The sequence below is a fragment of the Gadus morhua genome, chromosome 4, assembly GCF_902167405.1.
Source record: "Gadus morhua chromosome 4, gadMor3.0, whole genome shotgun sequence".
Taxonomy (NCBI): Eukaryota; Metazoa; Chordata; class Actinopteri; order Gadiformes; family Gadidae; genus Gadus; species Gadus morhua.
The window spans coordinates 9,965,554-10,105,652 of NC_044051.1; the positions used below are offsets into that span (position 1 = coordinate 9,965,554).

Consider the following 140,099-nt stretch of genomic DNA (forward strand, 5'->3'; position numbering starts at 1 on the left):
CACCCCCTCCATGGCACTGGCCCAGTGCTTCAGAGAGATCACCCCTGGTGGACGGACCGCAGCACTGCACCTTAGTGACGTCACGTATTTGCTTCCCTACACGGCCACTAGATGGCGGTGAATAAGCATCAGGGCTGCATCAAGGCTATATCGTCTCCCAGGGAATAGAAACATCTGTTTTGCAGGGAGACCATTCTTTCTAGCTTTTTGATTTTTCGCTGTTCAATGCACTTGCAATCGCTAAAAACTTTAAAGTGCAAAATAAAAATCTTTTACAAATGATTATATACTATCATTAGCATTAGGATTAGGATCATAATAGATTATTACGATCATGGAAATGGTCAGTATTGTTATTATTGCTGTTGTAGTTGCACTTGACCCTTACAGTGTTAAAGCCAGGCTATTGATCTCCCCTGTATTCTCATAGTAGTAGTCCTAATAGCAGTAGTACTAGCAGCAGTACTAGAAGCAACATCACTAATAGTGGTACAGTTGATCTAACATGGGTCGCGTTTGAGTCAATGACTTTACAGAGGAGCTGGTTATGGGAGCGCGTGTTGAGGTATTTCATGTGTAACACTTTCTCATGTGTTCTAAATGGTTGTACGTGAAACCAATTCCGTCCAGAGATGTTTTGGTCCTGGTACGTTGTTAAGGCCCCTTTGGAAGGGGGGTTCAGGACTAATTTGAGGGGTTCCCCCTCATGCATATGCCATATGCATGAGGGGGAACCCTCATGCATATGGAAAAATTGGTGTGGCGATGTCAGGCTCAGTAGAAGTGTAACCATCAAAGAACTTTTCGGCTGAACGGTTTGTAGAGCGATGTTGAAGGAGTACCCGTGTTGTCAGGATCGTAGTGCTGGAACGCACCGAGGAGGTCTGACTTGTGGGCAAACAGCTGCTCCCTCAGAGCGCAGAGGGCCGACCGCTCTGTTCTCCCGATACTGAGAAATACACACACACAACCGTACTGCATCGTAGTTCATACCGTATTCACCTTGGTGTGTTAAGTGCTTTGATAGTAGTCAAATAAAGAAATGTCTGTTAAGGGGGCAGGATCGTTTAGTCGTTATTAAGGTCAGTGTTCGACCAATAGGCATCCTTGAGCAAGGTGACCTAGCCCCCTGCAAGCTCATTAATGACCTGCATCCCATTTCACCTTCTTGTCACTTTGGATTGGAGTGTCTGCAGCAAAATGACGAAATGGTAAACAGAAGTTCCACAAGCCCAATCAGAACATGTATCCGATCAAGCCAGCGGTGTCCTTGCCCTTCCTTATCTCCCAGTCCTCCAAAGTATTCCAGTGATTGCGTTTCCGCTTAGCTCAAAACACTCTTTTAAAATTCTACCATCAGGGAGAAAATTGTCCCATAATCAGTGTTGTCGGGGTATCTATTACACTGATACAAGACAAACGATCCTTCCAACAGTGGCTGGAAAGAGTGTGGCGCATTTAGTGGGAGGCTGGTTGCGGAGCTGTGGTCCCAAACCTCTGTCTGAGGGTGAGGGTCCGGCAGGTCTGACTGGACTGGTACTGGATGAAGTGTGGCACCAGGTCGGGCCCCATGCGGACGTAGGCGCCCCGGTTGCTGCCCACCTCGTAGTAGTTGGACGCTGAGAATAACGTCAGCACCTGGGTACCAAACAAGAGAAGCCAACTAAAAAGAAAGCAAGGGGGGGGCTTGACAACAGCCAGGGGCCTTTAACACCCAAAGCCCAAAGCTTATGCTTCACGATGCGTCTACTTAAAGACTCAGTAGTGAGGGACAAGGATTTGTCCTAAATACACTGTGGCACCACCCACCCGGCGGTTGTGGCAGAACTCGTAGCCGTCCTGCTTGCACTCGTGGGAGCGGATGAGCAGCTGGAGGTGGTGTCTCCCCAGCACCTCCTCTGTGACGTCGGGCCCCCAGTAGCAGCCCCCGCCCCGCACCTGGTTGGGTTGGCAGCCGTCCTGGGCCATGGGGTCGCTCCACAGGAGGTCCACCATCTGAAACGGCCACAGCCCCATCGTTAGAGGACCGTCCCGTCGTCGGTCGTGTGTGGGCGTGTCCACAACATCCAGGTGGACGCGCCCACCTGTGATGTCATAAGGGACAGATTTCCAAAAACGGCTTGTAGCGGCTAATCCCACCACACCTGGTGGCATGCCATGGGACCTTTAAGCAGATACTTTCATTATCTTGTATTTTGTATTTGTATACAGTTTTGCGTTTCATTCATACGCCGGGGATGGTAAGAAGCATCTAGCTCAGACGATGACTACGGGGAGCCTGTGGGGACATGGGGTGGGGTTCGAACCCACAGCCCAAACCACAACCATTCAGCTGGGAGGCAAAATCACCAAGCCCCCGATCACTTCATTGGCACCACACAGCATTCAACCCCTCCTCTGCCTCCTCTCACTCACCTGTTTCCACTCGTCCCGTTCTGGGGTCCGGGGCTGCGGGTCCGAGCCGCCGTCGTCATCAGCGTCATCGTCGTCTTCGTCCGAGGAGGAAGAGGAGGACACCAGCCTCCGCAGCTCCTGGAGGGACTGGCTGAGACCGGCCTGCTGCCGCCTCTGCCTCAGCTCCTCCTCCACCGCCGAGCCGGAGTGGAGGGAGCGCCGTTGGGCGGCGTGCCTGGATCCGGGGCCCGGGGCCGGGGCCCGGGCCCCCGTCCCGTGGTGGTTCCTCTCCTCGCCTCCCTCGGTGCAGCAGGGAGCTCTCCTGTTACCGCCGGCCGACCGGCGACTACTCTTGGGCGGCCGAAGCGCGGACACGTACTGTAGGTTATGTGTTGACGGACGTACGGACAATCAGACGGATGGATGGACGGACACATGGACAGACGGAAAGAGGGCCAGACGGACAGACAGAAAGAGGGCCAGACGGACATAAAGAGGGACAGACGGAAAGAGGGCCAGACGGACAGACAGAAAGAGGGCCAGACGGACAGACAGAAAGAGGGACAGACAGACAGACAGACAGACAGAAAGATAGCCAGACGGAGAGACAGGAAGAGGGCCAGACGGACAGACAGGAAGAGGGAAAGACAGACATAAAGAGGGCAAGACGGACAGACAGAAAGAGGGACGGAGGGACATAAAGAGGGACGGACCGACAGACAGAAAGAGGGACAGACGGACATAAAGAGGGACAGACGGACATAAAGAGGGACAGACGGAGAGACTGAAAGAGGGACGGACAGACAGAAAGAGGGACAGACACAGAGACAGAAAGAGGGACAGACGGACAGACAGAAAGAGGGACAGACGGACAGACAGAAAGAGGGCCAGACGGACAGACAGAAAGAGGGAGAGACGGACAGACAGAAAGAAGGGACAGACGGCCATAAAGAGGGACAGACGGAGAGACAGAAAGACGGACAGACGGACAGACAGAAAGAGGGACAGACGGACATAAAGAGGGACAGACGGAGAGACAGGAAGAGGGACGGACAGACAGACATAAAGAGGGACAGACGGACGGACAGACAGAAAGAGGGACAGACGGACATAAAGAGGGACAGACGGAGAGACAGGAAGAGGGACAGACAGACAGACATAAAGAGGGACAGACGGAGAGACAGGAAGAGGGACGTACAGATAGAAAGAGGGACAGATGGACAGACAGAAAGAGGGGCAGATGGACAGAAGAGGCCCGTTAGACCAAAGATGAGACTATTCTTTGGGGTGCGTAGAGATGGATCGGGGAACCTTCTCACAGGTTCTGATGGTTCTGCCGAATGGTTTACCTTGTGTCTTTCCATCCTGGCGATGACGTTGAGGTCCGTGGTATCAGAAATCCCCCCGTGGACCACCAGCACCTTGCCATCGATCACCGTGGCCAGGGGGAGCCAGCTGAACATCTTCTGCAGAAGCTTCAAGATCTTTTTGCCGTGAACCTATGGAAGGAGTGTTTTCCTAAACTTTGGGTCAGGCGCCAAAATTGGGTCACAATCCAGTGTGATGACGGTCGAGCACTGACAACCAACAGAGTGTGTGGTTGATGGGTCATATCATATTTAGATATATGTCTAGATGAATTTAATCAGTATCCGATTCAGATTCTGAATTTACTTTATTGGCAAGTAAGTGTAACCATACAAGAAATTTCCAATATCAAAAATCACGATAGATAAACAGCAAAACTGGGTTGTGTTGTTAAGAAGTTGTTAAAAACCTACCCTATATTTTCCAAGCACTTCTTTGGTGAATCCATATCTGCAACAAATAAATATCCCATAATAGATAAGCGATTGGCTTCAGCTTCAGGCCATCAAGAGGGTGAACATAACGGTGGTTAAGGGGGCCCAGATCCACCTCAGGTTAACAATGTGGTCCTCGTGGTTCCCCCTGTTGAGGTGGACCCCGTTGGGGTACACCAGCAGGAAGGCAAACAGAATGAGGAGGATCTCCATGGAACTCTTGCCACGGTCCACAAAGTCTCCGTTGAAAACATAGGGCTTCTCCGAGGAAGGCAGGCCGTTCTGCGACACGAAGGGAAAGAGTGGAAGTTATTTTAGAATGGAATCCAAGTCTAATAAAAAATAATTCCTTCATTAGCCTACTTGTTGGTGACATTTGTACGTACCTTATAAAATACTAATAACAGATCTTCTAATTGCCCGTGCAAGTCACCTAGGATAAAACACATTATTTTTTTCTGTCTAAATGACGAAACATTTGCAGAGTATGTGTGTGTGTGCAGGCACGTGTGTCTGTGTGTCTGTGTGTGTACCACATATAGTGATCTCCTTTGAGTGGCAGGTGGAGACGTGATTAATGTTGGGTAGGATTCTCAGGAGCTTCCAAGCCTCTCCGAGAAGCTGCAGGACGTACCGGGAATGAAGCAGCTACTAGGAGCAACCAAAATAAAGAAAAACAGAAAAACCAAGAAACGCTAGATCATGGGATAGAGATTAGAAAGGTTATCCGGGGAGGATGGCAAGAATTGATGGTTAATTGATAGAGAGGTGTTGTAGTTGTAGTACATAGCAGGCTAATTACAGTATGTTGAAAAAAATAATTTCTGCACAACCACATCACTAACATTAGCCCTATAATAATGGGTCTGATCAATTGTGTTAGAAATAGGGAAAAAGGGGTTAATAATACTAATAATACAAACAAAAAATTATATTTTTATAGCGCCTACATATGGGAGAAAACAGAACTTTACAAATTCACCTGGAATACAAATTTACAAATGTGTGTGTCAATGGGACTTTGAAAGCCATAGTCACCAATTATAAAAAGATGAATCTGTCTTTCTATGTACACATGCGAGTTTGCACACACAGCTTAAAGGGGACATATTATACCACCAAGTGTCAGTGTGATAAGCCGTTACAAGCCGTTTTGAAAATCGGCCTCTTCTGACATCACAAGTGGGCGCGTCCACCTAGATGTGTGCTAGATAGATCAGTCTACCAGCCAGTGGACTGTAGCAAACGTTGCTCATCTATCCGTCTCACGTCCAGGTGCCAGGCCCACTTGTGATGTCAGAAGAGGCAGATTTTCAAAATGGCTTGTAACGGCTAATCACACTCACACCTGGTGGTATAATATGTCACCTTTAAGGCAGCTCAAATCCCAGGCCCGGCACCAGTGCACCTACCTGCTTGTGCTTGAAGGCCTCCACCAGTTTGGACGCCTCACAGAAGGTCATGGGGAAGGTGAGGTGGGGCCCGTGGTAACCGTGGGATACCTCGATGCTCTTGTAGCAGAAGTACCTCTCCCATTCCGTGTCATGGACCACGTCGTTCTCGCGGAATATATGAGAGATGAGACTTCCTGATGAGAGATGGGAAAGACAGCGAGAAGTGACAGAGGCACACAGCGTTGGGGGGGGGGGGGGGGGGGGGGGGGGGGGGGGGGGGGGGGAAGGGGGCTTAAAGTGGAGCTTGGATCACTGTGTAATAATCTAAGAGGACCTGAATGGGATTATGGAGGGCATTATCTCACTCTCACTACTGGCTGGAGTGAAGTGTTCCATCAGGTAGCCGAAGAAATTGTAGAGCTGGGAATGATGAGGCAAATTAATAATCAACCATCAGTCATCAACTACGTGTGATTGGAGGAAATACAAGTAAGATAAAGATGGTGTTTTAAATGGTTCAGGAATAAGGCAGAAAATATGCTAGCTTTGACGTTATTTCGATAAAGAGAGAAGGCCAGAATACATGGCAGGCATGAATGTCATCAACGGTTCTCATAGGCAGACGATCATTTGAGGAAAATGCACCTTGATCTGATCCTGTTCTCCTGCGTACTCGATGGACTGGAAGATGTTCCAGGTGCACCTGCGTCTCATCTCCAGCCGGGCTACGTACTGGCGGTACCAGCGCTGGATCAGAAGTGCTGCCCTCATGGCTGGAGAGGAGGGTGAAGGATGGATGGATGAGCGGAGGAAAAACAAATGAACCAAAGAATAGTTTGATCTGGGTATTGAAGATGGCTTCCCTAAAAAACAACACAAACTGGATTTTGGTGTTTTGTTGCAGGAAGCAGGATTGTGTAGTGCAGCTATGGTGACTCCAAGCCATAAGGTCCTCGGTTCGATCTCCAATATACGCAGCTGACCTGTAGGCCGGCCTCCCCCACTACCTGTTCTGCTCCTTTATGAACTCTGTCTAAATTCACTGTAAGCCACTAAAGCATCTGCTAAATTATGATATAATAGCAAACAAAAGAAAACAATAATAATTGATCAAAAGACTCACCGGTCGCAGCTTCACCGATAGCATGGGGTTTAAATTAATAGATCAATGTACCATTCATAGAAATGTGAAAAATGTGCAGGATATTTAAATGGATCAATACCATTAGACATGTATTCACCTGGAACGGAGATATGTTCTGGTAAAAGACACAAGAAACAAATAAAACCTTCAAATAAAATAAATATAAATATATATTTATTGACGAGTGAATATCTGTCTCTTTTTCGGTCTCTCTTACTGTAGCTAAATATCCATATGGAAATAAGACGTTCCACCTTTCCACACAGATAGTACCATAGTTATGCATGTCCTCGAACAATGAAGCTCAAAGGTGGATCATACCCTACCTCTTTCCCTCTTCTTTCCCAGAGATGCTGCTGCCTTTCCCATCCCACACCCCATGACCTGTGGTGGTATCTTCAATGCCAAAGCAAAAACAACATTCAAATTAATATTCATATATCCCATCTTCATATGTATTGAAATATTCATATATTGCGTCACAATATCTCTGACCGTGAAAGAGAGGATTTTGTGCATAAAGTAAGCATTGATTTAGTCAATGTGACTAAAGTGTAAGACACATTTTCAACAGAGGTATGTATTGGCATCTATGTACAGGTAAGTATTTAGAAACAGAGAGCAGCAAGAACGTTATTCACGGTCATCATTCTTCAACAATGCATATTAGGCAAATTGTATTAACATAAATAATAGTTAAATAATTAAGAATTATACAATCAGAATCCTCATTGATCACAGGATATTTTAAATATAGAGTACATGATTGGCCAATAGCATTCAATCCAAAGCCCATCCCCCACGAAGACCGTGTAAACAAAAACCTTACCTAGTTAAAGTGTTGATTCCCAGCAGCTCCTCCACATCCTACAAAGTTTGCCGTTGTCCTTTGCATAATTTCCACCACTAATAACACAACTGCTTCCGGCACAAATATACCTATTGCTTTATTGTCTCTTAACCGGTACTTCCTTTGTTTACAAGTATTTAAAACACACAACAGCTCTCTGTGTCTGTCTCTGACCTGGGCATGCAGACGTCTAGTATACAGGCGAGTGTCTTGGACGACAATCCCCTGTGACCACTTAATCAAAACAACAAGTTGCAAGGGGATTAGGATTAAAGATGAGTATGACCGTGCAAGCCCCGAATAAACAAGATAAATACTTGTGTGTATATTGCAGTGTGTTATCAGCGTTGGGAAAGTTACCTTGAAAGTGTAGTGAGCTAAGGCTACGCTACAGGTTAGGTTACTCTACATTACATTGAGCTTCAGTACACTGAAGCGGTCTACCAGAGAAATGTAGGACGCTAAGCTACCGGTTACTCTGCATTAAATGAGATTCACTGTAAAAATTGTTTACAATTTAAGTAGTCAAGTTTTAAAAAATACAATTATAATTATAAATCTTATAGCTTGGCCTTATAATACATACAATAATACATTTTATTTTAAAAAGCGCCTTTCAAGGTACCCAAGGGCACTGTACAAATAAGGTAAATAAAGCCAATACAAAGCAATCAAACACCGACACTATAGACATAATACACTCAGACAGGGACATTCAGAGAGCAAGCGTACCGGACGGAGATTGACCTATGGATGGATATGGATGCAAGGTACAAAGGGAAAAACACACATAGAAACACACAATACATACGGCATAAAGTGTAAACCGGATGTAGGGAGGATAACAAGTAAAAGCTGGGAAAATAAACGTGGCAGTGCAAGTTGAAATCAGTAGGCGGAAAGGAAAGCTGAACTAGATGGTTGTTTTTTTAACTGTGATTAAAAAAGTAGATAAGTGCTTTGGCGCATCACGAGTGTCAGGGCATTCCACAGCTTTGGGCCTGCCACACTGAAAGCCCTGTCAACCATGCAGCAATATATACAAGTTAAATTCAAACAAATGTTGAATTTATTGTGTGACCAAAAGTTACATTTTTTCTCACACAATAAATAGACAAATTTCCAAAAGCAAATGGTCCTAAATAATGGAAATTATTGAGATTTATACTCTTTAATAGTGTATCGATGTTTGCTTGCATCATGCTTTGTGTATATGCTGTTGAGTGAAAGTCTGAGGGGCCATCAGTTTGTGGCTTGTTTCAATAGGCAGGTTGTGTACAAATATTGGTAACACTCTACAATAAGTGCACAATAATAAACCATTATTTAACCATAGTTAATGCATTCACAAGCATCAACTTAATTAAACAATTAACAAGCTAAAACAATGAGGATTTTATTTTATCTTGGTACTCAGGCAGGTGTTGAAAACTAGCATGTTTGCTAATATAGTTAAGACAATGCCTCTGGTTCGTCCAATGAATTGTCATGCCCATGTCAAATAAAATCGAATAATAATACTCATTAAAGGACATTATTCAACTTTAAAATAAATATGAATACTTATACTTACAATTGTTATACTTACTAACAATTGTGATTGACGCATGTTCAATGTATCTCACTACAGTAGGCTGTAGTTCACTTCAACTTGCTTGAGAAATAAAAATACATTTTAATATTAGCAATAATACTACAACTACTACTACTACTAATAATAATAATAATAGTGTCTGATTGAGGGGCACCTGCAGCAATCAACCTCCTCAGACCTTCAGTGGAACATAAGTAGTTATTTGAGGAGTTCTCTGTGATTCTGTTCCAGGATCAACAGCTGTCCACATCGCCCCCTCCGCCCCCAGTGGGAGATGTCAGACGTTCAAGGTCTTTAAGCCTTTTAGAAAAAGCTTCCAAGGAATCCGTCGCCTGCTGTGAACTCAGAACTCCCCCCGTGGTGCCCTGGGATGAACCCAATGTTTTGTATGTGAGTGTGTGTCTGTGTGTGTGTGAGACAGTGTGTGTATGTGTGTCTTGCATGTGTGTAATCTTTGTACGAATGTGGGTCTCAGTGTGTGCGTGTATCTCAGTGTGTGTTGGGTTGTGTGTGTGTGTGTGTGTGTATGTTTGTCTGCATGTGTGTAATCTTTGTACAAATATGTGCCTCAGTGTGTGCGTGTATCTCAGTGTGTGTTGGGTTGTGTGCGTGTCTCAGAATATGTTTGTCTGTGTGTCTCAGTGTTTGTGTATGTGTTTGTGTTTGTCTCAGTATGTTTGTGGGTGGGTCTGTGATTAATACATATGATTTAATTAATTAATGCATGTTCATACAATGCATAATTGGAATACATTGCCCACTATTAGGTAATATTGGCTTGCAGAACAAAGAAGTGTGTGTGTGTGTGTGTGTGTGTGTGTGTGTGTGTGTGTGTGTGTGTGTGTGTGTGTGTGTGTGTGTGTGTGTGTGTGTGTGTGTGTGTGTGTGTGTGTGTGTGTATAAAAGCAGCATGCAGGGTTCTTCTGAGGACACCAGGGAACGTTGCATTGGTTATGAGCCTCTTTGGGCCTCTTTCTACTCTCAGATCTTAACTGAATCTGAACTTCCCGCGATCGCATCCCATTTTCTACAGTTCTGCCGTGCACTCATATTATTCTGATTCTTGATTATCTGCCAAGGTATTTCATGGCAGTGCCAATGTCTGACAGTTTCAAAGGGAGTCAACAGAACATCCTGATCTCAACCAAAAGTAATACAAAGTAATACATTTGTTACAACTTCAATTCGAAGTTGCCTACCACCACCAAAGTACATTAATTTCGGAAAACCCCAGCTTTGCTTATCCCCATTGTTAAGATGGTAATATATTATATGTATTAGTAACTTTCATCTCTATTATTTATCGAATGTCGAAAAATAGTCTTCTGCATTGCTTCAAACATATATTTTTGCCTTTTCTAGGAAGATCTGTTCCCCATTATTGAAAAAAATGGACGCCCTTGGAACGCTATTGACCAATCAGTCAACAGGTATTCAACATTGCAGAACCTCAGAATCTCAGAACCATACAACTTTAAACAGTGTTATGTTGTGTAGAAACTAGCCAGAACTGGTGTTAGCACTATGAATGTGTGGTCCAACAAGGTAGGCTACTAATGTTAGCTTTAATATCAGCTGGTTTAATACGGTCATAGAATAAATCAGTTTACATCACTTCATATCTGCTAGCCAGCGTATCGTGAGCTAAACTAAACTTAAAATGCCTCATCACTGAGTATTACTCTGCCATTGATTCTACCCATAAAATGGCGCTGCTAGCTTAGAAACGTCTGTGAAATGTAAAGTCAAAGTGTCTCCGTTGCTAGGTCTTTACCAAGACTCCACTCACTGGCAGGAGTATTCAACTACAGTTTGTGTTACGAACCAATTTAGCGGCGGGAATTATGTTTTCCGGGTATTAGGAGGATCAAACGTGTTGTTTTGCAGTTTCAAAGTGATATAAATAACAAAAAATTGCCATATTTTAGAGCAATTGCCCTGCATTATGACTACATTTTGATTATACAGTTAAAGTGGCATTTTTTGGTATTATTTTACAATAGCAACAAGGCCGCCTTAATGCACAGGCTGGGCTGAAGCCCCATGGCCTACAACGATCAGGGGCCTATCATGAGCTGCAGTATTATTTATTATTATTTGTTCTTTTATATACTGGCTCATGATGGACCCCCCGATCAGCGTAGTCCCAAAACTATGTAAATTCTTGGGGCCTACAAAGATCACGAGGCAAGAAAATACTAATAAAAATCACATTGCTTTGGTATTTGTTGACTTTTCTGTCCATCACTTGATATAAATTGTTGTGGCTTCTAATTAGCCCAATTTACCAGTGACCCACGTGGGGACCATGACTCAACAGCCTATCACATTCTAGAGGAATGTTTTGGCTTGTGATTCAAATCGATTCATGCACGGGCTTACCTGGGCTGAAGCCTACGACGGTCAGGGGCCTATCATGAGCTGCAGTATTTAACATATATTATATATATTAAATACTGCAGCTCATGATAGGCCTCTGATCTTTGCAGGCCCCAAACAAAAAATCACATTGTTTTGGGCCCATGCAGATCGCGGGGCCTATCATGAGCCAGTATCTATTATATATTAGTGCTGTCAGTTAAACGCGTTATTAACGGCGTTAACGCAAACCAATTTTAACGGCGTTCATTTTTTTATCGCGCGATTAACGCAATTCTTTTTTTTTTTTCTTTGGTTCAAAGCAAAGAAGCAGTAGCCTTACTGCTATGTCCAAGGCAGTATGTTTGTATGTTCATCGTTTAATTGCACTATAGGCATTTTTTTTGTATCGTCCTGTTTTGATCAGTAGATGCCAATGTTGTTATCAATAAAAAAACATTTGCACAAGGCAAGCCGATGCACTTCTCCATGTTGATAAGAGCATTAAAATGAGAAAAATTAATGGGACAAAGAAATCTAGGGTTATTTAGCATAGAAAAAACATTTACGATTAATCGTGATTGCTCGCGATTAATCGCGAGTTAACTATGGCATTAATGTGATTAATAGCGATTCAATATTTTAATCGCTTGGCAGCACTAATATATCGATTTTATACTGACTCATGATAGGCCCCATGTGTGTGTGTGTGATATGGATTCCCAAGGCCCGCCAAGGCCAAAGAGGAACCTCTTACTTGTTAATATGCTGTAATTAGGCGTGTTTGTGTTTCTGCAGACATGTTTTCTTTTGGCAATATGGAGTTAAATCAAAATTTCATGGAACATGGTTTTAGAATCACCTTTTCTTTCCTTCAGTTATTTGGTCATCTATAATCTACTAATATAAATATCGTGATGTTATGTGGCTCAGAGAGGGTCACTAATACGTTTTGCACTCTAGACACATGGCATTTACACATTTTCATTGTAAGACCCCCTCTCAGGGGGCCTACGAAACCGCTCAGCCCCAGGGCCCAATGGCAGGTTAAGGCAGGCCTGAATAGCAATGTTACATAATATTGCTTAATAAAGCTTTTCTTGACTTTTCTCGATCACTAGAAGAATTGTAAAAAAAAATAATCTTGATGATTCGCAAGATGTAAGAGAACTTATAATGCATCTTTAATTTGGACCGAAGATCTGATGCAAAATATCAGTCATTTTAGCTTAAAACAGTTTAAAAGTGTATTCCTTGCCCTCGCTGCCAGTGGATCACATTGTAAAGTCCAATATGGGCACAGGAAGTAAATTGCCTTTTTATACGTGAGAAACCTCAGTACCTATACACAATGCAAAAAAATGCGTTCAAATGTATTTGCCCAATTCAAGGGCATTCAAGAAAAAAATAATACATTTCTATAGCCCATCATTTTTTTTGATGTTAATTAATATTTATGTTTTTGTGACTTATCACCTATTTCAATCATCACCTTTTCATACCACACAAGTGTGGTCTTTGTCATTTTACCCCCCTTTTCCTCCTCCACAATCTTCAGTTCTCCGTCTCTCTCTGTCTCCGCCAGATCGTCCACTTCACACCAAAAAGGGGGGCTAAAACAACAATGTTAAGCATCTCAAGGCCAAGCGGGTGTAAATGAAGATAAAAAGCCAGGTTCCCAGGTCCCCACCCAAGGATATCTACCACAGCATCCCCGTCTAGTCTCGCCACACCTCCAACGACACTCGCCGCATCGACACCGCTGTGCCCATCACACACTACACGTCCAAACGTCCAAAAAAATGGCCCTCAGCTTTGTCGCCATGACAGTCCTGCTGGGCTCTTCCATGGTGGTGGCGCTCGTAATTCAGACGCCGAAGGAGGACCTCCAAGGGGATCCCGCCATCGCTCCCCTCTCTGCACACCAAAGGTGAGCGTTTGAAATGCCTTCGCCTTATTGTCACATGCTTTTGTTCATATTCTCAAGAGATTGTAAAGCATACTTATCGGACGGATCAGTCAATCATTATTGTGATGTGGTTGGAGAGCAGGATTTTTACAATCTGCATTTTGACATTTATTTTTTATAAATTGCATTGGGCTAGAGGTGATGATTGCATGGTGTCAAGGGCACATCTCAAATGTAATAGCACGCTATTCGGTGCAGGCAATACCAGTGTAAATTATGTTTACATGAGACAAGTCAAAAAACACATTGATAAGTTTGCTTTACTGGTCAAAAAATACATTTGAAAGATATTTATAACACACCAAACCTTGTTGCAATTTGACCGCTGGTTGACTTTTCAATGCAATGAAGCAAGCCACTACTCGATTAGATCCCATGTGTAAAATACATGGCTGTGTCTAGTTCTGGGTTGCTGTGTCTGCAGGTGCCAGAGGGCTGCTCTGCCATCCATCAGGAGGAACCTGCTCAAGGCCCTGAACCTGAGGGCGGAGCCCCAGCTGCCCATTGGTCAGCTGGAGGCTATCAGAGCGCAGTGGAAAAATACCTTCAGCGCTATTGGCCACAGCTCCAAGGGCACCACAGGTAATGGAACAGGACATGTTCAACCCAAACACAACATTAGTTTAAAAGTAAATAATAGTTACTTTTCTATTTAGTCGCTAGGCGGATGCTTTTATCGAAAAAGAAAGTTACAATGATTACTTATTAGATGTATGTTGTTTATGGGCTGGTAGGGGTTAGTGCATCTCTCTAACAAGCCAGACTATGAACCTCTCTAAAGTCTGATGTCACACGAGTCTGAATCCTGGTGGATCAGGCCTTTGTGGCGGGGATTCGTAGGCGTGTAATTGGCAAACACAAACTTGTGCAGTACTAGTAAAAAGAGTCTGAAAAGGTATCGAGGCAACACAGACCACTGCAGACATAAACCTATAACAAAATCCCCTCCTGAAACCTTCATCCGCTAAAGGTCATTTGTTTCCTTATGTAGAATGTCTCCCTAACAAAACATTTTTCAAATGGTCGTTACTCTGCCCATTGCAGTCCTTGCAGATTAGGGATTCTGCAACATTGTGGTTAGAAACCCAGAGGCTTACCCAGGCGAACCACTAAACCTTTCCCTTTCCCAAATTATTCAAAATGACTCTAACAAAGAAAATATCTGTGTTGACTTATTGCTCAATAAGTTGAGTTTGTGCTCTACTTTAGAAGATCTCTAAATTGTACAAGAAGTTGTTCATGAGTTTGTTTGTTCCCTCAGGTTCAGCTCCGTCTGACCACCTGCCTGCAGTGGCACCTGGAGTCGGCAACGGCACAGACCTCAAGTGTTGCCAGGTGGCATCTCTAATCTCCCTGGAAGGTACAACCCGTGGGTGTGTGCGTGTGCGTGTGCGCGCGTGTGTGTGTGTGTGTGTGTGTGTGTGTGTGTGTGTGTGTGTGTGTGTGTGTGTGTGTGTGTGTGTGTGTGTGTGTGTGTGTGTGTGTGCGTGCGTGTGCACATGTGTGGATGTATGTGGAAGTATTAATCAATGTCGTTTGCTGTGTGTGTCAGATCTGGCCTGGGACAACTGGGTGATCTACCCTGAGAGCTTCACGGTGGTGCAGTGCACACCCTGCAACTCCAACAACGTGCACTGCCCAGGCCATCCACCAGTAGCCGTTCACGACGTCCCCTCGCAGGTACAGTTCACACTCAGCTTCGATTGGGTTTCGTTTTTTATCAATTGTCTAAATCGAACCTGGAAAATGGGTCATTGAATAAACCAAAAAAAATAAAAAAGGAAAACCTGAACCATATTTTTGTCGGTTTAATTCAAATCAAATCCAGATCCTACAACTGAAATGTCTCCGGTAGTTATGAACTCATTGATCATGAATGAAATAATGGTAAAAAGCACTCAAGGCTATCCCCTATCACACAATGTTCTGCCAATGAATACCCACAACCCTCCCCCCCCCCCTCCCACCCCTCTCTTCCAACGGTCATTTTTAGCTCCAGTGCTGCGAGCCAATCTCCAAGGAGACGGTGCCCATTGTGTACATGGACGAGCTCAACTCCCTGGTGATCTCTTCTGCGGTGCTGACCCGCCAGTGTGGCTGTGGGGCCGAAGTCCACATAGTGCCAACTGAAGAGTAAACCCCCCAAACAAATCTGCCCAAAATGGGGGGAAGTTTTGTGAAAGCTGATACTTTTCAACATTAGCTTGTGATGTTGGATAATTGTGAGGATTATGTTTGGTTTAACTGTTAATACTGTGTGTGTGTACACAGAACTATTAAAAGCCAAGTCTTATTTCACAACACTATCTGATTAGTTGCCAGCGAATAAACAAACCCTCTGAGGTCTAATGTTCCCTCCAAAAATGTGAACACAGTGCAGCACGCCAAAGTCCATAACCTTTCACAAAGAACGAGCTTTTTAAACGTAATCAAAGTCAGCTTTGTATATGTTCAGCAATAATGCATGATGCACTGACCGTTAAACCAACATAATGCAAAGGCTGTACTTTATATATATTTTTTCTTCATAAATAATACAGCTCTTCCATGTTTCCTGCTCCCTTGTGCTTGAGTTAGCTTAATCTGCGCTCTCATTCCCATGGCAATGTTCCAGAGACGTGGTGCTCTGCAAAGGCAGAACACATTAGCTATTCAGCTGCATAAAGCGTTGCCTTTTTTTAAAATACAGATAATTATGTATCTGGGATAGATAATGCAATTTCTGAAAATAATTGAATCGTGTTTTTGCTGTGTACGCGTTCTTTTAGCAGAAAATATGGAACATGCAATTGTCAACAGCAAGTTAGAACACATGAAGCAACTCATGGTGTCGTCTTCCATTTAAACGATTCACAAAGATTTTTTTCTCTAGTCTTGGCTATGGCACAGAATTAATTTTTCCATTGTGTTTGTTCAAGTGTTTGCTTGCCTGTTTTAGCTTAATACCTTACTACTTTTTAGTTTTAAACCACTAAGTTGATTCTATTAATCCCTTCACAGTATATTTATAGATATATAACGTAAGCATATATCTCTCACAAAACCATTAATATCTTAAATATTAATACGGCTAATACTGACAATTCAATATTAACAAGTATGTTATGCAATGTTTGAAAAGGACCTCCCTTTGCTAGCTGGTCCGTTATAACCTCTGATAATTGTGCACTCATCACTTAAATAAACATGACTTTCCTTTGAATGTGTTTCAGTGTTTTCCAATAGGGGGGGGTTAAGCATGATATGTCATAGCTGTCACTGCCATGGCAGCTAAGCTATTAAAGGGAAAAGAGAGACAAATGCTGACACACCCTCTATATATTCCTCTGCTAACAGAGTCACAACTTCAAACGGTGTTGCGCACTTCCAAGAAACGTTTCACCATTTTCCGCTTTCTAGGATACTCTGGATAGTTTTCAACTGGACAGCATGTCAACATATCTGAGCCTATGGATGCACGTCGGCTGCCTGTCTCTGGTGCTGGTTGCCGTAGGGACAATGGAATGTACAGAGCGAGAGTCTCTTATTCGACAGATCTCCATCGTGGACACCACTCAGTGCCTGATGGACTGCACTGTTCTGACCTTTGCCAAGATCATGGAACTGGGAGATAATAGGAGCATACGGATGAAAGACTCTTCGAAGGAAGAACAGAGAAGTAAGAATGGCATTTTTAATAACCGCGACAGTGATTGGCCGGGTGCTGAAGCAAAGAGGTCTAGTTGTTACTATATTCCAATCATTCAACCATGCTTTATCCACTCCTGGGCCGTCGCTGGCTATAGACTGTGTAAGCAACAGCTAATAGGCCCCAGTGCCACATGGGGGCACACCTTGCTTAGATTTTGATGCTTAAACAATCCTAATATGTGTTTTTGAAAATTTTTCCTTTATGTAAGGATTCTACAAAAAAAAAAAGTCTTTAGAAATTTCTACCATCCCCCCCTCAACAACTGTCCCCCCCCCCCTTGTATATATATATATATATATATATATATATATATATATTAAAAAATGTAGGGCTAAAGAAGATCAGATAGGGCCTTGATGAGATATTAGTGTAGTTTCCCTCCATCAGTGATGGATTTAATCAAATAAAATATGATATTGCATGCATTTAATCAAACGTATTTTGCACGAGGGCAAAAATGTGTGCAAATTCTAACACCAGTTTCCCCTCTGAAGACCACACGGATTACTGCTGGCCGCTGGATTTAAAGTGCACGGCGGGGGAGCACCTGCAGCAAGCGTTTGTGCTCATGCCCGTGGATCCATATGTGGTCACGCACGTGGACCTGACGGTGAATGGGATCGGGCCTGTCGAGGGGACACTGAACGCACACCAAGGTCCGACCATGCTCCCCGACGACTGCGGCCTCCGCTATGACGTCACGTCGGTCTACCAATCCACGCCCAGGGAGTCCCAGGGAGTGGGGTCGGATTTCTGTGTCCAGGTGTTCCCCCGGAAACCCCTCTCTAAGGAGGGGATGTTGAAGTGCTTCCCTTTCCTGGTGACCATCTGGCAGAAGGGCGATCTGGCAGATCAGTCCAAGCTGGAAGGAGGGGGCTAGAGGGTAGCCCATTACTACCCCCCTAAGGCCTAAAAAAAAAAAAAAGTTTGGTTCCTGTTGGTTGTCAGTTGAGGTCATGGGTAGGTAGGGAATTTATTTTATTTTATTTTTTCCAGCGGCAGCGAATGATAGGTAGGTTGTTTTCATTTAAAAACGAGAAAATTCGCTCATCCTTGTACAGAATGAAGAGGTGCTGTACCAAAACGTAATTATAGAGGTGCTGTACCAAAACGTAATTACATTAAAAAAAAAAATATATATATATATATATATATTTTTTTTTTTATAAAACTCATAAAATAATTTGGGTCGCACATAAATTGACAGGGTCGGTCGGAAACCGGAACCAAACAAAAAAATTTTTTAGGCCTAACCCTTATTACAATTCAATATTTTCAATTCACTTCTTTTAAAAGACGGTTACTAAAACGGTACCTTTATTCTACCTAGTTCGATTTCACAAAATAGTCACAGAGCAATATAAAATGTTATAATTTATTGAAAACTTCTTCTTCCGCCAAGTTATGTAGTTCCTCAATTGATATAAGGTACCGGAACTGTCCGTTTTATAATTCGCTATGATGACCAGTTAACAGTGTGAACTATTCCATACAGATAATAAGTATGGAATAAACAACAGTTACGGCGTTATGGGTGGACCTAGGACCACCCACTGTTCAACAGGCCCACCCAAAAGTTTTGTTCTTCAAAAAAAAAAAGTTTAATATATTTAAAGTTTTGGCAAGAATTATTAAAAATCGGCAAACAATCTCATAATTTGTGATTAAATAGCCTAAATATTCATTTTTTAATTGAAAAAAATACTGTTTTTGTCTTTGTTGATGTTTCTGCAAAAGTTCAGCAGACAGTTCCAGACATGCTCTGATAACACTGCCAATGACATCCTGTACAGTTGAACACATCTTTTCCCAGTATCAACCGCATTAAAACACAGAATAGGAGGGTAACCCAAACCATAACTGGAATCCTGGCGCCGTGCCTGCTTATTACTGAATTAACTATTGTCAATTAAAGCTTAATTAATATACCCTTATTGTAAAGTATTACCATGTAATTTCCCCCCTGCTGTACTTTACAAATAAATAGTTAGCTAATACTTACAGGGCTTTAAGTAGGATACCAAAATTAACATTGACCTAAATAAGTAGGTGTGCGTTTCCATTCCGTTTTCAGAGTAATCTGAAATTTGAGGCGCAGGTTTAAACAGTCAATAATATGACTTTATTTTGGGGCCTGGCTCAGAAGCCAGTGCACCAGGGGCCTGCCCCATGGTTTGAGAAACCCTGCACTAGAACGAGGATGTCGTGGAATCGTTTACTATGTCTCTCGCTGCAGATCAGTCACACCACTACCAGGAAATTGAAAATGTTGATTCTTTTTAAGCCCCTTCTCAAGTTCAGTCTTTAAATAATCGTGTTGTTTGGGGCTCCTCAAGTCCATACAACAATGTCCCTGTACTGCCTCCTATACTGTTCGCAACCGAAACTTCCAGAAACTATATATTTAAACTGTCCGCTTTATTTATGTAGCAAATTTCAAACATAAGAATGTAGCTCAAGGTACTTTTCAATACAGAGGAAAGACAGAGAAAGAATAGTCTAACCGTAACAAAAAAGAAGAGAACATAATGCGGTTGGACCTAATTGTGGTAGGCCTAGGCCTAATAGTCTCTGGCAATTATATTCTGGCAGAACATTTTGTGTCCGTTTTGTGTACACTTTCACTAGGACTGAAAATAGATAGGCCTACATAATAATTATGTTTCGGTGATTAGAAACCGACCAGACCATACCTGTTGGTGCCCTTTTTGGTGCCACAGACAAGTATATGGTTGAGTTAGGAAAAATAGAGAGAGAAAGATCGATAGAGAGAAAGCATGCTTGTGTGTAGAATTGTATCTGTGAACATAGCAGAGAAGTAGCATAGAGAAAATCTTTGAAAACGAATGTGTTAATGTGCTGAGTTGTTGTTTGGCAGAGTTGTACCAGAATACTATTAAGTAGTTGACACTCATTAAAACTTATTTTTTTGTAAAAATAATAATAAAACATATATCAAGCCAATGGGGTCGGAATGGATTCTTTGGACTTTAAACGATGACATACTGTGTTTATTTTGTTTTGTTTGAAGATCACGCTGGTGGCGGGCTACGTCAGCTAGCAAGCTTCTGGCATTGCCTTTTGTCTGATAACTAACCCTGATCCACACGATGACGAGTCACCGCTTTAGCTGCAGGGTTACATGACTTCACACACAGCATATGCTCGCCCGCTCCAAAAATAGACATACCTGATCTGCTGTCCAACTTGGTGACTGCGTCCTTAACGGCTGGCCCCCAGACAGAGAGGATGCCAAATCCTAATTGCACAGCTAATTTAGTGGCTAGGGTTTCCTAGGTGAGTGGTTCCCCACCGGGGGTCACTGTAGAGATGCTGAGGCAGGTTCCAGGTGGGGGAACTTGTGAATATTTTTAGTTTATAAAACAAAGTGCAGATAATTGGACCTAGGACCACCCACTGTTCAACAGGCCCACCCAAAAGTTTTGTTCTTCAAAAAAAAAAAGTTTAATAAATTTAAAGTTTTGGCAAGAATTATTAAAAATCGGCAAACAATCTCATAATTTGTGATTAAATAGCCTAAATATTCATTTTTTAATTGAAAAAAATACTGTTTTTGTCTTTGTTGATGTTTCTGCAAAAGTTCAGCAGACAGTTCCAGACATGCTCTGATAACACTGCCAATGACATCCTGTACAGTTGAACACATCTTTTCCCAGTATCAACCGCATTAAAACACAGAGGAGGGTAACCCAAACCATAACTGGAATCCTGGCGCCGTGCCTGCTTATTACTGAATTAACTATTGTCAATTAAAGCTTAATTAATATACCCTTATTGTAAAGCATTACCATGTAATTTCCCCCCTGCTGTACTTTACAAATAAATAGTTAGCTAATACTTACAGGGCTTTAAGTAGGATACCAAAATTAACATTGACCTAAATAAGTAGGTGTGCGTTTCCATTCCGTTTTCAGAGTAATCTGAAATTTGAGGCGCAGGTTTAAACAGTCAATAATATGACTTTATTTTGGGGCCTGGCTCAGAAGCCAGTGCACCAGGGGCCTGCCCCATGGTTTGAGAAACCCTGCACTAGAACGAGGATGTCGTGGAATCGTTTACTATGTCTCTCGCTGCAGATCAGTCACACCACTACCAGGAAATTGAAAATGTTGATTCTTTTTAAGCCCCTTCTCAAGTTCAGTCTTTAAATAATCGTGTTGTTTGGGGCTCCTCAAGTCCATACAACAATGTCCCTGTACTGCCTCCTATACTGTTCGCAACCGAAACTTCCAGAAACTATATATTTAAACTGTCCGCTTTATTTATGTAGCAAATTTCAAACATAAGAATGTAGCTCAAGGTACTTTTCAATACAGAGGAAAGACAGAGAAAGAACAGTCTAACCGTAACAAAAAAGAAGAGAACATAATGCGGTTGGACCTAATTGTGGTAGGCCTAGGCCTAATAGTCTCTGGCAATTATATTCTGGCAGAACATTTTGTGTCCGTTTTGTGTACACTTTCACTAGGACTGAAAATAGATAGGCCTACATAATAATTATGTTTCGGTGATTAGAAACCGACCAGACCATACCTGTTGGTGCCCTTTTTGGTGCCACAGACAAGTATATGGTTGAGTTAGGAAAAATAGAGAGAGAAAGATCGATAGAGAGAAAGCATGCTTGTGTGTAGAATTGTATCTGTGAACATAGCAGAGAAGTAGCATAGAGAAAATCTTTGAAAACGAATGTGTTAATGTGCTGAGTTGTTGTTTGGCAGAGTTGTACCAGAATACTATTAAGTAGTTGACACTCATTAAAACTTATTTTTTTGTAAAAATAATAATAAAACATATATCAAGCCAATGGGGTCGGAATGGATTCTTTGGACTTTAAACGATGACATACTGTGTTTATTTTGTTTTGTTTGAAGATCACGCTGGTGGCGGGCTACGTCAGCTAGCAAGCTTCTGGCATTGCCTCTTGTCTGATAACTAACCCTGATCCACACGATGACGAGTCACCGCTTTAGCTGCAGGGTTACATGACTTCACACACAGCATATGCTCGCCCGCTCCAAAAATAGACATACCTGATCTGCTGTCTAACTTGGTGACTGCGTCCTTAACGGCTGGCCCCCAGACAGAGAGGCCAAAATCCTGCCAAATCCTAATTGCACAGCTAATTTAGTGGCTAGGGTTTCCTAGGTGAGTGGTTCCCCACCGGGGGTCACTGTAGAGATGCTGAGGCAGGTTCCAGGTGGGGGAACTTGTGAATATTTTTAGTTTATAAAACAAAGTGCAGATAATTGCGTTATTGTTCGACATCAATGACAGAAACTCATCATGAATATGTATGACTGCCTGGATTCAAGGTCACTCATTAGCCATAACAAATAGAGAAGGGTCTCAGATTGGTCCCGCATTGACAAAATGACGTGGACCTTTGCAGAAGTCCGCCGTCAGGTCCGTCAATGTATTTCTACGTGAATCAGGGGTCAAAATAAATCACACAATCCATCCATCGTTTTGACCGGGTTACAGTTATTGTTCAAGCTAATTGGAGAGGGCAGAAGGCCTGAAACAGTTCTTGCAAATATGGAGGGGGAGTTCATCATTGTTATCACTTGTTTTTACTGGAATATAATTTAAAAGTGATGTCTATGTTCACTTTTATTACGCTTCTGTTTGTCACAAATTGCATGGCTCAGCCGACTTTCTCTTCAGTTATTTTGTAGATTTATCTCTCTGCATACATTTCTTTTTTCCCCCCCAATATATTATTGAAGATTTTATTTTTATATTTGAATAGCTTTGATTTAAATAAACTCATAAAAAGGTTTTTCATAAATACAGGAAATCTTTATTTAACATTTTCGTGTACAAACGTAGACTTCAAATGCCTACCAAACATGGATGCTCTCAGAATACATAATTTGTTTACAGTTCTACAACAGGAGCACTGATGCTGGAACAGTAACAGGACATTTTTAAAAAATAAAAAAGACTCTGTTCTAGTAAACAAATCCCATCATCATTTATATCTCAAATTGTATCATGAACAAAAGAAGCCAGGCCTTTTATTCATGAGCGGTAGTGAACTCACGTTTACATGGCAGACAAAGGGAGATTGGCGTCATGTAGCGTATGCAAGATGTTCAAGAGACACGTGATATGGGTATTGATGTGATGATATTTTTATTTTTACATTAAATTAATTCGTTCCATACACAGTTCCACACTCAAATGGTAGCTTTATATAGAGGGCTATATTCCATATGTTTGCTTAATTTCAAATTATGTCGGCATATTGACTTTTCATGTACAGGGGTGATGTATGGAGGACACATGCAATTACACTTCAACAGACAAAAATATGGGTTGATTTGAGAATAACCCTATTTTATTTGAGAGTACGTAAAAGTTGCCCCTCCCTTAGCAGATAATGACAGATGGCTACTTAAAAGAAACTACAACTATACAAGCAAGGATCAACCTTCCATCAATTGATTAAAACTTAATCAGGAGCCACAATAAATAAAAAATGTCCCATCCAAATTACATTTTTTTTGTATAATACATATTCTACAAGGAAACTTCCCAGGATAAGTTAAGAGTTTTGAGGAGTGAAAAGCTCAAGGAAATGTTATTTAATTGACTCGACAACCTCCTCCATGTTAGCCGGTTATCTAAACCAGTGAGCCCAGAAGTCACAGTGGCCAGTCAGTTGAACACAATAAATTAAAAGACTGAAGGCGCAAGCTCAGTCATGGCTGAATACAAGTGGTTAAAGCATGTACACGTTTCTGCCATCTAAATACAATAAATACGATAGAACTGTTTACAATTAAAAAATTGTAAGCAGAAGTGAGACAATATGTCTCCTTCACATACAGTGGCAGAGGATTCTGTTGTCTCAAAGTTGTACCGTACAAGACTGAAGTTCTAGTTTTAATTTAAATGTATATACTATGAGTTATTTTATATATAAACAATCAAATATATATCCCCCTTGATACATAATTTGGACAAAAATAAAGACACAGATCATGTTTATGTAAGGTGATGAGACAAGGCCTTGGGCAAGATATCCTGTTGAATTAGTGTCGAAAAAAAATGCAATGCTTAGGTCCTAATCTACAGCATTATAGTCCCATTAGGAAGATAAGCAGCACAAACACAGTTTACGAGTTCAGACCTTACCAGAATATAAATTCCTATACAAGTCACTCATACCCAACAAAAAACTGAAATACGGGTGTCCACCACAAAGGCATGGTATCCCCGCCTACTCAGGGCACTGGTGCGGTGCCACTCTTTCAAAGCATCACTTCTCTTCGCTATACTGTCGCTTGGTATCTAGTCAACAAACGACTACCGCTCTTTGCTGCCAGAAATATGACAGACCGAATGCCATTTTTCCCCCCCATCACCGGTACACAGCGGGGCAGCTCTGAGCCACAGCAGACAGTGAACGCTAGCGGGAGCCTTTATGACAGTCAATGTTTCTGTGTGGAGAGAGTAGCTACGTCGAAAATGCGATTAATTAACAGTTAAAAAGAATAAGGCTCGGAGGCTTCCTCAGAGCGTGTGTTGTTGCCATATGATTCGGGAGGCGCTATGAGAGCAACCTTGACCAGGTTATTTAATTCGAGTGGATGAAGTTTACGTAAGGCCGCGGCCATACGAGGCAATAAATAAGAAAAGTTTAGAAATTATTGTAACATTGAAAATATTGGATTTGACCGGTTATGGCTAACCTAAGATAAGTAATAAAGAGTCAGTAATAATATGAAACAACTTTCAATTCCTTTGGGCTGATAAGCTCCTTTGTTATAGTTTCATCCACAAAAAAAGGGGTTTAAGCAACTGACAATTTGTGAAAGTGTTAAGACTTATATTGGTTGATACGTTTAACAAAGTAACGATTTCTCGACCTCCACCAAATGATACAGCATTTATTTATTACTCATGTATAGCATTAATTCCTCCTTCCTGTGGACACACCCATCGGCAACGCACAGACACATACGCCATGTACACACACACACACACACACACACACACACACACACACACACACACACACACACACACACACACACACACACACACACACACACACACACACACACACACACACACACACACACACACACACAAAGCTATATATAATAGCCTATGCTTGGTCACTATCAATCATTCCCTTGCAGAGTGGAATTTTGCACGAAGAAAACAAGTTATAATAATCAGCTGAACATAATATTGATCACGTCAAATGGGCCATTGCAGGGCATACTGCAGAGTGTAAACCAGTTCCTCATTAAGTCACTAGATCATCTAAAGCTATTAGTAGAACATAGGTCTATGTTGTCAAGTCCTCTTCAGAAAAAAAAGAAAAAAAGATTAATCAAAATCTTCACAAACGAAACATGCCTGCATGTTAATTTCAAGGTACAGTAATATCTGGTGAGCACAATGTTTAAAGAGCTCACCTTGGACCGTGAGTTAGTGAACTTTAGGCAGAGTGAGAAACCAATTAAAGGGCACATGCAACCATAAACCAAAAAAATACATCACTTGAAGAATAGATAGATATGGTCTTTTCATGAACATAACTGCTAAGCGTTCAGGCCACTAGTAAAAAACAGTAGTTCCATAATTGCAGGAGTGCACTTGTGTGGACACGTATATAATAACAAAACAATGATCTAAGGTTGTGTTCGTTTGTATGTGTGAGTGTCTGCATTATGATGTCAAGATATGATGTCGTGCTTGCATGGATGATACTCTCTGGAAGGAAAACGCACTGCTTGCTTACTTCTGACCCAGCAGCTAAAGAGATTTTATCATCATCACAACAGCAGAACGATATAAAACAAAGCGTGTGTGTGTGTGTGTGGGGGGGGGGGGGGGGGTTGTCATGTTATGTTAATTAAACTTTATTTCTAGGATGAACAGCTAAGTTTGTTTCTATAAGAACAAGGCTTAATCCTGCATGGTGATGGGAATACTCGGACAAGTCGTACTCAATAAAAAATCAAAACAAAGGAGAGGATAGAGTTGCTATTTCTGTTTGGAGTTATTGCAGGTGGTCTAATGCATTTTGTTCGTATTGTTTTGTTGTATTGCTTCATCAATTTGTTATTCAAGTCCTAAATCCTCTGTTCTTTGTTTGCTTACACTGTAAACATTTTTATATTTCAAAAGTTTGGATTCCAGTGGTGCTTTTAAATAATGTATCATTAAAACATAGAATATTGTCCAAAATATAAAAAAAATTATAGAAAATATGAGCTCATCAGGAACTTCTCAATCATACATGACTTTTGGACATTAATGCAAATTTGAATACTCGATTTGATGATCATCTAACTAAAATATACATTGAAAAGGCAGATTCTACAGTATCCAAATATACAAGGAAAAGGCTGTCTGATTCTACTGTATTAAAAAATCATTATGTTCCGACTCATTCCCCTAGCCCTGTAATGGACAGATAAGGACTTCCACAGGTAGCACAGGTCCATCTCATCGCCGCTTTCTCATTGACAACAATGAGAGAACAGTGCGAGCACCTGCAAAAAGCCTGAACCAGCGACTTGTCAATACAGAATCAAGGCTCTTTGCGATGAAGATGAAGATCAGACTCCTTGGTATAACTCTGTGGTTGGTTCCCATAAATAACTTACTCACGTGTCAAATTAGGAATGCAGATGCACTTGTGTACATTGCATTAAAGCTTTTGCGGTATGGACCATAAGGTCTCCAACAAAAAATGGATAGAGAGGCCTAACCTACTCAGGAACGATGTTTTGTTTGGAATGAGCAAATTGTGAATGCATCGGGCACACCAGTGTACATGCAGTAAAGGTCAATAGCGGAGGCGACGAAGAGAGACGTACGTTAGTGAGGTGGGGGGAAAAGGCAGATCCAAACGTCTTCACCGGAGGTACAGAGTATCAAACTAAGTATTGGCTGTGATGTACAGTACTGAGAGTTTCTCAGGAGGAGGACCTAAGCTGAGGGTATGGGTTGGTGGGGGGGAGAGGGGGACAGAAAGGGGGACTCTCCTGGCCCAATGGTGCCCTCTTGTGGTTGCGACCCCTCCCCACACACACCCCCCAACCCCCACCCCCATTGCTTGTGGAGCAACAAGATCTGATCGCATAATCTAGTCTTGCAATTTAAAAAACATACTTTACTAAAACAACACACACCCACATATATATATATGCATATATATATATATATATATATATATATATAAATATATATATATATACTATAAGAGGCTCAGTTTGAGCCAAACGTCTGTCCGTTTTTTTCACTCCTTCATACTCGGAAATATCGGAGACAGGAGACAGTTTGGCCCTACACTTCGGTGGAGAATAAGATGCTCTGCCGTTTACTGTCCGGTGTGGGGATGGTTTCTAGTTGGAGAAAGTAGAGCAGCACTTGGACCTGAAGAAACACAGACAGGTAGAACATAAACTCAATTGCAGAACCAGTAATCCAAGATTGGTCAACAATGATTTTCTCATATGCAAACATTAATATTTGATAAGGTTCATGCAACCCATGAAACATTTGAGACCATGGCCCATTAAAACAGCATCAGCCCCTTAGAAGAGACTAGAAACTACACTGGTCTCACCTGTGACATCACTTCCAGGGACCAGCTGTCACCCATGCTGATTGGCTGAGTGGGGTTGGTGGGGATCTTGCTGTCCTTCTCAGACGGCCTCAACAGGGTGGGCCCGAATACTGTGGCCAGGTTGTGGAGGGACATCTTGTTCACACACTCCTTCTCTGCCACCCTGTAGGTAAACATCAACCATTGGTACGCACAGTCACACCTATTTAGAGAGAGACTGAACGGAAATGAGGGGGAAAGGCAGTCGTACCTCTTGAGGTGGTCCAGCAGGAAGAGGAAGGTTACCAGGTTGGGCTCAGGTAGCGATAGCAGAAGGTTGAGCATGCAGCTCTCTTTGGCAACACTATCAGACAGGGCTGCAGGGAGACACAAGGGCGGGTTGACCAACGCATAACACTAGAACACAGTTAGTCTAGGGGCGGTTGCTGTGATTGGATGGTCCACTCCAATCCCTCCTACTAACCATTCAAATTTTCTGTCGCTTACTTCCTGTGAGCCATTTTCAACAATCCCCATTGAAGAACAAGAATATCGTTTTTCTTTTTTTACAGAGAATTTGTCAAAGCAGTGGCCGAAATAAATATTGGGGAGAGGTGCAATCATTCTCTCTTCGGTTAGTGCCTCCCTCTTGCCACCATGAATGTATATTCTATTGAACAGTAGTATGTAGTGGGGCAATCAAGTAAACGCATGTATTACGTTTTTAGTTGAATTCTTGATTTTGAATCCTATGACATCTCTCCCTACCGATCCATGACGAATATACACGAAAAACAGCTTTTTCACATTTATCCGCCTGTGGTTTTTGCAGCCTGAAGCGACGTCTGAAATGAGCTTTCTTTCTCTTGCAGTCGATAAAAACAGACGAATGCCCTGAAACGGTTCATCAACCGTTTGCAAAAATTTTGATCCACTCATTGATTTCTAGAAGCAATGGTTTCTTCACCATCGTGACCGATACAACGTCCCGGGACTTACTGATGCCTCCCGCAAAGTTGGGATAGAGGTCGTCGGTGAAGAGGGGCTCGGGCAGCTCCCTGAAGTAGAGCTTCAGCGTACCGGCGATGGCGTTCACGTCCATCTCGCTCATCATCACCGACACGTCTTTGTGGTCTGTTGTTAGCAAAACGGGTCATGTTAAGAAAAGGTGGGGGGAGGGGAAGCTAATCTCCTTTTACTGGGCGGTCCGTTCTTACGATGAGCCGTTTTTCTAATGTTTCAAGTCAAGGGCATTTACACGGTCCATCTCTTAATCACAGTTGGTGTGTGTGTGTGTGTGTGTGTGTGTGTGTGTGTGTGTGTGTGTGTGTGTGTGTGTGTGTGTGTGTGTGTGTGTGTGTGTGTGTGTGTGTGTGTGTGTGTGTGTGTGTGCGCGTGTGTGTTCCCTTAACGTGTCTGTCGATGAAAGGGCACAAAAACAAGGCGTCAGACTCACTAGTGTCGAAGGCGGCCTTCAGATTCTGGATGTCAGTGGCCACGCCGGACACCCTGTAGATGCCCACCTCCTCCATGCCCCTCCTCTCGATCTCCTCCAGGCACTGACGGACTATGTAGGGCACCTTGGAGCGCTCCCGTCTGGACGCACACCGGAATATATAGGTCATGGGATGCAGGAGTAATATCCGACACACATGTTGGATCAATTTGCATTTGCCACCGACAGCAGGGGAACGGTTTCCAGACTCACTTAGTCACCGTGGAGATCTTGACTCCAAACACGCCCATGGGTCTCCGTGAAGGCATGCGCTTCAGACTGAACTCCCGGCTGGTGAACTTCATGGATAGCTTGACCTCGATCTGAGAGAGAGAGACGGAGAGATGAAAACACGACACCCACCGCAGCTTTTTAAGGTTCTTAAGGAAATCCTGAGAGGTTTAAATCAATTGTAGGGGTGAGCTATTTGTTTTCCACTGATTGGACTCATTAACCCAACACGTTGCTGCTGTGGAAGCTGGTGTTCACTCTGTCGCCACTGGGGTTCGCCAAATGCAAGGGCATCTATAACACTTTAATGTGAATGGGTGGTCCTACAATGAAATAAAAACGACAAAAATTGCTCCTGTATGTAATTCTTGGTAAAGCTAGTAGATTTTCATCCAATATGTCAATGGTAGAGGTGTGAGGGTAAACGACAGGGCAGAGGACATCATTTTGTAAATAATGTATATTTGATACATTTTATACTGTTATTGTGTTCCAACATCTGGCTCTCTATCTACAGCAAAGTTAGTCCAAGCGTCACTGGAAGTGGTTCTCATTATTCTCTCATTATGGGCAGAGATTGAAACTTGGACCACGTGACGCAAAAACTGGGAAACGCTCCAGTTGTGAGCCTTATCTGAGAATTGAACCCTTGAGACTCAAGTCTCTCTGGAGACTAGTTTGACCCAGTATAGAGCTGTCATCTCGGTAGCCCATCTGTAAACACCGCTAGACCCACCAGGACTTTCACTGCAGAGTGTCTCCATCTCTTCCTGCTTTAGATTGCTTCAATATAGCTGAAGGATATCTGATGAATGTCTAATACAAATATCTTTGTAACTCCAAAAAATAACGATACTATCCCACATCAAAATCTCAAATGTTACTATAGCAAACACTGAGGCTGAACGCCAGTACTTAAGCAAAGTCAGAAAGACTTGACTTGGAATAGCCTCGTAGGACTTGAGGCCGAAAGACTTGCAGCGGGAGGCTTGACTTGGACCCTTAGCCAATTATTAGTCACAGAAAAACTCCCAGAAACCAAGGGAAGGCACGTTGAGGAGTAACACAGAGCAGGGTTTAGCCCTATCCAGGGATGAACAGGCGTGTAACGGATGGCATATGCTAAAGACTGGTCGCAGTGTCGGACTATAGATGGGACGTTTTTTAGGTGCTTATGGTAATCCTACCATATGAGAGATAAGTACAGATCGGACAGGTTAGTGTGGTGTGGTGTAGACTCACCCCATTCATGGGAATGACCGTCCGTTGCCAGTCCTTGCCTTGCAGGGACTGGGGGTCAAGCTGGGAGAAACACAACCGCAATACAAAGAGAAAAGAAGATAATTCAGTTACAATGCTGGAGACGGACAACTGTGCAAGTGGTAAAATAAGAAAACCTATTAATAAATGTATTAAATATAAAATAAAGAATTGTTGTCGCCACAATATTTTGATATTAATTATCAGTGTGTATAATGATATTAATGTGTTTATTATTATCATGATAATTATTCCTTTTCTTAAATCTAGGACTCAAGCCAGGTAAGGGTTGGGGTTAAGAAGGTGATAGATATGAATGAACACCATGTGCAGACAGATTGCGCAAACTATATTAAGATGCAATGACCATTCATCAATTCTGTCTTTTTCAGTCTTTGTATTCCACTGAGAAACAAACTGTATAAATTGAAAGGAAATAACTAGAAACAGCCCATGGTAAAGGCCTACTTTACTATATAATACTAACAATATGTCAGTTTGTTGCGGTTTTTAGCCTTCAACCTAAAGACAGCACGACCGACATGTAACAGTATAATCCGATTCACATCCCTCCGGCTAATTCATCAATTCAGCTGAAAGCCTCATCTCACACACACACACACACACACACACACACACACACACACACACACACACACACACACACACACACACACACACACCATCAACCCCTTTAAATCATAATCTGGATCGCATGCTAAGTGACATAACAGCATATCAGACATTATGACTCATGGTGGCGTTGGGCCAGAGAGAGACCAAAAGAGAGACAGAGAGAGAGACAGAGCGAGAGACAGAGCGACAAACAGAGAGAGAGAGAGAGAGACAGAGCGAGAGAGAGAGAGAGAGACGAACGGACACAGACAAACAGACAGAGCGACAGAGCGACAGAGCGACAGAGCGAGACAAACAGAGAGAGAGAGAGAGAGAGAGAGAGAGAGAGAGAGAGAGAGAGAGAGAGAGAGAGAGAGAGAGAGAGAGAGAGAGAGAGAGAGAGAGAGAGAGAGAGAGAGAGAGAGAGAGAGAGAGAGAGAGAGAGAGAGAGAGAGAGAGAGAGAGAGAGAGAGACGAACAGACAGAGAGAGAGACGAACAGAGAGAGAGACAAACAGACACAGAACAGACAGACAGACAGAGAGACAGAGAGACAGAGAGACAGACAGACAGACAGACAGACAGACAGACAGACAGACAGACAGACAGACAGAGAGGTGATGTTATGCCATACCGCGATCTGTCCTTTCCCGATGATGTGGTCGGCACTGTCCCAGTCGTCTTTGTTCTGCCTCGTCTTGTTGTAACTCTTCTCGTAGCACAGCAACCTCAGGGTCTGCGAGCCCTCCAGATCTATCTCAAACTCCTGGAAAAAGACCACCAGAGATTAAAGTAAACACTTTTGTAAGAGGTGGACGTCGATTTATATTTAATGAAAACTTAAAAACTTTAAAAGAATTTAAAAGCGTATCCTAGTCTGAGCTTGTGGACGACAGGACGCCTCACCTCGTTCCATTTGGGCTCGGTGGTGTAGCGGTACACTCTGGTCTTTGCTTTGTTGAGGAAGAAGCCAAAGGAATCCACCTCCAAGGTGCAGTAGAGATCTAGGAGATACACAAGTACATTTGTCAGAAGATAGAGAAATAATATACACAATATATACACAATGAATAGCACAATGCCACATGGACCAGCTGTTACAACAGGATGTTTCTATTATGATTATCATGGATAAGTTAATTAGTAATAATTGTAATTGGGTGACCTTGGTAGTCCCATTGTATGAGGTAAAGCTCCTAGACTGATATATCTGACACTGGGGTTGACTCTTTATCTATTGGCTGCTATGATGAGGTCGGTGTGTGACTCACTCTGGCTCTGTTTGAGGCCGGAGGCCGAGTGGACGATTACATTCAGGAAGCCGTGCAGTCCAGGACTCTCATCCTCTGGAGACACACACACACACACACACACACACACACACACACACACACACACACACACACACACACACACACACACACACACACACACACACACACACACACACACACACAAAGAGCAACTGTGATTAAGAGATGGACATCTTAAATGTACTTGACTTGAAACATAAGCAAAAAGTAAAAACAGCTCATCATGAGCTTTCATAAAATCTTCCCCAAAATTTCAAAATATTTAATCTGTAAATCTTTTAATCCTTGACCTAATCGCAAAACAATGAGGGAAGTATTAAGAAAGCCTATTGTCAGAGCAGAGTATGATGAAGAAGCAGTCGCTGTCGCAATTAACAATACATAATGAACAATCCCGCGCTAAACCATGTGTAGACAGTAGATAAGTGTGCCAGTGTAAATAGGTTTTTCTATCCAATCTATACAGTCACAGCGCCAACTACCCCGAAACAAAGTAGAGCAGGGTCCCTCAGTCAGGGGAAACAGAGGGTAAGAGCTTCTATGACAATGTCCATGGGGACATCTACTGTCAAAGCTGTGGCCAGGAAAAGTGTTTGGGAGTCAATGCATAAATGTAAGGAACCGATGCTGTTATATACTGTGTATAGATCCACCTGGTACTTTAATACACTGTATGTAGATCCACCTTGTACTGCGATATACTGTATGTAGATCCACCTTGTACTGCGATATACTGTATGTAGATCCACCTTGTGCTGTGATATACCCCCTTGTACTGTTATATACTGTATATAGATCCATCTGGTACTGTGGTACAACGCCTGGTACTGTAATATACTGTCAATAGATCTGCTTGGTACTGTGATAATATACTGTATATAGATCCTCCTGGTACCTTTATATACTGTATAGATCCCCTTGGTACCTTTATATACTGTATAGATCCCCCTGGTACCTTTAGATACTGTATAGATCCCCTTGGTACCTTTAGATACTGTATAGATCCCCCTGGTACCTTTATATACTGTATAGATCCCCCTGGTACCTTTATATACTGTATAGATCCCCTTGGTACCTTTATATACTGTATAGATCCCCTTGGTACCTTTATATACTGTATAGATCCCCCTGGTACCTTTATATACTGTATAGATCCCCCTGGTACCTTTATATACTGTATAGATCCCCTTGGTACCTTTAGATACTGTATAGATCCCCTTGGTACCTTTAGATACTGTATAGATCATCCTGGTACCTTTATATACTGTATAGATCCCCCTGGTACCTTTATCTACTGTATAGATCCCCTTGGTACCTTTAGATACTGTATAGATCCCCTTGGTACCTTTATATACTGTATAGATCATCCTGGTACCTTTATATACTGTATAGATCCCCTTGGTACCTTTATATACTGTATAGATCCCCTTGGTACCTTTATATACTGTATATAGGTGTGCATGCTGTCCTCACCTTCCTTGTTGATTGTGAGTGGTATGCTGTGGACAGTCTGCAGCTTCACACACGAGTTGGTCAGCATCTGAAGCTCCAGGGAGGTCAAAGAGAAGCTCTTCAAACCTGGAAGGACCAACACAACGTCCATACGGTCACACACTAATACTAGGAAATATTGTGATTGAAAGCACGACATTCATATGTTCACAGATTTCAGCAGACTATAATAATGATATGATATATTATGAATGAAAGCACCCCAATCATCCAATTTTATCAGAATAATCATTTATCTTTCCAAAGAAGAGAGAACCACTATTTTGTAAATTATACAGAGACTTAATTGTGGTATATTTCCACCAAAGCTCTGTTTGTTTGAGAGGTTTGAAGGAGATCGAAATAAAAGAAAGAGTCTGTGGCAGAATTTTGTGGATTAAATAATACGGTTTGCATATTGTTTTTCCTCTAAGCATAATATCTTTAGTTATTGGAAAAATTCATGCCCCGTTACTTTTTATTGTTCTCAGCAACAAAGCCATCCGACGACCTCGTCCGTTGAGGAAAACGACTCACGATGCAATAAATAAATCAAACAATGAATTTAAATCGTACATTTCTTCTGTTGTTCTTTGATCATCTCCTTCCATTCCGCACGTTCATAGTCGGACGAAATCAGGAATATGTAACTCTGGAACAGACAAAACACAGTTAACTGAAGTAAATGGACTCCTTGATTAAGCCACCAGTGAAACACACACACACACACACACACACACACACACACACACACACACACACACACACACACACACACACACACACACACACACACACACACACACACACACACACACACACTGATAATATAGTAAGGAAGTGTGTTGGTCTATTATCTACAGGAAGTGTGTGGGTCCATTATCAACAGGAAATGTGCTGGTCTATTAAAACCAGACAGGAAGTGTGTTGGTCTATTAAAACCAGACAGGAAGTATGTGGGTCTATATCAACAGGAAGTGAGTGGGACTATTATCAACAGGAAGTGTGTGGGTCTATTCAAATCAGACAGGAAGTGTGTGGGTCTATTTAATTCAGACAGGAAGTGTGCGGGTGCCCTCTGACCTTGCCGCTCCGGTTATGCGCCCTCAGAGCCATGCTTGGGGAGGTCAGCAGCAGCATGGACTCCTGCTCCGACAGCTTCTTCCTCAGACGCTCGATCACCTTGGAACCCTTGTTGGCTCTCTGGAACACACACACACACACCGCAAAGGAATAAGACTGTGTGTGTGTGCGTGTGTGTGTGTGTGTGTGTGTGTGTGGAGAGTGAGTTAGTGAGTAAGTGATAGAGTGTGAGTGAGTGCCTGTGCGCGCGTGTGCGACATGAACAATGGAAAAAAGCCTGCAACTAATATAGGATAAATAATCTAGCTACATAACATTTCATATCTGAAGATCCATAACATCTAATTTCAATGAAAAAATACACCCTAGAACGAATACCTATTATACTGTATGGGGACGTTATAAAGATAAGAAGTGATTCACTTTGTTTCCGTTTGTTTTCTAAGGACTATCTGCCCCGGATCAACCTTTAAAAGCCGTCTCCATGGTTTCCGTGTTCATCCGTTTGTGTTTGTGTGCTGCCTGTTGTCTCTGTGTCTGAGGGAGTGACCGGTCTCACCTTCTCCCGCTGGATCTCGCTGCGCAGGTGGGAGATCTTCACCTTCATGGCGTCCAGCTCCTCGTCGGGCACCTGGGGGATGGTGAGGGGCTCCGACTCCTCGGGACCCTGGAAGCTCAGCTCCGACAGAGGGATGTACCACTTACTGTCGTACTGCTGGCTCTTACTGTTGGGACGGGGGCGACACGGAGATAGAGAGATTGAACGTTCGCTGTCGTACTGTTGATTTTAACTGTGTGTGTGCGTGCGTGCGCGCGCGTGCGTGTGTGTGTGTGTGTCCCTCCAAGAGAGAGGGATGTATCATTTACTGTCAAACTGATGACTTTTGCTGTTTGAGAGGGAGGGAGGGAGGGAGGGAGGGAGGGAGGGAGGGAGACAGCGTACTGCTGTATTTTACTGTGAGTTATGCAAAACAGGGAGGGGGTAGAGGGAGACAACTGATACATTCGATAAATTATAAATAAAGTCGTACAAAACGATGAGCGAAGGAAGCCGAGAGGCAGAGAAATAGAGAAAGAATACTAATGTCGACGACGGCAAAACATTTAACAAAAAAACATAACTCAATTGGTTTGATGTCATGTTCAGCATTCACTTATTGTCGCCTTCTGGAGACAAAGAAACAACTGGCCCAACTGGGAGAAAATGACATGATGGTATGAGGCATGAGCTTCCCGATGTCCTCACCCTCCCAGTTGTTTCTTCAGCTTAGCGCACAGCAGGAGGTCCGTGAAGAGGAACACGTGCCGGAGCTTCCTGGCTCCCTCCACCAGCTCCACCATGAAGCCGTCCTTCAGCAGCTGCCGGTTCTACAGACGCCACGGACAACGAGCTCATCAACACACCGTTAAGGTATTCAGTCCCGCAAACACATTGGAGAATATTGGTTTTATGGGCATTATTGTATATCACTGATGGCAGAATATACAAAAATGCACCTTTGAAAGATTACATTACGTAAATGCGTAATTTAGCATGTGGTATAGTCTTTGGCCAAAAGGGGGCAGTCATGGAATGATTGTCGTTGTATACTTATGGCATTAATAGCAAGTTTGAATGACAGACCATCATGAAGGTCATTTGTATATGCTTTCGTTCAGTTGTTGGTGCTGAAGTTGGGTGGCAGCCCAAAAAAACGAACGGCTAATACATGGCTGACAGTAAAGCTATGGAATAGGCTGCGTGGCAAGGAGATGCAAACAGCATTATCATTAAATCATTGAGCGCCTCTGAATTGCAGAGAATGACAGCATAGCCCCGAGCCTCTTTATTTCGACTTCCCTCCCACAAGCCAACAATGGATCAAAACGAAGTATCATAGAGGCAGTGAAATTATTTATATTCATTCTTGGGTGAATTTATGTTTTATTAAATTGTGTGCTTGTAAATTATTGACGCTCCCTTGGGCTCAATCTCTAGCATCCCTCCCCACACAAAACCATTAAAAGTTCTTTTTTCAATAGTGCCAAGGATATGTTAACATTATATATTGAACAAAATCATTATTTTCAGCGGAACAACAATGTCTCGGGTTTCATTGGATCCATTTCAATAACCACGGTCATCTCAAATGAAAATATCCAGTGTAAACACTCCGTTGCCAATACCTCCAGAAAGACTTCCTCTTTTAAATGGTATTTCTGTTCCTCCTGGGACATTAACACACTGCTCCAAATTCAGAGGTTAGTTCTGTCGTCTACGGGCTGCATAGGCTGAGTAAGTTAAGCCCAAACGAACACCATATATAATACACATATATAATATGTGACACTCGTAAATCACTTGACGCTTGTTCAATATTAATTTCTGAGGGGATCATGATGATCAACCCATTTGGTCGAATGTGATCATTAGTGACAGGAAGTGCTAAGCCCCTTTGCCCGTTTAATTCATCACCTGATAATTAAGAATAACCAAAAAAAACTTAGGGTTTGAACCAAAAGAAGCAGTGTTTCGAGGGCAGGATAGAGCATTAGCTGCGGGAACTCTATTCAACTTCTAATGTCTGCAGCCTGTAGGCATTCGTGAACAAGATGCCTTGAGCCCTACCTGCTCCTTAATGACATGTATTTGAATTAGCTGTCTGCTAAATGACTGAATCACACATGGAGAGACAGAAGATTCTACAGGTAAGGCTGTGATAAACAAGACTTAATATCCTCAATTACCCGAAACAATCCCTTAAGCAAGCCCTAGCCTGTTGTACATTGAGCAACTAAAGTGCACAGGTTGAACCAGTCAACACCACACACACGCAGGGAGGAATTCCACAGGTCTGCATGGAGCACCATCTCCATGTATCAGAGTCGCAAACTCTACAATCAACCGGCTTTCAACATCACGACCCTGCATGTGGGAAGCCAGTAAAAGCCATCTAGGGGAAGTGTGGCATCCACCTGGAGGGCGTGTATCATGGCCATTGCCACACTCTGTAATTTACTTGAAACTCAATTCATCTTAAAATTAGTGAAAACTGTTAAATTGTGTTGTAGTGAACGAACATGTAAAAAAAAAAAAAAAAAACCTGGTGCATGTCTATTGCTAACCATTTTCTTCATGTGGAAACTAAGTAAGTATATTCAACGTAGTGTTATGCTTTACATAACATAAGATAAAAATAAGTGCTGAAATAATCCCAAATGTTAGCGGTCTCGTTCCAGATGGTAAAAAGATGTTCGCTTGGTCGGTGGGCGGGTCATGGCGGTTAGCTCTGCCTGGACGCTCTCTTCGCCGCCTTGCCAAGCCCACACCTTTCTGCAAAAATAACGCCTCCTCCCCCATCCAAACAAACAGAAAAACTAACCCGGCAGCCCCATTGACACCAATGAGTGAGGAGTCCCGGACAAAACGTCCATCTTTGATAGTTTGTGGTCTGATCACATCTCCATTGAGAAAAGAAACATCCTCAATGAGACAGCAGAACACAAGCACAGTGCCAGCAGTAACAGCAGCACACACACACCCCCCCCCCCCCCCCCCCACAGTACCAATTAAATATTGACCAGCTCAAAGAACCTTGGCTGAGTGTGTGCACGAAGGCATGAACAGAAAAGAGGAGAAAACGATATAATCTATATATAGACCGTGTGCTTGTAAGCGTGAGGATCTGTGCTCTGTCAGCAGTCATGGCCCACTGCATAGCAGGCCCTGTGCTGAATACAGTAGGAACGGATACAAGCAGTACATGCAAGGTTGTCATAGGCAGTACATGCATGGTTGTCATATGCAGTAAATGTGTGGTCGTCATATGCAGTACATGCATGGTTGTCATATGCAGTACATGCAGGGTTGTTCTGTGTTCTATGTGTGCAGACATGGGACTTGAAGACCCAGAACCTTAAGAACAGATGCTTTGCCCTATTATCAACTCAGTTACTGTCTGTGTGTCTGTGTGTCTGTGTGTCTGTGTGTCTGTCTGTCTGTCTGTCTGTCTGTCTGTCTGTCTGTCTGTCTGTGTGTAAGAGTGTGTTTGTGTCTGTGCACGATGAGGAGAAAACCGCGTGTGAGAGACAAGAAAGCAACACAAGAGAAGGAATGGTGACACAGAGAGAATATATTATGTCTATCTGGGGTTAATGATGATCTATCCCTTCATGAATAATTAAGTAGGGATCTGCCAATCAGAGCAGACCGGTGGCACATTACAGAGCATTATGTGCAGTTCCGTCCCGCATGCTATCAATCAACACGCATCCATTCAGGGAAAGTGTGTCTGAGAAAGAGTGAGCATGCACATATATTTCTGTGTGTGTGTGTGTGCGTAATGAGTGTTTGACTGTACGCTTGTGTGTGCGTGCATGCCTGCGTGTGTGTGTGTGCGTGTGACTAAGGGATGACTGACGCACAGTACACCATTAGAGCATAAACAGCGGAGCAGCTCCCAAAAAGACTGGGTTACAGGGATTCTATCATGACCATATAAGGCCTTGGCACGTGTTCAAAAGCCCTATGGGGTTCTCTCAGCCACCGAGGCATTTCATTGGTCGGGACTTCAAGGTCACATATTGGCCAGTGAGGTGATTAAGGTACGTGTGTCACGGTAGAAATGACACAAAGTGTAGGTGAAACCAAGGACATTATGGAAGAATGTAGTGTTAATAACACAGTTTATAGAATCCTTGTGGCCTGAGTCACAAAAAAGGTAATAATTTGCAGGCAAACGATGAGAAATCGATGAAACACAAAAAGCACAGTGGCTAAGTGTAGTGGCTAAGCTAGGGTGGCTAAGGTGTCTCGGGTTCTGACTCCCAGATTGCAGATACTAGGATAAAGGGTACTAGGTTCGATCCCCAAGGTCCAAAGCCATATGACATACAGTATACGCATCCTTGAGCAACATGCCTTACCCCTCCCAGTTCCTTAATGACCTGTGACTGTAGTGCCAGTTAATGGCAGTGGGTAGAAGTGCCGAATGAATGGATGAATGAATGAATGAATGAATGAATGAGTAGTACATGAGTGAGGCGCTCACCTCTCCCTTCTTGACGGTCATGGACTGTCGCCGAGGGGTGCTCTCCTCGTTGATGCTGGACAGGAAGTTCTGGGAGATGCGCAGCGCGTCCTGCAGCAGGGGGTGGTCCGGGTGGCTGGCTGGCGTGTGTTTCAGCAGGTCCTGAAGACAACACACACACACACACACACACACACACACACACACACACACACACACACACACACACACACACACACACACACACACACACACACACACACACAGTGAATATCCACATTACTAGGCGAGAGTAAACCATGTATGTTTTATTATGGTATCCTGTACAATCTTTGGTTTCAAAGCGGTACAAACGGTAAATCAAACAGCAAAACGAGGATCAAATCTGAACTGATGTTATTTTCCGAGGTGAGGTGAGGGTTGACTGGGCGCCAATCCAACGAGCCTCTCTATGAACGGATATCACCATAATGGATGCAGAGAATGACGTCATGGTGCTAGGTCATACTCACATGCAGGACTAGTGTGCTGCGTGTGACTCGATCCACCGGCTTATACAGCAACGCTTTGGAGAAACAATGAAATAACAACAATTAATCACTGATAAATAAAAAATAAATGGCAGCCTATATCTAGGTCTTTAAATTGCATTGAATGCATTTTCAAGGAAAGTATTCACACCTGAAATCATAATTTTGAAGATCATGGGGAATAGAGGAACTTACTCTCCAGGGAGTTCTTGGCAGACTGGTCCTTGCACTCTTTGTTGCTCCTCACCTTCAGGTTCTGTGGAGGACCAGGGGAGGAGGAGCGCGCAGGGAAAAACACACCTCAGTTCAAACCATCACTTAAAAAAACTGTCCATGACAGGGTGATAGTGATCCTCTCTCGCTCAACTGGTAGAGCAAGGCACTTACGCTGCTAGGGTTACGGGGTTTGATTCCCGCTGTTGTGTCCACCCTCGACACTGTGTTTGGGAAGACTTTGCTTCTTACTGGTAGAACAAGACACTAACCCTATTAGGGGTTGGGGGTTCGATTCCTTTCTGGTAGAGCACGGCACCAAAAGTGCACGCGTGCACCAAAAGGCATACATTTATGTATACATTAATATATTAATGACTATATTCATACTCATGAATATGACCATCACTATGCAGAAGTATGATCAGATCACAAGCCCACAGGCTTGTGGACCACATGCTGGCAAGCGCACACTTGACATTAAAAACTAGCCCTGACCGAAACGCAGCGAGCGAGAGCTGGAAAGCCTCTATTTTGTATGCACACCTCATCACCACAGACCGTGTGCCCGTGTGCACGTGTGCCCGTGTGCGCGGCGAACGGTCAATTAACGAGCACGTAAGTAGAGCAGAGTTCAGAGTGATTAAGGCCGTAGTAAAAGAAGGACTGGTGGTATTATGGATTCGCTGTGGCCACGATCGTGTACGGGGTACAGATGGAGAGCGCTATCGTCAGCTGTTCTCCGCCGCCATCAGCGTCCCACTCGGAGTTCATTAACATGGCCGCCGCGTGTGATGGATGCCCTGTTTCAAATCAGGCATACATGGCCGCGCTAAGCATGTTTATTATCCTCGTAAAAAAAAATAATGAAGGAATATAATGTAATGAGGGGTAATAGAGGTTTGATATGATCTCGATTTGGGATTGACGACTGGCTATGAGGTCTTCCAACCGTAAATTCATGAGGTTTTGGATTCACAAATTTTAAATGAGTGCCTGTAACTTTTACTTCTAGCCCATTAAACGAAACGTTTGCCCACTAAATCCACAACAGCGCTCTATTCTAAGCATATCAGTTGTAATATTAAAATAAAACTATATCAACAGTGAAAGAAGACCCAAAATTGAATACTGCCTTTTGGGTATGTTCAAAGAAAAATTTCATGTATATGTATTATTGATACATAAGTGTCCAAGAAACACAACCCTCTCTCAGACGCGAACATCCAATCCAAATAATGTGCAAGGCCAACAATTCTGCAGGTATATCCGGAAAGCAGCTTCCCAGCAGCTTCTACTAGGATAACTACAGGCCCTGGTTCAATTATACTATCGTATCCAGCGGCAGGAAGAATTTGCTCATCATTCAGATCAGTCCTCAAATAGCACTATAATAATAGGTATTAGATTTGGTGTTTAAAAAATTAAAAAAATAATAATAATGTAGTCCCACACTTCACTTATGATGCCCATCTCATCAATATCTACATGTTCTTACATAACCATAGCGACTACCACTTAACAAGTGCAGGACATTATTATAAACCGACAAACCTTGATTGCGTATGATTGAAAAAAAATATATAGAGCACCCCCCCCCCCCCCCCCCCCCCCCCAAACGGAACAAGCACTCAGGTGAAAGCTTCCTCTAAGGCCCAAGTGCTACATAACCCTTCATCTCACCTCCGAGATTTCAGCAAACTGTGTGTTGGCCTGGCCGCACTTCTCGGCGGTCTCCACGGCCAGCTCGTAGTTGTCCACGAAGGCGCGGTACACCCCCAGCTGGCTGGCCTGGCACACGGCGAGAGAGAGCGTGGGAGGTCACACAACGTTATGGGGTCACAAGACCCAACTACAATGATATGGTGGTCACACATCCACTAAAAATAATGACTTTATTGAGGTCGTCTCAGATAAAACGGTTCTACTGTGATATGTTATGTTCAGAGTCTGGACTGGAAACCGAAAACTGACGAGGCAGAGTTGAAAAAAAAAAAATGCTGTTTCTTTCCGGAGACATTCGACCGAAAACCCACAAGTAAACAAAGCTTGCAGAAGCTTTATTTCTACATTGGTCAGTCTGCCCGGTGTTGATTTGAAAGCTTTACAGACACTTTTTTTTTTACTGTTTTTCCAGGTCTTGCGATTTTGTGTTTGCTGTAAATGAGCCAATTACATGCCTTACAGGTTCACGATCGAGCAACGTGATTGTTCAAAAAACAAACATGAAGCGAAATAAAGAGAAACGCCCTGTTCAGCCGGATTTGAGATTAAATCTGATTTGTGAAAATAATTGCAGAGTAACTGAAGCCAGGACGGCAGAGATAATACGGGTCTTACATAACTGAGACGCACATAAACACACACGTACACACACACACAAACACAACCACACACACACACACACACAACAATGGAAACAAGCGTCAGTGGGCGACTAAGGAAACAACACACTGTTGGCGTGGCGACGCTCCCAGGAGGCAGGCGGTTACCATAGCAGCTAGCGAGGACCGCATGATAGTGGGGATGAGGAAAAAACCAGTTGGAATTGAGAATGCCTGGGCTGAATATATACACACACTCCCAGCTGAGGATACACTAGCAGTCAGAGTGCGCCTAGCAGCCCGGCTGTCTAGCTCCCCAGCAGGGAACCGCGGAACAATTAAGTTAGAGTGGGACAAAAGCGGGAACAATTAGGTACAAAAGTGTTCGAGATCCAAGAGACAACGTCAACCTATTTGGTGAGTTGAAGAGAGTAACCGTTGCATCAGCACACGTTCATGTTTAGCATTCACCTTCAGAACTCTTTGTTTTTGAGGTTGTCGAGCCTGTCCATCAGAGACTGGTTTAGGGTTTTGGTTTAGCGTTGTGATGGGGGGACCCCGCTACTGTTAGACGTTAAAAGTTATCCCTGGCTACAGACTCCATAGAGGTAAGACGGCTTGGGAGGACGTTCACTGTTGTCTGTAGTGTAGTACTGTGAGGCTTGTAGTCCTCTGCTTTTCTGCAGATCATTGATCCATAGAAACTGCTCATGTTGTAAGGAAAACTCTAGAGCAACAAACTGGACTGTTCTGGTCCCAATTCAGAAGAAACAAGCTTGGCGAAACAAGAAAAGAGCAGAATATAAAAATAGTTACCTTCTCTGGTGTGTTCTTTTCCTACATTCACTACCAGGAGTCTCACCGTCGTGATTTTAGTTTTAAAAACCTACCTGGGAAAAGACACTACAGGCTGGACCTGTTTTTTTACGTTACTGGGGACTACGAGAGGACATGAGTATAAATATCTTGGTGGGTTAGATTTGTCATCCGAAAGCTAAATGCAGCAAAAATCGAACAATGTACTTGTCAAAGTGTTCTATGCAGGGCTTTCTCACTGGCACACTGGAGCTACTACTTCATACAAGGTTATTTCCATGTAAACTGCATTGCAGCAGTACTGCATGGAGATTATGAAAGGCATTGCATAACGGCTCTGCAGCTGGCGCTGAGGAGGTATATTCAGTGTCCAAAAGTCTTTTTTGAGGTGGTAGGTTGTAGGCTGGGAAATTTAACAGGAGGGCCGCCAAGATAAATGATATCTCCTGGTCACCCAGGGAGCAAGATAGGAATCCTCTGTGCTGTCCATGTCAACCTCAATGCAGCCAAATGGATGGATTTAGATCGGGAACAAAAGGAGACCAAGGACGTATCCTTGCGGAACACCAGGAAAATAACTCATGTCATGGCTGCCTGGCTGGCTAGAACACACACACACACACACACACACACACACACACACACACACACACACACACACACACACACACACACACACACACACACACACACACACACACACACACACACACACACACACACGTACCTGTTTCTGAAAGAGGTCCCCAACCCTCTGGTGGTGGCTCCACTGCTGAACCCGGGGCAGTAGGCTGTCGTAGAACTCCTTGTGGATTTCGTAGAGTTCAGGCACTTTGAAGAAGATGGTCTCGATCTGGGCCACCGTCAGCACTGGCTGGGAGGTGGTGGCCGCAGCCTTCAGTGGCTTCATGGGCTGAGGGAACAGGCAGGAAAGAGGTTACCTCTGTGTGCTGTTGGGTTGCTCGGGGTTAACTTGTGTTGAAGATCGGTTCAAGTTGCACATTTAAAAATAAAGGGCTGGCCTAAAATACACAAGATCATGTGTTTGTTTTGAAGTTTTGACATTATAATATTGTTCAAAAACATACAGTTGTTGTTTATGAAAACATCATTGTTTCACTCTAGTTAGCCTTTAGGAAAGCTGTTACACTAAATCAGCGAGGTTGTCAGTGATGACAACTGAGATTTTTAGGGGGCCACTGAATGAGTCACATTAAACAGGGACCTGGAGTTTTTACTGTTATTGGTGATGCTTTGAACACATGAACAAGGCATGTGTTGGCTCTTCTGCATCCCCTGATGGATGAGGTAGGGCCCACCACTGTGCATTATTATGATGCATTCTGATCCTTGAGGGTACAAGATTCAGAGTTAAAATAAACAAGGGATCTAATAGGATCAGAGGACTCGGAAGGGGAGCTTTGAAAACCTTGGAAAGCTTTGTGGTCAGACACACAAAACTTCCATTAATTTCGAGTTAGTGAGAGCTCGAGCCAGCGAAAACACTAAGTGAAGTGTGAGACTCTTAGAGTGACTGGCCCCATTCCAATACGGTGTTAAATCAAACGACTTAATCAGACTCGTAAAAATCTGCGGAGAGAGTGGGGACGAGATAGGAGAACATTTATGATCAAGTCTAACACCTATCCTCGCTGGGTTAGGCAGGTTAAAGGAAGATAAATTAGAAGGGGGGGGGGGGGGCTGTATTAATGAGGTGAACAATGACCTACAGGCTTAACAAGGTCTCAGTGATAATAAGGAAATTATATGTTATGGGACATGGTACAATATTGACGAATGAAATGCGTGGTTGGACAGAGACCTGACATTTAAATACCAATTTAAGAGTGGGAAAAGCCGATGACTCATAAACAATAAACAGTAGTTGTGCTGTAGTTGATGTAGTAGTTGATGTTGTTGTTCCCTATTTCTAGTAAGGACTGGTGTGGGATTTGGCAATGGAACCTGGGGTCAGAGTATGGGGACATACTGGCCAAGAGAAGTGGTAGGACAGGGGATCTATTACGGAGGTAGGGAAGAAAAAGTAACTTTTATCCTATCCTCATGGACATTGAAGTAAAGTTCAAACGGGGTATTAAGTAAGGAATTCAATTTGGTAATTCCACAAAGCTGTTCACAAGGAGAAGCCAACCAGCAGGAACCCAGGTGTGGTGACCGTAGAGGGCCACTGATGGCCTTAATAGAATAAATAATAAGAAGAGATAAACAGGCTGTGGTCTCACCAGAAGGAGGGCCTCCAGGTGACTGAGGTATGTTTCCTCGCTGGCCAGGATACCAGACAGGACCCATTTCCTCATCTCCAGGCCCTTCTCAAGGTCACATTCCGCCTGAGAGCGAGAGAGAGCGAGAGAGAGCGAGAGAGAGTGAGAGCGAGAGAGATTAGAATGGTGTTATACAATATTGTTAAATTGAATCCTCAACATCCGTTTAGATTTTGCTGATCATTTTAAGTTGTATGTCAACACATATTTGGTCATACTGTACATCTTGACTTATTTTGTTTTTGGTTTGGTTTTGCAAATGGGGTGAGGCTGCGTTTTCCTCCGTTTCAAAAGGTTCAATGACACACCAGATGTCATTAAAACTCTCTTAAGCCCCTACAATAACAACACAGTACAGATGAAGGACTCCCAAGTAGTGCAAAACAAGCAGCGTTTGCAGAGCGCAGCATTTACCCACACGATAAATATCTGATGGGGCACATATAAATAGCATTGTGTAAACTGCGAGAGAGTGAAAGAGGGAGGGTATCCGACCTCAGGCGTGGAAGCATCGTGCCAAGTTTGCAGAAGTCGAAGTCGGGAAACAAGGGGGAGGCTAAGTACACATCTAAATACCTCCAGGAAAAAAGTCTAGGAAATCTCCTGTGTAATCGAACGTTGCCTTCTGGACAGTGAGCGCACTGCTGACAGACGTGAGAGAGAAAAACTCAAAAGGCTGTGCAGTTTATGAATAATTCTCCAGCTTAAGACTCTAACCAGAAGGGAGTAAGCTCTATGTGCATGTGTGTGTGTGTGTGGTACTTTAATGGATGTGCGCATTGGACAATGTTAGATAAGGTTTCTGTGGCTTCACACGCACGTATCTAAGTAGGAAGCTTAATTAACCCGATTCCATACTTTATATAGACCCCGAAAAGGCTATAGCAGGAATGGAACATACATATAGCTTCAAGGTAAGATAAGCAGCTACTGCTACACCTCTGGTATATAGTGGATGGTGTACATTATGGTATGGCTGGTACGTCTCAAAAAGGCCAGCTCAAGAAGAATACATAAAGTTCCCCTCTATCAAGGTAATCCGAAACAATTTGTTCCAAGTTCAAACCCAAACAAGCTGGCAGAGTGACAATACATTATTCATGTGTAGAATAATGTGAAGTAATAATAAGAAAACATCCCCTCAAATGCCCTACGGTATTCAGGATGAAATACTTCATAATGACGGACCATTAATCATTAACGCTGGCGTTTGCGAACAGGTTATCCAGCTGAGGGGACTGGTTTGGCCGGCTTTGAGCCAGGCAGGTCAATCCATATAGCGGAAGCGAAACACTAGCATCAGTTGCCATTGGCCTCCATTATTGATGATCCAACCAGACAAAAGAATAAGCGTCTGGAGAGCTACAGTACGGCGTTCGAGCAAACCACAAACTCACCCTCTTTGTCTTACGTAAGAGAGGAACGCTTCTGAATAAATGAAACAGCCTATGGACGTCATGTTTTATGCATCGTTGTGTTAACGTCCCACGTAGCTGTCCAGCAGTGTGAGCTCGAGTGGTTAAAATTGTATATGAGAAACCTTATTTAACCCCGAGTTTTGTCTTGTACTGCAATATACACAAGCTTTGGGGCAGTTTGTGTTGCAAGGCGGATTTGGTCTCTATAGAAATAGAATAATTAGAGACAACTAGGCAAAACAATTCACCCTAACAAAAACACACACAAACACAAATAGTAGAATAGCATAATAGCATAAATACACATAGCCCCCCCCCTCCCCACTTGGTAGTGGTAGTACTCCACGGCTGCGCAATAAAATACATGAAAGATAAAGCGCAGCCCTGTGATTGGCTTGTGGTAGGGAGACGGAAAGTGTTTATTCATGGTGTTAAAGACCCCGGCCATCCCTCCCTCCCTCCCTCTCACCTCGAGGGCTCCCCCCTGCATCTCTCGGCCTATTACTTTTTTATCGCCATTGCAACTCACGAGACACTCTGTGTTAAGATCAAACTGGTAAAAACCTAATAAATAGGGCTCCCAGCTGTTTGCTGAACATGCACATCCAAATGGGTGCCTGTGTGTGCATCTGTGTGTGTGTATGTTTGTGGTGTCATTTGTGTACATCCCACATAAGAATAGAGCATTTCTGACCACACTTAAAACAATGTCCTCCTGAACTCAATGCAGAGCTGCTTACAGTAACAGCAGTGGTAATCCAATTCGAGGGAAATGTGATATTCCTTCTTTTTTTCTTCCCGTGTCTACAAGGAAGATTATGTTCACAAAGAGATCGATACAAACAGTGTTCAGTCCGCTGGAGCGATGGCAAAGCACAGTGCCTGGAGGCTCCACACCGAAAGAGACTTGAACAAAACAGCACGGAGCAACACTCTAAACACTGCTCTCCTGAGGAAGGAGAATCCCATCAACACTGATCTGGCCCTGATGCTCAACGCTAGATCCAGTCGGATCTCATCTGATCTCTCTGCCTGCTGACTGTGTGTGTACGGCCAAGAATATGTCCAAGCCAGGGCTGACCCGAATATCTAGTTTCAAGCTTCCGATAATCGCTATGTTTTCTGAATTTTCTGAACAAAGATTAAGAGGAAGAATAAATGCAATTAAATTCATAGTGCTAGATCTGAATCTGGCCTGAATCAGAGCTGGTAGAGAAAACTGCTGCAGAATCACATTTTTATGAACAAATAGTTTATTGGCAGTGTTACTTTGATAACACAAAAAGGCTAAAAGCTACAGTATCGGGTACGATTGCTACTTGGACGTCAGTGGCTTTCAGATCCACTGATCGGTCCGAGTCTGACTAGGTTACGGCAGAGATTCAGTGATGTCTAAATGTTTCGCAAGCCACACGACTTCAATAGCATGAGAGTAGGCCTACTTCTAGGTACCGGTAAGCAAACAGGTGGTGGGAAAAGTTCAAGGAAATTGAACAGCGGAAATGTTTGCACGGCAACCCCAGGGGCGCTGTGTGGTTGCCGGTGACGACTCGTGGGTGTCAGATCGCCGTAAAACCCGTTTTTTTAGGTTTTATGAGTCACAAAATAATGCTGCCTGACTTACGCTGGGTACATCCTTTAAGGGAAACGAGGACAACAGTTGTTAGAACAGTGATCCCCTTGTTAAACCTTTGACCCGCGCAGCTCTGGCGGGACCAGAGTGATGTCAGAAAATCAATGATGGGACCCTAACCCTATTCTGGGGGGAACGTGTTGACGTGTCATGATGCTGCATCTCGGCTCCCCCCCTTTTATTTTGAAGGAAGAAGCTGCTGCCTTGTGAAGGCATCAGCGAGTAGCGTTGGGAGGAGAAGATCCCCCCATCATTAAATATGCAGAAGCGCTGCATAAGAGCGCTGCATGTGAGCCCTGGGGGTGGCTCCGTCTCTCAGCGTCTGGTAATGAAGAGGGGCTGCAGCCGGGGCGATAAAGCACAGGGGAGGAGCAGAGAGCAGACCAACATCTCGGCAGAGGAGGGAAGACAGAAGGGGTGCGACTTCTCTTTGTCTATTTATCTGTACCTTCTCGTTATGCACAAGGAAACGCTTGGAAAAGCCCACACGTTCCAATGGCAGATACATTTTGAGATTGATAATAAAGAAATTGGGTCAAGCAGTCTTAACCAACGGCCAATCGTGTGGTCACAGTGCGGCTTATTTGCACGTTAATTAGAACACGAGTGAGGCCGTGTGGGTGTGAGCGAGAGGGGATCTGTCGGAGCAAAGCTGAAGAAGCTGAGCATTCGGGAAAATGACATCATCGTCCTCCTCCTCATCATCAGCGGTGATGACTCATGTCGATGACGTCACACAGCGGCTGACATTGGCTGCCGTTCAGCCAATCAGTGCTCTTCGGGGCTCTGACTCATCGCGATGAGGATGAGATGGGGAGGATGGGTCAAGGAGGAACTGAGGGCGACTCAAAGACGGCAGTCATTTCCCACAGAGCATATCCAGCTGTGTGTGTGTGTGTGTGTGTGTGTGTGTGTGTGTGTGTGTGTGTGTGTGTGTGTGTGTGTGTGTGTGTGTGTGTGTGTGTCAGATCCCAGTATTGTGTGTTATACTGCCACATATATTATGCCACACATTGTGGCATTATATGTATTGAGTTGACACCTATATAGTCATGAGGAAGCGAGCATCTCAGGCAGTTAGCCTAGTGTTTCATAACTCCTTCATAGGTCCTCTCTCAAACAAATATGACGTAATTAATAAATGCAACTCAGTGTCACTGAGGACTGGAGCTTGTGATGGGTGGGGGCTGGAGGCCGGATGTTGCTGATGTCTGCTTAAGGCAGCCTGCAGGTGGCATGTGTTCACCCTCACCATGGAAACCGTTGAGGAACGCCAGATGTCGGAAACCATGGAAACCGTTTCCGCAGTGAAATGCTAGATATTGTTATTATTATTGTAGCCAGTATTATTATTTTATATGATTGATCAATTTGAGGTCATGGACATTTCTACAAAATATGTATTGAATAAATCCAAAATATAATGAACGTTTTATCCCAGTTCTAAGGCCCACTACCCAGAGTGTGTGGTGCCTGTGGTGGAGCTCAGAGAGAAGATTCCCCCGCTCACATGTAGCTTAACAAAGTCAAAGCTGAGATCTATCATCATGTGGGAATGCTCTCTGAGCATAGTTGTAGCATAAAGCAGGGAGCCACAATGACAGGGGAGCTAATGTAAAGATTCCCATGCCAGTGAATGTAAACATTCTCAGCACAAAGCTGATGCACAAATGGCGGGTGTAGACATAATGGGTTTTAGGATCTTCAACAGACCCTACAACCACCATCGGCCCCTCACCATCAACAGCTGGGATTTGGGTTCCAAGATGGAGGTGGTGTACAATCTAAAGCAGAAGTCGGTGTACGATCCTATCTAAATATTGAGTTGGTATACGATCTAAAGCTCGAGGTGGTGTACTAGCCTAAGTAAAGCAGGAGGTGGGGAACTATCTAAAGCAGGAGATGGTGTAACCCCCTATCTAAAGCAGGAGGTGGTGTACTATCTAAAGCAGGAGGTGGTGCAACCCCCTATCTAAAGCAGGAGGTGGTTTACTATCTAAAGCAGGAGGTGGTGTAACACCCTATCTAAAGCTGGAGGTGGTTTGACCCCCTGTCTAAAGCAGGAGGTGGTGTGACCCCCTATCTAAAGCAGGAGGTGGTGTGACCCCCTGTCTAAAGCAGGAGGTGGTTTACTATCTAAAGCAGGAGGTGGTGTAACACCCTATCTAAAGCTGGAGGTGGTGTGACCCCCTGTCTAAAGCTGGAGGTGGTGTGACCCCCTGTCTAAAGCAGGAGGTGGTGTGACCCCCTGTCTAAAGCAGGAGGTGGTGTGACCCCCTGTCTAAAGCTGGAGGTGGTGTGACCCCCTGTCTAAAGCAGGAGGTGGTGTGACCCCCTGTCTAAAGCAGGAGGTGGTGTGACCCCCTATCTGAAGCAGGAGGTGGTGTGACCCCCTGTCTAAAGCAGGAGGTGGTGTGACCCCCTGTCTAAAGCAGGAGGTGGTGTGACCCCCTATCTGAAGCAGGAGGTGGTGTGACCCCCTATCTGAAGCAGGCGGTGGTGTGACCCCCTGTCTAAAGCAGGAGGTGGTGTGACCCCCTATCTGAAGCAGGCGGTGGTGTGACCCCCTGTCTAAAGCAGGCGGTGGTGTGACCCCCTGTCTAAAGCAGGAGGTGGTGTGACCCCCTGTCTAAAGTAGGAGGTGGTGTGACCCCCTGTCTGGAGGACCCTCACCGACTTGGAGGACTCCAGGGAGCCGGAGGAGAGCGTGTCCCGGCTGCTGCGGCTCTTGGAGCTGAGGTGCGGCGAGGAGGAGGGCGAGTCGTCGATGTAGGGCAGGATGTCGTGGTACCGCCGCTGCTCCTCGGCGCGGTCCACGTCGTAGCCATAGCTCGGAGGGCCGTCTGGGGGGGGGGAGGGGAGGAGAGAGAGAGGGACTGTTATTCATTCATTGAAGAATAAACCGGATTGAAGAAAATCGATAGTTTTAAGCTAATCTTTTTTATATTGTTTATTGGAACACGCCACATCAGATAACAGAAATATTGCAAAACCGGAAGCCAGCTTATCTCCTTTGAGTCCCGTAGGACTAACCTTAAGGCCACAGAGATCTAGCAGTTAGGCCTCCCTCCTTGAGGATGGCCGGTGTGTGCCGAGAGTAGGGAGAGGGAGGGGTGAGGAGAAATGTGGCTTCTTTTCTAAATTTAAGACCGGAGCTATTCTTGCATATTTTACCCAGACGTTTTAGTTAAAGTTTGGGATTATACAGTTTGTGTTTTTTAGGGAAAATAACACGTTCAAAGAGCGAATGCTGTGGGACTGAATGAACGGTATTCAGAGAACATCGTTGTTTTCCAACATGAGAAACATTCCCGCACATCCTCTAGCATCAGACTTCAACTTTCTGTCTTCCTTTTCTTCTGAAGCCAACCCACAAAACATTCGTCATAAGTCGTGTCAAGGACCAGCCTATATTTTGCGGTTCTAGTAAAACAGTCTTAGCCGGATTAGATGATAGGCTAGGAAGGAAACTTCAAAGGCGTGGGAGTGAGAGAATAGAGGAGTGAGTCACAGGAAGCCAGTGCGCAGCACAAGACGTGTAAATCTCCAAATGTCAGACAAGACATTATGGAGATCTTCTCCTCCCACCGCTACTCGCTCAAGAATGCCGTTCCTCAGAGAACGCTGGGCGGGTTTACGTTCGAGCTGACTCAGGCTATATTTTCAGCGTAATGACACATACGCATTCTCCAGCACAAACAAACAAACACACACACACACAACAAACAGCATATTTTCTGCATCTTCGTTTTCATTCGTCCCACATTTAAGGGTCAAGAATCTATTTCCCCATGCTCATTCACTTAAAATTAAATATGACTAATTATGTTTGCTACACTAGGAATGAAAGCAAGCAAGTAAGAAAGAGCTCAGTGTCTAGGGCTAGTCTGACCTTTAACCCACCCACAGTCTGCTGGTGTGTGTGTGTGTGTGTGTGTGTGTGTGTGTGTGTGTGTGTGTGTGTGTGTGTGTGTGTGTGTGTGTGTGTGTGTGTGTGTGTGTGTGTCTGTGTCTGTGTCTGTGTGTGTGTGTGCGTGTGTGGATAATTCTCTTTTAACCAACTGCCCTCTGGGAGTATTTAGGCCAGGAAATATAGAACGTCTGTGTTAGCGAGTGCCTCGCTACATAACACCCAACCACTCTCTATGCAAAGAGACAAAAGCTGGTATTTCATGTTGCCTTACCAAAAAAAGCTTTTAAAATTCCCAAATTTAGTTTATTTTGGTCAAATAACATAAATACTTTGGCTTGAAATGAACGCGTTAGCAATTCTACTGTGTATTTGCATGCGTACCACAGCATATCATCGAGTCCTAGCATAGCAAGGATCTTCATGACACAATAACTGTGGCGGTGCAGTACTGTTGTGCCGCTACGGCCCTGAGCCCAGAAATGCAGGAGATCAAACCAAGAATGTGTGTAGAGAAGCCCTGGGGGTGGGGGGATCCAACCACAGCATTAGACCAAAGAGCTACAGCACACGTGGATAAAATAAAAAGCTAATAATGGCGACCAAAGTATCCTTTGGTCGTTTTCCTTGCGGTTTGACCTTTTAATGAACCCACATGTCCTGACAAAAAACTCTTTGTTGTGAATGTTCTGCATGTATCTCTCTCCCCCCTCTCTCCCTGCACACACCCACACCCTCGGGAGTGGTCATTTTCCAAAAGCAGGTGGAAAACACAATGTTAAAAACAGGATTTCGTAACCATGACACCATGCCAGCATACATGCCTTTTAAAGCACACAGACATGCAGCACATGGAATTATGTGAACGTTTGAAGTTAGGTTAAATTAAACAACATTCTTGAATGTATGTGATTAGTAGCTGTGGAAAAACCCAACATGAGCCACTTGTAATAGGACCAAGTGGGTTTGTCTATTGAAACCTATGGAAAAACTGTGTGCCTGCCCGTAGTTCTAAAGACCAGATACCAGGACCATGGTCTGATTATTAAATTATGTTCTGAAAACATTTAACAATTACAATTACATTAAGGGCATTTAGCAGACACTTTTATCCAAAGCGACGCACAATTAAATAACATTTGTCCGCAGAAAGAAAGACAACAATTTATCGCTGTCGGTACAGTAAAGATGTTCATAAGAAACAAGTGCCAAGCACTTACAATTGCTAGGTTAACCCATTCCCCGTACATAACAAAGATAGCTAGGATAAGACGCTACACAATGAAATTGAACACTGCACAGTTGCGAGCGTTCGTTAGACAGGAGCTACAGTAAATCCTTCTGCAGTCAGCGCTGGCGCGTGCACGCGTGTGTGCGCGTCTCCTCCCTTGACTCTGGACACCTTCTAATTATCCAATTAAGAGTCAATTGAATCCCGATTGGAGGGGATGGGAGATGAGGGGAGAAAGGGGTGAATTACGGAAAATACAAAGCCATTGAAATGAGAGTGAAGCCGGCTCCAGAGCACAGCTGGGGAGGGGAGACAGGCTTTTTGTTTGTGATTGGATAAACATCTGTGACATCTGTGGTTATTAGTTGTGGATGTGGTGCCATGAATTGCATGCATCAATTCAAAATATTTTTATAGATATGATTAGGTTAGGATACTTGAGAAAAAAATATAACTAATTTAATTAATTCGAAACACACCCCCATGAGTCCCACATCCACTCGTCTGTTTTCTCATTTTTATGTTTACAGGTGAAGACTGACCTGATAAACCGGATACATAGAGAAACCTGGCCAGTTGTATGCGCTTGAGTATCAATGGCCCCCCCAAAGAGAGTTTCCCTTTTGGGGCGCTTTAGAGATTTTTTCTCAGAACCCTCGAAAGATTAAATGCTCTCCGGCAGGATGCCAACTGGCCCACCACTGAGGCTTTGTTTAAGATGGATTTCATAATAATCTATTGTTATTCAAGTTTAAAAGATTGCACTTTGTTTTATTATTATGTTCCAATTATGTTCAATAATTGTTTAAAATATTTATATTGTTTGTTATTATGTTCATTAAAAGTGTATTTACTTACATTTTGGGACATCTGATATGTAGTACTTTTGTACCGCTGCTAGGACTCAATCCTAGGGAACACACTGGATTTATTGAATACGAGTGCCATTTTTTGTGTGTGAATATCAGCATGTAGCTACTAGCCATCTTACCCTTAAGACAGTGGGTTACCCTTCTTTTTTTCACCCCTGCAAAAATGTATTTACTTCAATCCAAAGAAACTTTGAATAAATGTTTCTTTATCCCATACAAATTCCAAAAAGCTCTTCACCGCTTTGCCTGATACTTTAAACCAAAGCCACAGCAATTAATAACAAAGCCAATGTGGTCATTTTAGCCGGGCCGTCGATTATCTCTGTGGAAGCATTTTGAGCAATCCTTTTTCTGGTGGAAGGCTTGGAAGGTTGCCAAAGCAAGGGAGATTATTACCGTTTGATTTAATTTCTTTGTTTCAGGGGGGAGGGATGTGAGACAGACCAGTGGGAGGAAAGGAAAACAACCACACGGGGGGTACACTTGGCCTCTCACACGGAGAGCAGGAACAGAGGGGGAAATGAGTTCAGAAACAAGGACGCCCACACACGTGCGTGCGTGCGTGTTTCTGTGTGTGTGTGTGTGTGTTTCTCTCTGATTCTGTGTGTGTGGGTAGGTGTGTGTGTTTCTGTCTGTTTCTCTCTGTCTGTGTGTGTGTCTGTTTGTCTGTGTGTGAGTGAGTGTGTGTCTCTGTACCCCCCCCCCCCCCCCCCCCCAACCTCGTATCCGCCAGCTAAAGCCCCCAATAAGTGCTCGACGTGTCTTTCTGTCGACTGCTCTAAGTCATTAAGAGAGAGTCATTACTCCAGCCCCCAAAGCCTCACGGGGGAGGGGTAGTGCCGGGTGGGTGGCACGGTGGAATAAGTGCTTCAATTGCTGCAAATTCACACAGAGACACTGATTAATAATACAACACTGTAAATCAGCCCGGCTCTACACTGGGTAGAAACACAGGGAGAGAGGGGCTCATTACGGGACCGCCGTTACTACGAGCAACGGCGGTAATGTAAGATGAGGAATTCAATCACTTTCCTCGTGAATGGTGGAGGAGAGTTTTTTTTATGTGACTTTTTTTTTTTTTATATGCACTGTGATGGGTCTAGACTCTAAAGTGGATGCACTCGGGTGTACGCAAATGGTACCTTCTCTCCCTCTCTCGTTCTGATGAAGATAATCACAGTAATGGTGCATAAGAAAGTAGATGGGAAACATCTACTCCACTATTTTCTCTTTCCTCGGAGCACGTGGATCCTTTCACCTTAACACAAAAGCTAAACTTCCTTGTTAGCTATTTCTCTTTTTCCCGTAATCATTTCTGTTCCGCGTCTTTGATCGGGCACTTTGTGTCCCTCAATCAATCAGTCAGTCAACCAGCCCGTCAGCCACATAGTCAAATAATCAGCCAGCCAGTCAGATCTAATACAATCAGCCAGTCGCTCCCTCGTCTCTATGCAGCATCAGGTCTTTGGTGTCACAGCGGATATAAATCAGGAGACGCACTTAAGCCTCCTGACGGATTCTATAATGCATCGTGAGCACCCTGGGCCATCTCATGTGAGCTGATGTGTGTCTGGAGAGATCCCGTGTCTGGATGTGTGTGTGTCTGAGTCTGGGGCCTCTGAACACTCCCTGTGCTGGACCTTGGCACTTTAATCTAACCCGGCAACTTCTCCTGCGCTGGGCTGGCCCCGGGTGTCTGGGTCAGCAGACGGAAACACATTGGGGAGAGACGGAGCGCGACACTGACCAACAGATAAAACACAGAGGGGGAGACAGAGTGGGGGAGGGCGAGAGAGAAAGAGAGTGAGAGAGAGAGAGGGAAGAAGTCTATACAATGGATTTGTTGTTTCTTTAACTGGGAACGAGTAGTCTAGATGCCCTTAGTAGTTTGCATTGTTGTTGCTTTTGTTTTAAATGGGAGACAGAGGTAGGGAATACAATATATACTGCACATCTGTCTGCACACACACACACACACACACACACACACACACACACACACACACACACACACACACACACACACACACACACACACACACACACACACACACACACACACACACACACACACACACACACACACACACACACTTCTTCCGTCCAGGCTCTACCAGTTTGAACAAGGGCCCCACTGACAACAGGACACCAGGAACCTTACACACATCATCCACCGCAGGCTGCAGACCCATCTGTTCAGAACACATTAAAAAACGCCCATTAAAAAAAAAAAAAAGAATTCTCCATCTATGTTTCAATAATGAATTCCTTGAAGCAGTTTGCTAATTTGTTGAATTTTATGTTTGCGTGCGATTCGACATCTTTTTGGGTCGTACCTTCACGTTTGAATACACTTATTGTGAGTCACTACGGACCATAGCGTGTCCATGTGTGAAGCTTCTCTGCGTTCTCTTGCAATACACAAACCACACAGTACACCTGCTTATTATCCCTCAGGGCCTTGTTACCTTGTTGCTGGGGAGGCTGCTCAGCCAATAAAGATGAAGCTCAGCAACCACTAATGCACCAAGATGGTGCTCAGCAAACACTCAAACAAAAGAGACAGTCCTTAGCAATCACTAAAACAGAACGCATGTCCACCGCAACCCTGCAGTGAGAGCACACATCATCTGTAATTGTATCCATCTGAAATATATTCAAAATAGTCGTTTGATTCCGTTCACCGATGTATTAACACTAGCCTATCACAAAAACAGTTGACGGATCCAGCCTTCCAACCTCCGGAGTTTAATACATACTATTTTAGTTTCAATGAAATGTCTCTACCCCCTTTCTCTCTCTGCTCCTTGAACCAGCCCATCTAGCCTCGAGTCTTATCAATGGCCAGCAGCAAGGCATCCAGCCAGACACGGTCCTAATCTGCCCCTAATCTCTGCTCCAACACAAGTCCCAGCATCCCCGTTGCCCGGGGCCACGGAACGAGACTCGCTTTATGCAGGAGCTGCTTAGGCGACACACATGTGCTTCTGCTAAATGGACTGTACAGAAGACTCTCTCCAGGGGACAACGTTTCCTCGGTTACCATGGATGTCAAGATAAACATGTTGTGTTTGTCTGTGTTATTCGGTGACCTTCTGAGGCCTTGAGCGTAAGAGGGCTATGACACTGCAGAAACATTGAACACAGAAATAAACATATGAATACAGATTCAGACCGGCCTTTTAATGATAAAACCAAAGTCCCTCACTCTCCATCTCCCTACTTCCTATGCGCTGATTAGAGCCAACACACACACACACACACACACACACACACACACACACACACACACACACACACACACACACACACACACACACACACACACACACACACACACACACACACACACACCAGTATACGTGCACGTTAAAGCACACATGCCACATTTCATAGTGGTTTGTACAGGCAAAAACAATGTATGATTTGCGTTGCTGTCAAGAACAACAACGTTGCTGTTCTAACTCCCATATGTGAAATGGGAGTTTGAAAACTAAAACCTCACATACAAGGTTTCAAATATAAATGGTACCAATTATGATTTTTTTTATCATTGATTAATTATTACAGGTAGAACCAATTCTTGCTTAATTTCAGCAATTGCCTGACTTGATTTTTATGAAACTGAATCCATGTGACACATTATGACAGTCCTCCGTTTGTGATATATTGTGTACAATTGCTAAATAATAACCAAGTATACACCCTTGAAATATGTTATAATCATGACCTACAACTCTAAGTTGGTTTGCTTTGAATTGCTGGGTCCAATCATGATTGCCTTGGCTCCAAAACCACATAATCTAGAGTGAAGTAGCCTTCTACCCTATAATATACTAGCATGCATACCTAGAGCTAGTATACTACTATGCTTTGAGTTTCGAAATATACATTGGCACAAACAGACATACAGCCAGACAGAGACAGACAGGCAATCTACGAGAGTGGGAACCAACTGGGAACTCGGGTCATCAAAATGAGGCCACGGGATAATTAGTAGCATAAACAAAGGGTTGAATCCTCCACCGACACATTTTTCCACTATCCTACTTTCAACTATTCCTCTGACTGTCAGACTCCGGAAGGGTATGGCCAATCTCTCCCCTGAATCTCAAATCCAGATATTTTTATGTACTATCTTGCGTAAATTATCTATGATAATGAATAAACAATGTGGTGAATAAGCGCGATGCCTTTCATTTTAAGGTTGAAAAAAAAGTGTCTTTGAAAAGTATCTTTTCAGTGTCTTTGTCGGCTGCAATGTGTGGCATGATAAAGGAGGAGGATTCTCATAACATCAGAACCCCCCCAGGTCCAGCTAAGCATGCACAGGACGGAAACAGACCAGGACCTTCGTCTCCGTGGCAACTACACAGCCAGCAGAGAACCGCTGGGGTGCTTAGAGCAGAATGGCTTGTGTGTCTTTAAGGTGACAAAGTGTCTTCCTGTCCTCAGCAGAAAAGCACAGCCGCGCCATGCACGCACACACACACACACACACACACACACACACTCTGAATGTGTTGTTGATAAAGAAAACATCATCATTAATTTATACATCTGTTCCATAATAAATAGCACTCCAGTCCAACATTTTCCCCAAATGTACAACTCTCTGCGAGTGATACAAGACAGAACCAGGTATACTAGAAAAGCAAAATACAATTCTAAAAGAAAGCACATTATGGGGATGGAATAGAAGGGAAGCGGAGTAGACATCTAGAGAGAGGAGTTATGGAGGCTACTAGACTTCTAGAGCTACAGATGATAAGAGGGGGTAGCTACACTAGACTTATAGAAAGGTGAGAAGAAACAGAGGGTATACTAGACATCTAGAGAAGAATGAGACTAGAGAACGAGGTTACACTGGACATCTGGAGAAAGAGATGATGTGAGACAGAAGATACACTAGACTTCTGGAGAAAGATGATGAGACAGAAGCTACACTAGACTTAGAGAGAAAGATGAGACAGAAGCTGCACTAGACTTCTAGAGAAGGATGAGGAAAAACGGAGGCTACACTAGACTTCTAGAGAAGGATGAGGAGAAACAGAGGCTAGACTAGACTTCTAGAGAAGGATGAGGAGAAACAGAGGTTTCATTAGACTTTTAGAGGAGGATGAGAGAGACAGAAGCTACACCCGACTTCTAGAGAAAGATCAGGAGAGACAGAAGCCAAACTAGACTTTTGGAGAAAGATGAGGAGAGATGGAGGCTGCATTAGACATTTGGAGCAACAGCGGAGAATGAAGTATGGGGAGAAACAGAACGACTCATCTCATTTCATCTGCGTCCCCCAGGGGGTGGAAATGATGAGATTTCAATTCCTACTTTTAAGATCACATTTTGATGGGTAGAAACTCGCTCTAACTGGCCCCGGAGCAACGAAAAGACAAGACGTTTGGAGATTCATGTTTTCTGCCTGGTTTCACTGTGTGATGGTAACTAAAGTGCTCCTCGAGATCAGGCGCTTTAAAAAACATGAAAAACGTTGGCCTGCATCTGTGACTCAAACATTCCTGTGCCCAAAATCCTGTCTTACTGAAAAAGTCTTCCCTACCACTTGAATGCTCCTCCTCCACCTCCTCCTCCTCTTCTACTCCTCGTATCTCCCTCCTCTCTCGCTATCATTATCCTCCTCTCTCTGCCGCTGTAGACTGATGAGGGATGTAGCAGTGCAGGTTACATACTAGCTGGGGAAACCTTAGACACCTTATGTAACACAAACCCGTTTCTATGGGAGTGGATGGACCCTATTGTCTCATAGCGTCCATCTATACACACCAACTCTTTCTGACGTGGCACCAATGAAAACATATTTGCATTGTACCGACAATCATGGTTTTGCATTATGTATTCCGTTTGTTGTGAGGTACTTTATATTGAACATATTATGCATGATGAGATGTATGTTATAGATATGAATATATTCATATATCGGTGACATTCCCTGGCGATTGCACGTTTGATTCTCCCACGAGATCTTTCAAAGGAAGATGAGATGGAGGAAGGTTTACCATGTAACAAACATATCAGCGCTATACATGTACAAAGGAAGCACAGTTAAACCTAAAATGAAGTTTGCTCAATAGCACGGATACATTTTTTCTGTCGCAAAATGCAATATAATACATATAAGACAAAGAAAACATTGTTCCCTGCAGAATGCATGGCCTACATGACCCCCTCACGGATGCTAATTTAGACAATTTGAACGACAATGGACACTCATTAGCCGGTCATTAACAGGTCAGAGTAAATGCAGCCGACTATAAAGAACGGGCAGAGGTCTGAGACACTGAATTTTCTTTCTAATTACTCGTCTTTTCTCAATGGAATGGAGGGCTGGCTTTAAATGTCAAGCTTCTGGTTATGGTTACATTTCCGAAGGTATATCTGGATCCACATCTGATCGACATCACCGTTTCCTGGAGTTTTAAAACTGAAAGTTGAATTAAAAACAAAGTCAACGTATTTTATTTGCTTTCATTTAACAGATTTAAAAAGACCGTAACATGTTAAAATCGAGCATTGTCCGAGTCATGAGTCGACTTGCCGCGGAAAGCCTGTGTGAGCGTTTGCACGGTGTATTATACCATTACTAAGGCTTTTAAAATAACCAACTCCAGTGGCCCGCTTAACCCTCCTTCCAAAGGCGCCTGGCGCAGATCTAAAACGAGTTTATCCAAACTCTAAAGAACAGCGGTTACAAGTAGAGGGTACCTCTAACCAACATATTCCCTACACTTCACCCAAGTGCCTCGATTAAACAAAGTAGGTTACATTGTGCGCTCCAAACACAATGTTCAGAAAGGTCATCCCCAACACCCCACATGCAACACGAAGATGGAGTAAAGAATTGGGAATGTAGCAGAGAAGAGCACTCTGGGACTTTGGACTATGCCTGTCATTATTATACCATTGGGTTTCTACTTATTGTTAGATGCATGTTCCTGTGTGTGTGTGTGTGTGTGTGTGTGTGTGTGTGTGTGTGTGTGTGTGTGTGTGTGTGTGTGTGTGTGTGTGTGTGTGTGTGTGTGTGTGTGTGTGTGTGTGTGTGTGTGTGTGTGTGTGTGTGTGTGTGTGTGTGTGTGGTTCCCGGGCTGTAATGGTCCACTGCAGCACAAGGCCGCTCATTAGACAGATGTGCAGCTCTGGTGAACGCGGTCCCACACGCTTAGCACATGCCAAGAACGGAGTCGCTCAAGGGCTAAAGATACGCCTGCCCGCCCGCAAACCCTCACACCCACAGTAGAAATCATCTGAGGTCTCGATTTGTCCTTGTGTCTTCCAAATTAGTAGTCAGTTGCCAAACATTCTCTTACGTGAATATTTCCTTTGCCACTAAATAAATACCAATGCTTACAAAGACACACACACACAAACATACAAAGACTCTTGACTGTGGAGAATCTGTATTGAACTCCAGGTGACCCATATCTCAGCAGAGGAGACGGGGAGGAGAATACACTTGAAGACAAGAGCAGAGAGGAGCTAATCAACTACAAGGGAAGCATAGGAAAAGGGCTGAGCAGATAGAAGAGTGAAACAGGAGGAAGGGAATCAGACAGAGATAGACCAAACAGTGATGGACAGCATAGGGAGAGGAGGAGGAAGAGTGGAACAAGACGTGTGGCACCAGGGAGAACAAAGGACTCACTTTTCCGCCATTTGAGAGCTTGTGATAATGAATCAGGCATATGCGACCAGTCTGTCTGTTGGTGTGTGTGTGTGATGTGTGTGTGTGTGTCTGTTGGTGTGTGTTTCAGTGTGCGTGTGTGGTGTGAAACTAATGTAACTCTACCACATCACCTGCCTCTACACATCGTCGGAAATCCACCGTTAACTGAAGAGGTATTTGAAAGCGTGCATACAAAACCTGTTTGTGATTGACAGGCAAAAACAAAGGGCTGTGCGATACACATCACACAGTGGGAAACTGATGACATAGCCAGATTGTCAAGACTACAATCCATTATACACCAATTGGGTTAATTGAATATTAGCATTAAGATAGATACTGTATGTAGATCAGAAGAGAATACTTTTCTATCGGCATTTAGCTTCTGTCGCTCAATGTTTTTGGGAGATTGATCTTGTTATCATGTGAGGGGAGGTGATACTTCAAACTTTTTATCATCTCTTTGCCTCGCTCTCGAACAATCGTTACTTTCCACCATCCGTTATATTTTTTATTTATCCATTATTGTGTAATCGTTTTCAGAAGTACATTTAAACCCGGGAGCCTTTTTTTATGTTTCTTCAAAAAGCCATTCAACAAAGAGCATTGTTTACCGTACAGCCCTGTAGCTAAAACAAATTGCTAGTTTGGGAGCAAAACAGCAATACAACAAACAGCCGAAGGGACCGAGAGACAGACAGAACACGGGGATGTGTGGAGATAGAAGTTTGTTTGTGTGTGTGTGAGTGAGGAGAATGAATGATAGCTAGAAAGTCATTATGCAACCAAAGAGCAACACTTACACATGATTACACTACAGCGGCCAGTGCTAAACAAAGAGCTACATTCAGCTCTATTCCTTCTGTTGTTTTACAACAGCGCACATACAGAGGTAACACGCCGGTTGACAATTCTCCATGTTGTTCATGCATAGGAGGAAACTAATGGATCGCATTGCTAACATGCAAATCAACATAGTGTTACGTTGGTGTGCAAGCTTATGGTTCAGCCGAATCAGAATTTATTCACAATTTTTTACATAAAAAAACAGGCATCAAGTACAATTCAAGAATATAGTATGTATGGGCGTTTCCCACTATGCATCACTGTGAATCTAGATCATTTTGGCTTATAACAATGGAATATACAGAAAGAGGATAAATATGTATTGTAATAATCTTTATTCAGCCAAATGCTATTCCAATGTAATACTAGAAATAAAGATTCAATACCGCACATATGCAGAGTACAGAGCTGGGGAATTTGGTCCATCCAAATCAGATTACTGGAAGTAAACCAAAATGGAAAATGAACAATAAACAATGACGTAAGCAGCAGGAGGCGACTAGCAGTATCAAATCCTATCGACTGGCTCACGAAACGTCACCACAGATCACATTTCCCTGTTCAATTCCCCAATACACTGCATCTCTCCATTTATAGTTCCATTAATCCAATTTCACAAGGCAAGGCAGATTTGTTTTTCACCATCGTGTGTCCCCTACGTTACCCCATTAAAGACGGGAGGATAATACAACGGACAATGTGTTCTTTACAATACGACCATCTGGAAGATGTGCGTGGCTCGTGGGAGTCATGCACGCAAATCGAGGAGGAATACGATGATACACACATGACACATACATGCCGACCGTCATGAGTGTGTGCCGAGAGAAGAGCAGAGCCTATTATCACAAGAGTATTTTTAGCAACAAACAAACTATTTCCCTGAAGGGTCCGCATGCTCCATTAATCTGCTCATGAGAGCGTCTGGAGGGAGGGCGAGCAGGAGAGACGAGGAGTGAACCACGTGGTCGGAGGCTCACACTAACACCCATGTACTCGCTCACACTGAGAACTGGCATCAATCTGTCGATGTAGCCACTAACGTATGCATACATGTACATGACCACGTATGCACGTGCACATAGACACTTAAATGGGCATGTCAACACACACACATGAATCAGGACATGTAGCCACTAACATATGGATAGGCACAAATTCATACATGTACATGACCACGCATGCGCACACACACACACACACACACACACACACACACACACACACACACACACACACACACACACAGTTGTTTTTTGTGAAAAACAGCTTAAAAATATGGTCGCAAGACTAGGGCTCGAGACACATTTGAGACTCATGTGCAGCATGAGTTTATCCTTCTCCCGTATCTGTCTGGGTATGGAGCTGAGTCATTACATGATCACCATCATCATCATCATCATCCTCATCGTCACTGGACCATCTGGTAAATAACATTCTCCAAGTTGTTATCAGGGGCCTACTAACATATAAACATCAGTGAACAACCAGGGACCACTAGCACAGAGAGGGGCAGTGATTCACCCCAACTGGAAAACGCATGTGGAAACGGAAGCAGAAGAACTGGTCAAATAATAAGTTTAGACACACACACACACACACACACACACACACACACACACACACACACACACACACACACACACACACACACACACACACACACACACACACACACACACACACGACAGAAAGCAGACAGAGCAGTCTAACATGTTTCAAGGAAACAAAACCAGGGCGTGGTGAATAATTATGACACTGTTTATACTACACAATGTAAACAAAGCAGCGTAACAGAGTATATTGACATTTTAAATATGGAGGAGGTTTGTTTACACCTAGTGTGACACAGACAGAGCTTTTTTTTTTTATTGCCCGTGTGTCTTTTTCCTCCCCTCATAGTTGAAGTCATTAGACGAGTCAGGCAGGCTGAGCTAGCTGCTGCTGAGCTCACGCATGTGCTGTGAAAGCACTTGTACTTAAGTCTCAATAGACAACCGAAACTCACTTATACACAAGTCGTTCAATCCCAATTGATTTAAGTGTTGCTATAACATGCAACAGAATACACAAATGCTCAAGTGGAATGGTCAAATGGTCAGCGTCACGCACTGGCATTTAAGTTAAATAGTAGGTACCGTTTGTAAGCAAAAATGTCAACACAAAACCTGGTTTAAAGAAGATGTTAATAGATATATCACGGCCTAAAATGCGCTACAACGGGCTGTAAATATGTCAACTTAACTGGCAGAGCAGGAAAGACCACAATCTTACATTTTAAGTTAAAAAATTAACAAGCATGCACAGAGTAATGTGCAATGTTAACAGATTCAGTGAGGCATGCTACTGGGGCACTTGGAGTGACAAAAGTAACCTTTGAGGGCATAGTTGTGAACTTCTGGCATGGAGCCCAAGGCAACAAACAGTGATTAGTCTGCCAGAGGTGGGCGAGAGACATGGAGGTAGAAAGAACGAGAGTGGGAGAGAGGGGGAGAGGGACAGAGAGATTTGAAACAGTTCCGAGTGTATTAATGCAAGACGGTTATACTGTGAGGCAGAGTCAGAGAGAGAGAGATTTAATTGATCAAGAAAGCTACAGTATATATATATATATAGACAAGAGAGGGATGCACAGAGAAAGGAGAGTGAAACAGAGGGAGATAAGACACAGATTCTATTCAAGAACAAAACGACACGCTTTGTCAAACTCAAACGATAACTAACTAAATAGGACAAAGTCGTCACGCGACCTACTTTCCACCATAAGTGGACCAGTCAATCAAAGACGACAATGGGAGAGGCAGGAAGCCCTGAGTGTGTGTGTGTGTGTGTGTGTGTGTGTGTGTGTGTGTGTGTGTGTGTGTGTGCGCCCGGGTGTGAAACGGAGAGACAGGAGCAGGGAGGGAGCGCGATGGAAAGAAAGAACAGGAGAGGAGAGACAGGGAAAGGGGGACAAAGAGAATAGGTAAAAAAAAAAAAAGGCAAACAAAGAGAAAGACATGAGCAGGGAGGGGTGTGGGAGAGGGCTCCAAAGCCCCATGTGGTCAGTTAATCTCGCTCTCTCCCTCTCTCTGTCTCATTACCGACTAGGGTCCACCCAACAAGCTGTAAAAGAAGCATGCACGGCATGGAGATTGAAGAATCATGCATTTTTCCTTTGCCCGAGCTGATACCCCCTGGCACGTTGTGGTCATCCATCTCGCCTCTCACCTGGGGGCTGAAGGCTCAGTTACGGCTCCACGTCGACGCAACGCAATGACCACGCAGACGCTTCGACGGAGTTCTTGAACCTGTTTTGGCTCGGCGTCGGGTTTTAGAGAGCGGACCAATCACAGCCCTTGCTGCTGCGTCGCCTCGACGCAAGGTTAACATCTTTGGGAGGCGCACGTCCGGCCCTTGGGTCCGTAAACCCCCTTGCGTTGTTTTGACGTGGAGCCATAACTAAGCCTTAGGCCTTTGAACACGGCTAAAATAGCGGTGAAGAGAGTCCAATGTTATCGCTGTACCTGGCCCGGGCGCTCACACGCCCGGGCCAGGAGAGGGGGGGGGGTCTCAGCAGGGCCCTCAATGACCTCCTAACCCCACGGTCACCTGGGCATATCTTCTGCTGATGAATGGCGATGACGTGGGCGACGTTACTTAAGCGGACGACCGGAGCGACGATGTGTTCCGGCCGGAGAACTCGGGAGAGCTCGCGGCGCCACAGCGAAGCCGCCTCTGCTGCGGCTGGCCTGGCGGCCCCGGGGCCCCGGGGCCAAGCTCAGCGCGTTGCGCTCCTTCTGCGCAACGACCGCGGACAGACTCCCGTGCGCTCTGGATGTCTTGTGACAGAGGTTGGGGGCCACGCATCTCACAGGCATTTATATAATTTAAATGATAGATAGGAAATCACAAATAAACTGTGTGCGCACACGCAGGCGCACACACACGCACAGAGGCACACACACGCACACACACACACACACACACACACACACACACACTCACATCCACACACACACACCAATGATTCAGCTGGAGACAGGGAAGTCCAGGACACATCAAGTTAAAAAGAGACTCTGTATTTTTTCCTCTGATGACTAAGCGCTTCCCAGCCAATAGCTATAAAAGGTCTGCTGTTCCCGTTTAGAATATCCTTTCCAGATCGAACTGAATTAGGACCAGTATAGCAGTATAGTACCGGTCAACCCCCCCTAGGAGTACGAGGAAGGACGCGGGTCCCACAGTTCCGGCTCACCGTCACGACTCAGCTACTTTTCACCGTTTTTGGCTCCCCGTCATTGAGTATGCGCTTTATAATGAGCCATGTTGACCATGGCGTTATACTTTGAGTGTTAGAGAAGCTGAGCCCTCTTGTACCCGGCCCACCACTTGAACCGCTCCCAAGAGGGAGCTCCACACATCCACACATACTCTCTAAGTGCCTCCACAAAGGCACTCTGTCATCACCAAATGAACGGGAGCGTAGCTCGGAGCAGACTAGAATGTTCATAAACTGGTTGGCGAGGAATGGCCGAAACATAGAATTATAACCCCGTTTTTTGGGTTCACTGGCCCCTTTACACGTTTGGCAAGTTCCTGAATACCTGTCTAACGCTTTTGTTGTCAAATAAATATCAGCTAGTTAAGCTAGGGTGTCCTTTTGACCTTGGGAGTAAAAGCGCTAGAGAAAATTGGGGGCCAAATATAGAACCAGTCTATCTAAGTCCAACTAAATCCAATAGGAGCTTTTAGCCACGATAGAAGAAAAGAAGATATGCATAATGCTATTTGATATAACCACCATCGATCCACAATATAACGCAAAAAGCCCAATAAAACCCAATTGATAAATGGAGTATTGATAGGCCACACATGAATGCTTCAAGCCCAAGGCACACAGAGTGCAAATATACAAGTTTAACGGACCAATGCACAAGTATACCGAGGGCTGTATTTTTGGCTGAAAAAAAATCGAGCGAGGGAGCAAGAGACCGAGAGCGAAAAGAGAACGCCTGCCAACTGTGTGATTTATCATGTAGCACCACATTAAATACATCAACATAACACTGAGAACATAAGAACAAGACCGAGGGAGGTAATGTGTGAGGAGAGGGGGGGCATGCAGGGTGAAGGCAGGAGATGTAGACCGTGTGGACTATTAAAATCACTGCTTCGTCACAGTGAGTCCTCTAACTTTCCGTTAGTACCGTTAACAGAAAGACAATGGCTGCCATGAAACATTTAACACAACGAGGGCGGCGAAGTGTATTGAACAGAAAGAGAGACACTTCCCTCTCGTTTACTGTATCTGCGTGCAAGTATCAGGGCAGTGAAAGAAGTTCTGGGGATGGGATAAGATTTTACATTCATGTTTTTATCCAAACAACCGGAGCCAGATTATGTAGAGTGATAAAAACTAATAAATACATATATATATGATAAAATATATAATAAATAAATCTGCATTGTACTGCATATGCTCAACTTAAATATCCGTTTTGTACAATGTAAATAACCGCCTTACACAGTACTTTTATAGCTTAGCTTGCGTACTCGTGACGAAACCTCTGGGTAACGTTTGTGCATCTTCCACACGCACAGAAATTGGATACAACGACTCCCAGGGCTCCAGATTCCCGCACAACAACAAATTGTCTATATGCTGCGTAGCGGAACGGTATTTACTCCCCTGGGTCTGGAAGATCAGACACTCGTCGGCTATCGTTCCATACCTGTCCCGCAAGGTGCAAGACCCCCTCCTGCAAAATACAGACTTCCATAGGTGGCAGCAAGGAAACATAGGAGTCATGATGTAGTATATGTAATGAGTGGTGTAACTGGCTAGGCTGAGGTCTGTGAAGGAGATTTGAAGGTCACACAAACCATAACCGAAATATGAAATAAAATGTAGGGAGGCCTTAGCCATAATGATATTTTTACCCTTTCACATTTATGGCCTTTCTGCGTTGAGGTACATCAGAATGGATTCCCTTATCCAATAAGTTAACACTTCCCTGACCCAGACCACAGGAATCATTTATCTGCAACATCTCCCCTGTCCAAGACCCAGACCATCATGAATCTCCTACAACAGCTTTCCTACCCGGGGCATCGGGTGTTCTTTTGTGCCTTTATGGACAGGACTTTGAGGACAAGTGAGCGGACACATTGCATAGGACCACCAATTTGAATCGAACCTAGCGGATCCCAACCCAAAAATTCAGCCAAAGTGATTAGCGCAAAAGTTACTCGCACAAACACTAGAACATGTGTGTGGGTGTCTATGTATACGTGTGTGTCTTTCTCTTTCTGGACATGGTAGAGTGGCTTTCTGTGGCTGTGACCCAGTGCTGTGTCTCATGGCAGGGAACATGACACCCCTGCAGCACACTCAGATCCAGTTTAGCAAGAGGAGGGCTGCAGGCTTCAATAATGGATGAAGAACCCTCCTGAGACCCCCTCTTCTTTCAGGGGGGGTTAGGGTGGTGTCACGGTAGGAAAAAATATAAATATTGAATACTTAGCGGCCTTTCAACTCTCTGTGTGTGTGTGTGTGTGTGTGTGTGTGTGTGTGTGTGTGTGTGTGTGTGTGTGTTCTTTTCTTGATTTGTCGAAATTAATCAGAGGCTGCACATTGGGAACATCTATTTAAATGCATATGTTATGGGGAGATGGAAACACGATAACAAACCGAGAAACACAATTATAATGCATTGTTTAATAATGCATTATAAATATGAATTATTCATAATACAGCAGCTTTTTTATCAGCTTTTGGTCCAGGGCGGGTTGAACCCCAAAGCTGTACCTTATGGAAACAATAAACTGGAATGCTAACCCAGCAACATTCCTGGTACGCATAATTGACGTGTTTACATATGAACCACATACGTCAAAACTTCACCTTTACAAACAGCCTGGTTGACCGTTTAACCTGCATACATTCAGCACAGTCCATCACCTACTCAACGGCTGTTCATGTGTAGGCTTGTGAATTGGGACAAACTAAAGACTTGCTGAGAAGAAATGCATTGTAAAAGACGTTTAAAACTAAAGCAGGACCAGAAAAAACGACACTTGAACGTGTCAGAAAAGACACAGACCTGTCCAAGTCAAGAAGTGACTTCAACATGAAATGCTTATGGAGAAGGCAAATTCATGACGAGGAACATGTTAAAGATAAATAAAGCCTTACTCAATATCAATAATATGAACACCAACGGTAACATTTTAAAAATATTGAATATGGGAACCAAACAACCCTAAATCTTTTCAACAAGCTAAAACTAGCACAGGTCCACTTCGGAAATAGGACATAAAGAACTTTATCCGGAAGAGATACCTTAAAAAAAACACCTTCTGGATACACAAGCAGGTGCACCGTTCGCGACACTTCAAACTACTGGCCCTCTTACTTTTGTAAATGGCATTTGAACTCAGTGAGCGAATGGAAAGAGGAAAAAGAGGTGGTTTGTGGTGGGAACCGGTTAGAATAAGAGCTGAGAGGGGGGGGGGGGGGTTCAGAAGGAAGGAGAGAGCTGGTTTGTGGTGGCGGTAAGGCCAGATGGAAGGAGTTAAGAGTTACAGCGACCGCATCCAACACAGTGGCTCTAGGCTTTGACGACAGCCGAGCAAAACTAAAACTAGACTTGTCGCCATGTGGATTTTCTGAAGAAGACGTGTGAAGTTGCATGAGCCACCTCTTCGCATGCACAGTTTTTTTCCCATCAGCATGCTAACATGCTAACGCTAGCAAGGCTAATATAAGTAAAATATCATGATTAGGGAGGATGTTTACCAAATTGTTTGTCATTTGGGTTTAAGCCAAAAAATGTCAATCTTTTCCAAAACTTTCAAGCTACAGAAACGTCAAACCAGCTCGACTTTATGGATCACTTTACGTCAAATGAGGGCCTTCTACCAAGTTTCAGAACAGTTCCTCAAACAGGGCGGGGGGGCACGGCCGTTTAGGGTTGGAACGCCAGATATAGAGCCCCCTGTGGTCAAGTGGTACCGAACTTTTTGGAGACCTCCTTCCTTTCGGTTGTGTTTCACTTGTCGAGTCCCAAGTGTTTGAGTGGATGAGGGGCCAGAGCTGTGAGTTTTAGACCAGAATTATAACAGGAGGAATTTCTAGACATACAATAGGTATCCAAAGATACTGGGCTTAGAATATGTTACCATATTGGGCTTGCTTTGCAACCACACTTATAATTACACACAAAATATCAATAGTGTGGCTAGCTCTGCCACCACACGTATGAAAAGATTAAGAAGCAATTCTCCCTCTCTCCCTCTTTCTACAAATAACAGGAGGTCTACAAAGATCATGCTGACTGCTCCCTACACCAAACTAAATAAACATCTGCATGTGTATTGCGGCCTCTCTTCTTCCTCCTCCCCTTCTGAACATAAAGATGTGATGTACTCTGATAAGGTTAGCCGGGGCCATCTTCTAGCCCAGCCCCCACAACACTCCACTTCCCCACTCACACAGCTGTCTTTCACATGCAGTATAGAGAGATGGTGTGTATGGATGTGTACACACTATAAAATTCCAGAAATTCCAACCTGTTTACTCTTTCCTCCCCTTCCCCTCCCCTCATTTACTCGTTCATCAAGCGCCTCTCTTCCGCGATACTTCCAGACCCAACTTTGGGAGCAGAGGATCTTAGCCCAAAATAATACAGGAATGTTGTCGACCTATGTTTGAAGTAACGATTCAGACAAGACTTTAAACAGTGACCTACCTAACCTGCTCCGTGACTCTGTGCTCACTAGCGCTCAGCTGCAACACGTTACTCATTAACTCTGCTCCCATTTACGGCCTCAAAACACACCGTTCCTGTATCCTCATCTTATCTGCATCAGCTCATCCAATAAACACACACACACAGCCTCACACACACACTCACACACACAGCCTCACACTGTGTGTGGGGGGGGGGGGGGGGCGATAGAGAACATCGTATAAGAGAAAGATGAAGGTTTGACAAGGAAGGTTTGTAGTTAGTGGCTACATGTACAGATTCATGTCCATGCCCATTTAAATGCATCCGTGTGTGTGCGTGTGTGATAGATGTTTGCTTGTGTCAGAGGAATAGCAGCAGGCTGTAAATTATATTTATAGAAAAGCTAGATAAAAGAGATGGAAGAAGAGCAGGTAATAAGGGACTGGAAAGAGTGTAGGTATAGGAGGTGTTCTGACAGTGGAGTGGGTAACACTGCTAGCTAAAGTGTGTGTGCGTGTGTGTGTGCGTGAGTGTGCGTGTGTGTTTGGCGTGCGTGGTCTTCTGACAGTGGAATGGGTACACAATGCTAGAACTGCTAGCCAAGTGTCGCTAGGACTTCCACCCCCATCACCAACCACTCAGTGTTGCCATGGAAATGATATCTATGCACCGTACTCTGGTGCATACCTACAGTTTACGGTAAAGCCTAATTTAATTCAATAAGCTGTATTTACAGCTTAACATGGTTACCGCTACTGTTAAATCTTCTGCCATTTCTAGCTGCCATTTAGCTCCAAGATTTTGGTGAAAGCCGTTCATATTCAATACATTGAGGATTAAGTGAAACCCAATCACTTTACACCTCCTTTAAGTACAGATTAGGTGTCCATTAAGTGTCCACACACACACACACACACACACACACACACACACACACACACACACACACACACACACACACACACACACACACACACACACACACACACACACACACACACACACACACACACAATAGAACAACATGTATTAGTGAAATGTTTAGCTGAGGAAGACGGCTAATGTTGATCTGATTGTTAGCCAGTTTCTAATCCAGTTTGTAATCCTCTAGACTAGAGGGTGGAGATTAGGGATAAAGGAGGAGTGTTTTACATGACTAGACAGAGATCTAGATAGATCTCTCTAAACCAGACTGGCCACCACTTTAAAAGGAGGTTTGTCTGTTTGACGTTCAGATGCCATGCGGCCATGTTGGTTCCAAATCCAACACTGTCAGCGGTTTCTGTGGTTTGAACTCTGACCCCTGCGCTGAGCCCAGTCTCTGGGGAGGACTTCCTGAGATGAACAGCTCACAGAGATGTCTCCAGAAATGCAGAAAACCCAGAAGACCCAGGCAATGCCTGCGAGGAGCGGTTAAACATGTAAGCCAGCTAGTAATTTTCCTGCTACGGCAGCCTATCGAAACGACTGGGCCACCACTGGCTCTGAACTCGGGGCCAAAATGGCGGATGTTAGAGTCAGGGCACACGGGTCACAAGAGGAAACAAGTCACCAACATTTTCCAGGGATGTTGATAAATAGATTTGCTCCGTCTGACCTGGGATCTATACCACGAAGCGAGTTCAACATACCCAGGGTATTTTTTCATTAGCTGGCTTCAGTAAGCCTAGCAACCACGATGACGCAAGATCGCCATGACGACCGTGGTTCCATCTGGTTAAATACAGCCAGGTTTTCCCAAACCAGCTAGTGAAAAACCCAGAGTTGATCCTGGGTTTTCAGTGTCAGAAAAAGGGAACCACCATTGTGGACAGTGAAACCCATGCTTCAACCTGACATGACCTTCGCTAACCCCACATCCTGCATTGCAGTCCAGTGCTCTGGACTGGAGTACACGCATTCAGACATTCAGTGGTAATGTTGGGATTACCTCCAGAACTAGCCTATCTGCTCCAGCGGAGGATGATGGCCTTGCAGTGGAAATGATGCCGTGCACTTCTTTAACCATGTACCCTAAAACAGCCAACGCTGACTCAGCGTTGGCTGAGCATATTGGGAACCCATTCATTCTCTCTGGCCAAGAAGGTACCCCATTCCCGGCGTTGCGTGAGATGAGAACGCCTGGGAACTAGGTTACCTCCTGCTACGGTCACTCCCCCACCTCTCCCTCTCCCTCTCCACCACTGAAGCCCCTTTAGATGGCGAAAACATCTCTACTTGCCTCGTAGTCACAAACTATCTCCCTCACCCCCGCTTTCGAAAATGACGACTTAATGGTTGTGTCACACAGCAGCAGTGCAAAGTGTTTCTATTTGAAAAATAAAGAAAGGCTTTACAGTCCGTGACAGCCAAGAGACTTCTAATTGACCAAGTCGTTAATATTTTACACACATGTGGTTAGAGTTTACCCGTAGGTCTGGTGGCTCTTTTTGCGAGTCAGGATGTGAACGTGTTTGGTGACATCAGCTTTCAAAATAAAATAACAATCCCTCAGGGACAAACACACACACACACACACAGACACACACACACACACACACACGCACACGCACGATGAAGGAGCCAATCCGAGGGCTCAGCAGCGGCCGGAGGGGATGGACAATGTGGCCATTGAAGCAGAGGCCAGGCTTGTCCTGCAGTAACCCACCCACAGGTATGTTGTGAATCGCTGCAAATAGAACATTATACAGTCTGCTGCCACCCATGTAATGGCAGTGTTATATGAAAGCTCCTTTTCTTCAGGTTCCGTCAAACAAACTCGCACCGGTGCGATGCCACATGTAACCATAACAAGTACGGCTATTTTAGGGGCCGTGTAAGTTAAATAAACACGTAGAAATGTAACAAGTGGACACACCCCAGGCGTGCAAAGAAAAATGACTCGCAGGGGAAAAGGGCTCCTGTTCGTGCTAGATCAAAAGACGTGAGCCCCCATTAAAAAAAAGACACGGGACCAAATGTCCGAGAAGGTGTGGCCGACGAAGGCTGAGGCCCGCAGACACGCCACCCAAGCCCAAACCTCGCCAAAAAGAAAGGCTCTGCTTGAAGGAGAGGGGAGCAGTCATGACAGCACCACTGTGAACTATACCTGGGTTCTGTCTGTGTGTATATCAGGGTCTATCATTCTTTAAGGCAGGCCTAGACGAAATGTATTAAATGTCTTTAAAATAAACAGGTCTCTCAATCTTGTAGGGCTTTCCCTGCGTATTCTCACAAACAAACACAGCAGCTGTTCTGTGTAGCCACTTACAAATATAATTAAATAAATAGAAAAATATGAGAGGCTAGCGGGGGCGGTGGGGGGGATACTCGCGGGGGGGAGGCCCCCAGAGTGTGTGTTCCATCCATGCCCTTGTAGTCACATTGTAGCATATTTTAGCTCTCTCGCGTATTGCACTGGTTGTCCCATAGAAGACCCACGTTTGAGCCATGGCATGTGCTAGTAGTCACATGGTAGTAGCACTCAAGCAGGTTTTAGCTCTCTCACCATGTAGCATCGGCACACTGGTAGTCATATGCGAGTTGCACTCTAGCACGTTTAAGCCCACGTGTCGGTAGCATCAGCGCACTGGTAGTCACAACCTCACACATTTTAGCCCTCAGACGAGTGGGTGCACATGGTTAAGAAGTACTAGTGCTATCTAGGGTCGAAATGGTTTATTATGTAAGCATATAATAACCACTGCTATGTAATATTACATGCTTTGTGATGTATTCATCCACAAAGAACTTTTTTTTAACTGTGTGGCATTTGAAAACATAGGCTTAGCACCTGGTCATCACGCAGAAGTATCTAGATGAAGTCACCCATGTGTTGATGGTTGCCATCGCGTGCGTGTGTATTATGCAACGGGAGTGTTCCCTCCATCTGTGCCTCTCTTTAACCCCTGCCTCCTTCAACAATTCCCCCCCCCTCTCCAAAAATGCTCCTCTATTCCATCTGCCATAAAACAAATCCAAAAAAAACCTTGGGAGAATGTTTTAAAATCAAACATCTGATCTTCCACTCATCGTTTCATCTCTTTTTAAGTGGTCTGAATACTGGATACCTCTATGAAGATCAGGGCCAAGTTCACCTGGCAGTAAATTAGCCGGGCATGGGGCCCATGCATGTAGCTCCAGGCTACGTTGCTAGGCCACGACGAGCTGCTGTTCTATTTGTAGGGAGCTAGTAAATTAGAGCTTTGATCGCTCCAGCTAATGGCTCGGAGAGCGTGGAACAGGAGAGAAGGAGTGTGGGAGGTTTTGAATTAGACTCTGCAAGGCACCGTGCTCAGAGCTGATGAGCTAGGTATTACAGGGATACTTGTTCAGAGTCCAAAGAGAGAGCAGTATGGAGAACAGAGCCTTACAGGCGCCGAAAGCCAAGAAGCTGGTGTTCTAATTGTCACAGGCATTAATACATCACACATTGAGCTGTTGAAAATAACATGTTTAAAAATTCTGCTCTTTCTGCAGGTCAGGTTGTGATTGTGTTGGGTGACATCATCTATAAAATAAAGTCCCTGAGGGAACAAAGACCACACACACACACACACACACTTGAACTAGCCTGCCAATATACTTAGAACAGACTATCAGTAAAGCATTTTATAGGTTTTAGGGAAAAAGATCTCTTGAGGGTAGGATGTAACAAAGGTATCATTGAAGTGTAGGTGAACCCCATTTCAGCCCTAACAGGAACACTGAGATATAGAAAAAGGCTTTATGTGCCAAGAGTTGGAAGAAGGTGGGAAGGTTTATCCCCCTCGGTTGCAACCCATTTGAGATACTTTTTAACACCGGCATTGTGTATGAGCTTTGTAAGGGAAGCTTAACCCTCTCTCGTAGGTGGATATCCAAATCAACTGCTGCTCAGACGGAGCCACACACACACACACACACACACACACACACACACACACACACACACACACACACACACACACACACACACACACACACACACACACACACACACACACACACACACACACACACACACACACACACACACACACACACACACACGTCCCTTCATCCTGACGTTAAAAAGGCCCTTTGACCTCACGAAAAGGCCCTCACCAAGGCCTAATTAAACGTTCACAACCTGGCAGTGGAGACTGTCAAAAATATAGGATTTTACCCCTGGTTCTCCTACACACCTTTGTTTACTAACAGTGACACATTTCCCTTTAAAAAGACATTCAGCACTTGAGTCAAGTAGGACACAATTGAGTTACTTGTAACATTTGCAGCACTTTGACCGATTCAACACAACAAACACATCCACCGCAAACCAACCAAACGACCCAGCGGGAAAAGCGTCCCCGTGGGGGACGGCCTTACCGTGGGGGGCGCCGTCGTGGTGGGAGGCGGGCGGCCAGATCTGCCCCGTCTTGCGCACGCTGACGATGGTGGCCTCCGACATCACCACGTGGCCCCCCTGGGGCCGGTGGTGCTGCCGCTTCTGGGACTGCGGCGTGGGCGGGCTGCTGCTGTCGTACGAGTGCTGGGAGTTCTGGGAGTTCTGCGACGGCGAGCGGCTCTTCTCCCGGTAGGGCCGGCGGAAGGCGGTGGTGCCGGCCGTGCTGGCGGAGGTGGCGGTGGGGCTGGGCGAGACGTGGCTGGACTGGCCCGAGGAGAAGTCCTCCTCGCTGGACGTCAGGTTCTCGTTGGAGCTGCAGTCCGGCGTGTAGCCGCCGCCGCCGCCGCCGCCGCCCCCGCCGACGCCGCCCGCGTCCTCAAAGCTCCCCGGGGAGTAGGAGCGGCGGGGCCAGGTGAGGAGGTGGTCATCCCCTCCCCCTCCGTGCTCCCTCATCATCACCCCCCCTCCCCCTACGGCTACACCCCCAGCCCCGCCTCCCCCGCCCCCGCCCTCGCCCATCATCACCCCGCCCACGTAGACGCTGGAGTACACCTGGAAGTCCGACGGTTGCCACGGCGGCGGCGGCGGCTTCCCGCCGTTGGCGCGGGCCGGGTGCCGCGGGTTGGGCTCCCCGTCTTCGTACTCGGCGTCGTAGCCGCAGGTGCTCTCCGTGGACCGCCCTCGGTACACGGGCCGGGTCCGGAGCTCCCCCGCCGCCGTGGCCAGGTTGCCGGGCAACGAGTGCAGGGACCTCTTGCGCTCCATCTGCATGGCCTGTGTGCCCAGGGTGCTGATCTGGTCCGACACCTCGCGGTCGTTGACCCGCACCAGGCCCCGGTCGTGGTGGAACTCCATGTTGGTGTAGAACGGCGGCGGCGGCTGCGGCGGCTGCTGCTGCTGCTGCTGCATCGGTTTGTCCGTCGCCTTGGCAACGTCCCCGGCCGAGTGCGAGTTGGCCCGCTTGATCCTCTCGAAGTTGGACCGCAGGGCGGCCACGCCGAGGCCCATGCCCAGCTTGTCCTTGGGGTCGATGGGGAGGTCCTTGTCCGGAGTCAGACCGGGCCGCCGCGGGGACACCGAGGCTCCGCCCCCTCTCTGCTGCTTGGAGGGCGAGAGGCCGTCCAGGCTGTCGCAGGACTCTGCCTGCTGGGGGACCTCAAACGCAGACTGGAGCTCCAGGCCGTCTCCGTGGGAGGCCGACTTCCTCGCCGGAGGGGGTCTGGGCTTGGACCTCCCGCATTCTGCCACAGGCTGGAAGCGGCTTCTTTCCCCGGTGCCACCGACCACGCCGACTCCCCCGGTTTCCTGCATGTGTGGCTGCTGGGACGGGCAGTCGGCGCCCTGTGTGGCATTGGGGTCGCCCCCCTCGTTGATCGGAGTCTTCCGGAAGCCCCATCGTTGACGGTCGTAGCTCTTCCTCTCCTTGGCCAGGAGAGTCTGCAGGTAGATCATGCGAAAACGCTCCTTGTTCACCTCTTGTTCCAGCCGTCTAATAGTGGCTTTGCATTTCTCCAGCTCCTGTTCGATGCCCCCCACAGACCGCAACTCCATTTTAGGGGGCTCAGACTCTGGGAACTGAGCTTTCCACGCTTCAATGAATCCCACCGGTTCCACCATTGTCCACACGGGGATGATGTCAGCGGTAGGCTGCACGGTCGGTCGCTTACAGTCCTGCTTTCGACACGGGGAAATTGGTATCGAAACGGAAGAAAAAAAAAATCCCACAACCCAACAATAATTACAATACAGCAAATCCGATCCAAACTGCACAATCTAACTGTTTACACTTATCCGCGGTTTCGCAGTGGCAATAATAAATCTGAGCAGAAGTGAGCGGCTGCCTGTGTATAATATCATCGGGGGATGTGTATAACACGGGAAAATGTGAATTGGCTTCCCGTTGGTCGTGCATTATTCCAAGAAAAAAAGAGTCCCTTAGCGATCTGTAGAGAGAAAAATCTCAGACGCAACACAATGACAGCATCTGTCTTCGCTCAGACCTGGATTTTGACTGTAGCGTGGTGTGGGGAGAAGTAAAACCAAAAGGCTCCTTATTTATTTACTCTTCATCAACACTTTACACCACATAGCCGATGCGGCCGTTCGCCATTTACTTGCCCACGGTTCATTCATAACACAGTATTTCTCAAACCCTTTGTACCTACCAGCAACGTCCAAGGCGAATGTTGGAGAAAGGGGCAATAAGCGAAAAGAAAATCACTTTTCGCAGAAAAATCAAGATTATCCAGTCTGCCTCGCGTTCAAATATCCTGGAAGAATTGGTCTTTCTTCCGCCGTCTTATCCCATTTCAGTGGCCCATCCTGATATATGTGGTTTTACAGACATTTCCTTGGCTGTGATGGTGCTGTGTGTGTCCCCATCTCAGTGTAGCAGCAGAGAGCTGCAAGAAATGGGAGGGACCAGACTAAATATGATTGACAGTCTTGCTGGTTAAAGAGACAGGGCAAAATGTGTTTGGTTATTACCTGAAGTTCTTTTTTTTTCTATTGTTTTCACAACAAAACAAATCGAAATGAAGGGTTCAGTTTACTGCTTATATTTTTTGGAAGAATCTTTATTCTCGACAATGTTTTGTAGGCTACCGATAATTATAAATGAACTGCGTTACCTTGGGTTACGTTCACAGATGTTCCAAACACTGCATGACTTCTAAATAATTACACCATTATTAATGACTTAAGATTAGATGGGTATTACGCATTTTACAGACGTATAGGATTAAGCTCCAAATGTCTCAAGATCAAAATACTAAAATACCATTCAACTAGTGCTTGTCGACGAGCCACATCCTCAGGTTATTAAGTGCAGGTAGTGCTTGGTGGAATCTGACTCAACAATGACTCCTAGTGGTTGAGTTGCGACAGTGCAATGATCTTGACAAATGGCTCTTTTATCACATTTACGGGGGACAGTTATAATGGAACGCTTACATTTCTTTAAAATCGATTACCGCTCTGTAATGCAGACGACGTACTCGAAAACAATCATTGTAGGCCCATATTATTAATCTTACATGACTTATAGGTGAAAGGACAAACGGAACACGGCAGTGAGACATAAAGGTTTTTATTTACCTGGAACAATTGCAGTAATGCATGGACAATCATTGTTAGGCGCAGATAATGATCGTTTTACATATACGGTTGTTATTGTTCTTTGACAAGGTCGTGAGGAGGTACCCTTCTCTCCAATAGGTTTTACTGCACTTTGAGTTGTATGGTGGAAAACTATGCAGACAAGAGTACACTCAACAATCGACCCACAGTATTGTATTGCAAGACACCGATGAAGGAGTGCCAATGATCTCAAATGCTAAAGGTTAAGTCGATCAGTGATCACCATCCATCAGTCATTCTTTGTTCAACCAAGTCAAGTCGTTCATTTCTCCATGATAAATATTTTGTGCAAAGTCCCCAACGCATTGTTATAAAAAAAACAGTGGTTACCTATAACGATGTATCTTCCTCTGTAAAACCAATCACGTACCTTTTTATTGCATTGTACAAGATAATCTATAAATATAAATCGCAAGCATACTTACAGCTAAAAGCGCGTGCACAACAGTGTATAGTAGGCCTACAAGAATATAAAACTAACCACACAAAAAAAAAACAGTGTCCTTTAAGTCGAGAATTTGGAAAGGTTTTAGTCCTTCATGCAAGGATGAACGTCAGGGTTCTTGCGTACTGCCCCGTAGGCTGTACGCGATACTCTCGTCATCAAAACAGCATTTTACCGGATAAATGGAAAACATGCGTGGGGTAAATATGTGGGAACAGGTAACGCAGGGAAACACGTTGCAGCACTTCATTCTGAAAGCCAACGGTGAAAAACAATCATACCACATGTTCCTTCATCTGCTGATTATGACAAAGTGTTGACATGTATGCCGTTTACCATATTGGACGTTTGCATCTTCGGTGCATGGAATGGACTTCTTTATGAGAACGAACCTATGGAATGACACACAATTAGTCAAACTAGATCAACTTCCATTGATACAACTTGGTTAAACCAAAAAAACAAACATCAGTCTGGATACTCATTGTGATTTTAAGCAGGTGTAAAAAAAAAAAAAAAAGTTAAAAAAAGTGAATAGAGTGAAGCGTGATGGAGATGGGACTAAGCTAAATAGGCTTCTGACCGACTAGTTATCAGGTGGCTGCTTGCACCGTGTTGCTGTGTCGGTAAAGGGGACCCTTCGGCAAAATTGGGGCCTTTAAGCCGCAATTCCATTTTACCTAAAAGTACCATGTACCATACAGCATCATTCAGTGGTTTATAGTATGGGTCAAAAAAGTGGAGGACTTCATCTAGCTGGTGTAACGTTAGGCGTCATAAGTGTAATGTGAGGTGTTTGGTACATCGTGTAATGTCATATGTATACGGTGTTTGCTTGTAAAGGGAATATACTCACTGAAGTGACAGGGGCCCACTAGTGGAAGGCATTGAAGAAGAAATCACAGTTGTGAGTAGTAAACCAAACACACAATGCAAAGAAACCCAGGCATCCACCAAACCATGCTGTTCCCGAGGGTCTTTGACTTATGTACAGAAGTATACGTTTTGCACTCGGAGGTTGTGAGTGGATGGAACGAGGCAACGCAAATGTACATGATACTAAAAGGGTTAGGACAGTACAGATCTCTATAAATTAAACCCCTGGAAAGGGTGAAAATACACTAGATCTGTGTTTATTTTGAATTACAAATAGCCCCTGCCAGTCCTGTTTGTGTCAAGTAAAGGTGAATCATTCATCAGTCTGTGCATGATCCGTTTCAAGTATTGTATGGACATACAAAAACACTAATAATCTTAGACCCCTATAGAATTAATAAATGAAGACAGAAAACACTTTGATTCAAAGGGTTCATGAGTGTATTTTTCATAGAAGATGGAGGAAAATACATTTGGGATCTCACTTGCAATCCAAGTTTTATATTTAGAGTACTTTATATATTTCTTTTTTTTGCAGTTTTGAACACAGTCTCCTTTGAATCAAACCCCTTGCCGTCAAGAAATGGCAAAATTAGTATTATTAAACCATATCCAGGCCAGTCTCTTAACACAAATAAAGTTAATGGTAGTTGAAAAATAACAATCAAAACAAACTTTTTTTTTTACTTTTTAAAAGGCTTGAGGCTAGGATGATTTTGTTTTCTGCACAAGCCAATAGGAGCACACCTCATATCGTATACTGTCATTTGAACAAACTGTTAAATATCGACTGGAATGCCACGTATTAGGCATCTATAAAGGAGCAAAATTTGTCGTACTGAGGTAGCTGTGCTCTGCCTATTGCAGAAAAACTGGCTTTTCAAATCATAGTTCTTAAAACACTTAACATCCACGGAAGTAGCTTTTACATTATCAAGGGAGGGGTGGGGGGGGCATGTCAATTTAAAATAATAAATGAAGAAACCACATACAGTTCATGCTTGGTCACAGAACATGCAGCTTTCCTTTGTTTAGTTTAGTTTTTTTTAGAGGATAACTAATGTCTCCATTTGTTTTCCCGCATTCAACCACTCACTCCCCAAACCTTTCCCATCCTTCTCGCCGCACGATCTTTGTCCGTTGGCTCTGAAAGACTTCTAAAGTTATACTGAAGACACAATGGTTAACATTAGAAAATAAATCAAGGCGCTCTTAATAAGCCACGCTTGGTAGAAACCAAAGCAATACAAAAACAGAACAAAAACCGTTGCATAAAATAGTGTGAAATCTCTGTACAGGTCGATGTACTGCTGAGGAATATCTAGTTTTGTATGAAAAGGGTGACTTAACATAACACGGGAGTTTGCAATTGATACTGTAGTGAAATGAGATGAAAAATATTCCCAAATCATTTAAAATACACATTTAAAAAAAGGCAATATTGACAATAACAAACACAAAACCTGATACATTGTTGTTTTCTCGTTTGAACCAGCGTATACGTCCACAGCTATGGGAGTGATGTTCATTGGTGAACCCACTATAGAGCCTCATCTATCCAAATAAAATAAAAATAATTAACAAATAACTTCTCATTGCCACGATTTTAGATTATAGGTTACGTCGTTTTTGTGTGTGTTAAACTTGGTCCTTTTCGTGAACACTCAGCAAACATTCACAAGCATACGCTCTAGCTCTACACAAACACACTCTACTCCTACACAAAACACACACACATACTAGCTATGCACACATAGGTAGGCAGAGACTGGGGTAGGGGTGGGGTGGAGCGGTGGTGGTGAGGAAGGGAGGGGGGGGGGGGGGGGGGGGGGGGGCAGGTGTGTCGGAAGAAAACTCAGTGCTGGGGTGCTCGAGTCAGTCAAGACCAGAACATGTCGGCCATGTTAGTGTCAGAGCTGTAGATCCATAGCACCAGTGGGATGGAGAGGGCCACGAAGGGCCAGGAGATGCCCTCCATGCATGCAGCAAAGCGACAGCCCTTGGGCTTCTCCTGCTCTTTACCGGCCTCCAGGTAGTTCCTGGCCGAGAACTTGAGCAGCTCGTCCAACAGGATGACGGGCAGGGAGATCTTCAGCACCATCAGCCACTGGGTCAGGTTGAGGGGCGTGATCTGGAAGATCATCTGCGAAGGGGCGAAAAGGCGTTTTCACACGTCAAACGTGTACGGGGGGTCGTGAACATACTACCGCGTTCCCAGTTATTCCCATTTTTAAGCGCTGGTGTTTCGCAAGTCAATACGGTCCCGTACGAGGGATGTTGCTCACGACTCATTTGCTTAGCATTGCCATAACGAAATGTTGCTTGCGGTATAAAGCTTGCTTAGTCAAGAGTCTTGTGTCACAAAACTGTCAGTATGACGTCAAAGTCGTAAAGTTAGGTTTGCAGAGTTTAAAGCTAGGCCCCATTTCTTTGAGGAAGAGTACCCCAACGTCCACATCGAGTCCGCCGGATGGAAGCTGGACATACCGGTAGTGGTTCCACGTGGAGGATGAGGAAGTGCAGGGACATGGAGAGGCAGATGGCTCCCAGCAGCCACACGTTCTCCCAGGGAGGCATGCGCATCAGGGACTGGTTCTCAGACACGCTGGAAGCAGAACAACAACGACCGCCGCTCAAATAACAAGGTACGAGTGGTTCTCTCTTAAAAGGCCTTTTAAAAACGATTGAATGGCAGGCACAGCACTGGTCAAGGAGTTCGGTGCTTTGTCGGGTCTTTTTTTTGCTGACCTGTTGAGAGCGTTGCACATCTCGATGGTGACCAACACCGACAGGGCCATCGTCATGGGATACGGAGACTCAAACACCTCACAGCTCACGCCCTCGAACTCGGGGTTGTCGGCGCCGCACTGCAGGAAGTGGCTCTGTGGGGAGGCGGGGGTTCAGAGTCGCAGAGTACACGCAAGAGTATGCAATAGAAAATAATATTAATATTTTATCGTCATTGCACATAGTACAGCAAGGAAAAATTATATCTTCCAGATGGTGCGATTCACAAAGAATATTTTAAATATACATGAACGCCAAAAAAAACGTATGCATGTAAAAATGTATGCCCAAGAGTATAGGCATAGTGGTGGACGGTAAGACAGCTTTCTGAGTGCGAGTGCGAGGGCTGGTCATGGCCGGTACGTACCAACTGGTAGAAGGTAATCCGGGGCCCGTCCTCGGCAGCGACGAACCACCAGGCAGCGGCTCCGACTGTGCCAGCGCCGACGTAACCTGGAGGGGCAGACGCAGAGTAGGTTAGATATCATACCACAGGTGCATCGCACGGTGAGACCTTTAGAACAGGGTCTGATGAGCAGGAGGCCACCCCGAGCTGTGCTCAGGTGAACACGCAGCATCACTCCATTTAATTGACCCGTAAAATCGTTAATAGTCACGATTAAAGTTTTATTTTGCCCACCAAGATTCCCACCAACAAATCCCTTAGGTTTGCCCTTTGTGCTTTTACATAATTATCAGTTGATATATCATATTTGAACTTTTTTCAAACATAAAAATGAAAATAATCTCACTCTCACTTTAAATCCCATCAGTACCAAACTATTAATGAATCAGATACATCCCACTGCGGACATCACTGGTCAACAAAGGCAAACAGAACAACGAAAGCAACAAAAGCACTGCACTATTTATTGATCCAACTGAGGTGGCTACTAGTTGGATTTTAATGGCATTGCAGCAAATACTTCTCACTATACCCTTAGGTTTGAGAGCACACAAACGGTGCGACCGTAACCCCTTTGACAATGAACACCAACTCCCCACTCACATCCGATGGCGAGGTATCTGAAGAACAGCCACCCGGAGATGAGGGGCTCGCGGGCATTGCGCGGGGGCTTGCTCATGATGTCCAGGTCCGGGGGGTTGAAGCCCAGGGCGGTGGCGGGCAGGCCGTCGGTCACCAGGTTGACCCAGAGCAGCTGGACCGGGATGAGAGCCTCGGGGAAGCCAAGGGCCGCGGTCAGGAAGATGCTGTGAAGGCATGGCACACGCACCGTTACACACACGCTGTGTAAAAACCAGACTACCCCAAAATATCAGAACACAGCCGTCTTCCAACTTAACTGTAAATGTTTACCAGCAATTTACTACGCTGGTAAAATCCTGGTTGCTTGGATCCAAAGTGACTTCAATGACGTAACGGAGCCGGTTGATTTCAGTTCATCTTGATCAAGGAAGCCTACAGTTATGCTTGGGACAATGGGGATTGGACCCAGGACGTTTGGGCTGGGGGTCGGACACCATGACCAACAGACTATTCTATGCCCCGGTGTTCAGGTGGAATCAAATCAAGGTGGAGCAGCGGAAGCGGGTGAGAGAGTACTGACCAGACCACCTCGCCCACGTTGGAGGAGATGAGGTATCTGATGAACTGCTTCATGTTGTTGTAGATGGCGCGCCCCTCCTCCACGGCCGCCACGATGGTGGAGAAGTTGTCGTCGGCCAGCACCATCTCCGAGGCCGACTTGGCCACGGCCGTGCCGGAGCCCATGGCGATGCCGATCTCCGCCTTCTTGAGCGCAGGCGCGTCGTTCACGCCGTCGCCCGTCTGGAGAGAGAAGAGCATTTGAGTGAGCAGAGCTTTAATGTACACTAGGGTTCTACAGTGTATATTAAGATCATCAGTTTAAGAATGAGTATGATAGATGGATGATAAAAATGGGTCTCCCTCGTATCTAAAAGTGGTTCCCAACAATAGTGTCGGGACCGCATTTGGGCTCCCCTGATATTCATATAGGATAGCAGGAGATGGCTGGCAGAGGCTATAGATTTTTTTATACATTAAAAAAAAAAAAAAAAAAAAATCTCATAGACGTCCTCTATATAAGAACTGACTGCATAAGCCGCGAGCAAACCTGTACTAATCACCTAGAGTGTAGTAGAGTGAGGAGATCACATCACAAGGACATTGATATTACCGGTAGATGTTGATTGGGTAAAGACTATTTGAGTTGAAGCACATGCACAAAAAAGGTTAAATTTGGGATCACAAAGATTTTCAGAACTAGAAATGGGGTCACGGGCCAAAAAAGCATAGGAACAGCTGATCCATAAAATCGAAAGCGATCTTTTCAAAAGTTCACAGTATCCGCACAACATCCACCGTGTACTTCCACCAACGCGTCTCAGTGCCTACCATGGCGGTGATCTCATCGTAGGACTGCAGGATCTCGATGATCTTGGACTTGTGGGAGGGCTCCACCCGGGCGAAGCAGCGAGCCTTCACCACCGCCTCGCGCTGCTGCGCGGGCGTGAGGTCGTCGAACTCGCGGCCGGTGTAGGCCATGCTGGAGACGTCGTCGTCCTCGCTGAAGATGCCCACGCGTCTGCAGATGGCCACGGCGGTCCCTGTGGAGGCCGAGGTATGGTTAGGAAAAAACTGAACGAGAGGGGGCGGCCGCGAGGGGTTTGGGACGGGTCGGACGGCGGGACTGTACGCACCCTTGTTGTCTCCGGTGATCATGATGACTCTGATGCCCGCCAGGCTACACAGTTTAATGGAAGCAGCCACCTCTGCTCTAGGGGGGTCCAGCATGCCCACACAGCCCACAAACGTCAGGTCGGTCTGGGGGAAGAGAGAGCATGTATAGGCATGAGGGGTGGGCCCAGTAACACTTTATGGGCCTGCTCCAAGTTGGTGGGTGAGATTTTTTCCAAGAGAATGAATGGACTAGTGTACCACACGCTTGGGAGTAAAAATGTAAACTTCTATTTCAATAGATTTGTTTGTGTGTGAAAGCTTGCTGTGCTACAGTGTCCCACCGCGTCTCAGCTAGATGGACCTAGGTAGCAGCTGCCACTAACGCACTCCAATCAAAAAATGTAGCATAGCGTAGGGAATACTCTGTTTGCTCCAACGTTGGAACAGATGATCGATTGTACTTTGGGTAAAATCGGTTCGCTGTGGAAAGGTTGGGACTATGATTTTTTTTTTTTGCAAAGCAATAGCGAAGGGAGGACACAGATGGAAACGCTTTTCAGAATTTGAGATTATAGATCAGGCCAAGTCAAATGCTGGTCCACCCTTAATCCAAGCTTATGATCACTGGCCTTCACCAATGCATTCGTCTGTTAACGGGAATGACACAATCCGCCCTAATCAGAGTTTGCAATTACAGACCCCCAAAAAACCCAAGGAAGTCAGAAGCGGTTGACATAAACAAGCGCGTTCTCCCACCTCGTAGTCGACGAAGCGGTTGCAGTCCTCCAGCGCCATGGCCTCCTTCCTGCCCGGGTTGTCGCGGGTGGCCAGCGCCAGGCAGCGCAGCGTGTCCCGCCCGGTGCCGTACTCCCGGATCACAGACAGCACCTTCTCCTTGATGGCGGCGGTCAGGGGAACCTTGCTGCTGCCAACGCGGATGTGGGTGCACCGGTCGATCACGCCCTCTGGAGCTCCCTAGAGATGGACAGCAGGAAGGGGTCGGATCAGAAACACAAAAGGGGAAGAGAGTCAGATTTGCGCCTTTAATATTTTAACAACTTCAGAGAGAGACCGACATCAATGGACTTTAATGATGAACAGATCATTTTTAATCGATATAACCGCTAAAGACTTCTTTCCGACTCTTTTGAGGAATGTTCAGATAAACAGTCGTACCAAGCCGATTTGTACAGCACTAATACCAAACAGAGCAGTGCAGTATTGTTGATTTAGGCGATACATTCTCACACAAATCATAATTAAACTTGAATCGATATAAACCAAAATGTGAAGATGGAGCGACACATTTCTAGATAATGGATATGGTGACTAATGATTCATGATTGACTGCTCGTATCTTACCTTGATAAACATCTTGCCGATGGAGGCCCTGGCTTTGTTCGGGGTGCAGTACACAGACATGGACTTCCTGTCTCTGGAGAACTCTAGGGTGAACTCTTTCTTCATCAGCTGCTTGAACACCTGAAGAGTCATTACAAGAGCAGTTAGAAATGGGCTTTTATAGAGCTACCAAAGAACTCTTTGGAATCGACCATCTTATTTAGTTTAATAAGTAGAATTTAAAGCAAGCTTAAGCAGAGCTACAGGTGTTGGTTCTATACACAGAGTTACAGGTGTTGGTTCTATACACAGAGTTACAGGTGTTGGTTCTATACACAGAGTTACAGGTGTTGGTTCTATACACAGAGTTACAGGTGTTGGTTCTATACACAGAGTTACAGGTGTTGGTTCTATACACAGAGTTACAGGTGTTGGTTCTATACACAGAGTTACAGGTGTTGGTTCTATACACAGTTACAGGTATTGGTTCTATACACAGAGTTACAGGTGATTGCTCTATTTACAGAGTTACCCGTGTTGGCAATGTATAAAGAGGTACAGGTGTTGGTCCTCTATAGAGTTACAGGTGTTGGTTCTATATAGATTTACGGGTGTTGGTTCTATATAGAGTTACAGGTGTTGGCTCTACTTACTGAGTTACAGGCATTGGCTCTCTCAATCTTTGTCAGGCCCTTGAGCTCCGTGTCAAACACGTTCATCTTCTCCACCAAGCAGGTGAGGGCTGTCTCCGTGGCCTCTCCCACCTTCTCAAACACTCCCTTGGCCTGGAGACAAACACAACATACAATATCACATCATGTCCCCCTTGGCTCGAACACCAAAACATAATTTTATGCAATTGGCCAAGCAAAAATGTAATAAAAAGGGTTTTAATCCTTTATTAATATTCAGCGATGAGGAACTGACCTCGTTGAAGTCCAGCGATGAGTCGTTGCACAGTGCGCAGATAGAAGCCAGCTCCACCAGAGCGTCGTACTGGGAACACTGGACTTGTTTACCATCATGGAACCTAGACAGCCAGCACATGTTAGAAAGCCGGTCCACTTCTTACAGTAAAAACACATTGTGGGATGTACACCAAGAAGTATAGATTGTAGTTGGATACTTACACTTGTCCTTCGGGGGCGTATGTGGAGCCGGTCACAGTGAACTCTTTGAGAGAGCAACCATCCCCCTCTACTTTGTCCATGATGAACATCTAGTGAGATTGAGAGAGAGCGTTTTGTTGCGTCAGGACATTTAGTTAGGTAATCCCACACTATGAGGAGGCTGATTGGGCCCAGGTAGGTTGTGTCCCCAGCATTCAGATGGAAAGGTTGAGACACGGCAGGTTGATGCAGTCTACAGCCACAAGGTAGCAGCAGAGCATTGTGCGGCGCAGGCAGGACGTCAACAGAATAACAATACAGAGCGCCGAGGCTGAAACTCAACAGACACTGAGCACCCGGGTGGGCGGGCCCAATAAATGTCATCTGGAACAAAAACACACAGAGCACGTATCCAAAATAAGGCCAACGACCGAGACAGGGCAGTCTTATAGGCTAGTGAGGGATTGCTTATTGGATGTACATTCATCTGTACCTTCACGATTGCTCTGTGAGCAGGTTGTGATTGTGAATCCAAAATAAATATTTGAGCTTTTAAAGCACTATATATGAACATGTTACAGTGTGCTATGCTATAACAATAGCTTGCATGTGTGTAATAAGCAGTGGTCAACCATGATTGCAATGACAGGACAGCATATGCAGCGCATTATTAACATGGAAGGAATGGAAAAAGAGATAGATACTACAGCGTGGGCATAAGACCAGTATAAAAAGGGAACACGCACACATACACAGTGGGCTGTAAGGGATAACCCTACTGCCCCCACACACACACACACACACACACACACACACACACACACAGCAGTGGGCTGCAATGAATAGAGAGTGGTAGAACAGGAGGGGATAAGACGCGGTACTCATCTAAAATACAAGCTGCTGGACTTCAAACCTGCCCTTTAAAATCCCTGACACACACTCACTACCCTGAGACCCCATCGTACCGATGAGACAGGGGGTGTGGTTGGAATTGTTAAAGATTATGCAGCATTTTAAAAAATGAGTGCATGTTGAACCAGCAGAGTGGAACATGTGAATCTACTCTGATCTGAGCCACTCGCAGCACTGAGACACATTGTTACCAAGGAAGGCTCGCTGTGCCTTCAGGTGTAACTCGTTTCTAAAAGACTACATCCTAATAGGGCATACTGAGTGTAAGGAGAGGGAGGGACGCACGCACGCACCAAGAGAAATAATAAATCTCAAACCTCAAGGTCAGTTATGCAACCACTGCTGGTATTGCTGCAAGTGACTGACTGCTGCATACTGATCAGCAGTGTTTCAGAGATGAGGTGGAGGGAATGTATTCAGAAATACTGAAATAACCACTTTGAAGCTTAGTATAATCGCCACATTTCCTGGACCCGTATCAGTTTTTTTTTTCGACATGGGCCCAAACGGAAAAAAGGCAAGAGATGCGCAACGGGTAATATACAGTGAACGAGGTCTTTTATCCCTCATCAATGTTTAAATGAAAGAGGAACAGGATTGCTCCCAGTCTGAGGTTATTAATGGCTTCATTTGTAGCCTTTGTTATCGGGGAAACAGCATTTGGTCAATTTCCATTTATGGACCCTAATTCATTTTGAACCTTTCCGGCCAATAGGGAATAGCTAGAATATAATTTCTTGCGATAAAGAATTATACCATGGGGACATTTGACTATTATTATAGATCTGTAGCCAATATGTTTTTTGATCGATACAATCCAGATTTTAGAGGGGGGAAATTAACAAAGTAAATTATGTTATGTATTATTAACAGATTATCTATCGATTTAACTATGAAAGATAGCCTCAGAAGACCAATCTTGCCTTGATTCCGTTGAAAGCCTATCTCCCCAGAAAAATATTGATAGGATCACTCAGTGCTTTGGGGGGACTTCAAACACTGAGTGCCAGGGTTGACCAAATAAAAGAACGGCAGGGCCTTTGGAAAGTGTAGCACTTTACGCATAAATTAAAAAGGTTTTAGCCGAAATAGACTGCATAACGATGTTGAGGACGAACATAAAACTGAACGGAAGGCTTCTCAGATTAAAATACGTCTTATGCTTCAAATGGTTTCAGCAAGAGCGAAGAAAGCAAGAGCGTCACTATGATTGCCTGAACAGTTTAACAACGCAAGACCTCAGTCGTATTTGGAGATCGATTACTGCCCTGCCTTTATGCCAGCCTCCATCAACAGTTTTTGAACGTTATACTCTGCTCCAAGCTTCACTAATACTGAGAGGGTATGCTTCTGCCAGGGCTGTGCTGAGCTCTGCGTCTGGGGAGCAGTTTATGCTCTTGGCTGCATCCAAGACCCTTCTCTGAGAATTATAATGGTGCCACAGCTTGTGGCACACTTCACAAACACGATCGGTCATTGTCATGTTCATGCCATGCGTACTAGCTTTAATATTTTTTTACCACAGAGTTGCCATGGGGATAACACCTCTCGCACCAACACCCTTGAACTCCCAGCCTAAAAAGATTTTTTCATCATCTCATAGAAAATGAAGGCGGGGAGGGGGGGGTGATGCTTCCATTTAAACATCAACCTCCAGGCCATATATACGTTACATCTGCGCAGGATAATTAATTGAATCAAGGCAACATTACACCACACATCCAATCCAATCAAACAACCTGAGACCTTAGTGCCATGTGGTTTTCCAATCTAATTTAAATTAGGCTGGCATACAAACTAACAGCTTTCACTATCCTTTATTAGCCGTTAAACGTCAATGGTGCCTGGGGATAAAGCCCTGGTGTCAGCGAAAGGATGTCAGGGTTGCTTTATCGCTCAGCGAAAAGTTAAGACTCTTAACTGATTGTTCTCCAGCTGCAGCGGCGCAGCCAACAGTTGCTCCTTCTGATGCACAGCATTTGAGAGACTAATCAATTACATGAAGTGTTTGGAATCTGCATTAGAGGAAAATGCCATTACCACCATTTTTTGGAAGACGTTTAAATTATGTTTTGGAAAATCCCCCCCAAGCTAATTTATCTTTCATTGCAGATCATCTATTCATGCCAATTTATGAGATTGGTCTGACTGAGTAAGGGTCTGGGGAAATGCCGTCAAATGGACGATAAAGGGAAACACAAATGCTGTGAGTCGGGCCATTTACCTCTTGGTACGGAGTAGACTACCAACTGGGAATTAGACGATGTGAGAATCGCACCACAGAAGGGCATGTCAAGACCTCTGCCACCGCTCAACAGAAAAGGGCCATCATTATTTGAAAATAACAAGGTTGTTAAAAGTAACTCTTAAAGCTGTCCACTGCGAAATGGACGAAAAATAAAAAACAGGACAAGCGTTTTGGATTGGAACACACGAGAAATTTCAGATCTCACAATGGTCAACACGGTCACTTTCTGCCTGCTTTCCCTCCGCTCTCCTCTAGACCCGTCCATCTCTTACCCTGCAGACAGACATCTGGTTGGTGGTGAGGGTGCCCGTCTTGTCGGAGCAGATGACCGAGGTGCAGCCCAGGGTCTCCACGGAGGGCAGGGACCTGACGATGGCGTTCTTCTTGGCCATGCGGCGGGTGCCCAGGGCCAGGCAGGTGGTGATGACGGCAGGCAGACCTGGACGGAGACCGTCAGAGAAACCAGGGCTGTGAGACAAGCAGGGCTGACTCGTTCTGGTAGAGTGGGAGATATGCCCTTGTTCCAACAAATTCTCATTGGTCGGACGATCACCGAGTGTTCTTAATTAGTAAAGGGTTTCTTCATCCATTAGTTTCAAGGGGCTGGAGGACTTTTGCAGAGCGATGTATTAAAGGTTGAAAAAAATAAATTATTTAAATATAATATATTTTACTCAAAAAATGCTATGATTTCATAGAATATAAGAGAAAGTCAAACCCTCCGTTTTCTAACCTTTGAATTCGCCCAACCTAGGGAAGACTGCTAGCTGGAACTTACTGAACATTTACTCAGGTCCAAACTAACGGACACCTTGGCAAAGACATCGTCGGTGTAGCAACATATTCTAAAAGGGACGACGAAAACAACACAAAAGTATAACACCTCAAAACGCTGGAGAAGGCTCTGGGTTTGAACGCATCAGAAATGCCATCTTGGAGCGCATTGCAACGCCATCCGTTGCAAACCATAATATTAACAACACAGAACGAGACTTCAGACCTATTATTCAGATGTGGTGGCTTACCCTCTGGGATGGCCGCAACGGCCAGAGCCACTGCGATCTTGAAGTAGTAGACGGCGCCTCGGATCCAGGAGCCCCCGTGGACCGGGTCGTTGAAGTGCCCGATGTTGATCATCCACACCGCGATGCAGATCAGCGAGATGACCTAGAAGAGGGAATGTATACGTTATGACAGCGCTTTATTATTACAAATGGTCTCTCGCCATTGACTACCATACATATAGTTTATAGGGACAGCGAAAGGGGAGGGACTTAAGATCTCTGCCGATTAAATATTTGTATTCTATTTTTAGTCTACTGACTAAATAAATTGATAATTAATAATCCAAAAAAAAAAATAGCAAAAGGTATGGGAAAGATTTCGACTTGTTAGATTCAACCTTTTTAAATCAAAAGGTCACCTTGGAGAGCTGCTCCCCAAACTCGTCCAGCTTCTGCTGCAGAGGCGTGCGCTCCTGCTCCGTGGCCGCCATCTCGTCACGGATCTTGCCAATCTCTGTGTTGACACCCGTCGCTACGACAACGCCGATGGCCTTTCCGGCGGAGATGTTGGTGCCCTGCGGAGGAGAGAGTAGCCGAGAGATATAAGACCCGTTTTATTTTATCAGTTTTGCCAAAACACTTTAGAACCTGTTGAATTCTGAGGTCAGGCACACACACAAATGTCAGAAGTTACACAAGTCATATTTATCACTGTCACATACGCTTTCACAAAGAAGTGATGTTCTACAGTGCAAGGCCTCTTACGTGTTGTATTTAAGGCAAATTAAGACTTAATTATATAAATTCAAGCCCAGTAGATAGAGATGATCTGGAGGGCTTGTTGTTGAAGGAGATTGGGTCACTGCCAGACAGAGAGGGAAGAACGAATGGGCGGCGATAGAGGAGATGGAGGATGGTTAACCCAGTCCAGTGTTGGTGCTGAGGGGACTCACCGAGAAGAGCATGTTCTTTTTGTCCTGGTTTACCGCACGGGGGTCCGGCACTGGGTCCGTGTGTTTGATGACGGACACGGACTCTCCTGCAGGGAGTAGCAAGAAATAAGACTTGGGCAGGAAGAAAACGGGGAGACTTGGCATAATTGTCTCACAAAGCCATGTCCCTGCCGTGCAATCTCAGCGCTTTGCACAACGTTCAAACCACCGATTTGCTTGGAATTGTGCAGAGCAAATCGTTTCGCCCAAAATGTGTCTATAAACATGCCGTTTATAGACAATTATTTTGGGAATCGCTCGGGCTCATCTTCCATGAAAGCAGGTGAGTAGCCAGTTACTTTCCCATAAAGCAGAATGAATAAGCCGAGCCTTGCTAACAGATACTCTCGTAGTTTCAAGTCATGGGATGTGTTCATGAATCATGACTAGTGTATGCTTACAATCGTTTTGTGCAAACCTAAAAAAGAAAAACGCAAAGAAAACACAGGGTGTGTGTGTGCGTATGTGACAGCCAGTAGCAGCAGCAGCAGGCTTTGGGGGAAGAGTGTGAGAGACGCGGTGTGTGTCATAACCCGTGCAAGGAACACACTGCTCCAACGGGATAACAGAGATAGCCTCAGACTATACGATATGGCCATGAAAGGGAAGAAGAAAGGAAAACACTAAAATACCAATTAAGGCGGTGCAGAAGATTTTCATAAACCTCCTGTGGCAACATCGCTGCCACCAACAGCCAACCCATCTCTGCATCCATCTTGTATTCAACAGTCCGTCTTCTCATCTCTGCTTTCATCGGCCTCAATACTTTTTCTTATCGGTAATGATGACCACAGAGTGCAACAGGTAGGGCTAGGCGATTCCGACTAAAATTTAATCTCAAGATTTTTTCAAAAAAAACAAAAGCAAAATAAATAACACGCATCTCCCACTCTGCTGCTTGCATCAGTTTAAGATGCTGGAATAAACGTGTTGTGCTGCTGCTTGTGGTTGCCACAGACTTTAAGCTAACTCAGTGAAATCCACCCCCTGGTCCAGTGCGATCTACAGGGCCCGCCCGACAGACCTGTAGCATGCATAGTGAAGAAGAGGAGGAAGTGGTTACCTGTGAGAATAGACTGATCCACACGCAGTGTGGTGGACTTGATAGACGATATCCGGATATCTGCGGGCACTTTGTCACCAACTGTAAACCAAGAGAAAAATTCAAATGAGAAATCTTTTTTTTGTCATTCAAGTGCAACATAAAGAACAAGAGACATTTCCTCTTGAGGGGCTAAACAATATAATACGCAGTGAGGAATACATTTAAAATACGGGGAGATGTGCAGCCAGGCTGTCAGTGTAAACAGCAACTGTTGAGCATAGTTTTTGACACGCAGGCAAGTAAATCGCCCGTGCACACACAAACACAACAGCAGGCTTGGCAGCGGCAACACCGGCGTTGTGGGGACAGCTCATGCTTCTTGCGAGTAATAAAATAATCAAACTATCTGTTACAGCGCGGCTCGATGTGAGCAATGGATAAAACAATATTAATGTTCCACTGGACCCGGAGTGGACGGAAATAGATGGCCACTCATTCTTTCCACTAACAGAAAGGCCGGGGGTAAATCACAGTAAAACGAGTTCTCAATGTAAACAGCGCCTCGATTTCCATACATGCGTTTGCACATCCCGGGACGGACAAAGACAAGGGGGCCTATTCAAGCCAGGGACGTTTGTTAGCTGTGTTTGAGAGTTGCAGAGCAGCTCTGGGGCATGCCAGGATAGACAGTGGAGGTGATAACCCGTCAGAGGACAATTCCTTTCATGTTATGCATAGGCTAAAGGTTCCTTACCAGTCATATCAGCTACCAGGCATTATGTTGCCCCCCCCCCCCTTGATAATGTCATAATCAAACCGATAAAGAGGGTAAACTAGTTGTCATTCGGGATACTATCCCAAAAAAATATATTTTTACGCTAAGAAAGTCACTACTATCGCAACTTATTAACACGAACAAGACGTGAATTTATTCTTCCGACAGCACTTGCATGATTTCGATGCTAGCAGGTAGAGTAGGGTGCACTCAGTGATCTCTGCCCAATTTTGTTAATCTAGAGATGCAATCTTTTTTTCCCCATTGACCAACAGATTCAAAGAGTAGGTCTAATTTCTTTCAACCAATATCTTCTTTGGTACACTACTTTTTCTGATAGACCATGAGTCAACAAATGTCGCAGTTTCCTCTTAATTAATTACCAGAAACAAACAGTGAAGCGGTTCAAAAGATGTGCCAGAGTAGAATGTAAGCTTCTGCTCACAGCATCACGCAGCTTTTAAAAGCAGCAAGGTAAAAACAATAATAAAACCATCAGCCAGGGAGCTCAGGCAAGAGCCCTCTCCACAGAGGATAGAGTGGTGACCTGCATGTAAACCAAACCCTAGGCCCCTGCAATGACCTTCACACACACACACACACACACACACACACACACACACACACACACACACACACACACACACACACACACACACACACACACACACACACACACACACACACACACACACACACACACACACACACACACACACGTAAGGGGGGGTTGCATTAGAGGAGAAGCGAGAACAAGGGATTAGAGAAGACCTGCAGAACACAAGTCCAAAAATGGGAAAACTATTTTGATCAGTTGTAATGCATGCGCAGCAAGAGAGTGGGGAGGGGCAGGGCTTTTCAAATGGAGGTTCTGAGGCCAGGAAACCGCTTCCATTCCCGAGGGTGTTAAATGGCTGATATATACCCCTTACGATTCTTCTCATTGAGAATTCTCAAACAGATTAGAAAACACTGCCTGAAGTTTCAGTACACTATTTGTGAGAACCATTCCTTCTTGCCATTTCAGATGGATGGTTCGTCTACCGTTTCGTGGTACAGGGGCTCTCGACTGTGTGATTTATGTAAAGGCAAAAAGTAGGTTTCATTCCATCAAACAGGAACGAAATCCGACCTCACACACAAACACTGCCTCCTCCAAATTAGACTGTCAGAGTGAAGAAGAAAATGTTGAAAACATGCCAACATCTCCCTCATTCTGTGGGCTCTTACAGCAAGTCAATTTAAATGTTATATTAAACTCTATGAAATAATATACCACCTGACCTGGAGCGGGCTTTGGATGCTCAGATACTGCACTGGCATCCACTGATGAGGAACAACTTTGAGCGCGGAATGGTTGTTGCCAAGGAACAGATTTTAATGTACTGGACATCACTGTCTCCCACTGGCTTTCGAAGGTGGCTCAACGAAACGGTCACATTTGAAGAAAATACCATTCTTCCACCAGCTTCCATCAACATGTGTTCAATTCACAGACTATATTAAAGAGAACTGGCTTAATTGACGCATGCGTAGTGTACGTATGCATTCTTTAACAGTGGATTTATTTAATTCGAGACTCAAAACCTACTACACTTTCATCGACATTACTGGCTTCATATCGTAGCCCTGGGTTTAGTTTCAGATGTAATCAGACGCTGTGCTATGGATGGACCTACATAACGGCAGGGCTGCCTAATGATAATGAACTACGTGGTATTCACTTTAAAGCATGACATTGATTGTATTCAAGCTTTAGTCAGTCTTACCAAGTAGTAGCCAAAACTGATTATTTCACTTGCAAAATAATCTCACAGCTGCTAACTTGTTTTTGTTAGCCAGATTACACGTTAAAGTCCTTATAATTGGGGAGATATACTCCATTTACAATTGGGTAGGTTATTTTCAACAAAACCCTGAGAAAGAGGCCTAGTGATGAAAAGGTTAATACCAAATATGGGCGTTTTCTAGCTTGGGCGCTATCAAAAACAACGTCATTAACCAACTTCCATCATACTAGATATACAGTCTGCAGACCGTCCAGGCTTTGGAGCCACGGGAGAGTGCTTATATAAACTAGTTATATATTCTCTGCCATGACAATTAACCCACAAAAAAGCTCAGGTAATAGGCCCAAGAGTAACAGTGAATTACATTCCCAATATAACCAAGAGTTCAGAAAGGGGGTCAAGGCGTAGCCTAACCTAAATTTACTGACAATGAGAGCATGAGTTCTACATGCAATACACATACATTGTCATGAAAGAGTACCAAACACTTTGTCATACCAAAACACAATTTGATGTTTGCTAGCATGTGACAAAGTGGGAAAACAAAGATTGGGATTGAGTCTCATAACAAAAGCTTCATTGTGTAAAGAACTTCTCACTCAAAACTGATGGTTTTCAGACAAAACCCCCATATTCACAAACAATGGTAAATTATGCTCCTTCCAAACACACCAGGAAAGACCAACCAGCTTAAAAAAGGTAATCACTCCGTTTTACAACAGACTTTTTAGCTGACAATGAAAACGACAACTAAATTAGCCATTTAGGCCCAATGTGGCACTATCATCATCCAAACAGGATTAACAACAAAAGGATGCGCAACCTCGAGGATTTCCCCATTAATGTACAATGTTTTATTATTGTATAGTATGTATGAACTCGAATCTTTGAACAATTAAGGAACATAGTCTTTAATGGTTGAATCGTTGTTGGAAAAAGTGTCTTTCTAGAAGCTTTCTATAGGGAGGATGAGGGTGCAAAATGAGTGAAGTCTCAGCATTGCGTGGCTTTTAGGAGGAAAGGCCTATAAGTTACACCATTCTCCTGGTGTGGACTCAGTTTCCTGTAGTATGTAATTTTCTGTGTTACGTTTTGCTTTCAATAAATGTCCCTATTGTTTGCTTGATAACCCCTTTATGAAATGGCTGTGGCACTATCCAATGATTTTCTGTTTGAAGTAGAGCACATTCTAGACCGCGAGTCTACAAGGACACAATGTCAGGAAGAAAAAACGTCTAGTTCTGTAACCGACTTCTATTTTTAGTTTCCCTAGCAATGACTTACGACTATTTTACTAATAGCCAACATCCCTAATTCTAATGACGCATGGTTTAAAAGCTTTGTGGTCTGATTCTACTACATGAAATGTCACATTGTCGGTTAAAAGAACAGCAGACTTATGAAAACTATCGAACGTTTTTCTGCAAAATATGTGCTCACAACGGTTCCTAAAAGATACCGCCAGTTCCTCTGCTTTGTTCACCTCAAATGTTTCTTGCTCCCAGGCTGCATGGCCTAAGGAAGACTTGATTGTTTGAATGCAAGGACCTTTAAACTGTGTGGAGGGCTTCAGATTCCGTTACATGTGACCTTTGCAGAATTCAGAGATGAGGCGCTTGTCAAGACGCAATATTATTATTTTTTGGACTCATCACAACTCCTAGGGTTCCAATATCTCCCTTGCTACCACATAGGCATCTGTTAACATAGCAACCATGACATGGACAACCACTTCAATACCGCTGCTCACCCTATTGTGTTCATTTGCATTTCCTCAACATTTAACCCATCCTGACGTCAATCGTTGGTTACATCCACAGACTATTCACTGGGCCGTTTTATCTTATCCTTGGAGCGTTCACCAATTGCCGTGAATCACATTTGTTTCACCAGTCTGTTTTTGCAATTACTGTCTGTGCGGGCCATGATTGGTCGTGCCTGCATGTCGATCAAGACCTCTTCCTGACAGGTAGGCATTCTTGACAGTTAATCAACACTGTGTTCCAGACTTTCCGTTAGGAAAGGCTGCCTCAGAGAAAACCATTGCAACAACCATAGACACCTCACACAATGGGAACCACCACTACCAACTGATACACTTCAGCACATTTTAACAAACGAGAACCACACATCCAGGAGGTTACAGTGACACGACAAGTGCATGAACACATTTTTGAAAAAACAAACTTCAGAGAACGGTTTATTTTATGACCATGCTACCACATAGGCCTACAGCTTCCTGGGTCCTTTTCACACAGACTGCAGCACTCAAGGGACTCTCCTGCTGTTCTCATGAAAAGGAAGTTCATCGGAGCAACCTCCAGCTTACACAAATAGACATCACACTTTGTGTGCATGTTTTCATTTGATTTCGGTTAGCAACAGTGGTAACCCCTATGGGTTTCCCTTGGAAGACTGTGGGGCTCCGTGAAGTAAAAAATGTGCAAAGTCAAAGTGAGCGATGCAGTTAATGAGTGATTGTCCAAGGCTTAAAACAAGAGACAGGGACAAGAGGAAGGGACCGGCAACAGAGATAAAACACAGATGGATAACTTGGTTGAGGACAGAAGACAGACTTATCAGACACTCTTTAAACACATGGGAAAAGAGTGGCCATCTGGAGGACAAATTAATTATCATTCCAAATCTGTGGCCTTTCTAAATGGTACTTCCTGCCTTTCTATTCCCCCAGGCGACAAAGTGAACGTTGACAACCTCTGAGAAGATAAATCCACCAACCAGGCGGTGTTGGAGCCAAGATGGTAAAAAAAACAAAACTGGATGTGGCTATAAATATATATATTTAATGGCTCGCCCCAAATGTTAAAATACCCAAGTTATGCTTTATTAGTTTTGAGGTGAGATACTTTTCAAATACTTCGATACCACTTTGACAGACAGCTTCCATTCGATCGTCAAGGTTGACTGAGCGGTTGACAAAGAAATCTGCAGTGTGGAAAGACTAAAAACGTACTGGAAGTAATACTATTTATTACAACTATTCTAGGGTTCTCCCAAGGATTTCTTAAGGGGAAAGATAACCGGTAAAAACTATTTGTAGCCAGGCATTCATGCTATGCAATTTGAAAAAGAATGACATGAATGGGATTTGCTTAACTCTCGTGGTTAGTGAACACACTTAGTTCTTCCAAGCAAGGAGTTTGTAAGACTGTGTGTGTGGAGCCAATTCAACAAAGAAACACACAATATATAAATACATCCGTTTGAATATTGAAATTTGGAAAGATGGTCTCAGTCAATAATGCCTGTTATAAGAGAGTCTGCTTCAAATAAAAGCACATTCTCCATTTAGAGTTTGGTTCCTGCAAATTCTGTAACATATTTTTTCCCAATCATTTACCTCACATGAATTCAGTCCAATGGCCCAAATAAGGTCGCTGTATATCAACCTAAAATGATAGCTTACCGTTATGGATGCACATTTTAAATGGCTTGAAGCCTTTTAAGCAGGCATGATTATTGTGCAATATAAAGCTTAAAAAACAGCCTCATCCAAATGATTATGCATTGTCATTTTAGTTTGTTATAGGCCACCTTATATGGTGTTCTCCCTGGAAAGTGTTTTTTGGGCAGCATGTTAGTGAGGAGTTCTCTAGTTTCAACTACTGAAAGGGTAAACGTACTGGGACCTCTTTCTTCCAGGAATAGGCTTCTCAGAGTACCATGTGCCTTTGTCTGCTGTAGAACACCTACGTATTCAGATTCAGAAAACTTTACGGCCCACTGACAGATAACAGTCTTTGACGTCACATTAAAAAAAAAAAAAGTGCCTGCCACATAAATCCATATTAACGATTATTTTTATTTTTACACCTCGAACTGTGACGTCAAGTGCGATCAGATAACAATGCAAACTGCATTCGACCAAGTGTCAAACTCCTCCCATAAAAAAAAGGGTAGTTTATTTTCTTTTACTGACTGTCTACATCATTAAATGGATATGACTATCCGTTTTACTTGCATAACCTGGTTTTGTCAGGCCACTGCGGCCTACTTACAGATGTTGGTCTGGAATTATCTACAGAAGACACCTTAATAAATGCAGGTGAGTTTTTTCAGCAGTGGGTCGGCAACACAGCCAAAAATAGACCATGAATGATATGAGGGAACAAACGCATTCAAAAAAACAGTTCTTTAAGTACTTAAGGAGGCTATCTCGGAAAGGAGCGCCCAGCTCTGACTCAGCCAAAGCTGTGCTTGAAAAATACTAGACCCAATACAAACATTCAGGAGTGGTTGCCAGACTGGCTACCAGGGATTAAGCCTGCCTGGGACCCCCATGCATCAGAGAAGTCCTGATATTAAACTGGCTTGCCTTCAACAGGAACCACGAAAAATAGGTTCCCCTGGTTGGCAACTATTAAGGACAAAATGGTTGACAGCAAACCAAATCTGGCTACCAACATTTAACCCTTCAACACATAATACTACATTTAGAGTATAACCATTTCTGGAAAATAAAGCAAAAAAGAATTCCTGCTCAACCACCACAAATGTATCCCAGAGGCTTGCTATGACAGGCCACTATGAACGTTAGCAATGCCGTCATACATCATCAAGACTCTTCTTACGCTCAGCTGACCTGTGCTCCACCGGGCTATGAGTTCAGGTGATCAAGCAGCAACAGACTTCAGGGGATAACGCAAAAATGTTTTTTTATTTACAGATGCAAAAGATTATATTTTAGGGGATAAGTAAGACCGTACATCAATGTTAAGGTTTTGGGCACCCTTAACATGTTACAAGGCCTCCGATAGTCAAGATAATATACCACACGGCAACAATTCCCATTGGTCTAAAAGCACATATCTTACCAGCAATCTCCACAATGTCTCCAGGCACGATGTCCCTGGCCTTTATCCTCTGGACACTCTTCCTGTCCTGGCGGTAAACCTTCCCCATCTCTGGTTCATACTCCTTCAGCGCTTCTATGGCATTCTCTGCATTGCGCTCCTAAAAAAACAATTAAAAAGGGTGATGTGGATAAGATTCGAGAGGGTAAAGAAAGTAGCGAAGACAGCAAGATTTTGAAACGAAACCACAAAAATGTGTTGGATTCAACGTATGGACTAGATTTGTCAATCTTCCTCTATAATCCCATTTGAAATTCATTCCTTATTTTTTAATACAACAATTTGTAATGTTAAAATGTTGCCTATTATTAAGAATTAGTATGTACCTATACACTGTATACATTAAGTTTTGTGGGTAGCCATACACTAGCAAAACCATTGTGATAACAGCCAGGGTTGGATGGTCTATATTTGTTTAATTTGCTTCACCCAAGCCGGTAAGACTGGAAAATCATCATTTATGTAAATGTAGGACTAATTATTGGTTTTCGTGCCACAATATAGATCACAGGATTCAACAAAGCCTAAATGGGACACCACTTCATTACAGGATCTCAACTCCCACATGCATGACTGGCCTAATTAATACCCCAGTCATAACACTTAAACATCCCTCATTTGGTTGTACAACAAGTCTGCAAATATTGGGCCCAGTCATGTTCATGACAAGTGTGCGCGTGCTTTATCCGAGTGTCAAAACTAAATAAAAAGGGACTTCAAAGTGCCAGCGACCAGGTCTGTGCAGACACATCAGTCAATAGAACTGCCGATAACCAGTTAGAATCCGTTTAGAATCCATTCATCATCTGAAACGTAAGGGTATTCGTTTAAAGCCCCTGCCGATGTTACCTCGCTGCCATTATCATTCTCCTGCACCGCTTTTGTTGCAACTACCCTGCTTGCTGTGAGAAACACAATATTATTAGCAAAACCATTTAATGGACCCATAAAATACAGGACTGCAATGCTCTGGGTGGTTGTGAGGACCTTCTGGGAAGCGGCCATCCATATACTTTCTTTTGAAGAACATTCAAGTTTTCAGTGGCTTAAGAACATGTTCGAGGCATTAAAAATAATTTAGTCATTTCACAAAGACACGCAAATCGATTTGCTAAGGCTGAACTTTCGAATATTAGGTACGTTTTCTGACTTTTCGATCAATAAATCGAATGCTTTATTTAAAATGAATGCATACTGCAAGCAGTCCTGCAGTATACATTACAAGTATTCACAGCCCACACGCACCGCTGAACCCAGTGAGCGCCCTTTCTTAGCGATTCTTTCTCAGGTGTCATTGTGATTGGTTGAAACAGAATTGTGACACTTAAACGAAAATTCACGCAGGGAAAGATAAGCACAATGAATTCCGTTTTTTTTTTTTATATAGTTTATCCAAAGCTTGAAATAAGGTAGTCAGGCTAGCCCAAGTACCTTGTAAACTAAACTTGAGAATAAGAGTCAGTTTCAGGCAGCCGGTTAGTTGACGGACACTAAAGCAGTCATCTTTATAATATTTATATTTGAGAGGGTCCATGTCAGTGGATGGTTAAGACTAGGATGTCCCAGGTCAGCAGGGTTAATTAATAACACCACTTCAACCCAGGCCAGCGAAAGTAGGACAGAAAAGGGCTTTCGTTGACTGAGAGAAGGAAACCAGAATGTATAAGGTTGGTCTCTCTGCCCCGAGGGGTCCGTTGGGACACTAAATCTATCCTTACCCTGGATGGGGAACGCTGTGTGGACCCGCAGGCCTTCAAATGAGGTCTATTAATATGTCCTTCTTCTCTCCCTCTATTCTTTCAGTCACACACTGCAGCCATCACATTAATTCAAGCACAAGGCAACAACTCAAAGAAGAGCCCTTTGGGGAAACTAATGGTATTCTGAAACCCATTTTCAATTTCTCAATTATATTTTAAATTATTTTCCGGGTCCTTCCTTATGCACTCCTTGTTGTAGACATAGTTAGGCAGTGATAGCTTCCCTTAAGATGAACAGCTGGGACTGGAGAGCTTAATATGAGGGATCAGCTCATTAGCCTTTCAGCATCAAGGTGGACTTGGACCAACTGGACATATTCCAAGCTTTGATTGCAATAATGGAATACCAAAATAGAATATATGGCCGTTCCACTCTGGTATGTCAATTTGGAGTTTGCAAGTTCTCGCAAGGGTTGCCTTCGAATGCTCCAGTATCCCCCACATAACAGGATAAATGAAAGACACTTATTTCAAACTAACTACCCCATACTTACATTTGATTATCAAGTGGATAAAACTAAAGTTGAAAGGCAGAACCATTCCTAGGAACTTTTAAGGATGTAAATCAGCAATGATTTCTGTTCAACTCATCCCATACTGCGGTATAGACACATTCGGTAGTATGTAATCGATTGACATGCATGCACTATATTACAAACAAGTTTTTAGCAGCTCCCATGGCTGTCTTTGTCTGCCCAGTGCCCACCAAGGGAAGGACATCCAGAATCTGTGTTTAGTCGCCATTGCGCAAGCTCACTGCCTTAGAGACTGAGGGGTGCAGTTACAAGTCTGTGATAAGAGAGAGGCTGCATTATAGGCAGTCTGTCATATTTGTGCATTGAACAAAGAAAAAGTAAGGTATAGAAGAAGAAAAAAGTATGCATACCTGCCATACTCCTACAATAGCATTTGCTATCAGAATCAGGAGGATCACAAAGGGCTCCACGAAAGCTGTGACGGTCTCCTCTCCTTCTTCAAACCAAGCAAGAACCTACACAAGAAAAATGGTTCAGACCACAGAATTATACAAACACTAATTCGCTCTGAAATTTATTGCAGTGGAACTGCACAAGATCATAGTAGATCAACTGTATTATAAAACGATAAAGAAATGTATATTGACATTTTTAATAAGGATGCATTATTCACACTACCACGCTTGCATACCAACAAAATACAAAAGGGATGGCAAAGGTTCTAAGATCAAGTCGTACATGCCCTTTTCAAATACAGCATGTACAACACAAGGCAAACCAGTCAAATTAACTTCCAGGAACACGTCTATTTTTCTGAAATTTAGCAGGATAGCATTACCTTCTGACTATTATTTTCCAAACCGCCTCAGGCTTTCCATAAAAAACAGAATCGCAAATCATACTGAATTTTTCAGCGTTTATTAGAATTGGGAATTTTAATAATAATTCCTGGTGTCAAGATTTGATTCAACCAATTATTATTTATGGTACAGAAAACTCTACCCTGCATTTTTTAACTGGTAGGTGGAGCACAAAGGACAGTTGACAGTTTGCCCTGGGGATTGACTACATATTCAGCTTAGTACTGAGAGCTTGAGGTGTTGAAGTGGGAATACACAATAAAGACCTTGACCAAATCACCACCAAAATGAATCAGATGCTATTGCTGACATTACAAACCACTATCATGAATAAAGCACAAATGGCATGCGTGAGTATTACACAATAAAAAGGAACAGTGAGTAGTCAACAGTCGCTTCTCGTTTTTACTAACAATTCACGCAGCATTCTTTTAATAATACAAAGTGAAATCGGTTACGGTAATTTCAAAAGATGATTAGAAATCCAAATTATGACTGATGATCTGTTCCCCAACTAGTGTGGTGGGTGTAGATTCTTTAGAGCCAAACCACAGATCCTTAGAGCCAAAACATACTACGATTTGAACTGGTTGAACATGAAAGTTTCCCATGTATCAGTGATTTCTATGAATGCCTTGATGATCATTTACCAACGATATGCTACCAGAGCAAGTGCACTCACGATGACAAAATAGAAAAAGTGGAGGTAGGATGTGAAGTGACTATTTGAATTTCAGATATCATCCATGTTCCGTTACCGGACATATCTTAGATCCTTCCAACTCCTTGTCCAGGTCACTCATAGATTGTTTTCTACACATAGTCAATGAGATTAATATGTCTGATAAACTGAATTACACTTCCAATCTGGAAGAACGCCAGGTTTTTCTGTCCTCACAAAACTAACTGTACCTCTTTCGAGGAAATGGTATGCCGTCACTGTTAACCACAGTGTACTGAAGTACGTTTACACATTTCACATAGTGAAATAACACAATATTTGTACTTACAAAAGATATGCAGGCAGCGAGAAGAAGGATTCTCACGAGCAAGTCTTCAAATTGTTCAACCACTAGCTCCCAAAGAGATTTACCTATACAAGAAGACATTTTATTGCGATACATCAGCATTCAAAACAATTTATTCAGAATACCATCTATTTTAAATTAATTAAAAATAGTGTCGCACTTACCATCTTCCGCTGGCAGTTCTGCGGTTCACCCCATGGACAAAAGAGAGACAAGACATAAATAAATTTGTAGCTATCATTTTACATTGGTTTGAGTTGTCACAAATCTAAGAAACTTAAAAAGTAAGACACATCTACAAGTGCCGGTGTGTCGGACCTCTCATCGCAGAGTATTACAATATGCAACGTCCACATTAAATCGTGCCGGTTGAGTTGACAATTAGGATAGCACAGAATGTCACCCGTTTAAACATCCAAGTCATGGCCGATAGGGATCTCTAACTCATTCACTTTTGACCCACAGTGCCAATCCTTACCGTTGGGTCCATATTTCTCTCGTTGTTTCTTGAACTGCTCTAGACCCAGACCGGTGCTTTCATTAACGTTAAAGAAGCTGTAAACTTCTTCCACCGTCTTTGTGTGTGCGTTGTCCATGGTGAATGGTCACTTGAGGACACCGCTTCCCTTCGTCCTACGCCTCCAACCTTCACCTTTGAAGGCGCTTTCTTCCGTTAAATGACACAGTCGCTTTGTTGGAAGTGTCCCGCAACACACTTTGCTTGCTCTTTGGACACCGACACGGGATGGCCGGCTGATTTGGAGTCCGGACCGAAATTGAATGGTGGTTGCGAAGCTTGAGGGCTAACGGTTAGCACGCTAGCTAAGTAAACGCTGGCTAGCTAGTTGTTGGGATAACTCGCCGGTTGCGTTTTTCTATCTTTGACAGAAATGGTTGAATCCTCACATCCCCACAACGACGACAGGATATTCCTGTGAATATGTGATCCTAAATAATGTGCGCAAGACGCTCATTTAAACATGTGGTTAAGTTCCCGTTAAGATCTCTCTCTCTCCGTCCGCTGTGGTTGACTATTGCGGAATCGCTCGAGTCTTCTTGTATAGGGCACCAATCGCATCTCTCCGCTGCACCTCTCGCGTGCGTCTCATGCAGTGCTTCGTGTCCGCATGTGGAATCCGCTCATTGGCTGGAAATTCCGGAAATCCCATTATTTTCTCTCTCTCTCTCTCTCTCTCTCTCTCTCTCTCTCTCTCTCTCTCTCTCTCTCTCTCTCTCTCTCTCTCTCTCTCTCTCTCTCTCTCTCTCTCTCTCTCTCTCTCTCTCTCTCTCATAATATTGATACCTATTTTGTAATTGTCCATTATCAAAATTAAACATGAAATTACTACATTTATTACAAAATCGTATATATACCTACATAATATTTTGGTTAAAGGGCAACTGTTGGCTTCCTCTATCTATCACATCAACTACCTGTGATGTCACTAAGTCACAGGGCAGGGACAATTTTGAACGTTTTTTAATGGCCAATCACACTCCGCCTGCTGGTAAAATAGGGTCTCTTTAAATATGATGATGTGTCAAGTCATAAATTCCAGGACCTTAAGGGGTCAAACAGTGTTACTGAAATAAGACAATGTCCCCATCCCTCTGCTCTGTTAATACCAACAAATCCAATAGCAAGTTTGAATCGAAAGAGATGGGATTGAAAGCTGGAATGATGACCTGTCACTGTCTCTTCTTCCCCTTTTTAAGAGGCTCTGGACCTGAACACATAATGGTTCACGTAAATCTAAAACTTCAGCTCAACTTCAAAGGGTTAGGTAGCTGGTATATTGTTACTTTATTCACAGACAGTTTTATTAAGAGTATTTATTAGAAAGCTATTTTGATACAACTTTAATAACGTTGATTGACAAAGATCGCATAGCTTTATGCTTCAATAGGCTACTTGGTGGTCATTCAGCATTTATACTGCTTACTCATTCCTTCACTGGCTCCCTGACCACCATATAATACATTTTAAGATACTGCTACTAACATTTAAATGCTTAAATGAAAAAAAACACGTACCTATCAGACTTACTCGTCCAATACACTAAGAAGTCTCAGATCCTCTGTCCTGCTCTTACTGGCTGTTCCCAAAACTAAACACAAATCTAGAGGAGATAGGGCATTTGCTGCCGTTGGCCCTAAACTGGAATAGCTTGACACTGCTTATTAAATTGTACCCCTCTGTAGCTATTTTTAAATCAAATCTTAAAACCTACTCTATTGCCTTTAATTCAGTATAACCTTACCTCATCTTCATCTCATCTTTTAGTCTTTTGATCCTGCTTGCACATTGATTCATTGCATATGTTGCAACCTCTAGCCTACATTATCATTGTTATTACTGTTATTATTACTATTGTTAATATTATTATCATTGTCTCAAATGTATGATTGTTACTGGTTTTATTGTTGTTTCTTTTTTGTTTTATCTTTGTTTTTTATAGCACTTTGGTCACCTGTTTTTTAAATGTGCTTTACAAATACATTTACATTTGACTTAAATATGGGGTAAAACATTTTTTTGCTATAAAATATCCTCAATATGCCCTTGCCTTGTCCAACAACCAATACTGCCATAACTAACCTGTAATAAGTCTAATGTTTCTAGGTAAAAAAACAAATAATACCTAAAATATGTGAGCGAAACGGCAAGGAGTAACAGAATGCAGACAGAATGGAGTAGGAAAACGATGACATGACGGTTTTAAACGGTATTCTCTGCATACAAAAGTATCTCAAGTGCTTTAATGGATCGGCACTGCGAAAGTTTCCCATAGTACAACAGGTCTATGTTTGGTATGACGTGCTCTGCAGAAGAAACAGATAACCATATAAAGGTGTATGGACCATGGATCACACCGACAAGTCAGCTCATCCCAGAGCAAAGTTCAAAGGTTACATATAAATGTTTGATACAGTGACTCAACCATGCAGGGATCCTCTCTTGTGTTCTTGAACCACTTATTTCAGGTGGAGACCACTGTGCACGCTAGTGTTCGATCACTTGTACATTTGTTTAACTAAATACATTAACCAGAGTATGCAGATTGGGTTCTGTTAATTAAATGTGTAGATTGATTCCCCCTAATATTGATTAACAAAGTTATTTTCTATAAGACAGGGAGGTTGCTTTATTCTATTTTGCTTCCTTTTGCTGCTCCCAAGTGGACAAAGATAACAACACAAAATAACTACTGAACTCTACATGTATGGTATGCACATAGACCAACTGTGATGTCAACAGTGAGTCACCAGAACTGAACACATGGATTCCTTTCTGTAATGAACATGGCCATAATGAGTGGAAGCTATATCCTAGCCTCCCGTTGTGTATTCTACTAACCCTCCTTAAGCTACTGCAACGAAATACTTTTGAGATAAATATAGTATAATTTACCTTGCCAAGGACTTTCAGTTATTTGGTACACTCTATAGGCTATAATATGTAATTGGAAGTAAAATTAAGAAGAAAAGCAAGTTTATGGTATAGCTTGATATGTATATATTTATATAGAGGTATTACCTGTTATTATAATATTTCTATAACTCATGTATGATCATATAAGACAATAACTTGCCTAAAATAAGGCATGTTTAATAGAGAAGTACTTTTCTTTATTTTCAATCAAAGTAGACCTATGCACTTGACAATTTTATCAGTAACAACAACATTATTGATAGTTATTATAATGATCATCATTGTACCAACATCGAAAATTACGTATAATATGAGCTTAGACCGTTGTTCTTATAAAACATATATGTCATTGACTCACACGTCCAGTCAAACAGCAATGAAATCCCGTCAAAAAATGCATTTTACAGTAAATCACGCGATATTTCCATCAGGGGTCAAAGTTGAATGCTGCCATCGCCATGTGAATGTTGTGGCCGCAAGTGCTAATGTTAGCTTTAGATAGTATACTATAAGTTCATTGGGAACTTATTGGTAACCAGATTATGTTTTGTGTTTAGGGACCGCCATCATTTTTTCTGGACTGAGTATATACGGAGCAGTGTTAATGCTTTTCATTTAGAATATTTTATAAACGATCCACGCTTTAGCAACTACTTGCCCAGCCGTTATCATCATTCTGTTGAATGTCTCTTATGGCCACCAAATGAGTGATGCTGAAAATACCACATCTTCTTCGTGCCTTAACTAACGCGCAACTCTTGCATTTCAATTACAAAGGTGAGTAAATCAATAGACGGTCTTAATCTCGCCTGTTTATTGTTAATGACAGTAGGCTGTTCTTTTAATTCTCATATTCTTCAACTTTTAATTGGTAAAAAAAAAGCCTAAATATACTGGGCATATGGAGAGATAAAGGAGAATTGGCCTGACCAGATTGTCTATTGATTGCAGGATTCCAACATAGATCACGTTGCACGATGAGCCAAGGGGAGCTGCTAACCACGATGTCAACTAAAAGAGTCAACGAGGAGGCAATCTCTGTTGAAGATGAGCAGATAACAAAAAAGGTCAAGTTAGAAGAAGAAAACGTTGACAATGAAAAGAAGTATCCTAAAAAGAAGGTGGTTCTACTCGTGGCGTATTCTGGAAAAGGATATTATGGGATGCAGGTATGTAGCCAAACTCTAAGATCAATCAAGAATAATCATATGAAATGTATTTATTTAAATTGTATTTAAATTGTGTATTATAGCGAAATACTGGAACCTCGCAGTTCAGAACGATTGAAGATGAGTTAGTCTCCGCTCTTATTAAATCGGGCTGCATTCCTGAAAACCATGGAGATGAAATGAAGAAAATGTCTTTCCAAAGATGTGCAAGAACAGATAAGGTATGTAATCAAATATTGTATCCAGCCCTTCAACAATTAATGTGTTAATTGATTAAATTAATTTGTATTTACAAAAGAGTCAATGAATTTAACAATATTTTGTTTTGATTTATTCATTTCATGTATTACATTCAATAGTCTACAGTGGTACACTTGTTAATGCGTGAACATTTATATTTGTCAGGGTGTGTCTGCAGCAGGCCAGGTGGTGTCACTTAAGCTGCGGTTGATTGAAGACATAATGGAAAATATCAACAAGCATCTTCCTGCGCAAATCAGAATTCTAGGTGAGATTTCGCTCTTTCATTAAATGTGCATGTTATCGAAATGTTAAACTACTTTAGACAACTGAAACACTATCTCCGTCTTTAAGATGTTTGGTGGACAAATTTGAACAACCATCCATCACTCATTTGTTCAAATCCTCAGGCGTTGATTTGTAGTAGTTAGTTATTTGGTCTTACTGGGATCCCACAATTTGTTTCATAAAGTTGGGCACAAGCTGGGAAATGTCGTAGTACTGAGTGACTAGTTGGCACTTAATGGAAAACAACCGTTACTTGGATTTCTCTGGCTGTACAGATGTTCACATCAGAACGCACCATGATGTCATTTAAAGTATTGAAGCTAGGGTAGGCAATTTTGAGAAACCAGCCAGTCAGCTAGATTTTGAAAGACTGCCAACCCTCACATCAGCACTCCCTCAAAAACCATAACAAGCTCGCTATTAGCAAATGGTCTTCCTAGCTTGTGGTAGACACCGGCCATGCACAATAAGTGCGACAACCAGACCATGCAGTTATTTCATTTAGGCTGGATGAAATTATTGGACAGGTTTTTTTTATCAGGACTTTATTCATTGATTGCCGTTGGGATGTAAGCCTTATTTCAACAAATGGCAAAAAAACCTTCTAAAATATGGCTGACCTGCGTTTTAAATTCACGATGGGTATCATTTCAACTAGATCTTAGCTTAAAATAACCTGAACATATCTGTATTAAATGCTAATTGATAATGATTTCAATGTTGAACATGCTATACTGATATATTCTACAAATGAAAACCTACCTTTAGCTTTTTTGTTTAAAATAATCTTACCATTGACACTCCCAAAAGTCGTCCTACTCATGCCACTCAGATGAGTTACGATAGTTGGAGTCACACATTTGTGACACCAGTTAGTGGACTGAATTGGTTGATTTCTGAATGTCTACTCACTAGGAGCGGCTCAATCTTACACAATGCTACTTAAGTTGATTAAATGAATATAATGTGTATATGCCTTTAAACGTTTTGCCTTTTCTTTTTGCCATAGGTTTCAAACGAGTGACCCAAGGCTTCAACTCCAAAAACAACTGTGATGCGCGTACATATTCCTACATGCTTCCCACTGTGGCCTTTGCCCCAAAGGACTACGACACCCAGAAGTCGGCCGCTTTCCGCTTGGACCCAGAGACCCTCACCAGAGCCAACTCGCTCTTTTCCCTTTACAAAGGCACGCACAACTTCCACAACTTCACCTCGCAGAAAAGCCCCCAGGACCCCAGCGCCCGCCGCTACATCACGGAGATGTCCTGCGAGGAGCCCTTCCTCAGCGGCGACTCAGAGTTCGCCGTGATCACGGTGCGCGGCCAGAGCTTCATGCTGCACCAGATCCGCAAGATGATCGGCCTGGTGATCGCAGTGATCAAGGGCTACGCCAAGGAGGAGGTGCTGGAGCGCAGCTGGGGCAACGACAAGGTGGACATCCCCCGGGCCCCTGGACTGGGCCTGGTGCTGGAGAGGGTGCACTTTGACCGCTACAACCAGCGCTTCGGCGGGGACGGCCTCCACCAGCGCCTGGATTGGGCCGCGGAGGAGGAGTCGATTAAGGGCTTCAAGAAGGCCCACATCTACCCCAGCATCGTGGACACGGAGTCGGAAGAGCACTCGATGATCAGCTGGATGGCCTCCCTTCCCATCCATGACTACGAGGCGTCGGCGGCGGATCGCCGGGAGAAGGACCAGAAACAGGTAGCTGTTTTAATGTGATAAATAAAGGGCAGGACGAAGGCAGATACATGATCTATTTATATACATGCAATTTGTTCATTTGCTTATTTTTTTTCTTTTTCTACAGGAAAATGATGTGGGGAATGAATCCGATTAGACCAATATCAAGTTTATTTTTATTTTGGTGAACGACGTGATTTAATTTTGTGCGGTCGAATAAAAACCTGTTCTCTTACAACTGACTTACACAGAAGCCTTCTTTGTTAAATCCTGATTTTGTTTACTCAAGGCAATTTTATTTATCATGTCAATCAAATGTGGAACAACAAACCCAATGAAGATTGTATAATGGACCGTCACTTACAAATGCTGTATATTACAAGATCATTCGGTAGCAGGATTTGCGCTCTTGAACAGGCTTGTGGTTTCAGTTGCCTAGAACCAAGCCAGTTCTGCACTGACTTATCTTTGCACATGGAGGCAATGTTGGATTTTCTAATTTTGGATAGATTGATTTCAAAATAAGAAAATGGAAAACTTTAAACGGGACATTATGCCACCAGGGTTGTGTGTATAGCCTTACAAGCCGTTTCGAAAAATCTACCCCATGACTTCACTAGTGGCCGTGTCCACCGAGATCTGTGCTGGATAGATGAGCAACGTTTACTTCAGTCCACTGGGTAGGCTGGTAGACTGATCTAGGTGGACAAGCCCACTAGTGATGTCATATGGGGCAGATTTTCCAAACTGCTTGTAAGGCTAATCACACTCGCACCTGGTGGTATATGTCCCCTTTAAATGGAATGAATTATCGGAAATATTGCAGATCAAATCAGGTGCAAGATGACACAGCATTTATTCCACAGCAGTTCTTACAAAATGTTCTCAAACGGGGGGGGGGGGAGGGGGCTAGATATGAAAGACCCCAAAAGGTTTTCGTTTCAAAAGAAGGACCACCAACACACTCCTACTCCAGGCAGAAGTGCTGACCAAGAATGCCCCCTCCTCCCTGGAGAAGCTTCTTTGCCGGTTCAAACTCCAGCGGAACATTCTTAGTCGCTTTCAGGTCTCTTTCCATTAGCTAAAAAGGATGGAAAAACTTTGGGTTATTTTTTGTTCACTGCCAGCACACAGTTTGACAATATAAATGATACCTAATATGCAGACATAACTAAAAAGATGAACGATAAGCCGGCAAAGCTTTTCAGCCTGTACCATTCCTTTTAAGAATGTTGACTCCCATCAAATGCCACATTACCTCAAAATTCGTGATCTCCAACAGCTCATCTATGTCCTCCTCTGGCACCGACAAAGGCTTGTTAATTTTCAAGGCCACTCTGGTCACATCTGGGTGGTAATGACTCTGGAGGGTCTGCGGGGAAATACAAAAACATTGGCGTAGGGCTTAAATGTACATACTGCTAATTTAGTTGGAAAAGTATCACTTGTGATCTAAAGCACGTGGACATTGAAGAGCATGCTCGCACCTTTATCTCCCAAAGGCTGCTCTCCAAGGCATGGCTCAGGATAGGGTCCTCTTCGTCCATCAAATACGGGTCCTCACAAGATTCTGTAACAAAAGAACACCGGTTGGCTCACTAACGTCTCGACTACGTATTCTCTAACGCCTCATGCCCACTGCACCGTCAGTCAAAGGACGTCGGAAGGCTTGGCTGACGGATGGGGGAGCTTTCCGGGGTCGTCAGAGCCCGAGACATTGCACACATTTGCATACACGATCCGATTGGATGATGGATCCGTCGCTGCAGAAAAAGTTGAACATTTTTCAACTTTTTGACAGAGCCGAAGGCTCCAACGGAGCGAACGGACCCACAATGCATTGCGCGTCCGATCCCATTCAAAGTCAATGGGGATCAGTCAACGGACGGAGGCAGTGGGCACGAGGCGTAAAACGTGGAAGCCAATCCTTCAAACACATTTCCCTAACAAAAGCGCCGACTCCTATACCAAGCTTAACTAAGCGCAGACCTTAACCAATAAGAAAGTTCTCGATAAAGAGTCCCTCCGGGACGCTAAAGGCCCCTCTGAAGACCCGCGCCTACCGTCTGCGGTGGTGGGCCTGTGGACGAGGACTCTGCAGGAGGGGTGGCGGCGGATGAGGTTGTAGATGAAGGGCAGCACCATGAGGAGGGACTCTGGTGGCGCCGTGAGAGCCAGGCGCGCCAGGCGCTTTGCAAACGCCGCCACTAGGTACACCGGTAAGTGGCTGGAGGGGGGACAGGCATCCATTTTATAAAACAGACATACATGTGGTTGATATACACAATAGGGTAATGATAAAAAATATGTACGTGCTAAAGACAATATATATGGTACAGGTGCATACAGAATGGTGTGTGGATTTCCAATTAATTAACAGGGTTGTCTCCATTTAGAATAGAGTTGTAGCTGGTTTGAACTCAGAAAACAAGACAAAAATCCTCATACACAATGCTGTTAACGTCGATGTAATGTATTATGTAATTGAACTCTTGTTTATAGGATTGTTATGGGATAACTCTAAAAAAATTGTAACTTACGTGGACGAGAGGAAGAGGTTTGCGAGGTGGAAAAAGCGAGCCCTGTACTTTACATGGAACACTGAGGGCTCTAGCAAGTTGTACAACTTCTTGTAGAAATCCGGGTAATCTCTGAAATATAACACATTATCCCGTAAAGCAAGAATTGACAGTTGTCATACGGATGTCCATGAGTGGACTATTTGTGTTTAAAAAAACCTTTATTGCAAATACAGTAATTCTAAACACAGTTGGCACCGGAAATGGATCCGAGGTGTGCTTTCCACCAGAACGTATAATGAGCAACATAGAACACAGCAGCCAGTGCTATAGATTCACAACAAGGAGATCATCTCCTGATCACTGTTCAGACATTAAAAGGCAGGGAATTGGAATTGAATGGATCTTTATAGTTCCCCATGGATCTAAACAAGAAGATACTTACAGATTATGGTGATGGATGAGGATAAACAGGCCATTGAGGGCTAGTAGACTGATTGCTCCTCCTGCATAGCACATTCAATGGAATAAAGTAAAATTCTGGTCATTTTGGATAAGGTTAATTTAATAAAGATGGTATCACAGTTGTTTTTCCTATACTTCCAAAGCATTGTATAAAGATATAACATTAGAGCAAATTACTTTGAATCGAGATGTTTCAAGACCGAAGAAAAGTGGAGTAAAAGTATTAAAAAAGATATGTCATAGTAATGGGGTTATTGCAATTTAGAGGTTAGCCATACATTATGGCTGGGGTTAACAGAACTAGTCAGAGCATTAAAAAATATATAATACCTTGGGGACTAAAATGGAGGCGGTTTCTGAATAAGTAGACATGATGAAGTTGCTCTACAGTGCTCACTCCTCAGCCGTTACTCACCGACATCATAGGCAGCCGTCAAGAAGTCAATCATTAACGTTGGGTTGCTCATGTTAGGGAGAATGGAGTCGTGGAGAATCACCAGGATCTTTTTGTACATGTTGCTTGGCAACTACAGCAAACCGATGGGAAACAGCATAAGAAAAACTGTCGTGTAATATAGTATATACCTTGTACCTTAGAAAGTATAGAAACCAAAAGATGTTTGAATAAGGGTGCATACCTTATTCTTCAGAAATCCGAGCCACATCCTCTCAAAGGAGCGTTTGTGTTCCTGAGATGTAGAAGAACATGGTGTCCTTGGGTTACTATTGTTCAACCTCTTCTGGATTAAATCACTTCTCAACTCCATGTATACACAAGTCCAGCGATTCCCAGTCAAATGATTGCTTTGAATGTGAATGCTTTGAATTAGTCTATTGAGCAACACATGAAAAAATGGATACTCACGTTTAATTTAGCTGCTTTCCACTCAGAATGCTTATCTGGTTGGAAATAAAACGATGAATGATTTATATAATCTGGTAACCAATATTATTTACATTAGGCGGTATTGAGGTCAATTTAAATACGTTTTGTAGTAGTAGGTTTGGTTCTAAACTGGTTGAAGCATAGAGTAACTAAAGAACTAGAACTATTGTAGAATCAATAAACAAGTAATTATGTACAAACCTTTCTGTTTGACCATGAAGTTTGTGAGCTCAGACTCTTGGCTCGGCATGATGATGCTAGACACCAACGTAAACACATTGTTCTGGTACACGGGAATCACTTCCTGTAAGACATAACAGGATTATTTAGAACATGAAGCAACAAGGGTCTGTTCCAATATTTATTCCTAGTGCTCAGGCGGAGACTTGATCACACTATGTTCAAGCACCAGCAGTATCGCGGTAAGGTAAAAATGTGGAATTGCTGTTAATTATCGGACCAATCACAACCTTCAGACCTTGTAACCAAATCCCATTTGTTATTTGTGGCCATAGAGCGGCATGATGTGTTTGTATCGGATGACCGATCGAGCAATCACAGAGAAAATCACTTATGTATCCCCAGTCTCTGACACGATTCTTTGGCCAAATGAGCACCTTGTCAAGCAGTCAAAAATTTAACAGCGGAGGCGACGGCAAGAAAGGTTTAGCAGAAAGCCAGAGGCGAATGGGCGCCAGACTGACAATCTGAACACATCCACGGCCTGACACACAATGTTCATGCGCTTCCTCTCAATGTTGCACTAGGCTGCTACCTACCCCTTTGCTCTTAACCATGACCGAGCCCACGTTCTCCCGGACGGAGCTCATGACGTAGTAGCGGACGTCCACCATCTCCAAGTACTCCGTGAACCTAGAGATCAGCATAGTGTTGTCCTCTGCCTTGGAGAGCAGCCTTCCAACCACCCCCTGGAAACACAGGGTCAACATAGTGTAATTTAGGACCGCAAATAACAGTGTTAGACAGGGCTTGCTTTATCTGACAAGCAGCCGAGAAAAACTAAACCATTCCTTTTTATAAGGATTATTATTAACCAAATATTTGAACACTGTACTATATCATTCAACAGCAAGTGATGATGTGTCATTTGTACTTAAACCATTTATCAATTTTAAGATAATAATTTGATAAGTTTTCTGTTGAATCGACTTGATTAATCTGCTCATCGTTGCAGCACTAGTATCATCAGAGCCTCCCGACCACTGCCAGGAATTAACTAGTACCGTAGGTATATCGGTCTATAAAATAAATTGCTATAGATATGCACACTATTCTCTTGAATAGCAATATATATTTTTGAATAAATATACCAGAATAAGTGTTCTTGGAAAGCTGACGTGTTCGCTCCAATCCAAATCCTCCAGAGGGTACTGTCCTTCCGCAGCGGCCAGCTTCATCAGGGCAACGAGGGCACACTCCTGTAAAGGACTAACTGCATTAGCACAACACCACGCAACTACAAGATTACGGGATATTTTCTTGAAGTATCCGAAGACTTTTCAGCTCACCTTAACTCCGTAAGACTTGTGGACGAGGTGCTCAAGCAACGTCTCCACACAGTCGTTGTAACGATGCCGCATGAACATGGAATACTTATCTTGGGCATTGTGTTCCCCTGTTAAACATGGACACACACGGTGGGTATGTGGGTTAAGCCCCGAACATTGAGGAAACCCTGAATCTGTTACAAATGTAATCCTATGTTATGTTTTTTTTCACAAATAGCAGCAACAATCCTTTTCTAACCATGTTAAATACACGCATGAACATTTAACGTATACATGATGTATGATTTAGCGTGATCTCCAGCTGAGACCAGCTGTTTGCGGTGGGGGTTCGGTCCTATTAGACAATTGAAAACATCCCTCAGAAACAAGAGGACTCGGCCTATTCTTCTACATACAGGTGTTGAAGAAACTCCCATGCGTTAAACAACTGAGTAGGACATTTCATTTGCAGCCACACATCATTTGTTTAGCGATATGCAGTTCTTCATTTTCTAGATTATAAGAGAAAAACAAACCAACTCACCAGTCAACATCGCTTCTTCATCAATAAGTTTCCCAATGAACAGGTCTTTTCTCTCCAGAAGAGCAACAAATAAATTGCAACATGCATTGATGGCAGATATGACTTCCTTTTCTTTCTCTGACTGTAATAAGAGTGGGAATTTGTGGTTAATGTCATGTCTACAGAGCACATATAATGCAGTATTGAGTGAAGCATGTATGTTTCAATTGTTGGGAGTCGTTTGCCTACGTTGAATGGGCACACTGCAGACCAAAACATACCTGGAGACAATCGAGAACGTCAAAAACATCGTTAGCGTTTTTTCGGCTGTCAATAATTTGTTGAACTTGTAAACTCGGGTCGATTTTAGCCTTTTTTGCAGCATTGGCTGATGTGGTTTTGGAACACACGTTGCGCTTCTTGGCCGGCGCCATGTTTTTTGATCAGAGCATAACAGGAAGCGTCTTCGGCTCTAGCGGTCAATTGGTAGCCAATATGCTCACTGCTTCTCCCCGTGGTCAACTCGGGTAATACACTTTATACCAACAAAAATTAAATTGCAACGTACACACCTTTCGTTTCTAAATACAATGTTTTGTAGCCAAATGATGTATTCAATAAATGATTTGGGTTAATACATGGAGTATGAAAAAATATAAAGATACTAAGCAACCCATTTATTTATGTACTTGTGTTTGTAATTATGTATTTATTTGTAATTTCATCATTTTGGCCTTCATCACAAAATCAGTCTGAAGCCGTGAATATTACCAATATCAAGCTGTTTTTTCGATTTGAATATCCTTGAATATCTCAAAAAAAAAAAAATGTTTTTATCTTTTGCTATCAGTAGTAAACAAACATAAACGATAACTTCTTGTTGCAGTGTTTTGCGTAGGACAATATTTATCTTGCTGTAACATGGCCTCTTCGTCGTATCGGTTATTGGCAGTTGGCTTTATGGTGCATTGCCAAGGTGCAACATGCATGAAACTTGTTATACATGCACCATTTGTCATGATGAACAACTTTCACATCACAACCCATACAGTCAGATCATTTAGACTTCGTGCAATGGCTACTACTTGACCAAACACGCACACATAAACTGTTTTGGTGTTAAAAGTGGTACAAGCTGCAAACTCGTCACACGTACCAGGTGAGCGTTTGATGGTGTGAAATACATAGCAAGAAGGCTAAAGACGCCAGATATATACATTTCAAAGTGAAATAAATGCATATCTCTGATGTTTAAATTGCTCTACATTGCGTCAAAAACACACATGCTCGGCTGTCGAATATGGCTACAAAGGGTAGATTCCATTGTATACCCATGCCAAATTTCAAGCCTATATCTGAAATTGGATGCATTCGTTAAGTTCTCCCTTCTGAACTGCAGCCTCTCTACAATGCAGGCCGGGCCAGAGGTACATACGTAATTTCGCAAACGTCAGTTTGACAATGGATTTTGAAACTATGCTTTAGATGATTGATTGTTTGTTTGTTGTTGATTGTTTTGTTATGTTAACTTCCGTTTAAACCAGTTTTTAAGGCATACCAATGCCATCTTACCACACCGACCAAGCTCAGCATACCTCCACGTACGGACTTCTATTTCTCAAAATAGGTCATACTGTCGGTCATACGGTCATACTGTCAGTCATACTGTCGTTCATGCTGTCGGTCATAGCCTAAGGTCATATGGTCAAACTGTCGGTTATACTGTCGGTCATACGGCCATACTGTATGACCCCGTCATGGTTGCTTGCAACTACTATTATTATTATTGACTTGGAATTGTGAAATTAACTACAAATCTTTGGAGAGACTCTCAGACAGGCATCTATAACATGATTGGGAACCCTGAATTGGGTATATTAACATTTCCTCTGTTTTTTCTTTTTTATAATGTTCGACATTTCTTAATTGAAAAGAATAGTGAGATGGCAACTTATTAGTGGGGCTTATTACTAACCCTTTTAACTCCACATTTAGAGTGCTCTACAGCCCACTACAGGGAGGCCTACGGCTATGGGAGAGTACAGGGAGACAAACCAATGGCATAGGGCCATCCATTGACCTTCATGAGACAATTAACAAAGATTGGTTGATTTTGAGCTTTGTTCATTAAACAACAATACCAACTAGATCTAGCGGAATGAACTAGAATGAACCTTGAGTCAAAGACTCTTGGGCAGGATTCCAACAACTGTACAGCCCCTGCAGAGCCGTTACACCCCTCAATGGATTCTTGGCAATGTCAATTTTTCCCAGGAAGGGGTACGACAGATCCTTTTGTTGATAGCTGTCTAACCCCAAAAAAAGCGCCTTACTGAGTAGGTAGGTGTCCAAAAATCTGGAGCCCAACTGCTGGGACTGATCGGTGAGGGAACACCTGAATAGCGCTCTGTCCAGTACAAGTTTGTTTTTGGCGTTGTCCGCAGCCAGCAGCACGGGTAGCTTTAAGGACTGCAGAAAGGTGATGAAGGAGGTCAGAGCCTTGTGCAAAGTGACGGTGGTGACGGCGGCAACGGGTGGACCGTCCTGGGAGAGTTTGCCATGTAGGTCTCGGGACAGTGGGCGATCACGAATTCACACGGTGAGAATTCAAGTCAGTTACGATTTGAAAATGGAAATATTGTATCGATTTGATGTTGACCAACGAAAAACTAGATAAATATAATCATTTTACTGTTTTTGCAATGGGTTAGGGACTTGCATAGCTGAACAAAACTGCATCCAATTTCAATAGTTATGAACAGGTCAGGGACTCGTGTAGCTATAATACGTAAAGATGAAACTGGGTTTTAGTTTATTAGAATAAGTCATATGCACGTTTGTTGTGGTATGCACCGGTAGAGAATAACCTCTCAATAGTGCATCTACACAATTTGATTGAGTCAAAAGTTGGATTACAGTATCAACACTTTGATTTAATTTCTCACTACTTCCCTCCTAACAACACCGTTGGTGCAACCAACTTTGAAGTCCCTAACCTTAACTATCTTTAAATAAAAGCAATCGAACAATTAGATGCCACCACCCGAATTACCTATCAGAATAGGCTAGCCTTGGATATGTTATTGGCAGAGCAAGGAGGGTTGTGTGGGATGATAGGGACGACATGTTGTACTTTTATCCCCAACAACACAGGGGTCGGTTGCGAGGGCACTGGCAGGGTTAGTCCCTCAGATTAGAGTTGGCAGAGAACTCCGGCATTAATGATCCTTTCACTGGAGATGGAGAGAATGTTTGCGGTGAGCGCTCAAGGAGCGCCAGGTGCCATCCAAGCTTACATGGAGATCAAGTATGAGCCAGGGAACACAGACGAGGATCCACCAGAGGGGCCCGACCTGATCCGGCTGGACGGTTGGGAACATGTTCCTAACTTCTGGTACGGGCGAGCTGACGATTGGACGCCAGGAGGTGGCTCACATGTGATCTTGCTAGTAACCTCTCCATGTGAGCCGCGCCCTTGACAAAATGGGATGAACATTGGTCTCATGAATAGAGGACCTGATGACAGCAAACAGGAGCAAAAAATACAACAATGTCCAAAACCCTCCACATGCATACAGCCCACCAATACATGAAGATCACCTGAATCCTTCAAAATCCATGCAAATCTGAAAGGATTTTTTAAACCTAAAATGTATTCTTATGTCACTTATTTTCGTGGTGTTGACTTTCAATGCACGCTGAAAGTGTACAATTTTGTGTCACACATACTTACAATTATTTGATGTGTTTTTTATGATTTAACCGATATGTGTGCCTTTTTTGAATCTCTGATTGATGATTTCATGACATCATTATTTTATAGCTGCTGATTTAGTGACGATTGTATGTTTACTGCTTCCTTGTTGAGTGAGGCTTGCAGCCCACTGTGTATTCCAAGTGACCCACCGAGGTGAATACCGTTCCATAATTTGGGGGACGTGACGTGGTTGTGACGTGATTCTCTCCATCGTGAGTGTAACCATGAGGTTTTTTATTTCCCCTTATATTTTATACTTCAATATGGCTTGTAGAAAGGTCATCTGTGATGACCAAGGAGGGAATTGTGACGCATACTACCACCTTTGTCCTTGGCGACTAGGGAGGCGTCCGGCTCATGTGCGGAGCCATCCATTCAGGCATCAATTCTGAAGATACCAGCAGGCCAGGTGTCGGAGAAACCCAGACGCTCGAGGACAAAAACACAAGTGTAATTCCCGCACAAAGCCACAAGAGGTCAGCACCAACTACACATACGAGTATCCAGGAGGCGGGAGCTCAGCACCATGCTTAGCCAATCAGAGCACATTACGGAGGCCACGTCTCCTTATTATTAAAGTCATCTTATTGCCCAAGGGGCAGAACGCTCCAGGCAGGGCATCCACCCTCCTTTTTCTTCATAGATATCATACTGAACCATTACAAATTAAAATGATAAACAAGTGATCCTGACTTGCCGACCTGCCTTTTCTAGAAGACCACAGCAGAATTGCCATTTTGTTTTTTAGAGAGGTGATTTCTTTCTGTTAAACATTCGATTTCTCTCCACAGGCCTGCGACTGCTGTATCCCGTTGAAACGGGGAGGAGTGGACGCATATTGGAGCCTATAGCCGGCGGTTACAGTTTTTATAACCCAATCTGATGCACAACATGCACGCCACGGTTGAGCCCGGCCAGACAGCGGCCCCAGCTTCATTGTTTTCGCTGTCGTGCCGGGCCGAACGGGCATGGTGGGCTGCGCACCAGAGCTCATGCCCGCCAGGCACCGTTTTATTGCATTCTGTTCCTTTTTTCTGTTTTAATTTTTTTCTGTTTTCCCATGAAGCTTTGCCCTCGGCTCGGAACCTTGATGCGCGCTGGCAATTTTTTTTGATAAACATTCTATTGGGGAAGGGGGACTTGCATGTGTTTGTGAGACACAGCTGCGGCTCCAACGAGCTCTCTGCAGGTCCGACCCTTCTCTTCTTTGCCTGGTCGTGAACTGTGAAGGCCGAACGTCCCTTCTGCACGTCTTTTGCAGGGCTTTGAACATGCCCTCTGTAACCGCCCTGGAACTGGGTTTGGAAAGAAACATCTAGGGGGGACGGTGATGGCGTCCGGCCGGGCTTGCCGTACCCCCCTGGCCGCAGCGCCCTAGGCAGCGCAACGTTTCTTCAAGGCTCCCTGAGTAGCCGGAGGAGCCGCGCGGCCACCTGGCGCCTCCTCCCACATACACTGCTGTGCGCTAGGAGGAGGGTCCACACAGGCACGTTGAGGAGTTGGGACCCTCAGAAAGACAGGGACAGGTTCAACCAGCGTGCTCTCTCTTGGGCGACCATCAGAGCAGCTGGACGCTTGGACAGCACTCCTGTGAAGGCGCAGGCACAGGTCCGTCACGACGCACAGCTCATCCCACAGGGCTGGGGTGGGTGACGTTGACATGCTGACCTCCAACTCTTCCTGGTAAGGTAGCAGCAGCAATGATGTGTTGAGTGCCCTCACCGTCGTGGCCATCGCCTTGTAGCCCTTATCGGCCTGTGACGATTGGAAGGAGTCGCTTTGGACGGCAGTGTAGGGCTCGCCGAGGTCATGGCGGACTTCTGCGTGGGGTGGAGGTGCGACGCTAGCAGTGGTTCAACCGGAGGCAGGTGGGAGAACCCATTTTTCCTCCATACCGGCCCAATCCAACACCCTGAGAGAGGCTTGCTCCAAGACCGGGTTGCTTCATCCAGGCACTCTGGAAAGGCTGGAAGCAGCGACGGTTGAGGCTTTTGCCTTTGGGAGTCGCTTGCCCTCGTAGCGAGATGGGGCGGTCTCCACCGGGGGCTCAGGCCACTCGCAAGCAGACGTCGCGTCTGTTGGCCAGTCACGACTGGCGTAGTGTAAAATTGCTTCTGGGGGACAGCGCGAGGGGCGTGTCCCATAGTGAGATACCGAGCGAATGATGAAAGAAAACATCGATCAAGTTAATGGTGTGATCCAGAAGCCTCGGACACCAGAGGCCGCTACGAATAGTCAAATCTCTTTATGGCTCCTTTCTTTAACCTTTGTCGAAAAAGTAATTGGGTTAAGTAGAGATGAAAAGGTGCTTCCTTTCAAACATAGGAAAAGACAGCACTGTTTAAAATGAATTCTACTCCACTTGTCCTAACTGACGTCATTGCGCGACAGTGAGAATTGCTATCTGTAGCGTCTCTAGTGTGGAACTACAGTTTTCTACTACAACAAGCACTCTTTCAATCCATGCGTTCTTGTCGTATTGATTTCAATCAGGTTGTCGCCACCAGTGAGAATCACCTAGGTTTGAATTGGCCAACGGGAATATTTAAGGCCACTTGAATCCCAACTCACATGTGGAAAAAAAGAGGCTCAACTTAAGATATTGAAATTAACTGCCCCCAGTAGTCTTTCTTAAATATGTTGATGTCTGCATTTTGTTTTCTTACGGTGTATATTGTGTGCTTAAATTACAATTGCACCTGACATGAATCTGTATTAAAAGTGGGTCATATATGTAGTCGAATAGTAACATAAATATCTAATTTGGTGACTTTTTGACCCGAGAAAATGCAGACAGTGACTTTTTGGCACATGTGGATTAAATACGACAACTCCTACAATGCCATTCAGCGTTCACTCCCTGAGAGACGTAACATAATCAGCGATCACTCCCTGCAGTTCAGAAGGAACTGCAGCATGGAGGAGAAGTGATTGTTGCCATTTGCGGACTCCCGGAGCTCTATATCTAAATAATATAATATTTATATAGGTATCTATATAATATAATATTATATATAATATCACGGCCAAAAGCTGTGTGCGCCTCCGGATGATATTAGGATTTAAAGACTGCGTCGGGTTCTCGGACGTCTCTGGTACTTCCAGAACAAGTAAAGATTCCTAGTGGGGGTTATCTCGGCCAGAGTCCTGCAAGGGTTCGGGTACCTGATGGGTGACCCGCACAATTTGGATGAAACGGGTGAAAAATAATACTGTGTGGGACAAGGGTGCGGGTTGGGTCGGACGCCTGAACAGCGCTGGTCTGGATATGTTTTTCAGGAGCGGAGGAGTCAACTAAAACCGTCCACAGTGGATGATGGGCTTTTTTTGCACAGCAATCTACCACCATGGCAAACACCAGATAGTGTAATTACCCAGCGTTCCATTTGATGTTTTCCTTCGGGTGCGGGTCGGGCGTCGGCATCAAATTATAGCGGGTCTGGCAGGGTGCGGAATGTAATTCCCGGGTACACCCGGGTGCGGTTTGCACCCGGCATGGTGGAGAAGGAATTGGGGGAAGAAACGTCAAAATCCATACCGTAGCGCAAATACACACTGGTGTGCTCTCTATACTGTTTATACCATACACCCCTAAATCCCAGCCACTGGCACTGATCTGTAATGTGCTTGTAGTTTATAGAGCCCCCCCTTTACACTTCCTGCTTTAAATGACGCAAAAATCGACACTTTTTACGTCATTTAAAGCAGGCAGTCAGAGGTAGATGTGGATCTCTGCCGTCTCAGGGGAAAATGATGGTTCCTAATGATAAAAATATGGTTTCTTATGATAAAAACGATACTGCAAATGGCTCCCTTTAATTACTAGCAATAAATGAATTAATTTCAAATAATATACGTTTCTGGAATTGGTATCCATTATTATCAATTGTATTTTCTTCTCTTCTCTTCTTCTGCTTTACCGCGTCTCGCATGCGTCTTCGCGTGAAGTCGGTAAACTTTGTCGGTGGCATGTTGCTGCATGTTGCATGTTGCTGATGCATCGAGGCTCCTTTCCTTAGCCTTTTTAGAATCCAAACCACCTTTCCTTCAAGTACTTCTGGATCATCTCGTTAGGAAAGGAAATTTCCTGTGCAAAAAAAGAGAATTCATAGAGGCCGCAGCCTTTTTTTTCAATATCTAAAAAAATACTAAAATAATAAAATAAAATAAAAATATATTTACTGTCATGCAACATCAACTGGTTTGGTTTGTCCTCATCGCCGTATGAGTTGTGTTTTCAGCTTTTTCAATGCATATTGCCACGGACAGGGCCAGGGACTATTCTTAGAGTTCACTTGAAGAACTCACTGCAGCGTGGTCAGGGTAGCTGGCACGGTTGTTTTCCATGTATCTCTCCTGTATCGGGAAATTATTCTAGTTAGATGGATGGATAGATAGATAATAGATAATAGGAAAGAAAATAAAAAGGTTGAAAGAAAATTAACATATTGATATTTTGTCACATAGGTTGGATGCTCCAATTTATTTGTGATGATATATTTGACAGTTATTTTGTCGGATTTCACCATTCGATAATAAAGTAACACACAAATGACACAGAATAGATTCAAATCGCATAAAGTGTTCAGGGGATCCGAAAGGTCCAAATTTAGATACTGTGACGACATTATGGCTGGCACTCTCTCTCTCTTTTCATCTTTTCTTTGCCCTCTTCCTCCCTGTGTGTCTGGGCTTGTGTTCTTACGTAGGCCATGTGTTCACACAGCAGGCCTCTCTGAGGACAGAGAGTGTAAACGTCTTTGGGAGCTGAGTGACTCTAAACCCCCCCGGTACTGTGCTTACTTACTTAGACCTACTGCCTAAAATACACACTGACCCTTTATCTAGCGGAGGTGGGGCTAAAGAGAACGTGGATGTCCGGGAGATATGCATGAGTTATACATGAATCCTCGCTCTCAAACAAACCTGAAGTCCACTGGTGGCCGGAGGGAAAAGGATTCACGTTTCATTCGCTCAGGAATGGAACAAAAAGGAAATGGCAAGGCATGAGAGAAACAGAAGTCAGACCACAAATAAACAGGTAAGATATATTTTTTTATAAACAGTGTTTAGTCTTGGTTTAAAGTCATATATCTATATATTTTTCTTATTCATACTGCAAAATTAGATATACAATTATACAGCTTTAAACAGTCATGCTGCAATGCTACTTCCTTAATTGAATTTTTGCTTTATTGTCGACAGACAGACAGACAGACAGACAGACAGACAGACAGACAGACAGACAGACAGACAGACAGACAGACAGAGAGAGAGAGAGAGAGAGAGAGAGAGAGAGAGAGAGAGAAAGACAGAGGGACAGATAGACAGACAGATAGATGGATATTGCAACTAAATCATATCAAGGTTTCCGGTCTACATTCCAGGCTGTAACACCAATACAATCTGCGATTACGTACCAAAATTATATGAATGAAATAACATAAGAAACATGAATAATACAAAAAATACAGAGCTCAGTAAACAAGCATTATAATAAAACAATGCTAAATCAAACTACAAAATAGCCGGTAGACCTTCACCAAGGCTATGGTTGGAAGCGGACCCAGCCCTGAAGGTCTGCTCTTCAAGGGATACACCTGTTACCCATTCAACATCTAGAAAGCTGCCCCACGCAAGACAAGGCATGGAGGGGCTCCAGTGCTGCTGTGGAAGACTGTAAGGAGGCCCTTCCCTGAACTGAAACTGCTGTCCTCCTTACTCTGTCCCATCCCTAACTCCCAATAGACTCCCCCCCCCCCCACCCACCCCCAAGAGATACTTCTCTCAGTTAGGAACCCTCCTGAGCACAAATTAGGAAACAAGCAAGAGAAAAAAAGTGCTAGGAAACTAGCGAACATTTAGTGAATGTTTGCCATCATTTAAAAGAGACCCTCCCTTTACGAGGGTGTGTGTAGGCACTAGTGTGTGTGCAGGCCCCTCGCACACCACGGTGGCCCTTAAAACAGGGAGCTGAGAGGTTGGTTGGATCCTTCCGGGGGGCCGGTGTGGTGGTGTGGGGCTGTGGTCCTCGGCATCACAACATGGCAGAACCAGGCGAGGGCAATGCAACCTTACAAAGTCCTTTTATTCTGGTGTGGATGAATCATAAGGATGCTGGAGAAAGCAGGAGGTGTCTTTTAATTGATGAGATCCTTTGAGGTGTTTGGCATAGAGCAACAAATAAAATGTTCACTGCACAAAAACATGTAGAATGTATTCACTGCATATCATTGAATAGTTGAGCAGTATGCTCACTACAGGCAATAAGAAAATATGCTCGCCTCTATTCAATAATATATCATGCATTCAGGAGCCGGAGCATCACAATGACTCACCCCCCCCCCCCCCCCCCTCTCCCCACTGACACATACACAAATACAAGACCACTATCTTTCTTCATCACTATTTAATGTCTTTACTGTGATATTAGCATGCAGCAACAGTGCTGTGGCGGAATGCAGCTTCCCTGCCTCACGTCTAAGAGGAACAACCGACTCTCAGGCAGCCCTTAGTGTTTCCAGAGGACACTGTGAGAAGGGGCACTTGTGCATCAATCCTCAGAGCACCTGACCTCTGTTGTTGCTGCTTGTTGTTCTTCTCATTGCTCCGCGTTCCCTCTTGTTACCCGTAGTGCCCTGCAGGGGGGCAGAAGCAGCCGGCGTCTGCGGTGAGTTGAGTCATTCCAGGGGGAAGTGTTTATGAGTGCAGTTATAACAGGAAGTGTGTGAGTGAGGGAGTGTGTCGGCACGACGATAGGGTGAGGCTTGTTTTTTGTGCTTAATGTCGTGTTGCTAAGACTGGTATTTTCTGACAGGAGCATTGTATGCAGTCTTGATCTCACACAGTCTCTTTCTCTCCCTCTCAGTCGGTTTTCACCTCGTTATCTCTGGGTCGACAAGGCTCTTACTCAGTGCTATTCTTTCAGCATTTGCGACAGATTTCCTTCATTTCGTTTCTTCTTACAGTTACAGTCATATAAATAAAGTAATCATGCAGAAAGAAGACCGCACTTACCAAAGAGATCGAAGCAGATTTTAATACAACTTCCCATGTTGCGTATGTTACTTTGATATGACTTATCTTCCAAATGTATTAACCCTGTCAACCGCTTTCATACAAAACAATCCATGTTCAAGCGAAGCATTGATCATTGGATTTGTCTGTATGTGTGTGTGTGTGTGTGTGTGTGTGTGTGTGTGTGTGTGTGTGTGTGTGTGTGTGTGTGCGTGTGTGTGTGTGTGTCTGTGTCTGTGTATTTGTGTGTGTGATTGTGCCTACATGTGTCGTCAGTGGAGGATTAGGTTCAATTTGAGTCTCTGTGATTGCGTTGATAAAATAATCCTCTCTTATGTAACTGAGTGGAAATGGAAAAAACACAAACACACACACACAAACACACGCACGTAGAAAAACCCATTCACACACACACTCACAAACATGCACGTACACACGCATACACACACAGAGACACACAAGCACGCACACAAACACACACACACACACACACACACACACACACACACACACACACACACACACACACACACACACACACACACACACACACACACACACACAGAGGCATCCAGGAATATAAACACACTAAGTATAATCTCATTCAGCCGATGAAAACATATAGACTGACTAGTATGGTAGATGAGCACATTAAGTTGTGATTTCAGTCTGGTTTTGATTTGTTCATGTACCGTAGCGTACATAAATAAACGTAGAATTATGTAAAAGTTAAAAGTTAGGTTAAATGTTGTATACATGGAAGATGAAGTTGCTATGCAGTAAGTACGTGAGTGTTCTTTTCTTAATTTTAAATGTAGGATATAGTTGTTTTGTATCTTATCTGTTCACAAATGTCTAAAAGAGAAGGCTATGCTGCTGTTCTTAATGCAGTTACTGTTGTTCGTGGGTTGCAGACCTTTAGTACAGGAATGTAGCATGTTATATTGTGCATTGTTGTTGATTAATAAATCCCATCTTATTTTGCTCAGAAGTTGGGTATAGTTTGTTAACAGTTTTGTTAGCTCATCAATACTTTAGGCTGCTGAGTTTCACAAGCAGGTGTTTTAACCCAGTGTGTATGAGGATGTATGTTTTTCATACAGTGTTTTATTTGTCTGGATATCAAAGTTTAGTTTCAGCTATTGCACTAAGCGTTGCTAAAGGAATGATTTCATATTGTCTTATTTATATATTTGCATGTGTGTGTTTGTGTGCATGTTTATGTGCAAATTTGCATGCATGTTTGCGGATGTGAAAATGTGCATGCGTGTTTGTGTGTGTGTGTGTGTGTGTGTGTGTGTGTGTGTGTGTGTGTGTGTGTGTGTGTGTGTGTGTGTGTGTGTGTGTGTGTGTGTGTGTGTGTGTGTGTGTGTCAGTGAGTGTTATTTGCAGGTGATGATGCGAGGCTACCGGTCCAATGGGAACGTGGAGGAGCTGCTGAAGCAGTCTCAGATGGAGCTGTCCTGGATCCAGAGACAGTTAGCCATGGTCTCCATACGCAACACTCACCTGCACACCAAGGGAAAGGTGTTCCAACACTCATCGATATGCACCCACAGAGAAACCAAGGTGAGATAAGGAATCATCACTTCATCACCCTCATCATCATCAACTTCCTCATTGTTACTATCTTTGTGATCATCCTGAATCAATACCGGAATCATTGTCAACAAAAATCTTGTCAACAAGAATGTCGGCATGAAATTAAATGTATTTCCTTTCAACATTAAACATACACTTAAACGGTGCATTTCAAACAGTTCACATAGTCTAATTTATGACGGTGAATTTTGTTTACTATTGGTGACTGACAGTATATATTCCAATCACACTGTCACGCTGTCCTGACACATCCACTAGGGGTCAGCATTGCTTACCAAATAAGGAAGGAAAAAAGGATGTGATTTTTCTCCCGTTCGCATTAGAGGGGCCGCTCTTCCCGTCCGAGATTTGAATCATTGTATTCAGAGGTTGAGGTTACAGATTTCCATCCATCCCCTTATACTTCTCAGCCACATCCCCATTAGGTATTAACGTGTCCGGGCTGAGAACAAGTCCATTCAGGGAGCAGCGTGTCCATGGTTGGGGGGAGGGGGGAAGAGGGCGAGAAAGAGAGAAAGAGAAAGAGAGAGAGAGAAAGAGCGAGGGTTGCCAGGCAACACCAGAGTGAACGAGAGCATAGTCTGCTCTCTCTCTTTCTCTCTCTGTCTCTCTGTGTCTCTCTGTGTCTCTCTCCCTCTCACTATTAGCGCCTCTTTCTCTCTGGCCCTTGATCTCTCCCTTTACTCCTTTTATCTCTCGGTCTTATTAATGTGAAACATGGATCATAATGGAACACATCTGGGTTATCTGCTGCTGTATTCCCCACATGTTTAATTTTGAATGACTTTGAAAGGAGAAGCCCTAATCGTAACCCTAACCCAAACCCTAAGTGTTCCAGTTGTTGTTGTTGTTGTGTGTTTCTGTGTGTGTGTGTGTGTGTGTGTGTGTGTGTGTGTGTGTGTGTGTGTGTGTGTGTGTGTGTGTGTGTGTGTGTGTGTGTGTGTGTGTGTGTGTGTGTATTAGTATTCTGCCTCTCTCTACATTGATCCGCCTGGATTCTTTTCACTCAGGTCCATTGATGCGTACAAATAGAAGCCAACACAAATGCTCACCTGTAAGCATTGCTCACTTGATCCCTGTATATTACTGTATATAGGGTTGGCTGTATATACAGTGTGAACTACTGTGCATAGTGGTAGCTTCATATAGTGTATACCATGGTATACTACTGTGGTCAGTGCTTACTATTGGATTGAAGAGTTGTGAGAGAATCGGCGAGGTGGTGTGCATACTGCTATCCGGGTGTGTGTGTGTGTGTGTGTGTGTGTGTGTGTGTGTGTGTGTGTGTGTGTGTGTGTGTGTGTGTGTGTGTGTGTGTGTGTGTGTGTGTGTGTGTGTGTGTGTGTGTGTGTGTGTGTGTGTGTGTGTGTGTGTGTGTGTGCATGTTTGAGTGACCAGACTGCAAAAGCACCACCACAGTGGCTGGGGAGAGACTTCAGCACCAAGGACAGGGACAGAGGCTGGGCGAGGTTCTTAATGATCAATACCACTCTGCACAGCTGCTACAGGTTTGGCCATCAGCCTCACCTGCTACCACTCAATCAAACTCCCCCCTCCACAAACAGACAGTCTCATGTGACCTGAACTACTCCCTAATCAACCATCAGCCTATATAAACAGAAGCTGTGTTTGAAATCGTTCCCTAGCACGGATATAGTGCACTATAAAGGGTGCTCGCCATTTTGTAGTGGTGTTCGAATTCTCAGTGGTTAATTTCATGCACTATATAGTGCACTTAAAATACCCACAATTTGAGTGTACATACAATGTTCCCTACCTGTTACTCCCGTATTCCACAATGCAATGCGGTCGTGATTTTCCGGAGGAGAAGAAGAAGCTGAATAACCGCGAAAACTAATACATTTAATGATGGAGTCACCGGCTTTCGTTTAGAAATGTCAACAATTTATTTGGGATTTAACATAGAAAATGTAACATTCAAAATTAAGAAAAAAATCCTTGATCAAGGAAATATGACATTCAACATCAATACAACCTCCAGCTTTCCTCGTGAGTGCCAAGCTTGTTTACATGATGTGGGCGCATCTGTCTGCGTCGCACAAATACCCGGCGCATTTACTCACGCACGTTTAGAAATGTTCAGCGTAGTGTCCGAATTCTCGTTTGTTCGTTCCCTATATAGTGCACTATATCCTGAACACTATAAAGGGAATTGTGAGTGAGTGAATAGGGAACGATTTAGAACACAGCTAGACTCTCTCACCTGTACTACTCCCTAATCAAGCCTTTCCTTACATTAACAGACAGTCTCACCTGCAACCACTCCCTAATCAAGCCTCACCCTTCCTATATAAACAGCCAGGGGGAGGAGAAAGGTTGCACGCAAGTGACCCAGGCAGATGGGGTAAGCTGCCAATAGCCACGGCAACTAGGTGTTGGATGTTTTCGTTTAATCGAAGGCAGACAAGATGACGAATAATGAAAAAAAAAAAAGATCCCTTTAAGAGCACTTGTTGAAGGAAATGCTGCTGTTCATGCCCTTTTACCCTGCTGGTTACCACTCATCCTGTAAGCGTCCCCAGGCCCAGAGAGAATAACCCCCACTGGCCATTGCCTTAATCTGGGAAGTCCCGTAGTTAGTATTGTCCTCAACCCCCCCCCCCCCCCCCCCCTCCACAGCCACTCCCATACCCCTCCTTTGATGAATGAAACTGCTTTGTTGTTATCCGATTGTGCAACCTCACCGAGGGGCAATCTGCCACGAGATGTAAATTCACGCCTGTGGCCGTGTGTGCATATGTGCCGCTGTATCTGTGTGTGTGTGCGGGTGCGAGTGCCAGAGAGAGACAGGGGGAGAGACAGATTGAGAGAGACAGAAGGAGAGGGAGAGTGTGTGTGCACACAGGTGGGTGGCTGAGAGCTCCGATGACGGGGAAAAGGATCCTGTGAGTGCATGGGAAATCGTGAATATGCCATCGTAGGGGTGTGTGTGAACGTGTGAGGGTGAGGGAGAGAGAGCATGTGTGTGTGTGTGTGTGTGTGTGTGTGTGTGTGTGTGTGTGTTTTTGTGTGTTCGTTTGTTTGAGAGAAAGAGCGCGTCATGTCATTCTGTTTTCTGTCACTCCATTCTGGTTATGGCTGCTAGCATGCTGCAGCTGCTCTCAGATAAGACAAGCTGTTAGAGCTACAACTGGCGACACCTCACATACATGTACACACTCTCTAACACACACACACACACACACACACACACACACACACACACACACACACACACACACACACACACACACACACACACACACACACACACACCAGCAGACTGTGGACTCTCTCTCCCAGCAGACTCTCTCTCTCTCTCACACACACACACACACAATCTCTCTCACACACACAAACACGTCCTCTCTCCCACACACAGTCTCTCTTTCATACACACACGCACACACACACACACACACACACACACACACACACACACACACACACACACACACACACACACACACACACACACACACACACACGCACACGCACATACACAGACATACGCACACATAGACACACAGATAGACAAAGAGACTGACAGAGGGCAGTCATTTGAGGACAAAGACAATGCCTTTGAGGTAAGGACCCTGTCTTCATCACCTGCATCTCTGACACGTGTATATGTGTGTGTTTGCATGTGCATGGATGTGTGTTTGTTCACATGTGTGTGTGTGTGTGTGTGTGTGTGTTTGTGTGTGTGTGTGTGTGTGTGTGTGTGTGTGTGTGTGTGTGTGTGTGTGTGTGTGTGTGTGTGTGTGTGTGTGTGTGTGTGTGTGTGTGTGTGTATGTGTGTGTGTGTGTGTGTTAGCGGTCTCCCTGGTCTTCCTCTCACTTCTCACCCTTCTGCTGGTGTGTTCTAAGCTCAACATGGTGTCTGCTGGGATTCGGCGGGCTACATCATAAACCGGATATTAGCTGCTCTGGTAGCAGTCGATGGTAATCTATTTAGACAGAACATATTTCTTCTGCTAAGGGGGCATGGACTCTGTCTCCTGCTCTGTGTGTGTGTGTGTGTGTGTGTGTGTGTGTGTGTGTGTGTGTGTGTGTGTGTGTGTGTGTGTGTGTGTGTGTGTGTGTGTGTGTGTGTGTTTGTGTGTGTGTGTGTGTGTGTGTGTGTGTGTTTGTGTGTGTGTGTGTGTGTGTGTGTGTGTGTGTGTGTGTGTGTGTGTGTGTGTGTGTGTGTGTGTGTGTGTGTGTGTGTGTGTGTGTGCATGCATGTGACCTTCCATTTACGCACAGCCTTGTGATGCAATATTAGGACAGACTGAAAAAGGCTTGAGATTAATTAGAATGAAAGGAAACACACTTTTTTGTATCCCAATACATTTGAGAATATATGTATTTCATGCAAATATTGTGCATACTAGTGTTTGAGATCAGTGTGCATGTGTATAAATATGTGTTTTCCATCGGAAACAACGATTATTTGTAATTATGTTTCAGATTCAGTGTGCTTAAAAATGTTTTGTATATTTGCACCAAACTTTTTTGTCTGCCTGCAAAAAGAGAGGATCTATATAGGATTGGTCCACCCACTAAACCCCTTTTGAGATCGACTTGTTTTACAGACAGACACGATATTTCTGTTCTACAGGGATGCAATAGGGTGCATTGCATCCACTGATTCACTTGTTGCACCATCAGACAGTAGGCGATTCCTCCGAAAAGAACGAGGAGGATCAAAGATCAATAATGTCCACATTGCCTCCTCCTCTCATATCTTTCCATGTTGGAAATGTCTTTGTGGTAATAAACCCTCCCGCACACCACCTCGGTGGCTTTAGTGGGCTCCTCTGACACCCCAACACCGGTCGTTGTTGTGTAAACCCATTTATGGAAGCAGAGATGGAAGAATGCTGTTACAAGCAGAGCAGGTGTTCCAACCTGACCTGTCCGAGCCCCGTGTCCAATCAGTCTGTCTCTGGACAGGTGAGGCTGTTTCAACCAGCCATGGTTTCACACATGCCACAGTCTGCAAGGGAGGCTATCCTAGTGACATATAAGAAGGCCATTAGGAAAAAATAATGATGTTATGGACCAAGTTGTTGAAATAAATACTGTTGTGTAAACAGCTGGTGTAAGAGAGTGGAGAGTTCTTATTTGCTTGCAATGATATTAATATACTATTTTTCAAATTTGCTTAGTATTTTGAAATTGGAGGTTGGTCGATGAAGATGGAATGTGTCACATAGACTATAATGTCCTTGGATTTCCGCATCCGAACTATACTTTTGTGTCAGTGTGCTGGGGAAAAGCTAATAATGGTGCAACTCAAACCCAAATCTGAGTCTGGTCCCACCTACCTAGTGCTCCAGACGACAGTAATGCTGAAGTCTTGCATAGACTCAATACACAATATATACCATTTTATAGTGGAGCTGTCCATAGTACTGAAACTTTTCTGCTGCTCTCCTCCACTCGGTTCCAGTTAAATGGACGTGGGACAGACCGAAGGAACACGTCATGTAGTGCTGCAGACAGGACAAGTCACTTTCCCCTTGCGATGAGTCCTCACTGGATATTTTTTTAAGGCTTTGACCATATCATCGATAGTGGAAACTCATCCAATGGTAAAAATATGCCAAAATTTGCACTTTCCTGGAGCAATCGGGCATTCCTTGTTGAATGAAGTAGAACTTTGAAATAAAATACTGATGACATTATGATACTAATGACTACAGCCAGACAGTACTCTGTATCTTGATTGCCGGTTCTAATCTGTGCACCAGGCATTGTATTGAATCCATCCTAAATGGATTCAGATTCTACCCCATGTGGGAGTTCCACTATATCCAGGAAACCACTATGTACACATCACCCCTTACCACAGACATCACATTGTGCATCAATGATAAGAGACGCCCGCAAACGGTTGTTTTTCTTCAACATCTCAGAGATATTTCCAGCTCATTTGCTTTGCAATGTGGCCAATTATGTCTGCACAGGCAGGCTCAGATATGTGGATATTCCCGGCTTTGGTGCCATTAAGATTCTGCAATGTCATGAGGGGGTTGAACTTCCTATGCGATAGCCTCTCCTATGCCACGGTGTAAGCCGTTCTGAATGAGACTGTTGTTTTCTGTAATAAATCAGCCTGTAAGTCCATTAGGCTTTTTGGGAGGGTTTTTCTATCTTCTGGGTTATTTCCATTGACCTTGTGTGGGCGTGGCTGTGCCTTTGTTTGTAGATCTTTTTCCGTAGCCTCCTTGCATCAGAATCTTTAACTTCCAAGGGGACCCACTCTTCCATAAGGCGTATACCCCGGCCCTTTTTCTAAGAGCAGCAAGATCTTGCCTGTCCTACACAGTAAACATGCCAAGGCATTGCGTCCTTTCCATTCACCTACCTGCTCGTGGTCCAACCACCAAGGCAGACCATTCATGGTTGCATCCCCTCCATCTCCCTGAAAGAACCGCTCAGCCTCAACTTGACCTGGAAGTGGCTGGGAGGGATGGAAGCCATCAACTCGCTTCTTGGTAGACTAGTAGTTGAAGATGCTCCGCTGCGTTTTCGTTGTTGTTCTGCTGTTTCCGTGTTTCAGTAGTTAATCCTAAAAAGTTAGTAAGGAAGGAACTTTACTTTCTCTTTGACCAATTTCCCCAACTTGATGCATCCGTGACGTTGAAGGAGAAAACAAATCTACTGCTTTTCAGGTTGTACGCGCAACGTTAGGTTTACTAACTACACAACATTTGGATGCTTTACAAACAGTGACTATCAAAAGGTTTCCGAAATAACATGCTAAACATTTAAGTCGTGCTCGTCTATATGG

General features: G+C 43.9%; 8 protein-coding genes across 12 annotated transcripts in view; 4 read left to right on the forward strand and 4 right to left on the reverse strand.

Annotated features, from left to right (window-relative positions):
* The window catches only part of ppef2b (protein phosphatase with EF-hand domain 2b), a 10,315-nt gene extending 2,276 nt beyond the window's left edge, over positions 1–8,039 (reverse strand). The window contains exons 1-17 of the mRNA XM_030355359.1: positions 7,564–8,039; positions 7,061–7,130; positions 6,832–6,849; positions 6,714–6,722; positions 6,236–6,363; positions 5,956–6,010; positions 5,609–5,784; positions 4,730–4,844; positions 4,583–4,629; positions 4,312–4,478; positions 4,176–4,212; positions 3,744–3,893; positions 2,416–2,772; positions 1,810–1,995; positions 1,496–1,638; positions 843–949; positions 1–44 (exon numbers count right to left, since the gene is read on the reverse strand). The exon at positions 1–44 is cut by the window's left edge and continues 120 nt beyond it. Coding sequence (XP_030211219.1) covers positions 1–44; positions 843–949; positions 1,496–1,638; positions 1,810–1,995; positions 2,416–2,772; positions 3,744–3,893; positions 4,176–4,212; positions 4,312–4,478; positions 4,583–4,629; positions 4,730–4,844; positions 5,609–5,784; positions 5,956–6,010; positions 6,236–6,363; positions 6,714–6,722; positions 6,832–6,849; positions 7,061–7,115 — 1,794 coding nt within the window. The 5' untranslated portion in view covers positions 7,116–7,130; positions 7,564–8,039. The remainder of the gene's footprint in view (positions 45–842; positions 950–1,495; positions 1,639–1,809; positions 1,996–2,415; positions 2,773–3,743; positions 3,894–4,175; positions 4,213–4,311; positions 4,479–4,582; positions 4,630–4,729; positions 4,845–5,608; positions 5,785–5,955; positions 6,011–6,235; positions 6,364–6,713; positions 6,723–6,831; positions 6,850–7,060; positions 7,131–7,563) is intronic.
* A 5,046-nt stretch (positions 8,040–13,085) lies between these two features.
* On the forward strand, positions 13,086–16,707 carry LOC115541809 (nodal homolog). The gene is made up of 5 exons (XM_030353660.1): positions 13,086–13,466; positions 13,930–14,087; positions 14,767–14,865; positions 15,058–15,185; positions 15,499–16,707. The coding sequence occupies exons 1-5, from the start codon at positions 13,339–13,341 to the stop codon at positions 15,640–15,642; spliced, it is 657 nt and encodes a 218-aa protein (XP_030209520.1). The 5' UTR covers positions 13,086–13,338; the 3' UTR covers positions 15,643–16,707.
* Positions 16,708–16,754: 47 nt separating this feature from the next.
* LOC115541810 (uncharacterized) lies at positions 16,755–18,182 on the forward strand. The gene is made up of 2 exons (XM_030353662.1): positions 16,755–17,163; positions 17,691–18,182. Exons 1-2 carry the CDS (start codon positions 16,935–16,937, stop codon positions 18,074–18,076), a joined length of 615 nt encoding a protein of 204 aa, XP_030209522.1. The 5' UTR covers positions 16,755–16,934; the 3' UTR covers positions 18,077–18,182.
* A 4,812-nt stretch (positions 18,183–22,994) lies between these two features.
* On the reverse strand, positions 22,995–80,490 carry bcr (BCR activator of RhoGEF and GTPase). Its single transcript, XM_030353663.1, has 24 exons — positions 80,269–80,490; positions 78,085–79,774; positions 52,176–52,345; positions 46,413–46,517; positions 44,897–45,082; positions 42,713–42,820; positions 41,012–41,072; positions 40,799–40,851; positions 40,308–40,448; positions 36,524–36,645; positions 35,837–36,002; positions 35,278–35,397; positions 34,771–34,846; positions 34,177–34,281; positions 32,662–32,736; positions 32,297–32,394; positions 32,025–32,156; positions 30,759–30,818; positions 29,499–29,608; positions 29,247–29,386; positions 28,790–28,924; positions 28,062–28,167; positions 27,812–27,974; positions 22,995–27,618 (listed from the first exon to the last, which is right to left on the reverse strand). Exons 2-24 carry the CDS (start codon positions 79,718–79,720, stop codon positions 27,529–27,531), a joined length of 4,158 nt encoding a protein of 1,385 aa, XP_030209523.1. The 5' UTR covers positions 79,721–79,774; positions 80,269–80,490; the 3' UTR covers positions 22,995–27,528.
* Positions 80,491–81,175: 685 nt separating this feature from the next.
* On the reverse strand, positions 81,176–109,324 carry atp2a2b (ATPase sarcoplasmic/endoplasmic reticulum Ca2+ transporting 2b). 5 transcript variants are annotated; one of them, XM_030353659.1, is made up of 25 exons: positions 108,704–109,324; positions 108,390–108,407; positions 108,208–108,290; positions 106,748–106,852; positions 104,063–104,201; positions 96,681–96,761; positions 95,579–95,664; positions 95,045–95,200; positions 94,647–94,788; positions 93,894–94,060; positions 90,483–90,571; positions 90,280–90,382; positions 90,006–90,137; positions 89,374–89,493; positions 88,768–88,986; positions 88,032–88,155; positions 87,727–87,938; positions 86,918–87,138; positions 86,359–86,561; positions 85,717–85,802; positions 85,311–85,444; positions 85,050–85,167; positions 84,585–84,705; positions 82,023–82,078; positions 81,176–81,937 (listed from the first exon to the last, which is right to left on the reverse strand). In XM_030353659.1, exons 1-24 carry the CDS (start codon positions 108,819–108,821, stop codon positions 82,065–82,067), a joined length of 2,991 nt encoding a protein of 996 aa, XP_030209519.1. In that variant the 5' UTR covers positions 108,822–109,324; the 3' UTR covers positions 81,176–81,937; positions 82,023–82,064. The 5 variants fall into 5 exon arrangements, 3 of the variants coding, with proteins under 3 accessions (XP_030209519.1, XP_030209518.1, XP_030209517.1); XR_003976423.1 differs by having other exon boundaries at positions 81,176–82,078; positions 82,543–84,705; XR_003976424.1 differs by having other exon boundaries at positions 82,023–84,705.
* A 2,756-nt stretch (positions 109,325–112,080) lies between these two features.
* pus1 (pseudouridine synthase 1) lies at positions 112,081–115,276 on the forward strand. The gene is made up of 6 exons (XM_030354260.1): positions 112,081–112,435; positions 112,610–112,827; positions 112,911–113,048; positions 113,233–113,335; positions 114,365–115,062; positions 115,169–115,276. Exons 1-6 carry the CDS (start codon positions 112,369–112,371, stop codon positions 115,196–115,198), a joined length of 1,254 nt encoding a protein of 417 aa, XP_030210120.1. The 5' UTR covers positions 112,081–112,368; the 3' UTR covers positions 115,199–115,276.
* On the reverse strand, positions 115,206–121,456 carry noc4l (nucleolar complex associated 4 homolog). The gene is made up of 15 exons (XM_030354259.1): positions 121,224–121,456; positions 120,964–121,084; positions 120,441–120,547; positions 120,243–120,350; positions 119,691–119,840; positions 119,113–119,215; positions 118,891–118,925; positions 118,664–118,714; positions 118,441–118,552; positions 118,006–118,066; positions 117,582–117,692; positions 117,105–117,268; positions 116,529–116,611; positions 116,300–116,413; positions 115,206–116,122 (listed from the first exon to the last, which is right to left on the reverse strand). Exons 1-15 carry the CDS (start codon positions 121,374–121,376, stop codon positions 116,009–116,011), a joined length of 1,587 nt encoding a protein of 528 aa, XP_030210119.1. The 5' UTR covers positions 121,377–121,456; the 3' UTR covers positions 115,206–116,008.
* Positions 121,457–129,463: 8,007 nt separating this feature from the next.
* rimbp2a (RIMS binding protein 2a) overlaps positions 129,464–140,099 on the forward strand; it is a 76,360-nt gene continuing 65,724 nt past the window's right edge. Inside the window, exons 1-2 of the mRNA XM_030354359.1 lie at positions 129,464–129,740; positions 133,093–133,285. Coding sequence (XP_030210219.1) covers positions 129,706–129,740; positions 133,093–133,285 — 228 coding nt within the window. The 5' untranslated portion in view covers positions 129,464–129,705. The remainder of the gene's footprint in view (positions 129,741–133,092; positions 133,286–140,099) is intronic.

Bases quoted from the DNA above. Each gene is read 5' to 3' on its own strand.
- pus1 (XM_030354260.1), top strand. From the start codon at position 112,369: ATGCTGAAAATACCACATCTTCTTCGTGCCTTAACTAACGCGCAACTC. The intron at 112,828-112,910 runs GTATGTAGCCAA...TGTGTATTATAG, and splicing joins AAGGATATTATGGGATGCAG to CGAAATACTGGAACCTCGCA. The intron at 113,049-113,232 runs GTATGTAATCAA...TATATTTGTCAG, and splicing joins GATGTGCAAGAACAGATAAG to GGTGTGTCTGCAGCAGGCCA.
- noc4l (XM_030354259.1), bottom strand. From the start codon at position 121,376: ATGGCGCCGGCCAAGAAGCGCAACGTGTGTTCCAAAACCACATCAGCC. The intron at 120,548-120,963 runs GTGAGTTGGTTT...CATGTTTAACAG, and splicing joins TGAAGAAGCGATGTTGACTG to GGGAACACAATGCCCAAGAT. The intron at 120,351-120,440 runs GTGAGCTGAAAA...AGTCCTTTACAG, and splicing joins ACAAGTCTTACGGAGTTAAG to GAGTGTGCCCTCGTTGCCCT.
- atp2a2b (XM_030353657.1), bottom strand. From the start codon at position 108,821: ATGGACAACGCACACACAAAGACGGTGGAAGAAGTTTACAGCTTCTTT. The intron at 88,156-88,767 runs GTGGGAGAACGC...CTCTTCCCCCAG, and splicing joins ACCGCTTCGTCGACTACGAG to ACCGACCTGACGTTTGTGGG. The intron at 85,803-86,358 runs GTGAGTGGGGAG...CTGCCCCTCCAG, and splicing joins CAGATACCTCGCCATCGGAT to GTTACGTCGGCGCTGGCACA.
- LOC115541810 (XM_030353662.1), top strand. From the start codon at position 16,935: ATGTCAACATATCTGAGCCTATGGATGCACGTCGGCTGCCTGTCTCTG. The intron at 17,164-17,690 runs GTAAGAATGGCA...TCCCCTCTGAAG, and splicing joins TTCGAAGGAAGAACAGAGAA to ACCACACGGATTACTGCTGG.
- bcr (XM_030353663.1), bottom strand. From the start codon at position 79,720: ATGGTGGAACCGGTGGGATTCATTGAAGCGTGGAAAGCTCAGTTCCCA. The intron at 41,073-42,712 runs GTGAGATGAAGG...GGTCCTCCACAG, and splicing joins AGTTTGCTGAAATCTCGGAG to AACCTGAAGGTGAGGAGCAA. The intron at 32,157-32,296 runs GTGAGGCGTCCT...GTCTTTTTCCAG, and splicing joins CCGAGCCCAAATGGAACGAG to GAGTTTGAGATAGATCTGGA.
- LOC115541809 (XM_030353660.1), top strand. From the start codon at position 13,339: ATGGCCCTCAGCTTTGTCGCCATGACAGTCCTGCTGGGCTCTTCCATG. The intron at 13,467-13,929 runs GTGAGCGTTTGA...CTGTGTCTGCAG, and splicing joins CCCCTCTCTGCACACCAAAG to GTGCCAGAGGGCTGCTCTGC. The intron at 15,186-15,498 runs GTACAGTTCACA...GGTCATTTTTAG, and splicing joins TTCACGACGTCCCCTCGCAG to CTCCAGTGCTGCGAGCCAAT.